This window comes from Mobula birostris, chromosome 7 (genome assembly GCF_030028105.1).
Source record: "Mobula birostris isolate sMobBir1 chromosome 7, sMobBir1.hap1, whole genome shotgun sequence".
Lineage (NCBI taxonomy): Eukaryota > Metazoa > Chordata > Chondrichthyes > Myliobatiformes > Myliobatidae > Mobula > Mobula birostris.
Genome location: NC_092376.1, coordinates 166,439,195 through 166,583,373, shown reverse-complemented (window position 1 = coordinate 166,583,373; position 144,179 = coordinate 166,439,195). Strand labels below are relative to the sequence as shown.

Sequence of the window (144,179 nt, the reverse complement as noted above, 5' to 3'; positions counted from 1 at the left end):
CACCATTATTCTGCAATCCCGTCTCTCTCAGGTCCAACTGCCAGCTCTTGGGTCCACAGAGACTCCATCTTCCTCTCACCCCATCGTCCCTGAACACCCCAAACCTCCCTTCTCCTTAGACAGTACCAACCTCTCCCCCACACCCCCCGATCCCAGCTCTCATCCATGCCAAGTCTTCACCATTCCCTCTGACCTTCCCCTCTCTAAGGCAGAATGTTCTGTCCTCGGTAAGGGCCTCACCTTTGTCCCCCTGCACCCCCACCTCAGCGGGTTTCGCGCCCGCCATGGTGCTGAGCTTTTCTTCCACCGCCTCTGTCTCTGAGCCTTCTTCTTTGGCAAGGATGCTCCACCCTGCACCGATGAACCCTTCTCCCTTCTTCAACCCTCCTCCTCCTCCTGGTCTTCTGCCTGCTCTGGACCTTTTCATTGCCACAATCCGACGGGACATCAACAGTCTTGACTTCCACACTTGTCTCTCCAATTGCAACCTCACTGTTTCTGAACACTCACCTCTCCACCCCCTCTGCACTAATCCTAACCTCACCATCGAAACCTGCAGAGAAGGGGGCATGTTGTAGTAGACTGGCGGACTGACATCTACCTTGCTGAGGCCCAGCAACAACTCTCAAACACCTCCTCTTACTTACCCCTCGAACAGGAGTAACACGCCTCTCCACTCCACTCCATCAATTTGTACTCCAGGGAGCGCGAAGTGCAGAATCAAATATCGCTGTGATGATTGTACGCTCTAGTATCAATTCTTTGGTGACAATAAAGTATAAAGTTAAGTATAATTGCCTGCTCTGCCTCATTCCCCTAAAGGAGCCCAAATTGCACCTTCTCTAAAAACATTTTAATGCTTTTAATAAGGTTTTTAGAAAGACTAAATTTGTAGTTTTTATTAATACACAATTTGTATTTTCTAACACGTATATTTTCACAATATGTGGTATTTATCTCCACCTACTGGTAGAAAAGCAGTATAGCAGTTACATAACAGTTTATCACCTTTTCATTTTTCATTGGCGAACTGTTAGCACATGGCACACGTGCTGTGACAAGGTATCTTTTAATTTTCCCTTTACTTATCTCAGGAATTTGCCCAAGATTAAGTAAAAAGTGTCAGGCTCTGCAAAAATCACACCTTGTCTGTCTTCATCTTAGGTCTTTAGTTTCTTAGTTTGCTCAGTGTCAATTCCTTTGTTTAAACTTTAAAATAAATGATCATGAAGCAACAAGGTTTTACTCATTCTTGTACTTCTAAAAGAATCTAGTGATCAAAAAATTACCGGACATCCACAGGCTATTTGCGGAAACTTTGCTCAGCATATTTAACAAATTCTGTCCATCCAGACTCTTAGAAGTATGGCATTTCCAGTTAATAGGAAGAAAGTTGAAATCACCTAATTTCACACTGTTATTCTATTAGTGATCAACAATCTCCCTATATATTTGCTCTCTTAATTACAGCTGATTCTTAGGTGGGCTTGGAGTACACTCCCACCAAGTGACCACCTTTTTCATTTGAAGTTCTGAACATATAAGCTCACTGATCTCACTGGACAGTCCTCCAAGAATATTCTCCCTCAGTGCTGCCATACAGTCACTGAGTCATGAGTACCATAGCACAGCAAAATCCCTTCAAAGTTCAAAGTAAATTTATTATCAAATTACATAAACCTGAGATTCATTTTCTTGCAGGCAATCACAGTAAATACAAGAAACACAATTGAATCAATGAAAGTCCACACCCAACAGGTCAGACAACAGCCAATGTGCAAAAAAATCACACTGTGCAAATACCAAAGGAAAGTGGAAAATAAATAAATAATAAATAATAAATAAACAAACAATGAATTTTGAGAACATGACCATGAGATATAGTATCCTTAAAAGTGAGTCTATAGGTTGTGGGAACATTTCAATGATGGGGGTGAGCTAAGTTGAATTGAATGTGGCATCAAAGGTTACGGGGAGAGGGCCGGGAAGTGGGGTTGAGAAGGAGATAGAAAAAAGGATCAGACATGATTGAATGGCGGAGCAGACTCGATGGGCCAGATGGCCTAATTCTGCTCCTGTGTCTTATGGTCTAAGTTGAGTGAAGGCATTCCCTCTGGTTCAGGAGCCTGATGGTTGAGGGGTAATAACTTTTCCTGTACCTGGTGGTGCTGGTCTTTAGTCTCCTGCATCTTCTTCCTACACTCAGGTCATATCCATCCAATCCTTTCTCATCAATATATCTATCTAAACTTCTACTTATAATTTACCCCGCATAGGATCATAGAGTCATAGAACAGTACAGCGCAGGAACAGGATCTTCAGCTGATCTAGTCTGTGCCAAACCATTTAAACTGACATGCACCGGGACCACAGCCTTCCATGCCCATATCTGTACCATCCACGTACCTATCCAAATTTCTCTTAAACTTTGAAATTGAGCTCGCATGGACCTGCAACATCCTTGTAAATTTTCTCTGCACCCTTTCAACTTTATTTGCATCTTTCCCACATATAGGTCACTAAAACTGCACACAATACTCCAAATTAGTCCTCACCAATGTCTTATACAACTGCAACATAACATTCCAATGGCCAAAAGGTTTCCTTGTGGCCCAGTGAACCTGAGACACCAACCTGGGATCAGCATTCCCAGATCCCTTTGTTCTATTCCACTCCTTAGTGTCCTACCATTCAAGATGCAAGTCATACCCTGATTGAACCTATCGAAATGCAGCACCATGCACTTGCCTGCATTAAATTCCATCTGCCATTTTCCTATTTTTTCAGCCGGTCCAAATCCTGCTGCAAGCCATGACAGCCTTGCTCACTATCCACTACACCCCCAATCTTGGTATCATCCTCAAATTTGCTGACCCAGTTAACCACATTATCAACCATATCTTTGATATAGATGACAAACACCAAAGGACCCAGCACCGATCCCTCTTCAGTCAGAGAGGCAATCGTCTACTACCACTCTCTGACTTCTCCCACCAAACGAGTGTCTAATCCAATTTCACAAACAAGAGAGAATCTGCAGATGCCTGGCCTGCTGAGTTCCTCCAGCATTTTGAGTGTGTTGTCTAATCCAATTTAGTGCCTCATCTTGAATGAAAAGTGACTGACCCTTCTTGATCAACCTCCCATACGGGACCTTGTCAAGTACCTTGCTGAAATCCATATAGACACTATCCACTGCCTTGTCTTCATCAATGAAATCAGGTGACCGCTGAATATTATTTTTTATTGTTAAAACTGCACTTGCGTATTCACCCTGGTAATGCTAAAGTAGCTATCGGTGCCTTTAAGAGAAAACAGTGATGTCATTATACTTGTGCAGAGTAGAAACAAGAGTTGCCATGTTCTAGAAAGATCAGCGTCAAATACTTGGAGCTGCTTTTTCCCAGGAGTTCTGGTCATATGGTGAGGAAAGGCAAATAATATCTGATAATATCCATGTAAGTTCATTTATACTTGTTTGTAAATCTAGAATATTTGTAATTTTATGTGTTTTACATGTGGATGCTTTAGATTTTCACGAGTAAAGTATCAGCGCCTGGGTAGCGCTGTCGTGCAAAGTTCCTTATTGGTCTAGTAGCTTAGTCTGTGTAGTAATTTAGCTGCAAGGCAATATATTGTAAGAGTTTCTGCAAAGGTTTTTTTTTGTCTTACTTCATTGTTTCATGACCTAATGTGAATGTAATGGAGTAATGTGAATGTGGTAACATGGATGTGTCAATTGAGGGCAGCCTGATCGGCTGCATCACTGCCTGGTACAGGAACTGGTACTTCCCTCAATCGCAGGACTCTGCAGAGAGTGGTGCGGACAGCCCAGTGCATCTGTAGATGTGAACTTCCCACTACTCAGGACATTTACAAATACAGGAGTGTAAAAAAGGCCTGAAGGATCATTGGAGACCAGAGTCACCTCAGCCACAAACTGTTCCAACTACTGCCATTCAGGAAATGGTACCACAGCATAAAAGCCAGGACCAACAGGATCCAGGACAGCTTCTTCCACCAGGCTATCAGACTGATTAATTCATGCTGATACAATTGTACTTCTATGCTATATTGACTGTCCTGTTGTACATACTAATTATTATAATTACTATAAATTGCACATTTAGACAGAGTCATAACGTAAAGATTTTTACTCCTCATGTATATGAAGGATGTAGGAAATAAAGTCAATTCGATTCAATTCGGTCTCTGTTCACATAACATGAGCGAGAACTTGTTTCAGGGTCTAGCCTATACCTGTTCGGAAGTTAAGCACATGTGTGCCAAAGTGAATATACCTCTTAGTTAAGATAAGATGTATTTATTCATATTTATGATGCTTTGTACAAGACACATGGTTGTTGGGAGTCTAATGTTGCTTATATTGCCTTTTAGATATGCCACTACTGTACTGGTTTTGTAAATTTTGTTTTATTTATATCTAACAGGTTGATAAACAAGCATGTGGACCAAAATTAAGCTGAGATTGTAACAGCAGGCAACACACACAAAAAATACTGGTGAACGCAGCAGGCCAGGCTGCATCTCTAGGAAGAGGTACAGTCGACGTTTCCGGCCGAGACCCTTTGTCAGGACTAACTGAAAGAAGAGATAGTAAGAGATTTGAAAGTGGGAGGGGGAGGGGGAGATCCAAAATGATAGGAGAAGACAGGAGTGGGGGGAGACTGTGTTGGCCTCCTGAGTAAATACAGATGTAAAAAGTCATAAAATCCATTGAAGATCTCCCCCATCTCTTTTAGCTCCATGTATGGATTACCATTCTGGTTTTCCAGAGGACCAATTTTGTCCCTTGCAGTCTTCTTCCTCTTGTCATATTTGTAGAATCCCTTAAGATCCTCCTTCATCTTGTCTGTTAGGGCAAACTCATGCCTTCTTTGAGCATTCCTGATCTCGTTCTGGTGTTTTCTTGCATTTCGTACACTCCACAAGCAAGCATCTTATTTGTTCCTATATGCCCATCCTTTTCTTTCCTTTACCAGAGCCTCAATATCTCTTGAAAGCCAACATTCCCTAAACCTATTGTCTTCACCTTTTATTCTGACAGACATATACAAGCTTTGTACTTCCAAAATTTCACTTCTGAAGGCTTCCCACTTTCCAAGTACCCCTTTGCCAGAAAATTGCCTGGAACATACCCATCTTTTTCCATATTTACTTTGAAGTTAAAGGCATTATGATCCCTAGATGCAAAGTGTTCCCCTACACAAACTTCTGTCACCTGCCCTGTCTCATTCCCTAATAGCAGATCAAATATTGCACACTCTCTCTTTGGGACATCTATAAACTGATGAAGGAAACTTTCCTGAACACCTTAAACAGCCTCTATCCCATTTAGTCCTTTCACAGTACAGGATTCCCAGTCAATATGTGGAAAGTTAAAATCACCTACTATAACTACCTTGTGTTTCTTGCAAAATTCCGCAATCTCACTACAAATTTGTTCTACTAAATCTTGAGTACTGTTGGGTGGTCTGCAGTTTTGCCCCATAAACGTGGCTATACCTTTCTCATTTCCCCCTATAATGCCTCACTAGTAGAGCTCTCCAGTCTGTCCTGACTAAGCATTACTGTGACATTTCCCCTGACTAGTAATACCACCCCTCCTCTTTTAATCCATCCCACTATATTACATCTAAAACAACAGAACCCTGGAATATTGAGTTGCCAGTCCTGCCCCTCCTGCAACCAACTTATGGCTACAACGTCATAATTCCAGGTACTGATCTGTGCCCCGAGTTCACCCACCATTCCTATGATACTTCTTGCATTGAAATATAGGCAGCATGCTCAACCTTTTGATTCCTGACTTGTCTGAGGTCTTAACAACATCTATCCCACTAACTGTTCTGGTACTCTGGTTCCCATATCCATGTAACACTATTTTAAACCTCCCCCCACCTCCCTCATGCAGCACTAGCAAACTTTCCCGCACTAGGATATTAGTCACCCTCCAGTTCAGGTGTAAACCATCTTTTTCATACAGGTCCCTATGGGCCAAAACTCTGTTGCTCTCCCTCCTACACTAGCCCCTTAGCCACATGTTAGACTGTATGATCTTCCTATTTCTGGACTCACTAGCACGTGGCACGGGTAGCAATCCTGAGATCACAATTCTGAGATCCCTTCCTATAATTTAGCACCTAACTTCCTGAACCCCATCGTCCTTCCTACATGGTCATTGGTACCTACATGGACCACAACTACTGGCTGTTCACCCTCCTACTTAAGAATGCTGAGGATTCAATTCAAGATGTCCTGGACCCTGGCACACGGGAGGCAGCATGTCATCCAGGAATCTCATTCTTGTTCAAAGAACCTCCTTTCTATTCCCCTAATGAATCCCTTATCATGACAGCTTGCCTCTTCTCTCCCTTCCCTTCTGAATCATAGAGGCATTCCGTGCCAGAGAACCGACCACTGCATCTTTCGTCTGCTAGGTTATCCACCTCCCCCTCCCCAATAGTATCCAAAGTGATATTCTTATTGTTGAAGGGGATGGCCACGGGGTACTCTGCACTAGCCCCTTTCCCCTTCCTGATTGTCACCTAGTTTCCTGTGTCCTGCACCTTGGGTGTACCTACCTATATATGATAGATAGATACATGTCCTATGTGTCACGCCCTCAGCCTCCTGAATGATCTGGAGGTCACCCTGTTCCAGCTCTGACTCCTTAATATGAAGTGTTAGAAGCTGCAGCTGGATGCATTACTTGTAGGTGGAGTCGTCAGAGACATTGGAGGTCTCCCTGTCTTCCCACTTACCACAAGAGCATTCAACTATCCTACCTGGCATCTCTACTGTTCTAAGTGAGCAAATATAAAGGAAGAAAAACAATAAATAAATAAATGGGGGGGGGGTAAAATTGATCTATGGCTTTTTGCTTTCTGAAGCCTTGATGTGCTAAAGCTGCAAAATCCCCACTCCAACATTGTCCACTCCAACAAAGGCTACTCCACTTGCCCTTGCCTTAGTTTAATTTGTTCCTGCCAATCACTCCTGATCGCTGATTGGCCACTGCTCAAAAACACTGCACTGTTGGGGGGGTTTGATGCCTTATGTACTCAATCAACGAAGTCTTCATGTTCTGGGTCTCTGATTGACCATTGCTCAAGAGACAAAACTGCATCAAGTCAATGCCTTTTGTATGCGATCAGCAACTCTGAGTTAGCTACATCTCACGCTTTGGATTTCCAATTGGCTGCTGCTCAAAACACCAACATACCACAAGTCAATGCATGATCTCATCTACCTCTTTGTTCCACAGCTCATTCTGCATTGATACTACCTTTTGAGTGAAGCAGCTTCCCTACAGATTCCCCTTGAATATTTCATCTTCCACATTAAATTTATGACCACTAGTTCTAGTCTTACCCAGCCAGAGGGGAGGGAGTCTGCATGCATTCATCCTATCTATACTCTTCATAATGTTGCAATTTTATAAATCTCTACAAGGTATTTTTTCTCTTGCACCCCTGCCATGTTACTTTCATTAATGGTGTGAATTTTTTTGTCTAATAGCCTTATTGTGCTTTCTGTAAGGGAGCCTATGGAAAAGGTAGTTTTCTGGGTGGCTGATGTCCACAATAATTTTTCCTGTGCCATTGTCCTGGACACAGAAGATATGCAGTGATGGTGGACTGCAACATTTTATGCTGTCCTGACAGTTCCTTATATTTTATATATATTACACCAAAAGACAATAAGATATTGGCGCAGAATTAGGCCATTTGGCCCATCAAGTCTGCTGTCATTTCATCATGGTTGATCCATGTTTCCTCTCAGCCCCGATCTCCTGCCTTCATCCCGTATCCCTTTGTGCCCAGAACAATCAAAAATCTATCAATCTCTGCCTTAAATATACATTAAAAATTGGCCTCCCCAACCACTTGTGGCGATGAATTCCACAAATTCATCACTCTCTGGCTAAAGAAATTCTTCCTCATCCCCATTCTAAAAGGACGCCCCTCTATTCTGAGGTCGTGTCCTCTGGTCTTAGACTCTCCGGCCATAGGAAACATTTTCTCTACATCCATTCTATCAAGGCCTTTCACCATTCAATAGGTTTGTCACGGTCCAGTCTGTTGACTCCTCATTTTCTTTCAATTCCTTTTTCCCTGTGTTCTACTGAGCTCCTTGATTAAGGCACCTGAATCTCATTCAAACAAGCAGCTTTAAAACTCCAGCTTACATCTACTCAGGGCGGGACCATCACCTGAGCCAGTGCGGCAATGCATATTCCAAGCCGCCAAAAATGATGGATTCTAAGTTGCTTCGGGAATTCTGTCTCTTTATGTCCAGCTAAGTTATTGCCAGCTATTTGCCACTTCATGTGCGACTCCGTGTCAAGATACGAATTGTCTGTCATTGTTTGGCTTTGTCATCTCATGTCCAGATGAGTCTTGCTTTCGGCCATTTACCGCTTCTTGTGCTACTCTGAGTCAAGGTACGAATGGTCTGTCGTTTGGTGTCCACATGAGTTTTGCCAGCTATTTGCCACTTCATGTGCTACTCCAAGCCAAGATACGAATTGCCTGCTGTTTGTCTGCACTATTTTATGTCAAGATTAGTACTGCCAGCTGTTTGCCTCTTTAGGTGCTACTTCGTGTCAAGATAAGAATTGCCTGCTGTTTGTCTGCACTGTTCTGTGCCGAAATAAGGATTGCCAGCCATTTACCTTTCCAGTTAATGCTCCATGACAAGAGGAGTGTTGTCTCCAGTTAGAAGTCCAGCTCCACCAATGCCCGGGGTCAAGAAGAGTTTGGCCTGCCTACTGCTCCTCTGTCCACCCATGCTGTTTGCCTGTGTTTACTCTGTCTCTCGACTGCTGAGTGTTCTATATTCTAAGTTCCGTTCCCACGCCAGTTGCCTGTGTTAATTGCCCGCCGTGTTAATAGGAGTAGGGCATTCCATCCTCTGTTCTTTCCTGGCCACGCTCATCCCCTGGCCCACATCCCTGCTCTGCCTAAAAACGCCAGAGTCTTTCTGTAGTGACCCAGGTTCGATCCCCGGTCCAGCTTCGCTCACTCCTCAGCTCCCCTCGGCCTAATCCTCGCTCCCCAGCCTTCCTTGCAACTATTAATAAACACATTTCTGTTAACACTACCTACGTGTCAGCGGGTTCTCTCCTAACGCCCTTGTAACAAGGTTTCAATGAAGTCGCTGCTCATTCTTCTGAATTCCAGTGAATACAGGCCCAGAGCCATTAAATACTCTTCATATGACAAACCATTCAATCCAGCAGTCATTTTTGTGAACCTCGCTTGAACACTCTCCAGTTTCAACACATCCTTTCTAAGATAAGGGGCCCAAAACTGCTCACAATACTCCAAGTGAGGCCTCACCAGTGCTTAAAGTCTCAAAACTAAATCTTTGCTTTTATATTCTAGTACTCTTGAAATGAATGCTAACATCATATTAGCCTATCCCGCCACAGACTCAACCTACAAATTAACCTCGACTCCCAAGTCACTTTGCACCTCATTTAGAAAATAGTCAACCCTTTCATTTCTTCTACCAAAGTGAATGATCCGACACTTCCCAACACCATATTCCATCTGCCACTTCTTTGCCTATTCTCCTAATCTGTCTAAATCCTTTTTAGCTTCTCTACTTCTTCAAAACTGCCTGTACCTCCAACTATCTTCATATCATCTGCAACCTTTGCAACAAAGACATTAATTCCATCATCCAAATCATTGACATATAACATAAAAAGAATCAATCCCAACACAGACCCCTGTTGAACACCACTAGACACCGGCAGCCAACCAGAAAAAGCTCCCACGCCTGCCTCCTTCCAATCAGTGCTTTATCCATGCTAGAATATTTCCATGGGCTCAGCTTGCTAAACAGCCTCATATGTGACACCTTGTCAAAGGCCTACTGAAAATCCAAGTGCACAACATTAAACGATTCTATGTCCATCCTGCTTGTTATTTTTTCCAAAGAATTCCAACAGATTTGTCAGGCAAGATTTTCCCATATGAAAACCATGCTAACTACAACTTACTTTACCCCGTGCCTCCAAGTTCTCTGAAACCATATCCTTGGCAATTGACTCCCACCATCTCCCAACCTCTGAGGTCAGACTAACTTGCCTTTAATTTACTTTCTGCTCCCTTGCTCTCTTCTTGAAGAGCAGAGTGACATCTGCAATTTTCCAGTCTTCCAGAACCATTCCAGAATCTAGTGATTCTTGAAAGATTATTACTAATGCCTCCACATTCTCTTCAGCAACCTCTTTCGGAATCATGGGTATACACCATCTGGTCCAGGTGACTTATTTAACTTCAGAACTTTCAGATTCCCAAGAACATTCTCATTAGTTATAGTAACTTCACACACTTCATGACCCCTGACACCTGGAACTTCCACCATACTGCTGGTGTCTTCCATAGTGAAGACTGATGCAAAATACTTAGTTCCTCCACCATTTCTTTGCCCCCATTACAGCCTCTTCAACATCATTTTCCAGTAGTCTGATATCCACTCTTGTGTCTCTTTTACAATTTACATATCTGAAGAAACTTTTGATATCCTCGTTAATATTATTGGCTAGCCTACCTTCATGTTCAATCTTTATCTTTTTAATGACTTGATTAGTTGCCTTCTGTTTGTATTTAAAAGTTTCCTAATCCTCAAACCCATTAATTTTTGTTCTATTATATCTCCTCTCTTTGGCTTTTAAGTTGGCTTTGATTTCTCTTGTTTGATACAGTTGTGTCATTTTGCCTTCTTTGGGATGTATATACCCTGTGCCTTCCAAATTGCTGACAGAAATTTCAGCCATTGCCCCTCTGCCGTCATCCCTACCAGTGTCCTTTTCCAATCAATTTTGGCCAGTTTCTCTCTCATGACTCTGTAATTCCCTTACTCCACTGTAATACTGATACATCTGACTTTAGCTTCTCCTCAAATTTCAGAGTGAGATTGATCATATTATGATCTTTCCCCGAGGGTTCTTTTGCCATAAGCTCTCTAATCTAGTTCATTGCACAGTACCCGATTTAGGATAGCTGATTCCCTAGTGGGCTCAGCTAAGAGCAGCTCTAAAAAGACACCTTGTAGGCATTCTATAAATACTCCCTCTTGTAATGCAGCACCAACCTGATTTTCTTAATCTACCTGCATATTGAAATTTTCCACAGTGATTGTAACATTGCTTTTTGGCATGCATTTTCCATCTCCCATTGTAATTTGTAGACCACATTCTTACTGCTGTTTGGGGGTGTGTATATAACTCCCATCAGGGTCTTTTTACCTTTGCAGTTCCTCAGCTCTATCCAAAATGATTCAACACCTTCCAAACCCATGTCACCTCTTTCTAATGATTTGATTTCATTTTTTACCAATTGAGTAACGCCACCCCCTCTGCCTTCCTGCTTGTCCCTTCGAAACAATATGTATCCTTGGACATTAAACTCCCAGCTGTGAATCAGTGATGCATACATCATCATTCATGCCAATCTATAACTATGCTACAATTCATTGACCTTATTCTGTATACTGCTCACATTCAAATATACCACCTTCACAGCTCAGTTTTGTCCATATTTACATTGCAATTCATCCAGTTGACAGCAATTTTGCCCTATCCTCAGCCTCTCCTTGTTGGGAGTCTCACTACTCATTGCCTTTGTAAACCAGCTACCTCATCTTCAGTACTATCATTCCAGTTCCCATCCCCTACAAAATTAGCTTAAACCCACCCAAACAACTCTAGCCAACCACCCACAAGGATGTTGGATATCCTTGGGTTCAGGAGTAACCTGTCCCTATTGTACAAGACATACCTTCCCCATAAGCGATCCCAATAATCCATAAATAATCCATAAACCCTGCACCAGTTGTTCAGCCACACATTCACCTACTAAATCATCCGATTCTTACCTTCACTGGCATGTGCCACAGGCAATAATCCAGAGATTACTGCCCTGGAGGTTCTGTTTCTCATTCTACCTAGTCCCTGAAAATCTTCCTTCAGGACCTCCTCAACTTGTCTACATATGTCATTGATGCTAATATGTACCAAGGCTTCTGGCTGATTACCCTCACCCTAAAAAATGCCAAGGACATGATCAGAGACATCCCTGATCCTGGCAACAGAGAGGCATACAGTATGTTGCTATCCAGGTGTCTCTATCATGCCCACAGAAACTCGTCTCTGTTCCTCTGAACAGGGAATCTCCTATCAGCACTGCAGTCCTCTTCACCTCTCTGCTCTTCCGAGCCACAGCACCAGGCTCAGTGCCAGAGACCCAGTCACTGTGGATCTCCCCCCCCCCCCACCAATAGTATCTAAAGTTGTATACTTTTTTATTGAGGAGAACAGCCACAGGTGTACTCTACACTGGCTGGGAATTTTCCCTCCTTCTCCTGACAATCACCTAGTTACCTGTCTCCTGTAACCTAGAGGTGACTACCTCCTTATAGCTCCTGTCCATCACCTCCTTATTCCCCCCTATGAGCTAAAGGTCATTAAGCTGCAGCTCCAGTTCCTTATACTGTACATTCTCTCAGGAGCTGCAACAGGGTGCACCTGGTGCAGATGTGTTTATCTGGGATACTGGAAGCTTCCCAAACTTCCCACATCCCACACACAATACAAAACACTGCCCATGGAGCCATTCTCACTGTACTATGCCCTAATAAATTAGGAATAAGCAAATAAGAACAGAGAGAGAGTAACTTACAAAACAATTTACCTCACACAAACAAAACCAACTCACTCCAAAAGAATAGCTGTTCCTCTGGCACTTGAATGATTTTTATTGGCCCTTTTTAATGAATACCTCTTGCTGATTGGCCAAACCTCAACTCAGAGAAATTGCCACAAAGCTCTGCCTTTAATTCTCAATCACCATCCTGATTAAAAGAAAGCTTTTTTACACCCCCCCGAAAGGAATTGTCTATCTTAGTTGTGATAGGGTATTGCAACAAACCAGACTCTAATGACTGCTGTGGTGATGCTCTGTAGGATCTCAGTGTAGAATTACACCAGTATGTTCCAGTGATGTTGCCATTTTACCAACAGCCACAAGAAATTCATCCTGGGGGTTACTGCTTTTGTAGCCGGTACTAACTGTGTGAAATGTTCTGCATTTGATTTCATCATTTGAGCATTATACAGAATAAAACCAAAGTAGAAATTCAATGGTTCAAGAGTCATATATGTTATGAAATGTGTTGTTTAGTAGCAGTATAGTGAAATACATTAAAAATTGCCAGAAATTACAAAAATAAGATCAATAAGTAGTGCAAAAAGAGGTCAAAAAGTGAGGGAGTGTTGACGGATTCATGATTTGTTCAGAAATCTGTTGACAGGGGAACTGGTCCTGAAATGTTAACAACAGACAACGAACCAACTCCTGGACACTACTTCACTATTTTTGTTCTCTTTTTCACTACATATTTAATTTAATTTTTATCTGAATATCATACAAAAATTCATAGTTCTTAAACATTGCACTGCACTGCTGACACAAAACTACCTGATTCTGAATCTGATTTTAGTTCTTCTGTATTTCAGGGTAAGTCTACGTGCACAAAACATATGCCCATCTATCCACCATTCTAGGTGGTCATTACTATGGAGAAATAAATATTTACAGTGGCACACATCATGTTGGGTGTATTCGTGTCTACTTTGCAGTTCATAGGCATTAATGTGCTGAAGAGGTGGCAAAGGAACTGTATACCTCACAGGTAGAGTATTGTCTTCTTGTACAGATGATGATTTTCGACACACTCTCTGTTTAGCTTCGATTTCTTTCAGATCTTGCTGCACCATTATTGAAATTTCTCTTAATTCACTGATAACTCCTGCATTCTGAAATTTTGTAATGATGTACAATGTATTTTGTATATAAATTTCATGTAAAGAAAACAATTAAAATTGTACTTAATTACTTTAATCAATGTAGCCATTTTTTTAAGTAGATGCCTACTGACCATGAAAACTGACTCCAAGTTTTAGACCTGCTCAGGTTATGGAAATTCACCCTGGTGGAATTCACAAATCATTACACCAGAATCCGAGATATCAAGTAGAATAAAACTACGGACTTTATGTGGAAAAAAATAAATTAAATCAATAAGCTCAAGATGCAAAAGAAGCAATAAATTTTGTTTTTTGTCAGTTCTCATATGTTTAACTTGTGTGCTAACAATGTATCTGTTTCTTGAGTGGTTGGTCAGAACAGCGGTTTAAGTGACGAAATGCACCCTAATAGCAGGAACAATCTCCTGTTGCCTTCCTCTCTGTAGTTTCAAATTGACAGGATCAGGATGATTGGTTTTGTTTTGTTTTGTAACTTCCAAAACCACAGAGTCCTAATAGAAGTTGCGATGAGCTTCAGAGTTCTGGTCCTAGGTCCTCCAGTCAGCAGGGGTTGGCTGTGGACAATTCTTTGTATTGGAGGACCAACATGTTTTAGACATTCCTCACAGTATTCAAGGTAAAGTCTAACTAGACTTTGCACCGACTGGCACAGTGACTGCTACTGAATACCATTCCCTGAGATATAAGGGCCAGCATTCAATGATCAAGAATCATCTTTATTCTCCGTATATATTTACATGTGTTGCTGCTACATGCAACAAAAAAAATGACGTCATTCAATAATTGAGGCACCATGGTTGCGAAGGAATTAGGGTGACACGATTACAGCTTGGGGCGCCGGATTTTGGAATTCAATTCTGGTGCCCACTGTAAGGAGGTTTGTACGTTCTTGGCCGCATGCATGTGTGTCTGACTCCGGATGCTCCTGTTTCATCCCACAGACCAAAGGCGTACCAGTTAGTTGGTTAATTGGTCATTGGAAATTGTCCCATGTTTAGGCTCGGGGTTAAATCGGTGGGTTGCTAGGCAACGTGGCTCGAAGGCCCATTGTGAACTCTACCTGTAAAATAAAATTAAAATAAAAGCAATTATACAGAATAAAGAATTATATAAAAGTAATGTTATAAGTATTGATATGGAATAAAAAGTGCATAAATGCATAAATACCAGCATTTATTTACAATATAAACAGCATTGTAAAAAGTAATTTAAAGTGTTTACAGTGCAGCAGAATGACTGAGGAAATAAATGGTGAGGCTAAGTAAAATGGTTGATCAAATGAACAGCCTGGAGAAAGAGACTTTTAAGATGGCGTGAACTTTTTGTTTTAATAGCCCTATAGTGCTTTCAATAAGGGAGCTTTGGGAAAAGGCTGTTTGCTGGATGGGTAATGTCCGCAATGATTTTTCGTTCCTCTTTCTTTGTCCTGGACACAGAAAAGTCCTACATTGATGGTAGACTGCAACCAATTACTTTTTCTGCTATCCTGATGATGCATAGAGAGCATCCTAGTGATGCTGCACCAAACCAGACACTAATGGTTGATGTGAGGGTGCTCTCTATGATGGCAGTGTAGAATTGCACCAGTATGTTCCAGAGATGATGGAATTCTGCCAACTGCTGCAAGAAGTTCATCCTCTGCCGAACCTTTTGGTTAATGGAGGAGTTCTGGTTCTCCCATATGAGGCCGGTGCTCCTCTTTGATTATATTCAGTACCTGTACAAGATGCTTTAAGGATTTATGTTTAGACAGTTCTACAGGCTTTCACTGCTTACAGTTTCTCCCAATTTAGAAAATATTCCTCTCTCTTCTTTCAGGGTCCTAAATTACTGACAGCATTATACTCCACTTGTCCCAGTTTACCCGTTCACATTGTAGATGGCAGCATGAAATTACAAGGAGCTATTGTACCTATCGTTAGCTCGTCGTGTTTTCATACTAATGTTTATAATACAATATCAGATGTACTTTATATTCACGTCACATGGAAACACACTGAATATTTGCTGCCTATATAACCATTCCCTATGAACTAGGTCCTCAAGTCCCAGGAACATTGTTGCAAGTTTTCTCTGTACTCTTGCCAAATCCACATTGGAAACGTCCTGCTATTTTGAATAACTCACTATTGTAGGTACTGTTTATTCCCTGTCAGTTAGCCAGATCAATGTTTTCCTTTAATCCTCTGAGTTCCAACTTACATTTCCAAGCTTTTTTCTCAAGAACATTTCAAATGACGTCTGAAAGTCCATTAAAGTAACAACTTTTGATTTTCTCCTGTTTCACTTTAATCAATATCATCTCCCCTGACCTAATATTCACTCTCTTCACCCTGAAGTACACAAAAGATTAGATCTTCATCAAATTTCTCTCCCCTCCTGTCAGTTAGCATGACTGGCACATTCCAAGGTGCAGGAGTACGTGCTGAGGGATGCACTGCGTCATGGTGCAGATACGGCAAAGGCTTGATGGGGAAGGGTGATTCTAGAAGTTTCTTCCTCTACTGGACATGGAGGGCCTGGGATGGGCGAGGAAGCCCCCTCAATTATTGTCATGGTGTCCCACTCCAGGGGCACATAGGAATGGAAACAACACTCTTAATTTTAAACAAAGTAATTGAGCACTACATAATGTATTGTCTATGAATGTAAAAATCAAAAGGCATTTTGTGGTTTATGCTTGTAAATAATTTTTTTCATTCCGAGTAAAGTTTAATTTGATACATTAAAATAATCACCCATTATCTGTCACAAGACTCATCAAATAACATATATCACACTTGTTATATACACCTGTTGGGGTATATTCTCCAGTTACCTTATAAGGTAACTGTAGCCTTCAGCCAGGAGCAGATGTCAGCAGGTGGTTCCCAACCTTCACCGGGTGTTTCGACCCTTAACCACGACACTCTCCAGTTGGTGGTCTGGCAGTGGTGGCCAAATCACTGCCCATCTGCTCCTGGCTTCCAGCTTCCCGCCTCTCGCCTACTCCAAATCCAACAAGAGGTTCGTTCTGCCTCTTCCCCCATCCTACGAGCTGAATGGATTGGGGTAGCCGCAGAGGAACTCACCAGGTCTGTTGTTCGGAGCTGAGGCGACTCAAGTGCGGAGAGATCTTCAGCTCTGTGGGGTGCTTCCTGGCTGGAATTCTCCTTCGTCTCACTGGACACTAAGTCTGTGCGTTTCACTTGGATCACCATTGATCCACATCTAGACTTGCTCTGATGTGTCTTGAGCCCTCTGATGTTTTTGCAGACTTTCCCGCAATGACACCTTACCGTGAATTCCTCTCCGGTCAGTGTTGGTTGCTTTAGCTTCCTCGTAGTTGTGCTTCCTGTCCTGGCTGTTGCTGGTACGACCGTCCTGTTGAGTCTCTCATCCTCCCCTCCTCTCGGGAGACTCTGGGGGTATTGCTCTTCGTGTTCAGTTGTGGCTTGAGTGGTGCCCTCTTGCGAGTGCTGCCCACAGGGTTGCTAGATAGTATTTGTTTAAAATTGTCTGGAGAAGAAAACTTCATGGGACACCCAAGTCTTGCTCTATGAATCCGTTGACTGTCTGCATTAATAATTACGTGTAGCTTCTCATGCACGTTATCCAAAGAGCTACAGTGAGAGGGTGGAAACATTTCATTTAAAAGCCTCAATCTTTCAATGTTCAAATTTCAAAGTACATTTACGATCAAAGTATATACACGTTACCATAACCTACTTTGTGATTCATCTTCTTGAAGGCATTTGCTGGAAAAAAGAAAATACAATAGAACTTCATGATAAATCTGTATAAAAGCAGACAAAGATTGACCAATGAACGAATATGTTTTAAAGCATCCTTAGAAGTCAGCCTGTATACTACAGAACTAGATCGTGATACTGGTGAGTCAGGTTATCCAGTCCATTTCAGAAGCCTAATGGTTGTCGAGTTAAAAGTGTTTCAGAACTTTACAGTGTGGGGAGTAAGGGTTCTGTACCCCCGTTCGATAGTGGTGGTGAGGAGTTAGCTTGTGGGGTGGCAGAAGGATTCTTTGATGACAATGCTGCTTTCTTATGCCAGTGCTTTATTGAAATGTACTCAGTGGAGGGGAGAGCTTTGCCTGGGCTATATTGATCATGTTCTGAAGCCTTTTCTGTTCCTGAGAATTGCTGTTTCTGTACCAGACCACTCTCTATCTGTCACAAGAGTCATCAAACAGCACGGGGTTAATCACAGAGTATTTGTTGAAAATAGTCTGTAAGAGAAAACTCCACAGGACCCCTGAGTCTTCCTCTATGAATCCGGCTGCAGAGGAGGTGAATCTATTAGCCTTCCTAATTGCTTCTATGCATTGTCTGGATATTGATAGTGATGAGTCTACCAGGATACCCAAATCCTTCTCATACAGTGCACATTCTAACTGAACAGCCCCCGTTGTATATTTATACCTATTGAAGTCCATCAAATATTTTAGTGACATGCTGGATCTACACAAACATCTAAGAAGCATACATGAAGTAAGTCTTCTTTGTGGAGACTCTTATAGAAACCATAGAAACCATAGAAAAACTACAGCACAGAAACAGGCCTTTTGGCCCTTCTTGGCTGTGCCGAACTATTTTCTGTCTAGTCCCACTGACCTGCACACGGACCATATCCCTCCACACACCTCCCATCCATGTATCTGTCCAATTTATTTTTAAATGTTAAAAAAGAACCTGCACTTACCACCTCGTCTGGCAGCTCATTCCATACTCCCACCACTCTCTGTGTGAAGAAGCCCCCTCTAATGTTCCTTTTAAACTTTTCCCCCCTCACCCTTAACCCATGTCCTCTGTTTTTTCTCTCCCCTTGCCTTAGTGGAAAAAGCCTGCTTGCATTCACTCTATCTATACCCATCATAATTTTATATACCTCTACCAAATCTCCCCTCATTCTACGCTCCAGGGAATAAAGTCCTAACCTATTCAACCTTTCTCTGTAACTGAGTTTCTCAAGTCCCGGCAACATCCTTGTAAACCTTTTCTGCACTCTTTCAACCTTATTAATATCCTTCCTGTAATTTGGTGACCAAAACTGAACACAATACTCCAGATTCGGCCTCACCAATGCCTTATACAACCTCATCATAACATTCCAGCTCTTATACTCAATACTTTGATTAATAAAGGCCAAAGTACCAAAAGCTCTCTTTACGACCCTATCTACCTGTGACGCCACTTATGTATTGGCCTGCGATGGTCTTTGGCATTTCCACCACTTTCTGTAGCTTTTTCTATTGCTGAGCATTGCTGTTTCCCTACCAGGCCATAATAACCAGTTATGAAACTCTCCACTGTGCATTTAGAGAAGTTTCTTAATTATTTTAGGTGACATGGCAAATCTGTGCAAACCTCATGACCATCTTTGTAATGAATATGAATTCTTAAAATGTGCATACAATGTTGGGAACAAATAAATATTGGCAGATTTGAAATCTGAATATTTATGTGTCAGACCCCCACCACTCATCGTATAAACTTGAATCAACAAGGTAAAAGAGAATAATGATGTTTAGTTAAAGCAAAACAACACCCATTGACAATGAGTATAAAACAGGTTTACAAGTCAAGTTTGGGAACCTAACTCTGCATCCCGTAAAATCAAAGGAAGATGGGTCTTCACTTCTGCATCGTTTTCCTGACCATTCACCTGCTCAGCCAAACAGGAATTGTAAGTAATTGATACAATAGAATATCAGCATTATATCAGCTAGTTATTGAATGACAACTTGCTTAAAATGGGAGCTGATACTTTGCAGCCCAAAGTTTGATGCAACAGCATTTTTAAGGTAGTGCAACGTGCCATGTGTAGAGCAAAGCAACATTTCCTTGTTACCTGAAGACAGGCACTGTCTTTTCTTCCATTCGTAAAAGGCGCTGTGAAACCTTGTCACTTTTAAGGAACATGAAAGGTGAACCTGAAGTAGACAGAATGATCGTAGGAAGATAGTGAGAGAAGCCTGCATGGTGGGTATCTTTGTTGATGGATGCTGCATTCTTGTAGCTGTGTTCTATATATATGTGCCCCAAGGTGGGGACGTCAAGATACGTAATTAAGTACGTATGAGAGTTAACCAATGAACAAGTTATCTTGGAACTGATGATAGAAAACAAAGCAGATTTAAAAACCATCTCCCTAGGAAGTACTGAAGAGAACAAGAAAGAATGTAGCATTCAGATTATGAGGAAAAAAATAGGTCAGAAAGAACTGAAATGAAAACTAAAAAGAATTATAATTGAAAGAGCATAGAATTGGTTAAAGCAGACTGGACCAATAAATTAACAGAAAAAAAAACAATAGTCAAGCAGTGTTACACTTTTAGGAAGTTAATTTATGGCCTCAGTTAAAATATTTCCAAATAAGGAGGAACTATTCTAAGGGAGGGTGAGTAACAAAGGAAGAGGAGGAAAGTATCAAGTTGAAAATGAAAAAATAAGGTTACAAAAATTAATGGAGGGCCCAAAAATTGGTATAAGTTCATAATCTAGCAAGGAAAGACTAAAAGAGAGGAAGTAAACTGAAAGAAAAATTTGTGTAAAGAATATCAAAAAAGGGAAAGGGTTTTTTAAGCAGATGAAATGGAAATGATGTCCAAGTGAATGCAGACTTCTAAGAGCATAAAACGGGCATATAGTTCTGATGAATTCTCATCAGTTCTGAAGAAAAAGCAAGGAAGTTATTTTGCATCAGTAATTAGGGAAGAAGATGTTCAAAGATCTCATCAATATAGAATAACATAGTGGAAGAGCTGAATCCCATCACCACACTTTTTTTATTTGTTCGACCTTTATTCTTATAACACTTAACATAATGCTTGAAGCTATCATTAAAGAAGAAATAGCCAGACATCTGGAAAGAAATAGATCCATCAGGCAGATGCAGAATGGACTCAGCAAAGGCAGGTCCTGTTTTACAGACTCACTTGAGTTCCTTGAGGATGTAACAAGCTCAGTGGATAGAGGGGAACAGATAGACATTATTTACTTGGATTTCCAGAAGGTGTTTGATAAGGTGCCACAAAAAAGACTTATCCATAAGATAAGGATGCATAGAGTTGAGGGAGATGGATTAGCATGACTAGAGGATTGGTTAACTAATAGAAAGCAGGGAGTTGGGATACATGGGTGTTACTCTGGTCGGTAATCAGTGGTGAGTGGTGTGCTGCAGGGGTTGGTGCTGGGCCCGCCCGCAACTGTTCACGATATACATTAATGATCTGGAAGAGGGGACCAAGTGTAGTGTATCTGAGTGGAAAAGCAAATTGTGCAGAAGGTACGGAGAGTCTGCAGAGAGATATTGATAAGTTAAGTGAGTGGCAAGGGTCTGGCAGGTGGAGTACAATATTGGTGGATGTGAGGTCATCCAGTTTGGAAGGAAAAATGAAAGAGCAGATTATTATTTAAATGGGAAAACATTGCAGCACGTGCTAGAGGGACTTGGGAGTGCTTGTGCATGAATCACAGAAATTTGGTTTGCAGGTGCAGCAGGCTATCAAGAAGGCAAATGGAATGTTGGCCTTCTTTGCTAGAGAGATTGATTTTAAGAGCAGGGAGGGTATGCTGCAACTGTATAGGGTACTGGTGAGGCTGCACCTGGAGTACTGCATGCAGTTCTGGTCTCCTTACTTGAAAAAGGATATATTGGCTTTGGAGGAGGTACAGAGGAGGTTCAGCAGGCTAATTCCATGGATGAGGTGGTTAGACTATGGGGAGAAATTGAGTTGCCTGGGACTGTACTCACTGGAATTCAGAAGAATGGGAGGACATCTTATAGAAACATATAAAATTATGAAAGGGCTAGATAAGATAGAGGCAGGAAAGTTATTTCCACTGGTAAGTGAGACTAGAACTAACGGACATAGCCTCAAGATTTGGGGGAGTAGATTCAGGACAGAGAGGAGGAGGAACTGCTTTTCCCAGAGAGTGGTTAATCTGTGGAGTTCTCTGCCCAATGAAGCAGTGGAGGCTACATCAGTAAATATATATAAGACAAGGTTGGATAGATATTTGTATAGTAGAGGAATTAAGGGTTATGGGGAAAAGGCAGGTAGGTGGAGATGAGTCCATGGCCAGATCAGCCATGATCTTATTGAATGGCAGAGCAGGCTGAACGGACCAGATGGCTGACTCCTGCTCCTATTTCTTATGTTCTTTTGTTCTTATGACAACTGGCCTTAACCAACAAATGTTTATGCCTTAGTCTGGACTTCCAAAGAAAAGATTGGAAAATGACTCAGGATCCAACACCACCCAAAGATAGAGAATTAGGGAAAGTAATTGGACCAAAGGCCAACAGTTCCCCTGATCCGAATGGCTCACACTCTAAAACAAGTGGGTATTGAGGAAATGGGTGCATGAGTTACAATTTTCCAAAAGCTCTGCAGGTAGTAGAGAAGGGTAGTAGAATGCTAATGGTTACTTCAAGATTGTTGGAATATTAAAGAGGAGTTATTTACTGCACTGTCCAAGACACTGGAGAAACCACATCTAGAGCACTGTGGAGATGTTTAGTCACCTACTTAAGAAAACTGTCAACAGATTGGAATAAGTTCTGAGGGTGTTCATTGGGATGATTTTCAATGTATATATGGTTCATCCATCGTTGTCATCGATGAAGACCTCGACACCATTAGTCACTTTGAGACTGGATGCGGTGTGTGCGAAGATGACTGGTCAAGCCAATTCGGGCACGGAATGTCCTGGCACATGTTGGGCAGGCATGTGTAGGCACTGCAGTTGTTGCGCTGGTGGCTCTGGACTTGCGCAGCTCGCGCTTATGTTGTGCTTCAGCAAAGTGCCTTGCTTCGTAAGCTCGACAGCCCTTGTGGATCAGGCCGCACCAGGTAGGGCGGTTTTGTGCCAGCATTTCTCAGGTGGTTGTGTCTATGTCAAGCAACTTCAGGGAGGCCTTTAGTGTGTTTTTGTAACATTTCTTCTGCCTGCCATTTGAGCGTCTTCCAGCAGAGAGTTTCCCAAAAAGGAGCTGCTTGGATATGCGCTTGTCCGGCATGCGGATGACATGACCTGCCCACCGGGTCTGTGCTCTCATCAGCAGTGTGTGGACTGATGGCAGACTTGCTCCAGAGAGAACTTCAGTGTCTGGTACTTTATCTTGCCATCTGATGCCTAATATTCTGCGAAGACAAGTCATGCATGCCTTCGATACACAGTCCACGTTTCACGGGCATACAGGAGGGTAGTGAGTACCACGGCTCTGTAGACCTTCAGTTGTGTTGCTGGACTGATTCCTCAGCGTTCCCATACAGTGGAGCGCAGTCTACCGAAAGCAGAGCTTGCCGTTGCTATTCTGCAGTTAACTTCTGTATCAATGGTCACTGCTCGGGAGAGGGTGCTGCTGAGGTAAGTAAACTGGTCCACTGCCTGTAGTTTCTGTTGTTTGATTGTGATTTTTGGTTCTGTGTACAGTGCACGAGGAGCAGGCTGGTGCATGACTTCGGTCTTTTTGATGCTGATGGTGAGTCCAAAGTTGTCACAAGCCGTGCAGAATTTGTCCATATTGACTTGCATCTCTGGCTCTGAGCCAGCATACAGGACGCAGTCATCGGCAAAGTGGAAGTCTCTCAGAACAGTCTCCTTCACTTTGGTAATAGCTTGACGTCTCTTCAGGTTGAAGAGCTTCCCATCCACTCTGTACTTGAGGCTGATTCCAGCACCACTGTCCTGGAAGGCATCATTCAGCATGGCAGTAAACATCATGCTGAACAGTGTGGGTGTGAGCACACAGCCCTGTTTGACACCATTGGAGATTGGGAACGCCTCAGAAGATTTTCCGCTGTCCAGCGCTCTGGCCATCTTGCCACAGTGGAACTGGCGTACCATCTGAATGAATTTGGCGGGGCAACCGAACTTTGACATGATCCTCCACAGGCCTTGTCGGTAGATAGTGCTGAAGGCTTTCGTGAGGTCAACAAAAGTTGTGTAGAGTTCGCGATTCTGCTCCTGACACTTCTCCTGAAGTTGGTGTGCGGCAAAAATCATGTCAATAGTCCCACAGCCTTTGCGAAAGCCACACTGTGGCTCTGGCAGCAGGCCCAGCTCCAGATAAGTTACCAGACGATTTAGCAGGACACTTGAAAGGGTTTTTCCTGCAATGGAGAGCAGCGGTAGTTGTTGCATACTTGTCGAATGCCCTTCCTCTTGTAGAGGTGTACGATGGATGCATCTTTAAGTTCCTGAGGAATGGATCCTTGCTTCCAAAAAGACGGGACCAGCTCGGTGAGCTTCTCTATAAGTACAGGACCACCGGCTTTGTAGATCTCTGCAGGTATGGTGTCTGCCCCTGGGGCTTTGCCACTGGATAGCTGGCTGACAGCTTTTGTGACTTTGGCTACTACCAGTGGGTCATCTGTGGCGCTGTTGATGTCGACATGGGGAATCCTGTCTATCGCCTCATCATTAATAGATGGCGGTCGGTTGAGGATGGCTTCAAAGTGTTCAGCCCATCTCTGCAGGATCTGAGCCTTCTCTGTAATGAGAGCTGTACCATCTATACTCAGGAGGGGGGAACCCCCCAAGAGACTGAGGTCTGTAGAGAGTGTTGAGGGCTTCATAGAATCGTTTCAAGTCGTTTCTGTCAGCGTATCCCTGTAGTTCAATCTGCTTTGGCGATCATCCAGACATCTTGCGTTTTCCGGCAGAAAGCAATGGCAAAGCACTGCTGTAACTTGCCTCGTACGCAGTTCCCCACTACGTCAGAGAGGCGTGAAGGGAAATCGTCCGCGAACAAGAGAAACCCCGGATGCGACGTAACTTTCCTTTCCTATTCTGGACTATCCTGCGAGCACTGGTAAAGGTGTTTTTCTTGGCAGCTGATGATGGGTCGTTCTGATGGGCACGATGAAGGTAGTGCTTTTCAACAAGTAGAGCCTGTATCTCCTCATCATTCTCATCGAACCAGTCATGCTGCTTGCGGGTAGAGAGCCCGAGCATCTTCAGTGCAGGTGAATGGAGAGCATCCCTGAAGCAATCCCAGTCATCCACAGCACTGCCTGCAAGGTGTAGGTCAGCAAGTTTGGTTTCTAAATCTACAACCAGTGCTGAAGCAATGCTGGGGTTCTTCAGCCTGGCCATATTGAATCTTTTCATAGCCTTGTTTCCTTGTGGTCGCCTCTTGGGTCTGATGCGGAGCTTCATTTTGGAAACAATGAGCCTGTGATCTGTCCAGCAGTCAGTATCCCACATGACCTTGGTCACTCTGACATCCTGCCTGTCTTTTCTCCTGACAATGACACAGTCGATAAGATGCCAATGCTTAGAGCGGGAGTGCACCCAGGAGGTCTTGTTACAGGTAGGCAGACAGAAATTTGGGTTGGTGATGAGAAGGTCATGTACTGTGCAGGTCTCCAGTAAGAGTAGGCCATTACTGTTACATTTGCCCAATCCTTGACTCCCAACGACTCCCTGCCAGGCTGCAGAGTCGTGCCCAGTCTTGAATTGAAGTTGCAGAGCAAGATCAGCTTGTCGGTGCTGCTCACTGCTGATAGTAGGGCGTCGAGTTCTTCGTAGAACCTGTCTTTCATCTTGTCCGGGTTGGCCATTGTGGGGCATAGGCGCTGATCAGAGTGGCTTGACTTCTGTTCTGTAACGGAAGCTGTAGTGTCACGAGCCGATCGTTCACACCCTTGGGGAGACAGGCAAGTTTCCGAACAAGGTGACTCCTGATGGCGAATTCAGCTCCAGCATCACAACGCTCATCACTGCTGTGACCGCTCCAGAAAAAGTGTATCCACCTCCAGTTTCAGTCAGCTGACCTACATTGGCAAGACGAGTCTCACTCAGGGCTGCTATGTCAATGTTGTATCTTGCAAGCTCTCTGGCAAGTAAGGCTGTTCTTCTCTCTGGTCTGTTTGTTGTCGGGTTGTCCAATAGCGTGCGCACGTTCCAAGTGCCAATGGTGAGAAGTGTCACCTTGCATTTTGTTGTATTTGTTCGACCGCCAAAATAGGATGCCCGCCAGCTGCAATAAACTGGCCAGGGTATAATGAAGCAGGCAATGTTTAGGGCACCTTTTCTAGCCCCTTCCTCATACTACGGAGGTGAGCAGTAAGTTCCTAAAGAGGGCTGCTCAGTCGCCCAGGTAGACGCCAAGTTTCACTGCTGCTTTGGTCAGCGAAAAGCAACCATTAGACCTGAGCCGCCTGTGTGCAGGTCTGTGACTATAGCTCCCAGTGTATCCACACCTGCTGCGTCGCCACAGGACTTCAAAGGTTAGAGCGTGATGTTGATGATGATGGTGTCAAGACTATCGCTTGATTTGGATTTAAGTGAGGGAGAGTTGCGCAGCGTCAGTCTCCCTCTCTCTTCCCAATTCCCATCTGGATCCAGTGGCAGGACAGAGTCGAGACGGCTGGAGATGGGACTAGGCGTAGTGGGTGACCAGGACGTCTTCTGTGTCTTGTCCTGCTCTACACGTTCCACGATGCTTGCAGAGACCGCCTTCTTGACCGTTGGAGCTTCCATTGGTCTCGCCCGCTCAGTCCGCCGGAGTCTGTCTTCACATGCTGGGATAGACAACTCCCTATCTCACCGAGGGTTTGAGACCTGTCGGCTACCCTCACCTGGTTTAGCCGGCTTGTCGAAGCCGTTGCCCGGGGTGTGGCTGCTGTCGCATGCAAACAGATCCAGGGAGCCACAGGTGAGAGCTGAGTGCCAGGTGGGGACCAAAAGTGGACCAACCACCTTGAAAAGGACGCGACATGTTCCCCCACCAGAGGTGCTACCCCTCCCTGACACCCCTGACACCCCGTACACCCTGATGATGATTCAATGTAGTGGAAAAGTGAAACAGGCTTTGACTCCACTGAAAGAAGTTAGAAGAATGAGAGATAGTCTTTCTGAGTGATAGAAGATTTTTAAGAACTATAAAGAGTAAATGCTGAGAGCCTGTTGCCTCCTAAGGTGGAGCTCAGAATTTGAGGGTCTAGTCTTAGAATAAGGGGAAATATTTTAGATTTAGATTAGGAAGAATTTTTCGAGATTTGTAAGGGTTTGAACTTTCTTCCCATTTCAAGATGTGAGGGCAGAATCTCCAGGGAAAATAAAACTGAGGCAGGTATCTCCAATCTTCAAGGAATCAGGGATTATGATGAGATGGTAGGAAAACAGACTTGAGAATTGTTGGATAGGTCTTATTTTCCTTACCCTAAATCTATGATGTCTTGTTTTATTCACTTGCTGTCTACCCTATCTTTTTCTTTCATGAATTTATGTACCTCGATCATGTCCCCTCTGAATGTTCCCCATTCCAGGAATGACCAATTGGACCATGACATCTTGATCTTATAATCAAAGCCACAATACCTTAGATTATCACTGGGGTGTATCAGCATAAAGTATACATAACTGTGCTATGTATATTTATATTGGAAAAAAAATGCCATAGAATGAGGAACATTCCTGGTATATAAATAGGAATTACAAAATATAATTGCTAAGTGCCTTTCAATGTGGTTCCAACAATTGGTTTTGGATATGTTCAGATGATGTTGCATTCTGATTAACGAAAGATACCATTTTAATTGTGCTCTTATGTCTTCAGGGTTGTGTAACCTATTTCTATTGAGAAAGAATCTAATGTATCCTGTCTGATGAATATACGGTACAGTATACCCTACGATATATCCTGTGTCCTGATGAAGGGTCTCAGCTCAAAACACTGACTCTTTATTCCTTTCCAAAGGTGCTACCTGACCTGCTGAGTTTCTCCAGTTCTTAGATCCTGTTTTCTTTTGCATTTTGTGTACTTTGCTTGAAATGCAATTATTTATATTTTTGTTTGCTAATCTATTTTAAAATTGCCACCTGAAAGGAGAAGTTTGACAAGGAATGTACAACTACATTAAAGTTTGAACAGTGAACCTGTCAGATAATAACATTAACTGAGACTTTAATTTGCTTTGTATTCACATTTTGTTATTTCCATAAGAACCCTTTACGAAATTTGAAGAATAAACAGCACAAAACAGAAGAATGTGTCATTCAATGATCATTTAGAAGTGAAACAAGTTTGCTTGTTATCAGTTATTTCAACCACTCATAGTCATTATCTACTTTCTCCTCTTAGTCAGATGCAGTGAGTTGGGATGACTGTGGCAGCAGAAGTGATGCAATACAGATCAAATCATTCTCCCTTTATCCAGACCCTATTTATAATTCAGGAAAAGTCTCTCTAAAATGGGTTGCCAAGATCAAACAAACCATTACAGGACTGAGGGTGAGTGACTGTTCAGCCTATTCATTCTGTATGTTTGATGCCATCTGATTTCAGACAACCAATACTATGGTTTGCGCAGACTGCCTTGCAGCTTGAGCTAATGTTTACTTAGATAGTACAGACCTGGTTAAATTAATTCCAATGATTATCCTTCGATTTCTTGATGTAGCAGCATTATTATGTAATATTTGTAAGGGCTTCAGTGGTTATGTTGAGAATGGACAGGAATGGGGTTGTGAGAGTGAGCAGACTTCAAGGGCGGAATGGTTGGTTTCTGCTCCTATATCTTCTGGTTGTACGCACGCCATTAAATTGCTCTATATGGTCTTCTTAGGCAATCCTTTGAGATTAATTTTCACGTACTTCCATTCCAATCCTATAGATTCTATGGTGGCTGCTGAGGCCAATGTGGGAATTACAGGATCTTCCGCAGAGGGGACTAATTGGGGAACTCTCTCCTCCAGTTCTGCCAAACATCAACACCTTCTGTTAATCAAAAGGCCTCAGTATTCTCCTGGCAAGTGTTCTGGTGGCCCTCATACAAATCCAAATACGTTTTCTGCATTTGGAACAGCCATATGCCAGGGATTCCTACGAATCAGTGGACACGTGTATTTCTTCAAGGAGGTTTTAAGCACATCCTTAAACCTTTATCTCCAATCACCTGGTAAAACCTTCCCATGACAGAGATCATGAAATAGTGTTTATCATAAAACAGTGTTTTGAGAGCGTGGTTTCAGACATGCTCACTTTTACAAATTGTGCTTCAATTGGGACTCGATATAAACAGTGCTCGCCCAAGAGAAGCCATTGATTTCATTTCACTTTTCAATAGGTTTCGATAGGTTTCAGTAGGTACACTTAACGTCAGAGAAATGTATACAATATACATCCTGAAATTCTTTTCCTTCAGACGTCCACAAAACAGAGGAGTGCCCCAAAGAATGAATGAGAGTTAAAAAATTAGAACCCCAAAGCTCCCCTCCATGCACAAGCAGCAGCAAAGCAACAACTCCTTCCCACCCCCACCAGCAAAAAAGTATCAGCACCTTCCACCAAGCACTCGAGCATGCAGCAGGCCATCAATAAACACACACAATTTGTGCATCAATAAAGATACAGACACAGTGCACCAAAAACTGCTCGTTCACCTGACATACCGTGGGCTACCTCCCTCAGAATCAGAATCAGAATCAGGTTTATTATCACCAGCATGTGACATGAAATTTGTTAAATTAGCAGCAGCAGTTGAATGCAATACATAATCTAGCAGAGAAGAAAATAATAACAATAATATATAAACAAGTAAATCAATTACGTATATTGAATAGATTTTTAAAAAGTGCAAAAACAGAAATACTGTACAGTATGTTAAAATAACAAGTGAGGTAGTGTCCAAAGATTCAATATCCATTTAGGAACTGGATGGCAGAGGGGAAGAAGCTGTTCCTGAATCACTGAATGTGTGCCTTCAGGCTTCTGTACCTCCTCCCTGATGGTAACAGTGAGAAAAGGGCATGCCCTGGGTGCTGGAGGTCCCTAATAATGGGCACTGCCTAGCTGAGACACTGATCCCTAAAGATGTCCTGGGTACTTTGTAGGCTAGTGCCCAAGATGCAGCTGACTAGATTTACAACCTTCTGCAGCTTCTTTTCGTCCTGTGCAGTAGCCCCTACATACAGACAGTGATGCAACCTGTCAAAATGCTCTCCTTGGTACAAATATAGAAGTTTCGAGTGTATTTGTTGACATGCCAAATCTCTTCAAACTCCTAATAAAGTATAGTTCCTGTCTTGCCTTCTTCATAATTAAATCAATATGTTGGGACCTGGTTAGATCCTTAAAAATCTTGACACCCAGGAACCTGAAGCTGCTCACTCTCTCCACTTTTGATCCCTCTATGAGGATGGGTATGTGTTCCTTCATCTTACCCTTCCTGAAGTCCACAATCAGCTCTTTCGTCTTACTGACGTTGAGTGCCAGATTGTTGCTGCGGCACCATTTCACTAGTTGGCATATCTCACTCCTGTACGCTCTCTTGTCACCAGCTGAGATTCTACCAACAATGGTTGTATCATCAGCAAATTTATAGATGGTATTTGAGCTATGCTTAGCCACACGGTCATACGTGTATAGAGAATAGAGCAGTGGGCTAAGCACACACCCCTGAGGTGCGCCAGTGTTGATCATCAGCGTAGAGGATACGTTATCACCAATCCACACAGACTGTGGTCTCCCAGTCAGGAAGTCTAGGATCCAGTTGCAGAGGGAGGTGTTCAGGCCCAGTAGGCTCAGCTTTCCAATCAGTTTCTGAGGAATGATTGTGTTGAATGCTGAACTGAAGTCTATGAACAGCATTCAAACGTACATGTCTTTTTTGTCCAGGTGGGTGAAGGCCAGGTGGAGGGTGATGGCAATGGTGTCGTCTGTTGAACGGTTGGGATGGTACGCGAACTGCAGGGGGTCCAGTGAGGGGGGCAGCAGGGTCTTGATGTGCCTCATGACGAGCCTCTCAAAACACTTCATGATGATGGATGTGAGTGCAATGGGATAGTAATCGTTGAGGCAGGACACTGAAGACTTCTTCGGCATGGGGAGGATGGTGGCAGCCTTGAAGCACGTAGGAACGACGGCACTGCACAGGGAGATGTTGAGATGGCAGTGAGAATCTCAGCTAGCTGGTCTGCACATCCTCTAAGCACTCTGCCAGGAATTCTTTCCACTCTATATGAAAGATTATGATCTTTTCTCATTGGTGCTCAGACCACAGGGTGAAACTGAGCTGTAATTTCTGTCTGTTTCAGTTCACTGAAGTAACCATTGCTTTTGTATGCTTCATTCTCTCAGGCCAAAACTCAATTTTACAACAAGTCTGGCTCTTGGAAGAAAGTGCTATGTCTTCCTATTTATGATTGTGATATCAATGTATGTCAAACAAAGGGCAGGAAGACAGAATGTACTTTTATAAGGGTAAGTATGATATGTCTCATTTAGCATAAGACATTAAGATATAGGGTAACAGAGCCATAGAGAAGTTCATAGAGAAGTACAGCACAGAAACAGACCCTTCGGCCCATCTAGTCTATGCCAAAACCACCTAAACCGCCTACTCCAATCAGACTACTCTGAGACCACGTCTCTGTATCTTTATTACCTATGTACCTATCCAAACCTCTCTTAAACGTTGAAATGGAGCTTGCACGGACCACTTGTGCTGACAGTGCATTCCACAGTCTCACAACCCTCTGAGTGAAGAAGTTTCCCCTCAAACTTCGCACCTTCCACCTTTAACCCAAAATTGAAAGTAAAATTTATTATCAGGCATACATGTCACCACATAAAATGCTGAGATTCTTTTTCTGTGGGAAACGCATGACCTCTGGTTGTAGTCCCACCCAACCTCAGTAGAAAAAACCTGTTTTCATTTACCCTATCAACACCCCTCATAATTTTGTATACCTCTATCAAATCTCCATTCAATCTCTATGTTCTAACAAATACAGTCCTAAGCTATGCAACGCACACAAAATGCTGGAGGAACTCAGCACGCCAGGCATCTGCAGTGGAAAAAGGTACAGCTGGCGTCTTGGCAATGTCATGCCTTTTTTTTTAGCCTTCTTGATTCCTTTCTTAAATATCCTCTTGTGGCCACTTTATTATGTACACCTGTCCACTTGCTTGTTATTGCAAATATCAAATCGGCAAATCGTGTGGCAGCAACTCAATGCATAAAAACATGTAGAAATGATCAAGAGGTTCAGTTATTGTTCAGATAAAACATCAAAATGGAGAAGTGCGATCTGAGTGAATTTGATTGTGGAATAATTGTTGGTTTAGCTGCCTAGAGTTTACAGTGAATGTGCGAGGAGCAAAAAAAAAACATCCAGTGGGTAAAAATGTCTTGTTAATGAGAAAACGGTAGAAAATTACCAGACTGGTACAAGTGACAGGAGGGTAATTTAACCTCAGATCACTACACCTTGCAACGCGTGGCGTGCAGAACAACTTCTCGAAATGCACAAAACATTGAACCTTGAATCAGATGGACCACAGCAGCAGCAGATCAAAAATATCCACCCAGTGGCCACTTTATTAGCTACAGGAGGTACCTAATGAAGCTGCCACTGATAATATTTAACTACTTTAAAGTCTAAATCTGATTTAGTCATGGCTTCAACAATGCCAACATCGACCTGGATCACAGGTCAAAGTCAATACTTCCGTTCAGCGTAAATGACTGAAGATCCTTTCAGCACTTAAACAGCTCTCTGACTGTATTCCCAATGACTGGCACTGGGGAAACTGCTGTTGTCTCCTATAATAAGCCTCCAAAGAGACCATAAGCTACAGTCTGAAATCTGAAATTTAAACAGAAACATTTAGCTAGTCAGACAGAATCTATCAAGAGAGAAACAGATTTAAAGTTTCAGGTCAATGATGTTTTAATTGTCCTGAAACATTAACCGTGCTTCTCACTGCACAGATGAGCAAGATCTGCTGGGTTTTTCTTAAACTCTCTGTTACACAAATATAACCTGTTTCTGGAGATTTTTTTCTACGAAGTATGGTAGCAAGGTTTTTAAACAACTACCCCACATCACGAAATACACACAAGAAAAAGTGAAAATAAGCATATAACATGAAATTGTAAAGAAAATACTGAAACGTCCTGAGGTAAATTGTGCAGGGCTGTAAGCAGCACTACCACAATACAGTATCTCATTTATACAAAACCAACAAAGACATGATTTCAAAACAATATAAAGATGTACATTAAAATTACCAGAAATTACAAAAATAAAATCAGTAAATAGTACAAAAAGAGATCAAAAAGTGAGGGAGTGTGGACGGGTTCGTGATTTGTTCAGAAACCTGTTTTGCAGGGTGCTGGTCCCGAAATGTTAACAACAGACAATGAACCAACTCCTCACTCCCTCACCATTTTTGTTCCCTTTTTCATCACATATTTAATCAAACCTTTGTTTGTATATCCTGTAGAAATTCATTGATTTTAAACATTGCACTGCACTGCTGACACAAAACCACCTGATTCTGAATCTGATTTTAATTCTCCTGTATTTCAGGGTGAATCTGTGAGCACAACAACACACACCTATCCATCCAACCTTATAGGTGGTCATTACTACGGAGAAATAAATTTTTTCAGTGACACACAACGTGTTGGGTGCATTCGTGTCTACTTTACAATTTATAACAGATAATGTGCTGAAGAAGTGGCAAAGGGAATGTATACCTCACAGGTAGAATATTGTCTTCTTGTACAGATGACGATTTTTGACACATTTTCAGTTTACCTTCGATTTCGTTCAGATCTTGCTCCACTATTATTGAATTTTCTCTTAATTCACTGATAACTCCCGCATTCTGAAATATTGTGATTAATGTATATAAATTTCATATAAAGAAAACAATTAAAATTGTACTTCATTACTTTATCAATGTGCCTATTTTTTTTAAAGTAGCTGCCTACTGCCCATGAAAGTTGACTCTAAGTTTTATGGCCACTCAGGTTACGCAACTTCGCCCTGGTGGAATTCACAAATCATTACTTCAAGATCCGAGATATCAAGTAGAATAAAATTAAAGAACTTACGTGGAAAAAAATAAATGAAATCAATAAATGAAAGCTGCAAAAGAAGTAATAAATTTTGTCTATTTTGTTTTTTGTCAATTCTCATATGTTTAACTTGTGTGGTTGGTTAAAACCCTCAAACCTTTGGTTGTGCTGCATCATAAGTTTTCAGATCTATTGATAATTACTTCCATTAAAACCCTAACATACTTTTAATCATTTTTTAGTTGGTACACAGCAGATTAAGGAGAACTGTAAAAACCATTATACAGGCTTCCCCTGCCATCCGAAGGTAGAGCATTCCTGTGAAACGGTTCATAAGCCAGAATGTCGTAAAGTGAAGAAGTAATTACCATTTATTTATGTGGTAAAAATCTGTGAGTGTTCGCAGACCCAAAAAATAACCTTCCAATATCATCAGAATCAGAATACTTTATTATCGCTAAGTATGTGGACACATACAGGGAATTTGATGCCGATTTCCCTGAGCTCTCGCCGTACAGAATCAAAAAGCAAACAAATAACACATAAAACCTAAAATAACAGTAACATATAGTAAAAGCAGGAATGATACGATGAATACACAGCCTATATAAAGTAGAAATACTTTTCTACAATCATTGCCGCACTGTTCTCTGCAGCAAAAATCTCACGCAAGCGCTCTCGGCAGAAACACGGCACAAGTGCTCTCAGCAGAAACACTCTCTCCAGTAACCTTTAAGCTATGAAGCTGCCAAATCATACCAAATAACACATAAGTGGATAAATAGATAGTGGAGAACACACCTGTGGCTGTTCCCCTCAGCAACAAATATCTTGTTCTGGATGCTGTTGAGGGGGATGACCTGACAGGGGACGCCCATGGTGACCGGGTCTCTGGCACTGAGCCTGGCGCTGTTGTGCAGGAGGGAAGGAGGGAGAAGAGGAATCCGGTAGTCATAGGGGATTCCATAGTCAGCGGAATGGACAGGAGATTCTGTGAGCCTGATAGAGATACCCGCATGGTGTGTTGCCTCCCAGGTGTCAGGTTACGGGATGTCTCGGATCGGGTCTAGGATATTCTGAAGGGGGAGGGCGAGCAGCCAGTTGTCTTGGTACATGTTGGTACCAATGACATAGATAGGACAAGGGAGGAGGTCCTGAAGAGAGATTTCTGGGAGTTAGGAAGGAAGCTGAGAAGCAGGACCTCCAGGGCAGTAATCTCAGGATTGCTACCTGTGCCACGTGCTAGCGAGGACAAGAATAGTAGGATCAGGCAGATGAGTGAGTGGCTGAGAGACTGGTGCAGGGGGCAGGGCTTCTGATTCTTGGATCATTGGGATCTCTTTTGGGGCAAGTATGACCTGTTCAAAATGGACGGGTTACACCTGAACCCGGAGGGGACCAATATCCTGGCGGGAAGGTTTAAAAGAGCTGTTAGGGAGGGTTTAAACTAATTTGGCAGGGGGATGGGAACCAGAATGATAGAGCGGAGGAAGGGGAAAACAGAAATAAATCTAAGATAGCGAGCAGTAAAGATGTCAGGAAAGACAGGCAGGTGATGGGGCAAACTTGTAGCCATTGGGATGAGTTGCAGTGCAATAAAGTTGTGAAATCAAAGCGAAAAGTACCAAATACCGGTCTTAAGGTGTTATACTTAAATGCACGCAGCGTAAGAAATAAGGTGGATGATCTTGTTGTACAGCTACAGATTGGCAGGTATGATATTGTGGCCATCACTGAGATGTGGCTAAAGGATGCATGTCTCAGGGAGCTGAATGTCCAAGGATACATAGTGTATCGGAAGGATAGGAAGGTAGGCAGAGGGGAAGGCGTGGCTTTATTGGTAAGAAATGATATTAAATCATTAGAAAGAGGTGACATAGGATCGGAAGGTGCAGAATCTTCATGGGTTGAGCTAAGAAACCGCAGGGGTAAAAGGACCCTGATGGCAGTTATTTATAGGCCTCCAAACAGCTGCAGGGATGTGGACTACAAATTACAACAGGAAATAGAAAAGGCTTGTCAGAAGAGCAGTGTTATGATAATTGTGGGGGATTTTAACATGCGAGTGGATTGGGAAAATCAGGTCGGCACTGCATCTCAAGAGAAAGAATTTTGTAGAATGTCTGCGAGGTAGCTTTTTAGAACAGCTTGTTGTTGAGCCCACTAGGGGATCGGCTGTACTGGATTGGATATTGTGTAATGAATCAGAGGTGATTAGAGAGATTGAGGTGAAGGAACCCTTAGGAGGCAGTGATCATAACATGATTGAGTTCACTGTGAAATTTCAAAAAGAGAAGCCGAAATCTGATGTGTCGGTATTTCAGTGGAGTAAAGGAAATTACAGTGGCATGAGAGAGGAACTGGCCAAAGTTGACTGAAAAGGGACACTGGCGGGAAAGACGGCAGAGCAGCAGTGGCTGGAGTTTATGCGAGAAGCGAGGAAGGTGCAAGACAGGTATATTCCAAAAAAGAAGAAATTTTCGAATGGAAAAAGGATGCAACCGTGGCTGACAAGACAAGTCAAAGACAAAGTTAAAGCAAATGAGAGGGCATACAAGGAAGCAAAACTTAGTGGGAAGACAGAGGATTGGGAAGATTTTAAAAGCTTACAAAAGGAAACTAAGAAGGTCATTAAGAGGGAAAAGATTTACTATGAAAGGAAGCTAACAAATAAGATCAAAGAGGATATTAAAAGCTTTTTCAAGTATATAAAGAGTAAAAGACAGGTGAAAGTAGATTTAGGACCGATAGAAAATGATGCTGGAGAAATTGTAATGGGAGATAAGGAGATGGTGGAGGAACTGAACGAGTATTTTGTATCAGTCTTCACTGAGGAAGACATCAGCAGTATACCGGACACTCAAGGGTGGCAGGGAAGAGAAGTGTGCACAGTCACAATTATGACAGAGAAAGTACTCAGGATGCTGAATAGTCTAAAGGTAGATAAATCTCCCATACCAGATGGAATGCACCCTCATGTTCTGAAGGAAGTAGCTGTGGAGATTGTGGAGGCATTAGCGATAATCTTTCAAAAGTCGATAGATTCTGGCATGGTTCCGGAGGACTGGAAGATTGCAAATGTCACTCCGCTATTTAAGAAGGGGGCAAGGAAGCAAAAAAGAAATTATAGACCTGTTAGCTTGACATCGGTGGTTGGGAAGTTGTTGGAGTCGATTGTCAAGGATGAGGTTACAGAGTACCTGGAGGCATATGACAAGATAGGCAGAACTCAGCATGGATTCCTTAAAGGAAAATCCTGCCTGACAAAGATATTACAATTTTTTGAGGAAATTACCAGTAGGCTAGACAAGGGAGATGCATTGGATGTTGTATATTTGGACTTTCAGAAGGCCTTTGACACGGTGCCACACATGAGACTACTTAACAAGGTAAGAGCCCATGGAATTATGGGAAAGTTACATACGTGGATAGAGCGTTGGCTGATTGGCAGGAAACAGAGAGTGGGAATAAAAGGATCCTATTCTGGTTGGCTGCCGGTTACCAGTGGTGTTCCCCAGGGGTCCGTGTTGGGGCTGCTTCTTTTTACATTGTACATCAACGATTTGGATTATGGAATAGATGACTTTGTGGCTAAGTTTGCTGACGATACGAAGATAGGTGGAGGGGCCAGTAGTGCTGAGGAATTGGAGAGTCTGCAGAGAGACTTGGATAGATTGGAAAAATGGGCAAAGAAGTGGCAAATGAAATACAATGTTGGAAAGTGTATGGTTATGCACTTTGGCAGAAGAATTAAACGGGCAGACTATTATTTAAATAGGGAGAGAATTCAAAGTTCTGAGATGCAACGGGACTTGGGAGTCCTTGTACAGGATATCCTTACGGTTAACCTCCAGGTTGAGTCGGTGGTGAAGAAGGCAAATGCAATGTTGGCATTCATTTCTAGAGGAATAGAGTATAGGAGCAGGGATGTAATGTTGAGGCTCTATAAGGTGCTGGTGAGACCTCACTTGGAGTACTGTGGGCAGTTTTGGTCTCCTTACTTAAGAAAGGATGTGCTGACGTTGGAGAGGGTACAGAGAAGATTCATTGGAATGATTCTGGGAATGAGAGGGTTAACATATGAGGAACGTTTGTCCGCTCTTGGACTGTATTCCTTGGAGTTTCGAAGAATGAGGGGAGATCTCATAGAAACATTTTGAATGTTGAAACGCATGGACAGAGTGGATGTGGCAAAGTTGTTTCCCATGATGGGGGAGTCTAGTACGAGAGGGCATGACTTAAGGATTGAAGGGCGCCCATTCAGAACAGAGATGTGAAGAAATTTTTTTAGCCAGAGGGTGGTGAATCTATGGAATTTGTTGCCCTACTTAAGGCAGAGAATGATAGGTATCTGAGTAGGCAGGGCATCAAAGGTTATGGTGAGAAGGCAGGGGAGTGGGACTAAATGGGAGAATGGATCAGTTCATGATAAAATGGCAGAGCAGACTCGATGGGCTGAATGGCCAACTGCTGCTTCTTTGTCTTATGGTCTTGTAAAAATACACAGCCCATATAAAGTAGAAATAATGTATGTACAGTGTAGTATCACTTACCGGAATTGGGAAGACAGCACCGAGCACACTGATGATGGTGTGTTAGGCTGAGTCGTCGGAGGTTGGGATGGTGCAGTGGTCCCCAACCTCCGGGCCACCAACCAATACCGATCCGCAAAGCATGCAGTGGTGCAGCGGTAGCCGGAACACACCCAGCACATCTTTCAGAAAAAAGCCAAAATAAACAAGCTAATTAATTAGGTGCCACCCGGGGTTGGGGTGGTGGGACACCGGGGTGTCATCTCATCGTCGTCTGTTTCCATCAAGGAGGCAGGTCATCTTCTTCTATGCCTGCCTGCCTCGATGTCGAAGGTTGAGGTTCGTTGTCTGCTGTGGCTGATGTGGAAGGCTTGAAAAACAACAGTATGCTTGACTGCTTAGCCTCGCGCATTTTTCTATCATACAGTTCTTTGTAAGTACTCAAACCATCCTGCAAATATGCCCTAAAGCTACGTACCCTTTCAAAATTAAAGCAGTACTTTTCTGTAGTCATTGCAGCGAAAATCTCACGCAGTTGCTTTACATTCAGTTCCTGGACGACTTTACTTACGGTCCATTCGCTACTGCATTTGGTTTCAATTGTTATCCTTTCCTCTTCCAATTGCATCAGCTCTTTATCTATCAGTTCTTGGTCATGGGATGCCAAAACCTCTTCAACATCATCTTCGTCAACTTCCACAAGCCAAACTCACTTTGTCCTTACTTTGTTCACCACGATCGAAACGCTTAATTATGTCTAGTTTTACGCTAAGTGTAACACCCTTACGAGCTCTCTTAAGCTTTTCCGATACCTTAGAACTCACCTTGCTGACGGCTGCTCGCAGGCACGTGTTTAAGCAATGCTGGCTGGAATGCAGTTCCGGGGGATGAGCTTGGCTGCTTGGGGCGCACGCTGATTTTTTTCGCGTGCTGCCTTTTTCCATAACAGTGAAAACACCTTCTGTTAGCGAAAACAGGTAACTAATGTAGGTCTTTCGTAACAGCAAGGTTTTGTAAAGCGAATGTTGGAAAAGCAGGGGACACCTGTATATAGAGTTGGAGTTTATAACAAAGCAGGAAGGAATGTAGTGAATCAATATTTCAGTAATATTTGAGTAATATTGTTTTATAGCTTGACAAAGAATTCTTTGTTGCTTACATAATTCATTATGTGTGAATGTAAAAGTACATGAATGGCATCTGTCATAACACCACCATGTCATTATGTCAGCCCCTCATGAAAGTAAAAGTGGAGCAGGCTCATTTTCCCAGGCTCTTATGTTTTCCTTTTGATTAGATTAGATTAGATTATGAGGATATGCAGTCCTCTTTTATTGTCATTTAGTAATGCATGCATTAAGAAATGATACAATATTCCTCTGGTGTGATATCACAGAAACACAGGACAGACCAAGACTGAAAAACTAACAAAAACCACATAATTATAACATATAGTTACAACAGTGCAGCAATACCATAACTTGATGAGGAACAGGCCATGGGCACAGTAAAAAAGTTCAAAGTCTCTCGAAAGTCCCACATCTCACGCAGAGGGGCGAAGGAAGAAAACTCTCCCTGTCACGCCCGACCACAGTCCGACTCTGAGTCATCCAGAAACTTCGAACCTTTGAACAGCCCTCCGACACCGAGTACTGAGCACCATCTCTGCCAAATGCTTCGACCCCAGCTTCGGTCGCCAGCAGCAGGCAAAGCCAAGGATTTTGGGGCCTTCCCTCTGGAGATTCTCGATTGCATAGTAGCAATGGCAGCGAACTGGGCATTTCAGAAGTTTTCTCCAGATGTTCCTCTGCGCTTCTCATATCTGTCTCCATCAAATCAGAATTGTGCACGGCATCCTACTTACAAATACGATATCATTTCACCGGAGATCTGCGTGCACTGCGTCGTGCCGCTATCTTCTCCTCCCACCTTTAGCGGGAGAAGAAGATGGGATTAGTGTTTGAAGTTACAAAACAAAACAAAACCAATCAGCCCGACTCTGTCAAATTGAAACTACAGTGGGGAAGGCAATAGGTGATTGTTCTTGCTATTAAGGGTGCATCCCTGTCACTTATCCCACAGCTCTGGAGAGAATTGTTTTGTTACTTATCCATCTGGTCAGTTGCATAGACATGGAGTCATTCTCAACACTGTAACAAATACTTCTATATTTTCTGGCTACAACTCCCATATAGCTCAGTTTTTGTCCTTTACAATACTATGTGATCTAACAGTCCAGAAATGCTTACCATGTGGTACTTTATCTAAAATCTTGCTAAAATCTGTATAGACATCTTCTGCTCCGACCTTTCCAATTCTTATAATCACCTGTTCAAAAAACTCATTCCAATTTCTGAGACCTGATTTTCCATGCACAATGTCATGCGAATTATCCCTAATTACAGTATCCCTTGCCTTTCCAATGCTTCTAGATCAAATCCCTTAGAATCCTCACCAGTAACATTCCCACTACAGATAGTTCTTCTTAAAAAAAAAGGCACAATATTAGACATGCTTCACTTTTCTGGCATTACATCCATGGCTAAATATGATACAAATATCTCTCCTAGTTGCCCTGTAGTATTGTCCATAGCTTCCTATGGTATTCTAGGATACGTTTATTCAGGACCTATGGGGTTATCCACTCTAATGTGTTTTTAGACAACCAGCATCCTCTTTTGTTCCACAGATACTTTCCAAGATATCACCAATCATTTCCTTTGTCCTTAGCTTCCATGATCATCCCCAAAGTAAATTCAGATGATAAATACACATCTCCTGAGTTTTCACACGTAGAAGAACACATGGATCCTTAAGAAGACCTGGGCTACAAAAGCAATTTTATGTCTTCCTTTTACCCTCTGGATTTTCTGAAGTGTACCCCTACATTTCTCATACTCCTCAAAGCATTTGCTTGACCCAGCTGCCTATCTCTGACATTGTTCTCCTTTTCTTTCCTGACTAGAGCCTCAATGTCCCTTGTTCAACCAGGATGCCAAATCCTGATGATCCTGTCCTTCTCTATAAGGCCGATGCTGTCACTGATTTCTCCCAACTCACTTTTAGGAACCTCATTTTACCTGTAGACACACTGTCCCTATCAACATTTGCAAGTTCCTACCAAAAGCCTGCTAGATTGAACTAGCCTCGATTGAGGACTTTAATTTGTGAACCAGTTGCAACAATGTTGTTTTTAAGCTAAAGTAACAGAAATCCTACAGCAGAATACAGGCCCTTCGGCCCACAAAGCTGTTCCAACATGTCCTTACCTTAGAACTACCTAGGCTTACCCATAGCTCTCTATTTTTCTAAGCTCCATGTACCTATCCAGGAGTCTCTTAAAAGACCCTATCCTTTCCGCCACCTGCAGCCCATTTCATGCTCTCACCACTCTCTGCGTAAAAAACTTACCCCTGACATTTCTTCTGTACCTACTTCCAAGCACCTTAAAACTATGCCCTCTCGTGCTACCTGTTTCAGCCCTGTGAAAAAGCCTCTGACTATCCACACGATCAATGCTTCTCAATACCTTATACACCTCTATCAGGTCAGTTCTCATCCTCCGTCGCTCCAAGGAGAAAAGGCCAAGTTCACTCATCGTATTCTCATAAGGTATGCTCCCCGAACCAGGCAACATCTTTGTAAATCTCCTCTGCACCCTTTCTATGGTTTCCACATCCTTCCTGTAGTGAGCCAACCAGAATTGATCACAGTACTCCAAGTGGGGTCTGACCAGGGTCCTATATAGCTGCAACATTACCTCTCGGCTCTTAAAACTCAGTCTCACGGTTGATGAAGGCCAATGCACCGTATGCCTTCTTAACCACAGAGTCAACCTGCATAGCAGCTTTGAGTGTCCTATGGACTCGGACCCCAAGATCCCTCTGATCCTCCACACTGCCAAGAGTCTTACCATTACTGCTATATCCTGCCATCATATTTCACCTACCAAAATGAACCACCTCACATTTACGTAGATTGAAGTCTAAATTCCATTTCTCAGCCCAACTTTGCATCCTATCAATGTCCTGCTGTAACCTCTAACAGCCCTCCACACTATCCACAACACCCCCAACCTTTGTGGCATCAGCAAATTTACTAACCCATCCCTCCACTTCCTCATCCAGGTCATTTATAAAAATCTCAAAGAGTAGGGGTCCCAGAACAGATCTCTGAGGCACACCACTGGTCACTGACCTCCATACAGAATATAACGCAACTACAACCACTCTTTGCCTTCTGTGGGCAAGCCAGTTCTGGATCCACAAAGCAATGTCCCCTTGGATCCCATGCCTCCTTACTTTCCCAATAAGCCTTGCAAGGGGTACCTTGTCAAATGCCTTGCTGAAATCCATATACACTACATCTACAGCTCCATCTTCATCAATGGGTTTAGTCACATCCTCAAAAGGTTCAATTAGGCTCGTAAGGCACAACCTGCCTTTGACAAAGCCATGCTGACTATTCCTAATCATATTATGCCTCTCCAAATGTTCATAAATCCATCAACTTACCAACCACTGAAGTAAGACTCACTGGTCTATAATTTCCTGGGCTACCTCTACTCCTTTTCTTGAATAAGGGAACAACACCCGCAAACCTCCAATCCTCCAGAACCTCTCCCATCTTCATTGATGATGCAAAGATCATCGCCAGAGGCTCAGCAATCTCCTCCTTTGCTTCCCACAGCAGCCTGGGGTACGTCCCACCTGGTCCCGGTGACTTACCCAACTTGATGCTTTCCAAAAGCTCCAGCACATCCTCTTCCTTAATATCTACATGTTCAAGCTTTTCAGTCCACTGCAAGTCATCCCTACAATCGCCAAAATCCTTTTCCGTAGTGAAAACTGAAGTAAAGCATTCATTAAGTACTTCTGCTATCTCCTACAGTTCCACACACACTTTTCCACTGTCACAATTGATTGGTCCTATTCTCTCACATCTTATCCTCTTGCTCTTCACATACTTGTAGAATGCCTTGGGGTTTTCCTTAACCCTGTCTGCCAAGGCCTTCTCATGGCCCCTTCTGGCTCTCCTAATTTCATTCTTAAGCTCCTTCCTGCTAGCCTTATAATCTTCTTGATCTCTATCATTACCTAGTTTTTGGAACCTTTCGTAAGCTCTTCTTTTTTTCTTGACTAGATTTACTACAGCCTTTGTATACCACAGTTCCTGTACTATATATATATATTTATATATATACACACCATATGTACCATATAGCTCCAAGTGCTGATCCACGCTCTAAGCTCATCATTTTGTTCATAATATTCCTCGCATTAAAATAGACACATCTCAAACCAAAGATCTGAGCATATCCCTTCTCTATCACCTACCTTTCCTCCCTTTCGCACTGCCTCCAAGCTTTCTCTATTTGTGAGCCAACCTCCCTTTCCTCCGTCTCTTCAGTTCGGACCCTGGCACCTGGGAGGCACACTACCATCCACGTTTCTTTCCTGCATCCACAGAATCACTTGGCTGACCCCCTAGCTATAGAGTCCCCTAACACTGCTGCCATCCTCTTCCTTTCCCTCTGTGCCAGAGACGCGACCACTGTTGCTTCTTCCAGGTAGGCAGTCTTCCCCAACAGCACTCAAACAGGAGTACTTATTGTTAAGGGGGACAGCCACAGGGGTGCTCTCTTGTCTCTGACTCCTGCCCTTCCCTCTCCTGACTGTTACCCACTTATCTGTCTCCCAAGGCCCTGGAGTGACTACCTGCCTATAGCTCTTCTCTATCACCTCCTCACTTTCCCTGACCAGACAAAGATCATCCAGCTGCATCTCCAGTTCCCTAATGCATCTGGTGCAGATGTGGCCGCCCGAGAGGCTGGGAGTCTCCAGGACCTCCCACATCTGACACCGAGCACAGAAAACCGGCCTCACACACATACTTCCTGTCTGTATTCTACACAGATAATCTACCTCGCCTCGACCCTTTACTGCCAACGCCCTGTTGAACACCCCCTCCCACTTTCAAATCTCTTACTAACTCTTCCTTCAGTTAGTCCTGATGAAGGGTCTCAGCCTGAAACGTCGACTGTACCTCTTCCTAGAGATGCTGCCTGGCCTGCTGCGTTCACCAGCAACTTTGATGTGTGTTGCCCTGTTGAACCAAAGCTTTCCTACTCTGTCTCCTTCTACTCTGACGCCAGCTGTATAAATCTGTCTTCTTTCTTTTTTTTTGGCGTGTGCCTGTGTGCGTGCGTGATGATATCTTTTTCATGGCTTTTTTCAAGGTACCGGGCGAGAGAGTGAGACTGTGTGGTGCGCCACTCTTCACACAGACATTTTCGCAGTATTTTTCCCTTTTTATTTTATGAGGTCGAGTTGTGATCTCGACACTCAACTCGGTACGGATAGAAACCGTACTTGGGAGCGGACCCGACTGGTTTCAAACCCGGGAACCTCCGCTCCCGGGTCCGGCGCCAATGTCGTTGCGTCACCAGCTGACCCAAATCTGTCTTCTTCTGAAACTCTTCTTGCTGTTCTCATTGGCTGGCCTCCATAAGCTTGCGCAGCCGTGCCCCGTTGAAACTGTTGAAGCGGTCACCAGTCCTAAAATGCTTCCTTGTTGACACTTTAGTCACCTGCCCTGCCTCATTTCCCAAAAGGAGATCCCGCGTTGTATCTTCTCTAATAGGGCCATCTGTATATTAATTGAGAAGACCTTGCTGGGCATACATAACAAATTGTGCCCTGGCCAAACCCTTAGAAACATGGCAGAACCAGTTATTATGAAGGAAGTTGAAATCAACTACTTTTACACGATATTACTTTGTAAGCGATCTACAATCTCCCTATATATTTGCTCTTTTATTTGCCACTGCGTCTTAGGAGGGTGTAGAGTACATTCCTATCAAAGTGATTTTCTTCTTCATTCTAAGTTCCACACATGGACAATCAGCCAAGGATATCCTCCCAAAGTGCTGCTATTGAGTCAAAGAGTCATGAGCAACACACGCAGAAAGATGGAGTAACCCAGCAGGCCAGGCAGCAACTATGGAAAAGAGTAAACCGTCAATGTTTTGGGCTGAGACACTTCCTCAGGATGGAGTCATAAGGACTACAGCACAGAAAAAGATACTTTGCCCCATCTAATCCATTCCAACTTGTACTCCCATCTAGCTGCACCCAGACCATATCCTTCCACTTTGTTCCACAGCTCATACCACACACACCCTCCTTTAAGTACATGAGTTTCCCCTCTGATTCCCTGTGAATACTTCACCTTTCATACTAGTTCCAGTCTCACCCAACCTGAGGAGAAAGAGCTTGTATGCATCCATTCTACTTATACCCTTGTAAATCTCCATAAGATCGCTCCTCATTCTCTTCCACATCTGCCATGGTATTCCCATTAGTCAAAAACACAACTCCTCCACCTCTCATGCATTCATATCACTTATTTCATCCTTAGAGTATTCCATCAATAAAATATTGTGGATTCCATTTTGTTGGATTTCCCCACAGAGTCCTAACAGTGGTTGCGATGAGCTTCAGAGTTCTGGTCCTAGAGTGCTCCAGTCAGCAGGGGTTGGCTGTGGACAATTCTTTGTTTTGGAGGACCAACATGTTTTAGACATTCCTCACAGTATTCAAGGTAAAGTCTAACTAGACTTTGCACTGACTGGCACAATGACTGCTACTGAATACCATTCCCTGAGATATAAGGGCCAGCATTCAATGATCAAGAATCATTTTTATTCACTGTATATATTTACATATGTTAGGAAATTGCTGCGGTGTGTTGCTGCTGCATGCAAAACAAAATTACCACATTCAACAATTAGGGCGCCATGGTAGTGAAGTGGTTAACGTGGCACTATGACAGCTTGGGGCATTGGATTTTGGAATTCAATTCTGGTGCCCATTGTAAGGAGGTTTTTACAGTCCTGGTTATGCATGTGTGTCTGACTCCAGGTGCTCCTGTTTCATCCCACAGACCAAAGACTTACCAGTTGGTTGGTTAATTGGTCATTGGAAATTGCCCCATGTTTAGGCTTGGGGTTAAATCGGTGGGTTGCTGGGTGATGTGGCTCAAAGGCCCACTGCGCACTCCATCTGTAAAATAAAATTAAAATAAAGACAATTATACAGAGTAAAGAATTATGTAAAAGTGAAGTTATACATATTGATATGGAATAACATGTGCATAAATGCATAAATACCAGCATGTATTTACAATATAAACAGCATTGTAAAAAGTAATTTAAAGTGTTTACAGTGCAGCAGAATGACTGAGGAAATAGATAGAGGGGAGTGGGGAAGTTAAATAGGATGGTTGATCAGATGAACCGCCTGGAGGAAGAAACTTTTAAGATGGCGTGAACTTTTTGTTTTAATAGTCCTACAGTGCTTTCATTAAGGGAGCTTTGGAAAAAGGCTTTGGCTGGTTGGGTAACGTCCACAATGATTTTTTGTGCCTCTTTCTTTGTCCTGGACACAGAAAAGTCCTACGTTGATGGTAGACCACAGCCAATGACTGTTTCTGCTATGCTGATAGATTGGTGTAGATATTATGAGAGGATGTTGCGCTAAACCAGATACTAATGGTTGATGTGAGGATGCTCTCTATGATGGCAGTGTAGAATTGCAGCAGTATGTTCCAGGGATGATGGAATCTTACTAACTGCTTCAAGAAGTTCATTCTCTGCCAAACCTTTTGGTTAATGAAGGAGATCTAGTTCTTCCACATGAGACCAATGTGCCTTTTTGATTATATTCAGTACCTGTACAAGATGCTTCAAAGATTTATGTTCAGACAGCTCTCAGGCTTTCAGTGTTTACAGTTTCTCCCAATTTAGAAAATATTTCACTCTCTCTTTTCAGTGTCCTAAATCAATGACTTAATTTTTGACTGCATTAGACTCCACTTTTCCCAGTTTACCCGTTCACATTGTAGATGGTAGCATGAAATTACAAGCAGTTATTTTACCTATTGTTAGCTCCTCGTGTTTTCATACTGACATTTATATTACAATATCAGTTGAGGTTTATATTCAAGTCACATGGAAAGACACTGAAAAATTGCTGCCTATATAACCATTCCCTATAAACTAGATCCTCAAGTCCCAGCAACATCGTTGTAAGTTTTCTCTGTACTCTTGCCAGATCCAAATTAGAAACATCATGATATTCTGAATAGCTAGCTATTGCAGGTATTGTTTACTGCTTGTCAATTAGCCAGTCATCTGTCAAATTTATATGCTCATTTAATCCTCTATGTTTCAAATTTCATTTACAAATTTTAGTTCGGGACATTTCCAAATGACTTCTGGAGGTCCATAAAAATAACCACTATTGACTTTCTCCTGTCTATTTTAATGATCATTTCTCCTGACAATAATATTCACTCTCTTCAACTTGAAATGTACAACACCTTAGATCATAATAGAGACTCTCTCCCCTCCTGTCAGTTAGCAAGACTGGCACATTCAGTGGGGTAGAAAGCCCCTCAATTATTGTTGTAGTAACACACCACTGGAGAGTGCCACGTGTGTGGCAGCTGTGCTATCAGTGTGCATGAATGCAATAGAATTGCAATAGAAATGCAATAATATGAATTGCTGTACATTCCCAAACCAAAAGCCGTGGGTGAAGCTGGAGTCATGTCATCTGCTGAAGGCTAGATCTGTGGCATTCAAGTCTGGTGACCCAGGCTGTGCTAGAAAAAGAGTTATGACTTGCAGAGGACAATTTCAAGAGCTAAGAGACAATTTCGAATGAGGTTGGAGGCGACAGCAAATGTACCACGTCTCTGGCAGGGTTTGCAAGACATTACTTCCTGCAAAGCCAAACCCAATAGCATGAATAGCAGCGATGCTTCACTACCAGATGGACTCAACGCCTTCTATGCCTGCTTTGAAAGGGAGAATATAACTACAGCTGTGAAGATTCCTGCTGCATCTGGTAACCCTGTGATCTTTGTCTCAGAGGCCAATGTTAGGCTGTCTTTAAAGAGGGTGAACCCTCGCAAAGTGAAAGGCCCCAATAGAGTACCTGGTAAGGCTCGGAAAATCTGTGGCAACCAACTGGCAGAAGTATTCAAGGACATTTTCAACATCTCACTGCTGCGGGCAGAAGTTCCCACTTGCTTCAAAAAGCAACAATTATACCAATGCCTAAGAAGAATAATGTGAGCTGCCTTAATGACTATCGCCCGGTAGCATTCAGATTTAGAGTGATGAAATGCTTTGCGAAGTTGGTCATGACTAGACTGAACTCCTGCCTCAGCAAGGACTTGGACCCACTGCAATTTGCCTATTGCCACAATAGGTCAATGGCAGAGGCAATTTCAATAGCTCTTCACATGGCTTTAGACCACCTGGACAACACAAACACCTATGACAGGATGCTGTTCATTGACTATAGCTCAGCATTTAATACCATCATTCCCACAATCCTAATTGATAAGTTACTGAACCTGGGTCTATACAATTGAATATCCTTCTGCAATTGAATCCTCGACTTCCTAACCAGAAGACCATAATCTGTGCAGATTGGTGATAATATCTCCTCCTCGCTGATGATCAACACTGGTTTACCTCAAGGGTGTGTGCTTAGTCCACTGCTCTACCCTTTCTGTACCCATGACTGTGCGGCTAGGCATAGCTCAAGTACCATCTATAAACTTGCTGATGATACAACCATTGTTGGTAGAATCTCAGGTGGCGATGAGAGGGTGTACAGGAGTAAGGTATACCAACTGTGGAGTGGTGTTGCAGTGACAACCTTGCACCCAAAGTCAGTAATGAAAGTTGATGAAAGAGCTGATTGTGGACATCAGGAAGGGTAAGATAAAGAAACACATACCAATCCTCATAGAGGGATCAGAAGTGGAGAGAGTGCACAGTTTTAAGTTCCTGGGTGTCAAGATCTCTGAGGACCTAACCTGGTCCAACATATTGATGCAGTTATAAAAAAGGCAACACCACGACTATACTTCATTAGGAGTTAGAAGAGATTTGATATGTCAACAAATACACTCAAAAACTTCCATAGATGTACCGTGAGTGCATTCTGACAGGCTGCATCACTGTATGGTATGGGGGGAGGGGGCTACTGCACAGGACTGAAAGAAGCTGCAGAGGGTTGTAAATTTAGTTAGCTCCATCTTGGGTACTAGCCTACAAAGTACCCAGCTCATCTTCAAGAAGCGGTGGCTCAGAAAGGCAGCATCCATTATTAAGGACTTCCAGCACCCAGGGCATACCCTTTTCTCATTGCTACCATAAGGTAGAAGGTACAGAAGCCTGAAGGCACACACTCAGCGATTCAGGAACAGCTTCTTCCCCTCTACCATCCGATTCCTAAATGGATATTGAACCCTTGAACACTACCTCACTATTTAAATATATATTATTTCTATTTTTGCACAATTTTTAATCTATTTAGTATATATATACTGATAATAAACCTGATTCTGATTCTGAATAGTATGGAAATAAGTAAAGAATGAAAGGGAATCAAACATTTTATACATGTAAATAATTTTTACTATGAATGAAGTTTATTTTGTTAATAACAAAAACCAGGCGGCAGGACCGAGAACTTTGGTCTACATGTTGTTTCCAGGGACACACACTGAGCCAAATATCAAGTGCTGTTGGCAGATCATGAAGTGGTGTCCCACAAGGATCTGTTCTGGGACCTCTACTTTTTGTGATTTTTATTAACGACCTGGATGTGGGGGTAGAAGGACGGGTTGGCAAGTTTGCAGACGACACAAAGGTTGGTGGTGTTGTAGATAATGTAGAGAATTGTCAAAGATTGAAGAGAGACATTGATAGGATGCAGAAGTGGGCTGAGAAGTGGCAGATGGAGTTCAACCCAGAGAAGTGTGAGGTGGTACACTTTGGAAGGACAAACTCCAAGGCAGAGTACAAAGTAAATGGCAGGATACTTGGTAGTGTGGAGGAGCAGAGGGATCTCGGGGTACATGTCCACAGATCCCTGAAAGTTGCCTCACAGGTGGATGGGGTAGTTAAGAAAGCTTATGGGGTGTTAGCTTTCATACGTCGAGGGATAGAGTTTAAGAGTTGTGATGTAATGATGCAGTTCTATAAAACTCTGGGTAGGCCACACTTGGAGTATGTGTCCAGTTCTGGTCACCTCACTGTAGGAAGGATGTGGAAGCATTGGAAAGGGTACAGAGGAGATTTACCGGGATGCTGCCTGGTTTAGAAAGTATGCATTATGATCAGAGATTAAGGGAGTTAGGGCTTTACTCTTTGGAGAGAAGGAGGATGAGAGGAGACATGACAGATGTGTACAAGATAATAAGAGGAATAGATAGAGTGGATAGCCAGCGCCTCTTCCCCAGGGCACCACTGCTCAATACAAGAGGACATGGCTTTAAGGTAAGGGGTGTGAATTTCAAGGGGATTATCAGAGGAAGGTTTTTTACTCAAAGAGTGGTTGGTGCGTGGAATGCACTGCCTGAGTCAGTGGTGGAGGCAGATACACTAGTGAAGTTTAAGAGACTACTAGACAGGTACATGGAGGAATCTAAGGTGGGGGCTTATATGGGAGGCAGGGTTTGAGGGTCGGCACAACATTGTGGGCTGAAGGGCCTGTACTGTGCTGTACTATTCTATGTTCCATGTTCTATGTTCTAAGTCAGTGAAAAACACCCTTTGGTCTGCCCGAAATTTATCAGTCTCCCAACACTTCAAGCTGTCTGTGGAAGAATGCTGCTGATTTGCACAAAGACCATTGGCATGGGTTGGATATTGAGGGTCTTTGATGATGGATGGTGCTGTTTTGGGGCATTGCTCCTTGTAAGTGTATTCAAAGGTACCTATAGCACTGCTTGTGACAGGCTGGGCTGTATCCACCACTTTCTGTAGATTTTCTGTTCCTCAACATTGGTGTTTCCAAACCAGATCATGATGCATCCAGTTAGGAAACTCTCCACCATGCATTTGTAGATCATGGTCAAATTATTTGATGACATGCCGAATCTACACAAATGTCATGAACACCTATGTCATGAATATGAATTTTATAAATTTTCATTCAAAGTTAGGAACAACAAATATTGGCAGATTTTAATTCTAAATATTTATGTGTTAATCCCCACCACTCATTGCGTAAACTTGAAAACTTGGAAGTTTTTCTATGGTTTTCTATGGTAAAAGAGGAACATGATATTTGGTTAAGGCAAAATAACACCCATTGACAATGAGTATAAAACAGGCCAACAAGTCAAGCTTGGGACCCTAACTCTGCATCCCGTGAAGTCAAAGGAAGATGGCTCTTAACTTCTGCGTTATTTTCCTGACTATTTACGTGCTCATCCAAACAGGAACTATAAGTAATTGATACAATGGAATGTCAGCATTACATCAGAAATAAGGAGATGTCTGGAAACTTGTCTCTTTGATTAAGACGCTATTTATTGAAAGACAACTTGCTTAAAATGGGAGCTGATGCTTTGCAGTTCCAAAGTTTGATGCAAGAGCATTTCTAAGGTAGTGTAAAGTGTCATGTGTAATGGATGAAAGCAAAATTTTCTCATTACCTGAAGACACTCAATAACCAATAACTTTTTCTTTCATTTATGAAAAATGTTATAAAATTTTTACTGTTTTTTGAAACATAAATCTGAAACAGCTAGAATGATCGTAAATAAATAGGAATAGAAGTTCAAAAGGAAAATTCCTTGGCATTCCCTTGATTAATATTCATGGCAGATAAAGTGAGAATGTGATGCAGATACAGTACCTCCTGCCTGATGGTAGTAGCAAAAGAGCCCATTCCTGATGGTGGGGCTCTTAATTGATGGATGCTGCTTTCTTGTGGTAGTTATCCAGGTAAATGTGCTCCATGATGAAGGTTCAAGATATAAGTACGTATGAGAGGCAACCAATGAATAAGTTAACTTGGAACTGTCAATAGAAAACAAAACAAGGTTAAAAACCATCTCCCTACGAAGTACTGAAAAGAACAAGAAATAATGTAGCATTCAGGTTACAAGGCAGAAAATAGGTCAGAAAGAACTGAAAAGAAAATGAAAAAGATTTACAATAGAAAGAGCATAGAAGCGACTAAAGCAGACTGAACCAATACATTAGCAGGAAAGAAGATAGCTAAGCAATGTCATGCATTTAGTGACTAATAAAAATATTTCCCAATAAGGAGGAAAGATTCTAAGGGATGAACTAACAAAGGAAGACAAGTACCAAGAAAATATAAGGAGACAAAAGTTAATGGTGGGCCTAAAAGTTTGTGTAAATTCAGAATCAAACAAGGAAAGACAAAAAGAAAAAACAAAAGAGAGAAAGTAAACCAAGGATAAAAAAAAACTAATATAGAATATCAAAAAAGTTATTGTTTTATAAGCATATGAACTGGAATTGAGGTCCAAGTTAATTGCTTCTAAGAGAATAAACATGGGAAAATAGGTTTGATGAACTCTTAATACTTTCTGAAAAAATAGCAAGGCAGTTATTTTGCATAAGTCGTTAGCATAGAAGATGTATAGAAATTTCAGTAATGTGGAATAATATAGTGGAATAGTTAAATACATTCACCACACTGCTGGATTAGAGTTTAAAATTGTTACTTTTCCTGTAGCTTAACTTTTCCTATGCTTGCTCAGAATTTTATTTAGTCACTATATACATGTAATTTTTCAGAAAATTTTTCAATAATTGTAGTATAAATGATTCTGTATTTTTCTAGAAGCTTCTTAGTTCTTCTGCCACAGTGTCACGCCACATAAACCAAACAATCTTATAGGTTATTCGTTATCATAGATTGCCTTGTTATCATTCTAATTTGAGCTCATTTTTAGCATAAGATGGCCACAACTTCTTTGTTAGTTATTTTTCTTATTTGTTCATTATTCGTCCTTATAAAACTTAACAACCAGCCACAATCAACAAGATTTATGCCTCATTCTTGAATTCCAAAGAATCTTTGGATTGAAGGATCACCTGGATCCAACAAAACTTGAAGAAAGAGTAGCAGGCAAGCTATTGCGACTAACGGCCAAAATTTTTCTGACCTGGATGGTTTGCATTCTAAAAGAACTAAGCATTGAGGAAATGGGTATATCACTTGTAATCTTCCAAAAGGTAGTAGAGGAGGATAATGGAATGTTAACATTGGTTTAAGACTATTGGAATATTAAAACAAGGAAAACTTACTGCACCATCCAAGACGCTTGTGAGACCATATCTAGAGGACCGTGGACATTTCTGGTCCTCTATTTAAGGAGAGGTATCATCAGACTGGAAGCAGTTCCAAGAGTGTTAATTGGGATGATTCAATGTATAAATGGGTCATCCTACATGGAAAGATGAAGTAGGCTGTGCATGGAGTTAGAAGGATGAGAGATGGACTGACTGAATGACAGGAGTTTTTTAAAGACTATAAAGAGTAAATGCTGAGAAAATGTTTTATCCTATTGGAGAGCTCAGAAATGGAGGGTGTAGTTTTAGGATAAGAGGAAGTATTTTAGATCCAGGCTGTGGGAGATTTTTTTTGATATTTGTGAGGTTCTGAACTTCCTTGCCATTGCAGAGTGTGAGGGCAGAGTCCCAGGAGATAATAAGACTGAGGCTGAGATTTCTAATCTTTAAGGAATCAGGTGTTATGGCAGATAGCAGGAAAGTGGACTTGAGAACTGTTGGATTAGCTATCATCCTATTGAACTGTAGAGCAAATTTGAGTTACTGATTAAACCAACTTGGCTGTTTTTGTGTACTTATTTATTGAGATATAGTGCGGAATAGGTCCTTCCTGCCCTTAGAGCCATGTCGCGTTCCAATCTTCTGATTTATTCCTAGCTCAATCACAGGCCAATTAACCTACCAACATCTTTGGACTGTGGGAGGAAACAGGAGCTCCTGGACGAAACATGTGGTTACAGGGAGAATGTACACACTCCTTACAGGCAGCGGGTGTTCTTATCAATGGTCAAGGACGAAAGATCAACTTTATTAGTCATACCCATACATGCCATGTACATATGCCATATGGTCTCTGTGACTGAGACTGTACGTTATGCTCTCAGTCACAGAGTCATTGCATGGAAGCAGACCATTCAGACGATATATCCATGCCAATCAACTAAGCAGCAAACCACATTAATCTCATCTTCAAGCACTTGGGCATAGCCGCTATGCCGAGATGACTCAAATGCTTGAGTAGAGACTCTGCTACCCAGCAACTCTGCTTCTACTGTGTTCTCCAGCAGTGAATTCCAAATACTCACCACTTTCTGAGTGACAAAGATCACTTTCTGAGTGACAAAGATCACTCTCAGATCTCTGCAAGTTTTTTTCCCCTTACCCTAAATCTATGTTGTCTTGTTTTATTCACCTACGTCTACCCTACCTTTTTACCTTCAAGACCTTATATACCTCAATCATGTCTCCTCTTAACCTTCTCCATTCCAGGGAAAATAGTCCTGGTGTCTCCAGGAATGCCAAATGCCTTCCAAAGTTGGAGCATGACGTCTTGCTCTAGTAAACAATGCCCCAATGTCTTATAAATGGGGAGATCAGAATAAAATATACGTGATCTGTGGTATGTACATTTATATTAGAAAACAAATGATACCATGGAATGAGGAATGGTCCTGGTATATTAATAGGAGTTACTAAAAATAATTGCTAAGTCCCTTTCAGTGTGTTTACAACTGTTGATTTTGGATATATTTAGATGATGTTTCATTTTGATTAACAAAAGATACCATTTTTAATTGTGCTCTTATTTTTTTTGTGGGGCTTTGTGCGTGCTCAGTTGCGGGCTGACTTCTCCCCTCGGTGCTGCCCTCAGTGTTTGATCGGTGCAATGACAGGCTGGGTCGCCTGCATCAGCGCACTTGCTGGGAACTGGACCATCAATTGGCAGGACATGTCGCGCAGGGACTTGGGCTATGTATATGTTTTACTGCGTGTCTATGTTTCCTTGCTCGCTACTTTGAACGTGCTGTGTATGTTTTGCATCTTGGCCTCAGAGATACGCTGTTTCATTCGGCTCTATTCACGTATGTTGAATAATAATTAAACTTGATTTGATTTTAAGGGACTGGCTATATGAGTATTTGGATAGACATAGACCGATTAGGGGCTGTCAGCATGGCTTTGGGTGTGGCAGATCATGTCTAACCAATCCTATAGGCCTGTGGCACCTTATATTATCAATGTCCAACAGCATCTTGCTTTTGTGCATCAAATCCGATGACTTCAAGTAGTAGTTAGTAACATGGTCTGCACCCAGGTCAGTTCCTCCGAACTCTCTCTGGCCCATCTGCCAGCTTCTCCTCCTCTGGCCTGAGCACGGACTTCCCCTTCTCTGGCCCGAGTACAGGCTTCTCCTTTTCTGACTCGTCTGTAAGCTCTGACGCCCCAGCCGGCTGCTCGGAACAACGAGCAGATCACTGACCTGCTGTAACCATTGTTGTTGGAGTACAGTAAAGTCTTATGATCATAACAAACACATTTTAAAAAGAAAAGTGCACCTTTGGTTGCCCCCGAGATGATGCTAAGTTCGAACGCGCGGCCATTTTACCAGAAGTACATAGAACAACGTGATATGGGAATACAGGTTCATAATTCATTGAAAGTGGTGTCACAGGTAAGTAAGGTTGTCATGAAAGCTTTTGGCACATTGGCCTTCATGAATCAAAGTACTGAATACAAGAGATGGGATGTTATGTTGAAGTTGTCAAGACGTTGGCAAGGCCTAACTTGGAATATTGTGTGCAGTTTTGGTCACTTACCTACAGGAAAGATGTAAATATGGTTGAAAGAGTATAGAAAATATTTGCAAGGATGTTTAGAGGACTAGAGGATCTGAGTTGTAAGGAAACTCTGAGTAGGTGAGGGCTTTATTCCTTGGAATGTAAAAGATTGAGGGAGATTAGATAGAGGTATACCAAAATTACGAGTGGTATAGATTGGGTAAACGCAAGTAGGCTCTTTCCACTGAGCTTGTTTGGGACTACAAGCAGGGGTCATGGGTTATAGACGAAAGGTGAAAAGTTTAAGAGGAATATGAGCAGAAACTTCTTCACTCAGAGGGTCATGAGAGTGTGGAAAGGGCTGGCAGCACAAGTAGTACATGCAAGCTCAATTTCAATGTTTAAGAGAAGTTTGAATAGGTAAATAGATGGTAGGGATATGAAAGGCTACGTTTCTGAGTGCGGGCCCATAGGACTAGGCAGGTTAAATGGTTTGGCATGGACTAGAGGGACCGAAGGGCTTGTTTCTGTGCCGTACTTTTCTATGACTCTATAAAACCAGTCAGGCCACATCTAGTGTACATTTCTGGTCGCCACATTATAAGAAGGATGTCGAGGCTTTGGAAAGAGTGCAGAAAAGCTTAATAAGATGTAGCCTGGATTAGAGGGGCATCTACTATAACGAGAGCTTGTTTCATTGTCAATTAACTGGAATCTGAACACTCACATACTTACTCCTCAATCGTACTTCATTTTACTTGTGCACAAGGAGAACAAGCATGGCCCCTATCACCACACTGTTCTCAAGTCAGCACAGAAAAACACTATTTTTGTACAGAATTGCCTAGAGTAATGAATATTCACCATTTGGTAAACTCTGTATGTTTGAATTTCTTACTTGCAAAATCAATCTTCATTCACAATACAGCTGTTAAAAGTCAATAAAAACTACAAGCTGACAACCAGTGATACTCTGAAGTTAGTAAAGCAATTGCTGTGTTTCGCTACCATCTTACTGTAAATTATATTCTTATTTACAGTAAGTGTAAACTGGTATGCAAAGAGAAGCTATGCTCTTCAATGACCAATCTTGTCTGGACTGTTTGCCCTCTATCTGCAATCAATCCGTACCTGAACATTATGTTAACCTTTGCCTTGCATTAGAGCCTACATATCAGGCGATAACGTGTCCAGTCAGAATGCTCTCTACCGTGCATCTCTGGAAATTTGTACGAGTCTTTGGCGTCATGCCGCCTTCTTAAACTCCCAATGAAGTGGAGCCGCTGGTGTGCCTTCTTCATGATTGCATCAATGTGTTGGCCCAATATAGATCCTCGAAGATGTGACACTCTTCATCTTTCCACTTCACCTGGCTTCACTTATCACCTTCCAGCTGAACCCCCTTCTCCTCCCTCGAGCTTTTTCATTCTGGCATGCTCCCCCTTCCTTTTCAGTCATGAAGAAGGGTCTTGGCCCAAACTGTTGACTGTTCATTCATTTCCATAGATGCTTCAGCATTGTGTATGTGTTCAATTTTTCAGGTTTAGAATTCAATCTTCCTGCTGTCATAATAGGAATAGAGTTCCCTTCTCCTTACCTACCACCTCATGAGCCTCCATATACAGCAAATCATTCTGCGTAACTTCCATCAACTCAAACAGGATCCTACCACTAAACAGATACCACCCACCCCCACCCTCTGTTTTCTGTGGGGATCACACTCTCCGTGACTCACTTGTCCATACCACCCTCCCCACTGATCTCCCTGCAAGCAAGACAAGTGCTCAACTGCCTCAACACCTCCTCACTCGCCAGCATTCAGGGCCCCAGGCAGTCCTTTCAGATGAAGCGACACTACACCTGGATCTGGTGCCCCTGGAGCAGCATCCTCCACAAGATCCAACACAGACTGGAGAACCGCTTCAACGAGCACCTTCGTTCCGTCCACCGGGAAAGGTGAACATGAGAGAGAGAGAGAGAGAGGGAGGGAGGGAGAGGGCAAGAGAGAGAGTAAGTGTGAGAGAGTTTGAGAGAGAGTGAGAGAGAAAACTGCACTGTGTCACGGAGTGTATGAGAGAGAGAGATACCTGCATGCTGTGTGAGAGGAAGAGAGAGAGAGAGAAATACCTGCATTGTGTGTGAATGAGAGGGAGACAGATACACAGACACACACACAAAATGCCAAAGGAAATCAGCAGGTCACGTACCATCGAGGGAAATGAATTAAAAAATTGATGTTTCGGGCCACGTTCTTCCCTCAGGACTGAGAACAAAGAGGAAGAGATACCCGCAATCTATGTGAATGAGAGAGAGCAGGAGAGACAGAGAACTGCATTTTGTATGTGTGTGTGTGTGTGTGTGTGTGTGTGTGTGAAAGAGAGATACTGTGGAAGTGTGGGGGGGAGAGAGGGAGGGAGATGCATACTCAAAATGCTGGAGGAACTCAACAGGTCATGTAGCATCTATGGAAATTAATAAATAATTGATGTTTCAGCCAAGTCCTTTCTACAGGACTGGAAAGAAAGAGGAAGAGATACCTGCATTGTGTGTTTGTGAATGAGAGAGAGCAAGAGAGGCAGAGAGAACTGCATTTTGTGTGTGTGTGTGTGTGTGTGTGTGTGTGTGTGAGAGAGAGAGAGAGAGAGAGAGTGTGATGAGAAAGCAAGAGAAAGAGAAACTTGCATTGTGTGTGCATATGAGCTAGTGGATTGGTAAGCTTTAAAAACCAAGAAGGCAGCTAAAAGAAACATAAAGAGAGAAATATGAAGGTAAGCTATCCATTGCTATAAAAGAGGATACCAGAAGTTTTTTTTTAATAAAGGATAAAAGAGAGGCAGAGGTGGATATCGGACCACGGGTAAATGTAGCTGAACAAAGAAGTGGCAGACAAACTCTATATGAAGATGGGTCTTGGCCTAAAATGTCGACTATCCATTCATTTCTGAAACTCACAAACAGCATCTCAGTGTGGTATGGCAATTGTCCCATATCAGACCGCAAAGTACTCCAGCGTGTGGTGAAAACTGCCCAGCGAATATTGCCCACCATTGAGAACATCTACCATAAACGCTGCCTGGGCAGGGCGAAAAGCATTATCAAGGATGCATCTCACCCTAACCATGAACTTTTTACTCTCCTCCCATCCGGTAGGCGCTACAGGAGTCTCCGCTCCCACACCAGCAGGCACAGGAAGAGCTTCTTCCCTGAGGCTGTGACCCTGCTGAACCTCACATCACAGCGCTAAGCAGTATTGCATCCATATTGTACTGACTCAGTACTTTCATATGTAGCCCCCTGGTAAGCCTCAGTCTCGCTCAACTCGTTTTCGTCTAGGGGGAGCAGCCTTTGGCCCCGCCAAACTGGGTAACCAAGTTTGTGTGGATGCTGTGTGATGTACCCCACCCCACCAAATAACAGACAATACACCATATGCAATTAAGTGATTACACTTTATAGATCTTACTGGAACTAGGTAATTAATAAGATAAAATATAAAAGGAAAATAAAAGGCGCCAAACTTATCAAGGTTCAACCACTTCGTGCACAACAGTTGGAGCTCGATTAACGGAGTCTTCTTTCCACCATTCGATCCCCTCCGACCCCCTCGACCCGCCGCCTGGGAGCAACCACAGTGGTCAACCAGACGCTCCACGTGAGTCTGTCTTCGTCTCCTCTCCTCGCCGAAGACCCTGGGTCCCGGACTCCTGCTCGGGGTCCGTCCCGTCGCCCAGCTTACAGCATCGCATCTCCTCTCTCTGTCCCCATCTGCCTTCTGCCCCAAAGCCCTGCAAAACAATAGCTTACAGACACACAAGAAAGAATAACATCTATCCCAATTGATTTGTTCCCTCTCTATCAATAATATAACCCAAACAAGCAGAGAGAGAGCGAACTCCTTACATCGCAGTTTTTATTACAGAAAAGCCATTTTAATTATAACATAACAAAGAAGCCATTTTGTTAGCCTTCGCAGTAACATAAAAGAAGAAACCCCTTACATATATTTGTGTGCTGTAGCACTTATTTTTTATTCGCAGTTATTTTGTAAACAACACTATTTTTTGCACTTCTGGCCAGATGCTGACTCTATTTCATTGGCTTTGTATCTGTACTTGGCACAATGACAATAACGTTGAATCTAATCTAATTTCTATAGGTACTGCCTGACTGCAGAATTGCTTTGGATTTCCAGCATCTGTGAAGTTTTTATAAATATTTTGTGCCAGTTTTCATTGTGGAACACACCAGCAGTCAGTGAGAAATTCAAGAGTGTCAGGGGGAAGAGGTGACCATTACTAAAGAGTTGGGAAGCTGAAAGATCTCAAGGCAGCCAAGTCACCTGAACCAGATGGACTACTCCCCAGGGTTCTGAAAGAGGCAACTGAAGAGACTGTGGAGACATTAGTAGTCATCTTTCAAAACTTATTAGATTCTGAAATGGTTCTAGAGGATAGGAAAATTGCAAATGTCAATCTACTCTTTAAGAAGGGATGGAGGTAAAAGACAGGGAACTATAGGCCAGTTAGCCTGATTTCAGTGGCTAGCAAGAGTCCATTATTGAAGATGTGGTTTGCATTACTTGGAGGCAAACAATAAAACAGGCCAAGGTCTCAATGGTTTCCTCAAGGGGAGATCTTGCCAGACACATCTGTTGGAAATAACTAGCGAACTCAAGTACAAGAATCCCAGAGACTTTGGCAATTCAAGCAAAATTAAAGATTTATTACAGAAACTAACCAGCAAAAACGATTAACCAGCAGAACTCAGGCAAACTGTACAGAACCTTGAAGAAATTAAATCACTCACAATACACAAAGAAACTCAGAGTTTCACCAGACAACAATCCACAATGACCTAGCAAAGAGGGGTTGGCATACCTCCCCAGCCCAAATACACTCTGGAGCACCTAGGAATTCAGGACCAATTAGGTAGCCTCATGTCTAGACGAAGCAATAACCCCCAAAGACAGCAACTGCAAGGCAAGACATGAAAATCCTGTTCTAACTTAATGACCCCAAATTGAATAAAAGTGATAAACACAAACAGAGTTTAACGATCCCCATGATACCAAATGAGACAGCTGCAAAGCGGTGAAAACTCAGCGCTAGTCCAAAGACAAACAATGAGACACAAAAGGTAAACAATCCAAGGAACACCTCATACCTACAAGGTTACACCAAGAAAATATGATCCACATACTAACTGGGGACAAAAAACCTTTTTCTGAAAAAGTCAACCCCTGGTTGTGACAGAACCCACTCCCCGCCCCCCACACCAAAGTCAACTACTGGAGGCTTAGTGCGATCAGAGTGAAGCCGATAAAAATCAATAATCAGGTCAGGATCCAAAATATCCTGGACCGGAACCCAACTCCTTACCTCCGAACCACACCCCTCCCAATGGACTAAGTACTGGAACTGCCCCTTAACTCATCAAGCAGTCTGTAAACAAGTTCTCCATCTATGATTGTAGGAGGTGGGGAGGCTGAGGAGTAGGGGTTGAAGGACTACAGAGCAGGGTTTAAATTTAGAAGCATGAAAGTTGAGGTGGATGTGGAGAGACCTGTGAAGATGTAATCCATAACTTACAGGATTGATCCTCTTAACAAGCCTACAGGGTCTAATGAAGCAAGGAGCTAGCTTCCATGGTTCTATTTTAAGGGGAAGGTCCCAGGTAGAGAGCTAAACCCACCGACCCACACAAAAAGAAGGACCCAGTTGTCTCCTCCCTGGTTACATTGTTACCTCACTGAAGTAAGTTCCAAAGACCTCTTGGCTTTAAGCCATCACTGCTATCAGCACTTGACAAAGGATGTAGCAGATGGAACACTGACTTCAATTTCCTGCTCAGGGAGCAGAGAAGGCGTAGACCCAAACTGACATTTTGAAAGGAGATATGTTCAACGAAGAATGGTGAAGGGTGTTATGAGCAATCTCTGCCCAAATTAAGTGTCCCTCCAAGCGGATTGGTTACCAGAAACAAGGCAACGAAGACTACATTCCAATGCTTGGTTAGTCTTCCCGGTCTGACCATTGCTCTGTTGGCAAAAATGGAAGAAAAGCTAGAATTTGTTCCAATAAGCTTACAAAATGCTTGCCAAAACTTGGAAGTAAACTGTGGACCCGTCAGAGACAATATCTAAAGGAAGTCCACGTACCCTGTACACCTGCTGCAATAAACAGTCTGCTCTTTCGCAGGCTGTGAGCAATTTAGTGAAGGGAAAAATTTACATGCTTTGGAGAATCGAGCAACGACAACTAAAACAACAGTAAAGAAGAGTGAAGGGGGCAAACCAAGTGATAAAATCCAGCAAGAGACGGGACTGGGGGCAAAGTGTATGGTCAAGCACTTTGGTAGAAGAAATGAAAAGGTTGTTTATTTTCTAAGTGGATAGAAAATACAAAAATCTGTGGTACAAAGGGACTTGGGAATCCTATAGGTTAATTTGCAGGTTCAGTCTGTGGTGAAGAAGGCAAAAGCAGTGTTAGCATTCATTTCAAGAGGACTAGAGTATAAAGGCAAGGATGTAATGTTGAGATTTTATAAGGCACTGGTGAGGCCTCTCTTGGAGTATTGTGAGCAGTTTTGGGCCCCTTAGAAAGGATGTGCTGAAACTGGAGAAGGTTCAAAGGAGGTTCACAAAAATGATTCTGAGATTGAATGGTTTGTTATTTGAAGGATGTTTGATGGCTCTGGGCCTATATTCACCAAAATTCAGAAGAATGAGGGGTGACTGGTGAAATGCCTTGATAGAGCAGATGTTGACGATTTGTTTCCTGTGGTGGGAGAGTCTAACACCAGAGGATACCTCCTCAGAATAGAAGAGCGTTCTTTTTGAATGTAAATGAAGAGGATTTTTTTTAGCCAGAGGATGCTAAGTCTGTGGAATTCTTTGCCACAGGCAGCTGTGGAGGCAAGTCTTTATTTTTAAGGGAGAGGCTTATAGGTACTTGATTGGTCAGGGCATGAACAGATGCAGGGAGAAGGCAGGAGATTGCGGCTGAGAGAAAAATTGGGCCTGCCGTGATGAAATGGTGGAGCACATTCGATGGGCCAAGAGGCCTAATTCTGCTCCAATATCTTATGGTCTTTCTGGATTTGCATATTGTACGCAACATTGGCCACAAAGCCATCAATTCCATCAGCCGTAGCGTTGATGTATAACCTGAAATGAATCAGTCCCAATGCCAGCCACTGTGGAACACCACTAGTCACTGGCAACCAGCCACTCTTTTCTTCCTGCAGTCAGCCAATCTCTTGTGCAAGCCAGTATTTTTCCTGGAGTTACCATGGGTTCTCATCTTGTTAAGCTGCCTCATATACAGCACCTTGTCAAAAGCCTTCTGAAAATCCAAGTACAGTTGGACAGGAGCAAGAAGAAAGTACTTAGCTATTGTGCCAGCCATCCTTTCAAGCTGAATAGATCAAGTCCGTACAATGTTGCTAGGTTTGTCACGTAACACTGTTTCCTTGGTGAAGGTGATCACAACAACTTCAAATGCTCAAGACTGAAAATAGATCACAGCCAAGCTCAGTGCGAGGGATGGTGCTTTGCAACTCCATCCAAGTTTCATTCATGATGGTAAGGAAAATCACGTGTGCAAACTTGACTCAATCAAGAACCTTGTATACACACTCTGGCTACACACTCTGAAGGTCCAGTGGTGTGGATACTTTTGCCAACATATAGATTTTAGAGAAAATCCAATTTTCTGAATGCCTTTGGTAACTTAACTCTATGGACATGTCTTGCAAAGTATGGAGGAGATCTGCTTTACCTGGCAGTCCACCAATCTAATGTCCATGCGAGTATCTTTCCTGTTAAATCATGGGGTCTTATCGTGTTTGGCAGCCTCATGTATGACACCTTGTCAAATGCCTTCTGAAAATCCAAATAAACAACATCCACTGACTTTCCTTTGTCTATCCAGTCTGTTATTGTCATAACCAGGGGTCGTTTCTTTTCCACTTACTATGTGGATTGTATTTTCTCACTGTAACCTTGTGGGTTGAGGAGCACGACTGTATATTCAATTGAATTCAGAAATCTGCCTAGAGTAGGCCACCCTCAAAAAATGAGTGACTGTGCAAGAAGGGGACGAGTGTGGGAGACCACCAAGAGACCTATGACAACTCTGGAGGAGATACAAGCTTCAGTGGCTGAGATGGGAGAGTGTGCATTCAACAACTGTTACCCAGGTACTTCACTGGTTGCAGTTTTATGGGAGAGTGGCAAAGAGAAAGCCACTGTTGGAAAAAACTCACATGAAATCTCAGCTAGAGTTTGTCAGAAGGCATGTGGGAGACTCTGAAGTCAGCTGGAAGATGCTTCTATGATCTGATAAAACCAAAATTGAGCTTTTTGGTCATCAGATTAAATGCTATGTTTGATGTAAGCCAAACACTGCACATCATCAAAAACAGACCATCCCTCACATGTAGCACGGTCGTGGCTGCATCATGCTCTGGGGATGTTTCACTGCTGCGGCCCTGGAAAGCCTGTGAGGTAGACGGTAAAATGAATGTAGCAAAATGCAGGATAATCCTGGAGGAAAATCTGATGCAGTCTGCTTGAGAACTGCAACTTGGAAGAAGATTTGTTTTCCAGCCAGACAATGACCCCAAACATAAAGCCAAAGCTAGACAGGAATGGCTTAAAAACAATAAAGTTAATGTCCTGGAGTGGCCAAGTCAGAGCGCAGACCTCAATCCAGTTGAGAATTCTTGGCTGGATTTGAAAAGGGCTGTTCACTCACAATCTCAATGTAATCTTGTAGAGCTTGAGCAGTTTTGTACTGAATTGAATTAACTTTATTTCTTACATCCTTCACCTACATGAGTAAAAATCTTTACGTTACGTCTGTCTAAATATGCAATTATAGTAATTTATAATAATTTATAATAAACAGAACAGTCAATGTAATAAAGAGTACACTTAAATCAGTGTGAGTTCATCAGTCTGATGGCCTGGTGGAAAAAGCTGTCCTAGAGCCTGTTGGTCCTGGCTTGTATGCTGCGATACCGTTTTCCGGATGGTAGTAGCTGGAATAGATTGTGGTTGGGGTGACTCAGGTCCCCAATGATCCTACGGGCTCTTTTTACACACCTGTCCTTGTAGCTGTCCTGAATCATGGGAAGTTCACAACTACAGATGTGCTGGCCTGTCTGCACCACTCTCTGCAGAGTCCTGCCATTAAGGGAGGTACAGTTCCCATACCAGGCAGTGATGCAGCCAGTCAGGATGCTCTCAATTGTGCCCCTGTAGAAATCTTAGGGTTGTAAAGAAGAATGGAGAACAATTGCAGTGTCCTGATGTGCAAAGCTGATAGAGACCTATCCACACAGTCTCAAGGCTATAATTGGTGCCAAAGGTTTTTCTACTAAATACTGACTTGAAGGGATGAATACTTATGCAATTAATTGTTTTGTGTTTTATATTTGTAATTTATTTAAATTACTTTGTAGAGATCAGTTTTCACTTTGACACAAAAGAGTCTTTTTCTGTTGATCAGTGTCAAAAAAAAAGCCAAATTAAATCCACGGTGGTTTGATGTTGTAAAACAACACGAAAACTTCCAAGGGGGTTGAATGCCTTTCATAGGCACTGTGTATATTGCTCAAGACATTTCTCGTACCATGCTCAACCTTTTGATTCCTGGCTTTGTCTGAGGCTGTACCCACATCTGCCTCCAAAACTGCTTCACCAACTGTTGGTATTCTGGTTTCCATCCCCCTACAAATCTAGTTTAAACTCTACCCTACAGCATTAACAAACCTTCCCGCTAGTATATTAGTCACCCTCCAGTTCAGATGCAAGCAGTCCCTTCTGTACCGATCCCACCTTCCCAATGATCCAAAAATCTTATGTCCTCCCTCCTACACCAACTCCCTTGCCACATATTAAACCTTATAATCTTTCCCAGTTTTGGCCACATTAGCATGTCGCACAGGTAGCAATCCTGAGATCACAACCCTGGAGGTCCTGCCCTTGGCATCTAACTCCCTCTGCAGAACCTTATCAGTTGTCCTACCTGTCTTGGTACCTACATGGACCATGACTTCTGGCTGTTCACCCTCCCACTAAGAATGCTGAGGACTCCATCCAAGATATCCAGGACCCTGGTACCCAGGAAGCAACATACCATCCAGGAATCTCATTCTCACATACAGAATATGCTGTCCGTTCCCCTAAATAACGAATCCCCTATCATCACAGCATGCCTATTCTCTCCACTTCCCTTCTGAGTCACAGATGCAGTGCTAGACACACAAACACTGTGACTTTCCACTGTTAGGTCACCCCCCCCACCCCCCGACAGTCTCCAAAGTGATATACCTGTTGTTGAGGGGGATGGCCATAGGGGTACTCTGCACTGGCTCCTTAACCCCTTTCCCCTTCCTCATTGTCACCTAGTTTCTTGTGTCCTGCACCTTGGATGTAACCACCTCTCTATATGTCCTATCTATCACCCCCTCAGCCCTCCAAATGATCTGGAGTTCATCCAGTTCCAGCTCCAACTCGTTAATGTGGATTGTTAGAAGCTGCAGCTGGACACACTTCTCGCAATTGTAGTCATCAGGACACTGGAGGTCTCCCTGCCTTCCCACATCCCACACGAGGAGCTTTCCACTCTCCTGCCTGGCATCTCTACTGTCCTAGCTCAGCAGATGTAAAGAAGGGAGGGAAAAAAAACTTAACCTTGAGCTTTTCTTTCCTTTGTTTCTCCTGACTGAAGCCTCTATTTGCAGAAGCCTCAAAGAGCTAAAGCTTCAAAATCACCAGTCTGACTCTGATAAACTTAAACGATGACCACTGCACGTCCCCCCCCCCGCCCTCCATTCATTTGCTCTTGCTAATCAATTCCAAACAGTGAATGGCCACTAGTGAACGCTCTTTTTCACTGTAGCAAGGATGTATGTTGAGACTTTATAAGGCATTGCTCAGCACTTGGAGTAACGTGAGTAGTTTTGGGCCCCTTATCTAGGAAAAGATGTGCTGGATTTGGAGATGGTACAGGGGAGGTACACAAGAATGATTCCAGGAATGAAAGGGTTAATGTATGAAGCGTGTTGATTGTTCTAGGCCTGTACTTGCTGGAATTTTGAAGAGTAAAGGGTAGGGGTGGGGAAGATCTCATTGAAGCCTATTGAATATTTAAAGCTGTAGATAGAGTTGATGTGGAGATGATTCTTCCTATAGTGGGGAAGTCTAGGACCAGAGGGCACAGCCTCAGAATAGAAGGACGTCCATTTAGAGCAGGGTTGAGTCGGGAACTCTTCAGCAAATGCTACTGAATCTTTGGAATACATTGCCACAGACAGTTGTGAAGGTCAAGACATTGGGTATATTTATATGTGTTTGATAGGTCATTGATTAGTCAAATGTCAAAGGTTATGGGGCATGAAAATGTGGTTGACGGGGGTAATAAATCAGTCATGATGGAATAGCGGAGCAGACTCAATGGGCTGCGTGGCCTAATTCTGCTCCTATGTTTTATGGTCATACGTTACAGATCACAGTTAAAATAAGGAAGTTTATCGAAACTGTAAAAAGGCATACAAGGCAAAATATGGCAGTGGTCACTATTTCTCATACTTAAAAAGCCAAACCACGAAAGCGAGGTACTAGTTAAGTACAGACCTCTATCAAACCTTCTCTTCCTGGGCAAGATGACTTGAGGAAGTTACTTTTAACCAGCTTAACAACTTTTGGAATGAGAACAATATTCTAGAAGTTTGTCAGGTTTTAGAGCAAACCACAGCACTGAGATAGCTCTTTGCAAGTTTGTCAGTGACCTTCTCAGCATTGATGCCTCCAAGGGTTCAGATCTAATTCTCCTCGATCTAAGTGCTGCCTTCGGGACAAATGAGATCATTTCCCACTTCCCCTTGAAAACTGGTTTGGCCTCTCTTAAATGGTTTTGCTCATACATCTCAGAGAATTTTATTTTTTGTCTGTCCTGGAGATGTATTTTCTAAGAGATATTATGCACCTTTTGCTCAGAGAAGCTGGTTTGGTTCCCTGCTCTTCAGAATCAGGTTTATTATCACTGGCATGCGTCGTGAAATTTGTTAACCGGCACGTGTCATGAAATTTGTTAACTTAGCAGCAGCAGATCAATGCAATACATAATATAGAACAAGAAAAAAATAAGAAATAAATAAATCAATTACATTATACATGTATTGAATAGATTAAAAATTGTGCAAAAGACAGAATATATATTTTAAAAAATGAGGTGGTGTTCACGGGTTCAATGTCCATTTAGGAATTGGATAGCAGAAGGGAAGAGTCTGTTCCTGAATCACTGAGTGTGTGCCTTTAGGCTTATGTGCCTTCTACCTGATGGTAACAATGAGAAAAGGGCATGCCCTGGGTGCTGGAGGTTCTTAATAATGTATGCTGCCTTTCTGAGACACCACTCCTTGAAGATGTCCTGGGCACTTTGTACGCTAGTACCCGAAATGGAACTGACTAAATTTACAACCCTCTGCAGCTTCTTTCAGTCCTGTGCAGTAGCCCCTCCATACCAGACAGTGATGCAGCCTGTCAGAATGCTCTCCACGGTACATCTACAGAAGTTTTTGAGTGTATTTGTTGACATACCAAATCTCTTCAAACTCCTAATGAAGTATAGTCACTGTCTTGCCTTCTTTATAACTGCATCAACATGTTGGGACCAGGTTAGATCCTCAGAGATCTTGACACCCAGGAACTTGAAACTACTCACTCTCTCCACTTCTGATCCCTCTATGAGGATTGGTATGTGTTCCTTCATCTTACCCTTCCTTAAGTCCACAATCAGCTCTTTTGTCTTACTGACGTTGAGGGCAAGGTTGTTACTGTGATACCACTCCACTAGTTGGCATATCGAGCTCCTGTATGCCCTCTCTTCTCCATCTGAGATTCTACCAACAATGGTTGTAAAATCAGCAAATTTATAGACGGTATTTGAGCTATGCCTAGCAACACAGTCATGGGTATAGAGAGAGTAGAACAGAGGACTAAGCACACACCCCTGAGGTGCACCAGTGTTGATCATCAGCGAGGAGGAGATATTATCACCAATCTGCACAGATTGTGGTCTTCCAGTTAGGAAGTCGAGGATCCAATTGCAGAGGGAGGTACAGAGGCTCAGGTGCTGCAACTTCTCAATCAGGATTGTGGGAATCATGGTATTAAATGCTGAGCTATAGTTAATGAACAGCACCCTGACATTGGTGTTTGTATTGTCCAGGTGGTCTAAGGCCGTGTAAAGAGCCATTGAGATGGCATCTGCCATTTGTGGTGATTGGCAAATTGCAGCGCGTCTAGGTCCTTGCTGAGGCAGGAGTTCAGTCAGTCATGACCAACCTCTCAAAGCATTTCATCACTGTAGGTGTGAGTGCTACTGGGCAATAGGCATTAAGATAGTCACTCTTCTCCTTATACATGCTCCCCTTATGAGACATCATTAGAGAGCATAACTTGATTTCCATAGTTATGTAGATCCCACACATTATATACCTCAGTTGAGCCTGGTGATGATAAACCCCTTTTCTTCTCTGACTGATGGTATGACTGCAATAAACAAATGGACGAGCAACAATTTCCTAAAACTAAACAAAGATAAAAACTGAAGTACTTTTGGCTGGTCCCAAAACCAAAAGTGCTAAAACTTCTTCATAGACTTGGGTCCCCTCGTAAAATCAGAAATAACAAGCCCAGATGTTATCACTGATTAAATTTGAATTTTAAATTCCACATAAATAAATTGACCAGAGCAGCATTTCTACACTTATGAAATATTGCAAAGGCATGTCCTTTACCGTCACATAATGCTGCTGAAAAACTAATTCACACCTTTATATCGAATAGATTACTGCAATGCACTTTTTACTGGTCTTCCAAAGCAATCCATTGACAAACTTCAATTCATTCAGAATGCTGCTGCTAGACTTTTAACCAAAACCAGGATGAGTGAGCAGATCACTCCCATTCTAGATATTCTGCATTGGCTTCCTGTATCTTTTATATTTGATTTTCAATTCCTTTTACTTGTTTTGAAAGCTCTCAATAGTCCGGGATTGGAGTACATCACAGAATCGCTTTCATTTTGCTCTCCCCTGCCTGAACTTTCAGGTTCTCTTCCGCTGGTCCCTTAAATCTAAACAACTTCCCTCAAAAGATAATTGGTGGTGATCTTTTTTAAACTATTAAGTGGTGTCTTGATGATGGAGTTGGCCTGTCTTCTCATCACACGCCCAATCCATTTCCAACGATTCCTCATGAAGATTGTGGACAGGTCCACTTGGTAACACTGAAGGGGGTAGGGTATGGTTGGAGATCTTTCTTGGCCAGAAAATACAGAGGGTGCAGGAAATGCAAGAGACCAGTGACAATTTGGCGTGGTACCGTAGGGAACCACACCTGGGACACAATAGAGAAGATGGCCAAGGACAGACAGAGGGAGGGCCTTCACTGCTGCCTTAAACTATGTTCCTGAACTGAGGAATTCAATACCTTTAATAAAGGATGCAGACTTGGCTGATACTTTTAAATGACAACTCAATATCTATTTATTTAACCTCATTTTTAACAAACAGAATTTTCTTTTATTTTTATGTTGATACTTATTCCTATTGTAAAGCACATCACCTGTATGAAAAATGCTGTTTAAGTTATCATTATGTATTGAACTACAAAGTGAAAGCTCTTTATGTTAAATATTGCTAACTTGCAATGCCAAAAAGGGGAATTATCATGCTCTGCGAGCATCAGGACAGGAAAGGCCACTGACTCTGTTCTGGTATTTTAACTAATTCATCTGTCTGGGCTCTGTACACACTTATACATCCTATATTCAGTGTTGTTAACTGAACAAGCCTCGGGAACATTTTTGTGGTGTGTGAGAGCCCAAGATTTCCAATGCTCATTGTCCTCTGGTTGCTTGTCAATTGATCTCAGAGAAGCGGGTGAGGCCGCAGGGAGATTTCTGCCTTATTGCATGGCAAAATGTCTTGAATAAAAATCATCCTTACAGAATCCCACAGTACATACTCAAAATTCTCAAGGGTAAATAGAAAATTTATTCCCTTCAGTGGTACCACAGCAACAATCTGGCACTCAACATTAGTAAGAGGAAAGGGCTGATTGCGGACTTCAGGAAGGGTAAGACGAAGGAACACATACCAATCCTCATAGAGGGATTAGAAGTGGAGAGAGTGAGCAGCTTCAAGTTCCTGGGTGTCAAGATCTCTGAGGATCATACCTGGTCCCAACATATCAATGTAATTATAAAGAAGGCAGGACAGCAGCTATACTTCATTAAGAGTTTTAAGAGATTTGGCATGTCAACAAATACACTCAAAAACTTCTATAGTTGTACCGCGGAGAGCATTCTGACAGGACCAAAAGAAGCTGCAGATGGTTGTATATCTAATCAGCTCCATCTTGGGTAGTAGCCTCACTTTTTTAATATGCAGTATTTCTGTTTTCACCTTTATAAAATCTGTTCAATATACGTATACCCTAATTGATTTACTTGTTTATTTATCATTATTTTTATTTATTTTTTATCTCCTAGATTATATATTGCATTGAACCGCAGCTGCTAAGTTAACAAATTTCATGTCACACACCGGTAATAATAAACTTGATTTTGATTCTGATAGTTCAAGGCCCTCAGATACTAGATTCTGCTACTAATGGAAACATCTCCATTTCCACTCTAACGAAGTCTTTGAGTATCCGGTAAGTTCCAAACAGATCTCCTCTCAGAATCAGCATCAAGCTCGTTATCACTGTCTTATCTGACGTCTTACGGTAGTTGGAGCGAGCTTGGAGAACGAATAATGGGTGAGGCAGTCAAACCTGTTCTGCTTCATGCTGGAGACGAGGGACGGATCTGTTCTACCCTTCCCCCCCAGTGCACACACCCACCCTCCCGGCAGAAAGACTGTCATTTAATTATTCAACCACTTGAAATTGCATTAATTTATTTCCCCCACGCTCTCCTGAGTCCTGATGATGAAGTGTGACGACTGTTCACTCCCCCTCCATCGATGCTGCCCGACCCGCTGAGTTCCCCCAGTGCATCGGGCGCGTTGACCCAGCAGCTTCCCTCTCCCTGCCGTTCTCAGCCCCGGCTCCCCGGCAGTTTCCGGTCAGGTGACAGGCACGTGACAATGCACGTCACATGACTGGCGGCTTGTCGGCAGCCGGGTTGAAAGCCGCTTTCTGGGGGGGCTGGTGCCGGTGTCCCAGGGAAAATGAAGTGGCACTGAAATGAGAGAGGTGAGTGCTATGGTCGGGAGGGGGTTTACCATTTCCTTCCTTGCAGGAGTGGAGAATGCACAGGACAGCCTGATCGATGGGTTTGGTGTTAATCCTCTCCCCACCCTTTTCTATACTGCTTAATGCCCACTGGCCCACAGCTATCCTGTTCTCTAGTGTTGCTACTTTCTACAGTTGTCAGGTTAACATGTCAATCCCTTTCTCGTCTCGATTCTCCAACCCCTTCCTGTTTCAACCCATTCAAATTTGTACGCTCATCGCGATTTTCTTGGTTGACAGCTGTATTTTCGGCCACGTAGTGTCCAAACAATAGAATTGCTCTTAAATCTGTTTCCTTTTCTAAATGATTCTGAAAACTCTCCCACACTTCGTTCTTCCTCCAATTCCATAAATTGCTTTGGGCGGGCCGGTGTTGTATTCTGATTTGGTAATGCTGGTATCCTTCGGTAAATTGTTTTCTGAATGTAAATTGAAATTAATGAGCAATGTCCTAAGACGCGGACATTATCTTAAGAGAAGAGTAATGAACATTTTATGTGATTAATGCATGCTTTCTGATTTGAAATAGCCAAATCTTGAATTTTACGATTGCTTATGCACTTGAGGAAGGTTTATGGAATACAGATTTTGATTTTCCTGATGACTTGCAGTTATTACGTGATTTTTTAAACAGAAAATAATCTGCAGATGCTGGGTTCGAAGCAACACTCACAACACGCTGGAGGAACTCAGCAGGTCGGGCAGCATCCGTGGAAAAGATCGGTCGACGTTCCGGGCTGGAACCCTTCGTCAGGACTGTAGGGGGAAGGGGCAGAGGCCCTATAAAGAAGGTGGGGGGAGGGTGGGAAGGAAAAGGCCGGTAGGTTCCAGGTGAAACACCAGTAAGGGGAAAGATAAAGGGGTGGGCGAGGGAGGCAGGGAGGTGATAGGCAGGAAAGGTGAAGGAATAGGGGAACACACTACCTTCTTTATGGGGCCTCTGCCCCTTCCCCCTACAGTCCTGACGAAGGGTTCCGGCCCAAAACATCGACCGATCTTTTCCACGTGATTTTTTTAACCTCAGACTTGCCTCTTGCCATCTTGCCTTCCTAGGTCTGACCATTCAATTAAAAATTTAAAAATAGCAAAAAGTACAATCTGTCCATATGATTGCACTTTTCTTAGGTTTTGTATTGAATAGAGTATCAGAAATGACTGCTGATGAAAAATTAGTGTTAATTGCCTGAGGCTGGAGGCTGTGGTTTCACACCCATTGCAGACAATGTGTCCATGAATGCAAGTTATGCCATATTGGAATTTTTTTTTTGTTGGTGAAGATGCTCTCTTTCAGAGGTAATGTTAAGCCTTCTCTGAGGATCGTCACCTTGTGATTGTGGCGAGGCTTGTGAGTTCCTGAGGTCTGGAGAGCGATGCCGCCTGGAGTTTAGACTTTTGGCACTTAGCTCCTGCTAGGGTCACCCATGGTGGTTTGGTCAAGGAGACGGTTCCAGAGAGACAGCAATCCCATGGTGGATCTGGCCTACGATGATGACACATCACAATGGCATTGAAGATGGAGGAAGGCTGCAGCAGTGAAAGATCCCCAGTTGTCTTGTATTTTATGCCACTGGACCCTGACCCTGATCTGTCAAGGACCATGTGGTGGCTGCTCATGCATCAGCCTCCCCATGTTAAACAAAGACACTCACACACAAGCGTTGCATCAAGGAAAGCAACACCAGCATTCCCATATGTGAATCCTCAAACTATTTTGAACAAGATCAGGGAAGCTGGCTGAGTACAGCTGGACAGCCTCTGCCATAGTCTTTGTTTTAAGATGAGCATTTCTCCGTAAAGTTCATTTAAAGTAATTTATTGCAGTTTGGTTCATTTTTCAAGATATAGAACAGTGCAAAGTTCCTGTACTGTGGACAAACTGGCTTGAAAAGAAAAATATTCTTGTCTATTCCATTGTAAATATTCTTTCAAATGCATGTTAAGACTTATGATCACTGAAATTACTTTCTACAAGTGCACAAATGTGTGAACTTCTTTTTACTTATTCTGTAATTCAAGCTTTCTTGTTTACAGTCAGATTTTTGCATTTTTCTGCTATTCTGAAACTTGTCCATTACTTAATGCTCTGCTCACTGATAGCCTTTATGACAGAGTTGTAGTTGTCTTCCCAAGTTCAAAGTCCCAGGTATCTTTGGTTAATAAAAACAGACTGCATACAAGCAGAACAAAAGTTCTAAGCTGATGCTGTTGTTTTTGTGTTCCAGTGATGCAACCTTTGTTTTATTTGTTTATTGATTTTTTTTTTACTTATTCTTTTGCTTCTGATCTTCTAAATCATATTCTCATTTAGATTCCCAGCTCAATAAAGTCTACTCAAAGCAATATCTAACTAGAAGATTATTGTAAGAGATGCCATGTAAGTTCAGTTTAGAACTGTATTAGAAAACAATCTCTAGGTTTTTTATGTCATATGGGGGGGGGGGAGAGGAATTTACTTGTAGCATGAAACTTTAAAAAAAAATTAATTTAAACAGACCTAGCATGATATCTCTAATAATGTTCCATTTTAAAATTGTTGCAAAAGGAGACTTTTAATATGCCAAGAATCAAGCTTTGACTTGTAAGGCAGAAATATCTGAAGAAATGTTCAGCTTCTTTATGGAAGTTAAAGTTGATTTTAATTTCACTCTAGCCGAGCAGTGGTTTAATAACAGGATATTGATGAATGAGGAGGTAAGTGGAATTCTAAGGTACAGATTGCTGGGGATGAAGGGGGTTGTGGGAAGGGATAGGCAGACCAGAAGTGAGAGAGCGGAAAATGCTAGAGTCAGTTATCAAAGATGTGATAACAGCACATTTGGAAAGCGGTGAAATCACCGGACAAAGTCAGCATGGATTTGTGAAAGGAAAATCATGTCTGACGAATCTCATAGAATTTTTTGAGGATGTAACTAGTAGAGTGGATAAGGGAGAACCAGTGGATGTGGTATATTTGGATTTTCAAAGGGCTTTTGACAAGGTCCCACACAGGAGGTTAGTGTGCAAACTTAAAGCACACGGTATTGATGTGGATAGAGAATTGGTTGGCAGACAGGAAGCAAAGAGTGGGAATAAACGGGACCTTTTTAGAATGGCAGGCAGTGACTAGTGGGGTACCGCAAGGCTCAATGCTGGGACCCCAGTTGTTTACAATATATATTAGTGACTTAGATGAGGGAATTAAATGCGGCATCTCCAAGTTTGCGGATGACACGAAGCTGGGCAGCAGTGTTTGCTGTGAGGAGGATGCAGGGTGACTTGGGTAGGTTAGGTGAGTGGGCAAATTCATGGCAGATGCAATTTAATGTGGATAAATGTGAGGTTATCCACTTTGGTGGCAAAAACAGGAAAACAGATTATTATCTGCATGGTGGCCGATTAGGAAAAGGGGAGGTGCAACGAGACCTGGGTGTCATTATACACCAGTCATTGAAAGTGGGCATGCAGGTACAGCAGGCGGTGAAAAAGGCGAATGGTATGCTGGCATTTATAGCAAGAAGATTCGAGTACAGGAGCAGGGAGGTACTACTGCAGTTGTACAAGGCCTTGGTGAGACCACACCTGGAGTATTGTGTGCAGTTTTGGTCCCCTAATCTGAGGAAAGACATCCTTGCTATAGAGGGAGTACAAAGAAGGTTCACCAGATTGATTCTTGGGATGGCAGGACTTTCATATGATGAAAGACTGGATTGACTAGGCTTATACTCATTGGAATTTAGAAGATTGAGGGGGAATCTTATTGAAACATATGAAATCCTAAAGGGATTGGACAGGCTAGATGCAGGAAGATTGTTCCCGATGTTGGGGAAGTCCAGAACGAGGGGTCACAGTTTGAGGATAAAGGGGAAGCCTTTTAGGACAGAGATTAGGAAAAACTTCTTCACACAGAGTGGTGAATCTGTGGAATTCTCTGCTACAGGAAACAGTTGAGGCCAGTTCATTGGCTATATTTAAGAGGGAGTTAGATATGGCCCTTGTGGCTAAAAGGATCAGGGGGTATCAGGGGGAAGGCTGGTACAAGGTTCTGAGTTGGATGATCAGCCATGATCATACTGAATGGTGGTGCAGGCTAGAAGGGCCGAATGGCCTACTCCTGCATCTACTTTCTATGTTTCTATGATCCTTGCAGCACGCCGGAGAGGAGGAAAGTAGGGTAGTTTTATCTTGTTGAAAGTGGCAAAAGATGATATGGCTGTGTGCTGAAGCTAGGGAAATGAAAAGATGGATCAGGTGATCTTTCTTGTCTGGGAAGAGGAGAGGGGAGTGCAGATGTGTAGTAAATGGAAGAAATGTGTATGGAGGCTTCATCAACAATAACAGAGGGGCAGCAAAGTTTCCTGAAGGACAGTGTTTTGGAAGTACTAGAGTGAAAAGGGTCCATTTTGAGTAGCGATGTGGCAGATAGGGAGAAACTGAGACTAATCGTCAGAATCAGGTTTAATGTCACTGCTATATGTCGTGAAATTTGTTAATTTAGCAGCAGTACAATGCAATACATGATAATATAGAAAAATAGATAAGTAAATCTCTTACAGTAAGTATATATGTACAGTGGCATGCAAAAGTTTGGGCACCCCTGGTCAAAATTTATGTTACTGTTAATAGTTAAGTGAATTGTAGGATTGCTAGAAAGGCAAATCAATACCCCCGTTTGACTGCAAAAGACCTTCAGGAAGACTTAGCAGACCCTGGAGTGGTGGTGCAATGTTCTACTATGCAGCAGCACTTGCACAAATATGACCTTCATGGAAGAGTTATCAGAAGAAAACCTTTCCTGCGTCCTCACCACAAAATTCAGCATCAGATGTTTGCAAAGGAACATCTAAACAAGCCTGATGCATTTTGGAAACAAGTCCTGTGGACTGATTAGATTAGATTATGAGGACACGCAGTCCTCTTTTATTGTCATTTAGTAATGCATGTGTTAAGAAATGATACAATTTGTTCCTCCAGAATGATATCACAGAAACACAAGACTAACACAAAACAAGATGAAGTTAAAATAAGAACTTTTTGGTCGCAATGAGCAAAGCTATGTTTGGAGAAAAAAGGGTGCAAAATTTCATGAAAAGAACACCTCTCCAACTGTTAAGCGTGGGGGTGGATCGATCATGCTTTGAGCTTGTGTTGCAGCCAGTGGCATGGGTAACATTTCACTGGTAGAGGGAAGAATGAATTCAATTAAATACCAGCAAATTCTGGAAGCAAACATCACACCGTCTGTAAAAAAGCTGAAGATGAAAAGAGGATGGCTTCTACAACAGGACAATGATCCTAAACACACCTCAAAATCCACAATGGACTACCTCAAGAGGCACAAGCTGAAGGTTTTGCCATGGCCCTCACAGTCCCCTGACCTAAACATCACCGAAAATCTGTGGATAGACCTCAAAAGAGCAGTGCATGCAAGACAGCCCAAGAATCTCCCAGAACTAGAAGCCTTTTGCAAGGAAGAATGGGCGAAAAATCCCCAAACAAGAATTGAAAGACTCTTAGCTGGCTACAGAAAGCGTTTACAAGCTGTGATACTTGCCAAAGGGGGTGTTACTGAGTACTGACCATGCAGAGTGCCCAAACTTTTGCATGGGGCCCTTTTCCTTTTTTGTTATTTTGAAACTGTAAAAGATGGAAATAAAAAAGTAATCTTGCTTAAAATATTAAGGAAATGTGTAATTAACTTTATGCCTTTTGGAAATCAGGTCACCTTTTACTTGCTTAGCTATTCACAGTAACAGAAATTTTGACCGGGGTGCCCAAACTTTTGCATGCCACTGTATATATTAAATAGTTAAATTAAAAATAGTGCAAAAACAGAAATAATATAAAAGAGAGGTAGTGTTCACGGGTTCAATGTCCATTTAGGAATCGTATGGCAGAGGGTAAGCAGCTGTTCCTGAATCACTGAGTGTGTGCCTTCAGGCTTCTGTACCTCATACCTGATGGTAGCGATGAGAAGAGGGCATGTCCTGGGTGGGGGGGGGGGGTCCTTAATAATCTGAGGCACCGCTTCTTGAAGGCTAGTAGCGTGATGAAACTGACTCATTTTACAACTTTCTATAACTTGTTCGATCCTGTGCAGTAGCTCTGCCACCCCATACCAGACAGTGATGCAGCTTGTCAGAATACTCTCCACAGTACATCTGTAGAAGTTTTGTGAGTGTCTTGGGTGACAAGTCAAATCTTCTCAAACTCCTAATGAACTATAGCCACTGTCTTGCTGCCTTTATAGCTGCATCAATGTGTTGGGACCAGGTTAGATCCTCAGAGAGCTTGACACCCAGGAACTTGAAACTACTCACTCTCTCCACTTCTAATCCCTCTTTAAGGATTGGTTTGTGTTCCCTCATCTTACCCGTTCTGAAGTCCACAATCAGCTCTTTGGTCTTATTGACATTGAGTGTAAGGTTGTTGCTGTGATACCACTCAACTAGCTGGTATATCTTGGTCCTGTACACCCTCTCATCTCTGATATTCTGCCAACAATGGTTGTATCTTCAACAAATTTACAGATGGCATTTGAGCTATGCCTAGCCACATAGTGATGGGTGTAGAGACAGTAGAGCAGTGGGCTAAGCACATATCCCTGAGGTGTGCCAGTGTTGATCATTGGCAAGGAGGAGATATTATTACCAGTCTGCACAGATTGTGGTCTGCTGGTTAGGAAGCTGAGAATCCAGTTGCAGAGGGAGGTACAGAGGCTTAGGTTCCGTAGCTTATCGATCAGGACTGTGGGAATGATGGTGTTAAATGCTGAGCTATGGTCAATGACTAGCATCCTGACATGGGTGTTTGTTTTTTCCAAGTGATCTAAGGCCGTGATAATACCATAAGATACAGGTTCAGAATGTTGTGCCGACCCTCAAACCCTGCCTCCCATATAGGCCCCCACCTTAAATTCCTCCATATACCTGTCTAGTAGTCTCTTAAACTTCACTAGTGTATCTGCCTCCACCACTGACACAGGCAGTGCATTCCACGCACCAACCACTCTCTGAGTAAAAAAACCTTCCTCTAATATCCCCCTTGAACTTCCCACCCCTTACCTTAAAGCCATGTCCTCTTGTATTGAGCAGTGGTGCCCTGGGGAAGAGGCACTGGGTATCCTCTCTATCTATTCCTCTTATTATCTTGTACATCTCTATCATGTCTCCTCTCATCCTCCTCTCCAAAGAGTAAAGCCCTAGTTCCCTTAATCTCTGATCACAATTCATACTTTCTAAACCAGGCAGCATCCTGGTAAATCTCCCTTGTACTCTTTCCAATTCTTCCACATCCTTCCTATAGTGAGGTGAGCAGAACTGGACACAGTACTCCAAGTGTGGCCTAACCAGAGTTTTATAGAGCTGCATCATTACATCGCGACTCTTAAACTCTTATCCCTCGACTTATGAAAGCTAACACCCCATAAGCTTTCTTAACTACCCTATCCACCTGTGAGGCAACTTTCAGGGATCTGTGGACATGTACCCCGAAATCCCTCTGCTCCTCCACACTACCAAGTATCCTACCATTTACTTTGTACTCTGCCTTGGAGTTTGTCCTTCCAAAGTGTACCACCTCACACTTCTCCGGGTTGAACTCCATCTGCCACTTCTCAGCCCACTTCTGCATCCTATCAATGTCTCTCTGCAATCTTTGACAATCCTCTACACTATCTACAACACCACCAACCTTTGTGTCGTCTGCAAACTTGCCAAACCACCCTTCTACCCCCACATCCAGGTCGTCAATAAAAATCACAAAAAGTAGAGGTCCCAGAACAGATCCTTGTGGGACACCACTACTCACAATCCTCCAATCTGAATGTACTCCCTCCACCACCACCCTCCGCCTTCTGCAGGCAAGCCAATACTGAATCCACCTGGCCAAACTTCCCTGGATCCCATGCCTTCTAACTTTCTGAATAAGCCTACCGTGTGGAACTCATCTCCACTGCATCTCCCTTGTCTAACCTATTTGTAATTTCCTCAAAAAATTGTAATAGGTTTGTCAGGCAGGATTTTCCTTTAAGGAATCCATGCTGAGTTCTGCCTATCTTGTCATATGCCTCCAGGTACTCCGTAACCTCATCCTTGACAATCGACTCTAACAACTTCCCAACCACCAATGTCAAGCTAACAGGTCTATAATTTTCTTTTTGCTTCCTTGCCCCCTTCTTAAATAGCGGAGTGATATTTTCAATCTTCCAGTCCTCCGGAACCATGCCAGAATCTTTCAACTTTTGAAAGATCATTGCTAATGCCTCCGCAATCTCCACAGCTACCTCCTTCAGAACACGAGGGTGCATTCCATCTGGTCAGTGAGATTTATCTACCTTTAGACTATACAGCTTCCTGAGTACTTTCTCTGTCGTAATTGTGACTACGCACAGTTCTCTTCCCTGACACCCTTGAGTGTCCGATATACTGCTGATGTCTTCCTCAGTGAAGACTGATGCAAAATACTCATTCAGTTCCTCTGCCATCCCCTTATTTCCCATTACAATTTCTCCAGCATCATTTTCTATCGGTCCTATATCTACTCTCACCTGTCTTTTACTCTTTTTATACTTGAAAAAGCTTTTAGTATCCTCTATGATTTTATTTGCTAGCTTCCTTTCATAGTTCATCTTTTCCCTCTTAATGACCTTTTTGGTTTCATCTTGTAAGCTTTTAAAAACTTCCCAATCCTCCGTCTTCCCACTAATTTTTGCTTCCTCGTATGCCCTCTCGTTGCTTTAACTTTGGCTTTGACTTCTCTTGTCAGCCACGATTGCATCCTTTTTCCATTCGAAAATTTCTTCTTTTTTGGAATATATCTGTCTTGTACCTTCCTCACTTCTCGCATAAATTCAAGCCACTGCTGCTCTGCCGTCCTTCCCACCAGTGTCCCTTTCCAGTCAACATTGGCCAGTTCCTCTCTCATGCCACTGTAATTTCCTTTACTCCACTGAGATACCGACACATCAGATTTCGGCTTCTCTTTTTCAAATTTCACAGTGAACTCAATCATGTTATGATCACTGTCTCCTAAGGGTTCCTTCACCTCAATCCCTCTAATCACCTCCGGTTCATTACACAATACCCAATCCAGTACAGCCAATACCCTAGTGGGCTCAACAACAAGCTGTTCTAAAAAGACATCTTGCAGACATTCTACAAATTCTCTTGAGATCCAGTGCCGACCTGATTTTCCCAATCCACTCGCATGTTAAATCCCCCACAATTACCATAACACTGCTATCTTAGCTCAACCCATGAAGATTCTGCACCTTCCGATCCTATGTCACCTCTTTCTAATGATTTGATATCATTTCTTACCAAGAAAGCCACGCCACCCCCTCTGCCTACCTGCCTATCCTTCCGATACACCGCGTATACTTGGACATTCAGCTCCCAGAGACACGCATCCTTTAGCCATGTCTTAGTGATGGCCACAATATCATACCTGCCAGTCTGTAGCTGTACGACAAGATCATCCACCTTATTCCTTATGCTGCGTGCATTTAAGTATAACACCATAAGACCAGTATTTGATACTTTTTGCTTTGATTGCACTACAAGTCATCCCAATGGCTGCAGATTTGCCCCATCACCTGCCAGTCTTTCCTGACATCTTTACTGCTCACTATCTTAGATTTATTTCTGTTTTCCCCTTCCTCCGCTCTATCATTCCGGTTCCCATCCCCCTATCAAATTAGTTTAAACCCTCCCTAACAGCTCTATTATCTCTCTATCCCGCCAGGATATCGGTCCCCTTCCGGTTCAGGTGTAACCCGTCCATTTTGAAAAGGTCATAATTCCCCCAGAAGAGATCCCAATGATCCAAGAATCTGAAGCCCTGCCCCCTGCACCAGTCTCTCAGCTACGCATTCATTTGCCTGATCTTACTATTCTTGCCCTCGCTAGCACATGGCACAGGTAGCAATCCCGAGATTACTACCCTGGATGTCCTGCTTCTCAGCTTCCTTCCGAACTCCCAGAAATCACTCTTCAGGATCTCCTCCATTCTCCTATCTATGCTATTGGTACCAACATGTACCAAGACAACTGGCTGCTCGCCCTCTCCCTTCAGAATATTCTGGACCCGATCCGAGACATCCCGTACCTTGGCACCCGGGAGGCAACACAGCATGCGGGTATCTCTATCAGGCTCACAGAATCTCCTGTCTGTTCCCCTGACTATGGAATCCCCTATGACTACCGCATTCCTCTTCTCCCTCCTTCCCTCCTGCACAACAGCGCCAGGCTCAGTGCCAGAGACCCGGTCACCGTGGGCATCCCCTGTCAGGTCATCCCCTTCAACAGCATCCAGAACAAGATACTTGTTGCTGAGAGGGGCAGCCACAGGTGTGCTCTCCACTATCCGGGCATTTCCCTTCCCTCTCCTGACAGTGACCCAGTTTTCTGACCCCTGTAGCCTAGGGATGACTACCTCCCTGTAGCTCCTGTCTATCACCTCTTCACTTTCCCTGACAAGCAGTAGGTCACCAAGCTGCTGCTCCAGATCCCTAACACGGTAACCTTTCTAGGTATGAGGTGTTCCTTGGATTGTTTACCTTTTGTGTCTCATTGTTTGTCTTTGGACTAGCGCTGAGTTTTCACTTTGCTTTGCAGCTGTCTCATTTGGTATCATGGGGATCGTTAAACTCTCTTTGTGTTTATCACTTTTATTCAATTTGGGGTCATTAAGTTAGCTCAGGATTTTCATGCCTTGCCTTGCAGTTGCTGTCTTTGGGGGTTATTGCTTCATCTGGACATGGGGCTACCTAATTGGTCCTGAATTCCTAGGTGCTCCAGGGTGTATTTGGGCTGGGGAGGTATGCCAACCCCTCTTTGCTAGGTCATTGTGGATTGTTGTCTGGTGAAACTCTGAGTTCCTTTGTGTATTGTGAGTGATACAAATTCTTCAAGGTTCTGTACAGTTTGCCTGAGTTCTGCTGGTTAATAGTTTTGCTGGTTAATTTCTGTAATAAATCTTTAATTTTGCTTGAATTGCCAAAGTCTCTGGGATTCTTGTACTTGAGTTCGCTAGTTATTTCCAACAGATGTGTCTGGCAAGATCTCCCCTTGAGGAAACCATTGAGACCTTGGCCTGTTTTATTGTTTGCCTCCAAGTAGTGCAAACCACATCTTCAATAATGGAAACACGAGGAATTCTGCACATGCTGGAAATTCAAGCAACACACATCAAAGTTGCTGGTGAATGCAGCAGGCCAGGCAGCATCACTAGGAACAGGTACAGTGGACGTTTCAGGCTGAGACTGTTCGTCAGGACAATAACGGACTTCAATAATGAACTCTTGCTAGCCCCTGAAGTCAGGCTAACTGGTGTATAGTTCCCTGTCTTTTACCTCCACCGCTTCTTAAAGGGTAGAGTGACATTTGCAATTTTCCTGTCCTCTAGAATCATTCCAGAATCTAGGAAGTTTTGAAAGATAACTACTAATGTCTCCACAGTCTCTTCAGCTACCTCTTTCAGAACCCTGGGGAGTAGTCCATCTGGTTCAGGTGACTTAGCTACCTTGAGATCTTTCAGCTTCCCAAGCACCTTCTCTTTAGTAATGGTGACTACTCTCACCTCTTCCCCCTGACACTCTTGAATTTCTCACTGACTGCTCGTGTGTTCCACAGTGAAAACTGGCACAAAATATTTATAGAAATTTCGTAGATGCTGGAAATCAAAAGCAACACACACCTACTGGAGGAATTCTGCAGTCAGGCAGTATCTATGGAAATTAGATTAGATTAGATTCAACTTTATTGTCATTGTGCCAAGTACAGATACAAAGCCAATGAAATACAGTTAGCATCTGATCAGAAATGCAAAGAATGGTGTTGTTTACAAAATAACTGCAAATAAAAAGTAAGTGCTACAGCACACAAATATATGTAAGGGATTTCTTCTTTTATGTTCCTGCGAAGGCTAACAAAATTGCTTCTTGGGTGACAAATCAAATCTCCTAATGAACTATAGCCACTGTCTTGCTGCCTTTATAGCTGCATCAATGTGTTGGGACCAGGTTAGATCCTCAGAGACCTTGACACCCAAGGACTTGAAACTACTCACTCTCTCCACTTCTAATCCCTCTTTGAGGATTGGTTTGTGTTCCCTCATCTTACCCGTTCTGAAGTCCACAATCAGCTCTTTGGTCTTATTGACATTGAGTGTAAGGTTGTTGCTGTGATACCACTCAACTAGCTGGTATATCTTGGTCCTGTACACCCTCTCATCTCTGATATTCTGCCAACAATGGTTGTATCTTCAACAAATTTACAGATGGATTTGAGCTATGCCTAGCCACATAGTGATGGGTGTAGAGACAGTAGAGCAGTGGGCTAAGCACATATCCCTGAGGTGTGCCAATGTTGATCATTGGCAAGGAGGAGATATTATTACCAGTCTGCACAGATTGTGGTCTGCTGGTTAGGAAGCTGAGGTCCCAGTTGCAGAGGGAGTTACAGAGGCTTAGGTTCCGTAGCTTATCGATCAGGACTGTGGCAATGATGGTGTTAAACACTGAGCTATGGTCAATGACTAGCATCCTGACATGGGTGTTTGTTTTTTCCAGGTGATCTAAGGAGGTGATAATACCATAAGATACAGGTTCAGAATTAGGCCATTTGGCCCATCGAGTCTGCTCTGCCATTTCATCATGATTGATCCAATTTTCCTCTCAGCCCCAATCTCCTGCCTTCTCCCTATATTCCTTCATGCTTTGACCAATTAAGAATCTATCAACCTCTGCCTTAAATTTACATAAAGACTTGGCCTCCATAGCTGCCTGTAGTAATGAATTCCACAGATTCACCACACTCTGGCCTCATCTCTGTTCTAAATGGATGCCCCCTGTTCTGAGTCTGTGTCCTCTGGTCTTAAGAAACATCCTCTCCACATTCACTCCATCAAGGCCTTTCACCACTCGATAGGTTTCAATGAGGTCACTCTCCATTCTTCTGAATTCTGTGAATATAGGCCTACAGCCACCAAACGCTCTTCATATGACGAGCCATTCAAACGTAGAGTCATTTTTATGATGCTCCTTTGAACCCTTTCCAGTTTCAGCACATCCTTTCCAAGGCAAGGGGCCCAAACCTGCTGACAATACTCCGTAAGTCCTCTCAATGCTTTATAAAGTCTCAATGTTATACTCATGCGTTTATATACTAGTCCTCCTGAAATGAATGCTAACATTGCACTTGCCTTTCCCACCAGAGACTCAACCTGCAAAGTAACCTTTAGGGAACCGTGCACAAGGACTCCCACCTCCTTTGTTCCTCGGTTTTTTGTATTTTCTCTCCACTTAGAAAATAGTCAATCCTTTCATTTCTTCTACCAAGTGCACGACCATACATTTGCTGACACTGTATTTCATCTGCCACTTCTTTGCCAATTCTCCTAATCTGTCCAAGTCCTTCTGTAGCCCCTCTATTTCCTTAAAATTACCTGCCCCTCCACCTACCTTTGTATCGTCTGCAAACTTTGCAGCAAAGCCATCAATTCCATCATCCAATTCCTTGACACATAATGTAAAAAGAATCGGTCCCAACACATACCCCTGTGGAACACCACAAGTCACTGGCAGCCAGTCAGAAAAGGCTCCCTTTATTCCCACTTTTTTGCCTCCTGCCAGTCAGCCACCACTTTATCCGTGCTAGAATCTTTCCTGCAATACCATGGGCTTGTAGCTTGTTAAGCAGCTTCTTGTGTGGCACCTTATCAAAGGCCTTCTGAAAATCCAAGTGCACAATATCAACCAATTCTCCTTTGTCTATCCTGCTTGTTATATTTCAAAGAATTTCAACATATTTGTCAGGCAAGGTTTTCCTTTGAGGAAACCATTCCGACTAGAGCCTGTTTTATCATGTGTCTCCAGTTACCCTGAGACTCCATCCTTAATAATCGACCCCAACATCTTCCCAACCACTGAGATCAGACTAACTGGCCTATAGTTTCCTTTCTTCTGCCTCTGCCTTCTTGAAGAGTGCAGTGACATTTGCAATTTTCCAGTCTTCAGAAACCATTCTAGAATCTAGTGATTCTTGAAAGATCATTACTAATCCCTCCTCATTCTCTTCAGTCACTTCTTTCAGAACTCTGGGGTGTACACCATCTGGTCCAGGTGACTTATCTACCTTCAGACCTTTCAGTTTCCCAAGGGCCTTCTCTTTAGTTGTGGTAACTTCCCACACTTCATTCCCCCTGACACCTGGAACTTCCACCATACTGTGAGTGTCTTCCACAGTGAAGACTGATGCAAAATACTTACTCAGTTCGTCTGCTATTTCATTGTCCCTCCATTACTACCTCTCCAGCAACATTTTCCAGTGGATCGATTTCTAGACCTGCTTCTCTATCACTCTTTATGTGTCTGCAGAAACCTTTGGTATCATCTTTAATATTATTGGCTGGCCTTCTTCATATTTCATCTTTAGTTTCTTAATGACTTTTTTTAGTTGCCTTCTGTTGGTTTTTAAAAGCTTCCCAATCCTCTAACTTCTCACTAACTTTTGATCTGTTTTATGCCCACTCTTTGGCTTCAACTTCAACTTCTCTTGTTAGCAGTGGTTGTGTAATCTTTTCTTTAGAATACCCCTTCCTCTTTGGGATGTAGATATAGTCATAGTAGTCATAGTCATACTTTATTGATCCTGGGGGAAATTGGTTTTCATTACAGTTGCACCATAAATAATTAAATAGTAATAAAACCGTAAATAGTTAAATAGTAATATGTAAATTATGCCAGGAAATAAGTCCAGGACCAGCCTATTGGCTCAGGATGTCTGACCCCCCAAGGGAGGAGTTGTAAAGTTTGATGGCCACAGGCAGGAATGACTTCCTATGACGCTCTGAGTCTCTGGCTGAATATACTCCTGTGCCCAACCAGTACATTATGTAGTGGATGGGAGACATTGTCCAAGATGGCATGCAACTTGGACAGCATCTTGTACCTTCCGAATTGCTTCCAGAAACTCCAGCCATTGCTGCTCTGCCATCATCCCTGCCAGTGTTCTTTTCCAATCAATTCTGGCCAACTCCTCTGTAATTCCCTTTATTCCACTGTAATACTGACACATCTGACCTTATCTTCTCTTCACCTGGGATAGTTTGTCTCATGGGATGGAAGTGGAAAATCAGAAAAGGGAAGGGAAATGTCAAAAGTAGATCAGGTGAATTTGAGAGAAGGGTGGAGGTTGGTGATAAAAGTGATTGAAATTATGAAATCTGCACTAGTGCAGAAAGCTGCACCAAAGTGTTGACGAAGGACCTGTACTGAGCTGTTCTGTGTTTTTGAAGTGCGCGTCCACATACCCACAGACCCCTCAAAGTAAAAGTTTAGTCAATTGGCACTGATTAAGCTTACTGATACTTTGTCAGAAATATGGAATACAAAAATGGGGAGGTTCAAAGTAAATTTATCAACAAAGTACATGCACGTCACCATAAACTACCCTGAGATTCATTTTCTTGCGGGCTTTCACAGTAAATACAAAGAAACACAATTGATTCAATAAAAAACCATACACAATAACGATGGACAAACAACCAGTGTGCCAAAGGTGGCAGACTGTGCAAAGAGAAAACTGAGGGGAAAAAAACAAAATAATTATAAATAAATAAACAATAAATATTGAGAACACGAGGTTATAGAGTTCTTGAAAGTCAGTCCATGGGTTGTGGAATCTGTTCAGTGCTGGAGTGAGTGAAGGTATCCACAGTTCAAGGTCCAGATGCTTGAGGGGTAATAACTGTTCCTGTACCTGTAGTGTACGGTTAGAACTGTTATTTAAGGAAAAGATTTCACAAACTGTATACATTTCTCATGATAATATAGTAGGAATCTGGAAGGAAGTTCATTTTACACGAATACATTGGGCCTGAAATCTTCTGCTTCCATACATAATGTAAATATTCATGCAGGAAAATGTGAGAAGCCAGCATGCTGAGTTTGGAGGAATGGAGGAATGGTGCAACACCGACAAAATGCTGGAGAAACTCAGCAGGCCAGGCAGCATCGCTGGAAAAGAGTAAACAGTCGACATTTCAGGCCAAGACCCTTCATCAGGTCCTGTCTCATTTAAATAAATGTCAGCAATATAGAATCGAGTTAGAAAAGGTAAGGTTTTCAATGAGTGTCATTCTTCGTGGTGGCTAAGGTTTGAAATCTCATTGCAGATAACTTGATAACTTGTAAATAAATAATATGTGGCATTAACATTTATATCCTTCTCAGAACTTACCCCCAGCATTTTCAAAAATAAATGGGGAGAAGGAGCCTGATGAGATTACCCCACTCTCAGAGCACATTTGGCGTTCTGTGTTTTGAGGAAAAAATGCATTACCGATATCGTGCTTAGTTGTGGAACAAGTGTGATGTGTCCCATTAATTAAATTAAAAGTCACATGTTCCATAGTTAATTTCAAATATCTTTAGTTTGCAGCAGTTTTTGAGAGGCTATCACCATGTCGACCAGAAGGCTGAAAAATGAAGACTACAATGATTATAGCTCAATGGAAAACAGCCCGGACAATGACAGCTCGTCACCTGACATCTCAGAAGCACAACAAAATCTGGGCAATTACCAGCGTCTAAATGAAAATGCAGGCACCACGTAAGTGTCACAAACATTTGAAACAATAGTTTGTTTCTAAATATCAATCAATACCTGGGTAGCAGAACTTCTTTCATCTGTGGGTGATGTCTTCGGTTTGTTTGGGGGAAGGAGAATGCTTTCTAGGTGTAGACTTTACAAATGATTGGTTAACTGATTAATTGGGATGATGGATGTGAATAAGGAGAAGCACTATCTCGCTACTGTTTAAAAACAAATTCTGTTTTTGCACTACGTATTTTAACTTAGCTATTTAATATACATGATATAATTTAGTTTATTTTCTATATTTATCATGTATTACATTGTACTGCTGCCGCAAAGTTAACAAATTTCACGACATATGAAGTTGGCATTAAACCTGATTCAGATTCATTTATTTATCTCATACACAAAAACATACAGGCTATGGTTAGGCTGTTTGAAAAGTCAGAGTATGAAGGTTTATTTTGAAACAATTAACAAAATGAGTTTGTAATTTGAATCTTTTATGACTGTGTGATCTCCTGTGAATAAATGTATATAGAGCTAGAAAACTACGATTTTGATTTTGAACTGTGGATTAATTTGATGGTTCAGTTATGCTGAGCTGTGTGATTGGAATAAGGAAGCAGCTTTTAATCATTTTCTTACCCCTTCTAGGTGTATACAGACATTAATTCACTTGTTGAAAGGCAACATCGGAACAGGGCTACTCGGCCTTCCTCTGGCAGTGAAGAATGCCGGTATTGTGGTGAGATACTTTGAACTTTCTCACAGTGTTACCCAATTGACATTTTGTAATTAACTCATTGTTTGCCCTGGGCAGCCTTTGTATTACACACAGTTAGAAATGCAATATGATTACACCTTATTGTTTACATAGATTGCACTTTCTCTTTAGCTGTTACACTTTATTCCGCATTGCTCTACCTTAGTGAGTGCAATCATCTGCAGAGCAGACTCAACGGGCCAAATAGCCTAATTCTGCTCCACTATCTTTTGGTCTTGTGTCTTATGGCTTGAATAGAAAGCAAGAAAAGCTTTTCATTTCATACATGTGACAATAGTAAATAAATTCCAATTCCTGAATGTTTTGGGACTGTAAATTGTATGCTGGAATTACATTATGATCTGAAATCCTCTATTACATACACATGTAACGTGAAGTTGTTACTTGTGGCAAGTTTGTGGTTTTCAATGCAGGAAGGAAAGTAATTTGAATGATGAGCAATGGGGCTAGGCGTGGGGTCTGCCGGCAAGAAATCACCCAAACATGTGAATGATGATGGAATTGAACCAGCAAGCATACAAAACGTCCAGAGAATATGAACAATTTCTGAGTTCCTTGCACTGACTTGTTTCATCCACTACAATACCCACGATGTTGCTTTGACCTATATACACCTATTTCACAACGAATCTAACTCGTCTGTCCTACACAGCTCATAAATCTCCATTTTTCATACATCACTGTGTCCATCCAAGCCTTGTGTCCCTGTTGATTCAGCCTACACCACCGCTGCCAGCAGTGCGTTCCAAGCACTTGTTACCCTCTACTTTAAACTACATTCTTCCTTAAACTTTCCACTGCTCACCAGAAATCACTTGCTAAACACAAATCATCGGTGTTCATTAAAAATGGGCACAGCTTTATAAATTACCAATGAAATTTTTTTCCCTAATAGTGAACAATTTGTATTGCAAATAAGCCGGACAGAATTTCCTTCATTTCTCTTTACTTTTAATTTTATTTTGCAATGCAGCCCAGAGTAGACCCTTCCGGTCCTTCAATCCGTGCCTCCCCAGCAACCCCTGACAGCCCTCGTTAATCCTAATCTAATCATGGGACACTTTACAGTGACCAATTAACCTACCTGGTAGGTCTGTGGACTGTAGGAGGATCTGGAGGACCCAAAGAAAACCCATGCATTCCACAGGGAGGACATAAAGAGACTCCTTACAGAACGGCGCTGGGATTGAACTCCAAACTCCGGAATGCCCCAAGTTATGATAGTGTCAAACTGACTGCTAACTTACCGTGACGCCCTGCAACTTCAGCAAGCAAAGTCAACCCACTGTTGAATTCTTTGCTGTTATATTTGCGGTGAAAGGAGAAAACTAGTTCAGTTTATTGAATGTTTTCCCCTTAGTGTCATGACTGATATCTAGCATAAGAATTTGCTAAAGTCACATTAGGGTTTCAATTCCCCCTGGTGTGTGGTGTGAGTGCCATACTTATGTTTATCTAATTCTTCCACTGTTTAGGGCTCACTTCTTGTCTTGACTGATAGACAAGTAACCAATTAACCAATTTCCCCCGGGATCAATAAAATATGACTATGACTAGACAGCTGAACCAGGATCAGATTTTTGTTCTGCACAACTTTGAAGAGAAATGAATGCCAGGTGAAAGCTATTGGGGCAGGAATATTCATCAAATGTTTTTAACGTTGCAGTCCAACTTCCTAAAGAACCAAAACACTCTGCTAGTTTCCATTGCTTAATTCTAACCAATTTTGTTACCTGATTTCTGCATGTTTCAAAATGACATTATTCTTCCTTAGAAGCATCATCCTAGACTCTTTGCCTAGTAATCTTGTCTGGTTTTATTAGCTCTTCGTGCTGAAGTTGGCCTTGAAATAGTGGTGGGCATTGAACTACTGAGGTTCTTGTTTTTTTTTATCAGGGAGTCAAAAGTTAGGTTAAGATTGCAGGAGAATGTGATTGAGAGGGTGGAGTGGAAATTGATGGCTGAATGGCCTAGTCCAGCTCCTATGTCTTATCGTCTTTTGGCACTAGGTAGGGCAGCATTGTTTACACAAAGAGAAATATAGTAGTGATAGTGTGTGTAGTTGTGTTTTATTTAGAGATACAGCACGGTGACGGCTCTTTTCGGCCCAGTGAGCCCAATTGCACTCACGTCGCCAATCAAGTGACTTACTTGAATGCCTTTGGAATGTGTTTTGGTACCACCAGCTTACAGTGTCAAGAGTTGATAACTGTACGTTTGATTTGCATGTGTGCATTGAAAAGAAATGGCATACTGCAGCTTTTTTTTCCTGGGGCTGGTGAGTGACAGACTTTGTCAGTTGGACCTATTACCCTTTTTCAATGGTTCCCAACCCTTTTTTTAATGCCATAGACTAATGCCATTAAGCAAGGGGTCCATGTACCCTAGGTTGAGAACCTGTGCTCCTTTCAATGTTTTATATCAAATGTACAGCATAGAAAACACTTAGTTCAGCTGCTCTGTTGTGTTCTTTGTCCCTTGTGTTTACCTGTCTTCTCTTGAATGAGCCTCAACCATTTCTAATGGCATACTGTACTTGTCAGTGAAAATGATAGAATCCACTATACGGAAGTGATTACGGAATAATAGAACTGGGCAGAGTCGACATGATCTTATGGAAGAGAAAGTATATTTAATAAACGTTTGAAAGTGTAGCTAGCGGAACAGGTCGAAGTAGACAACCTAGTGCTGTATTTGGACGTTGTAAAGGTCTTCATAATCTCATGTGGTAAATTAGAATGCAGAGCATTAGGAATACCACCACAGCTGGAGCATTGGTCGATGGATGAAAAACTGTAGGAATAAGCAGATCCGACTGGTAACATGTTGTTAGGACGTATATTGGAGTTAGGGTATAGAGCGAGTATTAACTTTACCATCAGCCATTTTTCAGACTGAACATGGATTGTAGATTGAATTTAAAATCTAGCCCTGAATAGTAGTTTCCCTGGAGCAATGGACTGGAGTTGATTGCAAACCAGACAATGCTAATTAACATTCATTTTGGGTGTCTGGAGTGTGGGTGCAAAGGAGGAGGTGTGTGAATACTGTATGTAATTCAAAGGAAGCATTACAAATATGTTGTAACTATAGAATTGTCCTCCTGTTACCTTTGATGTTTAGCACATAAAAATGTCATGTAATATTAGGTTGGGAGGACTCTTCCTCCTCGAGTGTCTCAATATGATGCCTGCTGCTCATTTTTGTTGAAAACAGCACCTCTATGTCCACTAGCTTCACGTGACTTTGTTCACATTACAGCATGTGACACCCTAGTTGTGTACAGTCTACGTTAATAATTTGGCAACGGATAGATAGATATACTTTATTGATCCAGAGGGAAATTGGGTTTCGTTATAGCCGCACCAACTAAGAATAGAGCATAAATATAGCAATACAAAAATCACAAACAATCAAAACAACAAAATGCAAACTATGCCAGATGGAAAATAAGTCCAGGACCAGTCTATTGGCGCAGGGTGTCTGACCCTCCACGGGAGGAGCTGCAAAGTTCGATGGCCGCAGGCAGGAACGACCTCCCATGCCGCCCAGTGTTGTATCTCGGTGGAATATGGCCGAAGTCCAACAGTAAAAAGTTGGACCATGACCGTGTTTACTGATGGTGAAAAACTAGGCAGCTGTGAGAAAGGTGCAGGGAGGACAGTCAGTAACTTAGAGTGGAAGCAACTTTATGAATGGAATGTATTATGTTAAAATGTATAGTCATCCAATCAAAAGTTGAAAGATTTTGGTATTCTGAGAGCCCAGGAGTCCTTGCCAGGCAAGAACAGGAAGAGAATTGAGCGGTAGTGTTTGCATGCAGGTAGATTGGCATCCAGTACAGCCACATAGGCTGAAGGCCCTGTTCCATGTTCTAATTCCCTATCTAAGAACACTTCACTCACCCTCCTGCACTCTACTGGTCCATATTCTAATTCACTATCTAAGGCTACGTCCACACTAGGCTGGATAATTTTGAAAACGCTGGTTTTGCGTAAAAACGATAGGCGTCCACACCAAGCGTTTTTAAAAATATCTCTGTCCACATTAGAACAGATATTTGGGTGAATCTCCTCGTACTGGGCATGCGCAGGACACACAGAAACCAAGCAAAGAGGAAAACTGTATACTTGGTGCACGTTTGCTCAGTTACAGACTAGAAAAACTTAAAAGGAATTGCTTTTGGCTCTCGCGCAGGAGAACTTAAAACTGAAAAAAACAAATACTGGAGCGTATGCAGGCAACCGACAGGGAGTTCGCGGACAGTAAGATCCGACTGATGTCGAACATTGAAAAACTGACTAACTCTGTTGCATTAATAAAGCACCTTATTAAACGTATAAAACATGTCTGCATCAGTGTTATCTTGTATTTCCATACAATGTTACATTAGGCTGCTACACATCTATTGTCAGAGAAGTGCTTGCATAAATAGGTAAACCACCTTCATACAAGCAAGGACAGAAAACAGGGCAAAGTGAGTATACGTATTTATTCAGTAAGCTGTGGGTCAAAGTATTTGGTGAGTACATTTCTAACTCTTCTGGCTTCAGTCTCGTTGCCGTCTGTTCTGAAATTGTTAGGTTGTGTGGGGAATTGCGTTCAAGAAAACAATGAAATGCCACGCTGCCGCCATCTGTTCCGGCGCGTCATGACAGCGTTTTTGAAAATATCCGTTTACCCCGTCCACACTGCTCTGCACAATCGGCATTTTCAAATTTACACACTCTGGAGGGCATTTTAGAAAATCTCTGTTTTCGTGGGAGAAAAATGCTGTTTCAGTGTGGACGGAGGGTCAAAATGAAGAGAAAAAGCTTTGGTGTCGGATTTATCCAGTCTAGTGTGGACGTAGCGTAAGAACACTTCACTCACATTCCTGCATTCTACTGCAATTGGCAACATGTCCTTCTGAGTGTGATCAGCCTCATAGAATAAAGTATTTCATTTGCCATTTCACAAGGGGTCAATATAACAGGAGCTGAAATGCATTTAACTTTCTCTCAAACCTGCCTGCAATGATGCCGATGTCAGTTTACCTTCTTGCTTGCTTTCTAGATAACTGTCATCTCTTAAAACTGATTCTGTATTTAATTTCTCATGTGCTTACTTTATTTCCTTCAATGGCCCTCTGCAATTTCAGCTTCTTGTTTATTTTTGACTAAATTTGCATTATTTCTCATCAAGGGTTCCTGAACCTTGCTATCCTGCCCTTCTTCCTCACACGTTGGCCATGAATCATGATGAGCTGGTCTTTAACCATCTCCCAATCGTCAGATGTGGACTTACCCAATCTACTCTTAGTTATGAGGAGAGATTAAGCAGGTTGTGCCCATACTGTTGAGGGTAGCAGAATGATTGGTGATCTCATTGAAACACACTCTGCAAACTCAATATTGTGCTGCAACCATTGGCAACCTCCTCATTATCTACAATTGGTACTATAACAATCTGCTCTTTTGGTTTTTGCATTGTTTCATTTTTTTTTGCAATTGCCTCGATCCAAGTGAATGAAGGTCTGTAACTAATCACGAGTTGTAAAGCATGGAAAGGTGTTATTCAATGCTTACAGGAGGTGGTAATTTCTTGATATTTTTTGTATGGCTGCCTCCATATCAGTCCAAACCCCATGTCTGGATGTTACCCTTAAGCACTGAACCATAGAACCATAGAAACTACAGCACAGAAACAGGCCCTTTGGCCCTTCTTGGCTGTGCCGAACCATTTTCTGCCTAGTCCCACTGACCTGCACACGGATCATATCCCTCCATACACCTCCCATCCATGTATCTGTCCAATTTATTCTTAAATGTTAAAAAAGAACCCGCATTTACCACCTCATCTGGCAGCTCATTCCATACTCCCACCACTCTCTGTGCGAAGAAGCCCCCCCTAATGTTCCCTTTAAACTTTTCCCCCCTCACCCTTAACCCATGTCCTCTGGTTTTTTTCTCCCCTTGCCTCAGTGGAAAAAGCTTGCTTGCATTCACTCTTATTTATACCCATCATAATTTTATATACCTCTATCAAATCTCCCCTCATTCTTCTACGCTCCAGGGAATAAAGTCCTAACCTGTTCAACCTTTCTCTGTAACTGAGTTTCTCAAGTCCCGGCAACATCCTCGTAAACCTTCTCTGCACTCTTTCAACCTTATTTATATCCTTCCTGTAATTTGATGACCAAAACTGAACACAATACTCCAGATTCGACCTCACCAATGCCTTATACAACCTCATCATAACATTCCAGCTCTTATACTCAATACTTCGATTAATAAAGGCCAATGTACCAAAAGCTCTCTTTACGACCCTATCTACCTGTGGCGACACTTTTAGGGAATTTTGTATCTGTATTCCCAGATCCCTCTGTTCCACTGCATTCCTCAGTGCCTTACCATTAACCCTGTATGTTCTACATTGGTTTGTCCTTCCAACGTGCAATACCTCACACTTGTCAGTATTAAACTCCATCTGCCATTTTTCAGCCCATTTTCCCAGCTGGTCCAAGTCCCTCTGCAGGCTCTGAAAACCTTCCTCACTGTCTACTACACCTCCAATCTTTGTATCATCAGCAAACTTGCTGATCCAATTTACCACATTATCATCCAGATCATTGATATAGATGACAAATAACAATGGGCCCAGCACTGATCCCTGTGGCACACCACTAGTCACAGGCCTCCACTCAGAGAAGCAATTCTCTACCACCACTCTCTGGCTTCTTCCATCGAGCCAATGTCTAATCCAATTTACCACCTCTCCATGTATACCTAGCGACTGAATTTTCCAAACTAACCTCCCATGCGGGACCTTGTCAAAGGCCTTACTGAAGTCCATGTAGACAATATCCACTGCCTTCCCTTCATCCACTTTCCTGGTAACCTCCTCGAAAAACTCTCAACAGATTGGTCAAACATGACCTACCACGCACAAAGCCATGTTGACTCTCCCTAATAAGCCCCTGTCTATCCAAATGCTTGTAGATTCTGTCTCTTAGTACTCCCTCCAATAACTTACCTACTACTGACGTTAAACTCAACGGCCTATAATTTCCCGGATTACTTTTCGATTCTTTTTTAAACAACGGAACAACATGAGCCGCTCTCCAATCCTCCGGCACTTCACCCGTAGACAGCGACATTTTAAATATTTCTGCCAGGGCCCCTGCAATTTCAACACTAGTCTCCTTCAAGGTCCGAGAGAACACCCTGTCAGGTCCTGGGGATTTATCCACTTTAATTTTTCTCAAGATAGCAAGCACCTCCTCCTTTTCAATCTGTACAGTTTCCATGGTCTCACTACTTGATTCCCTCAATTCCATAGATTTCATGCCAGCTTCCTTAGTAAATATAGACGCAAAAAACCTATTTAAGATCTCCCCCATTTCCTTGGTTCCGCACAAAGCCGACCACTCTGATCTTCAAGAGGACCAATTTTATCCCTTACAATCCTTTTGCTCTTAATATATTTGTAAAAGCTCTTTGGATTATCCTTCACTTTGACTGTCAAGGCAACCTCATGTCTTCTTTTAGCCCTCCTGATTTCTTTCTTAAGTATTTTCTTGCACTTCTTATACTCCTCAAGCACCTGATTTACCCCCTGTTTCCTATACATTTCATACAACTCCCTCTTCTTCTTTATCAGAGTTGCAATATCCCTTGAGAACCAAGGTTCCTTATTCCTATTCAATTTGCCTTTAATCCTAACAGGAACATACAAACTCTGCACTCTCAAAATTTCCCCTTTGAAGGCTTCCCACCTACCAATCACATGTTTGCCAGAGAACAACCTGTCCCGCTTTTTAGATCCTTTCTCATTTCTTCAAATTTGGCCGCCTTCCAGTTCAGAACCTCAACCCTAGGACCAGATCTATCCTTGTCCATGATCAAATTGAAACTAATGGTGTTATGATCACTGGAACCAAAGTGCTCCCCTACACAGACTTCTGTCACTTTCCTAATTCGTTTCCTAACAGGAGTTCCAATATTGCATCCCCTCTAGTTGGTCCCTCTATATATTGATTTAGAAAACTTTCCTGAACACATTTTACAAACTCTAAACCATCTAGACCCCTAACAGTATGGGAGTCCCAATCAATGTATGGAAAATTAAAGTCCCCTACCACCACAACTTTGTTTCCTGCAGTTGCCTGCTATCTCTCTGCAGATTTGCTCTTCCAAGTCTCGTTGACTATTGGGTGGTCTGTAATACAATCCCACTAATGTGGCCATACCTTTCCTGTTTCTCACTGTGGAAAATTGTGGTCATGCAATGTGACTGAAAGTGAGAATACACAGTAGCGTAGCGGTTGGTATAATGCTTTACAGTACGGGTGACCCAGGTTCCATTCCCACCACTGCTTGTAAGCAGTTTGTACGTTCTCCCCATGACCATGTGGGTTTCCTCCGGGTGCTCCAGTATCCACCCACATTTCAAAGACGGTTGATAGGTTAACTGGTCATTGTAAATTGTCCTGAGATTCGGTTAGGGTTAAATCAAGGGTTGTTGGGCAGTGCGACTTGAAGGGTTGGGAGTTAATTGTATTATGTGGAGTACAGACTTAGGCTGAATGGACTGTCAGAGAAAGTGAGTTCACCACAAAAACAGCAAATGACAGAGATCAAAGATATAACAAATTGACCCATTTATTGATTCGGTTTAAAACAGGCACTCAGTAGCAATGAATGATTAAATGCACCTCTCCTTTAAGCCTGTTATTCTTCACTCATGTTGCTGCTTTTGTACTTGTAAGTTGTTTGCTTCAAGGGTTGGGCAGGATGTGAATCTAACACTATAGTAAGTTTTGTGACACTGACACATGAGGCTGGGGTGTAATCATTTTAATTCCCTTTTCTGTTGGTCCACAGCTCGGTCCTATCAGCTTGGTTATCATGGGAGTGGTGGCTGTGCATTGTATGCAAATGCTGGTTAAATGCAGTCGCCATCTAAGTGTTAGGTAAGTTGTGGTTATATTAAAGTGCTCCTACAGTAGGCATGTTTCTGATCTGCAATGCTTTTGGAGAGCTACTGTAAAGCATCTGCTTTTAAAGTTTAAGTGCAACATTGACATTTCATGGAGCTAACGGTTATAAATGAACTGAGTTCATTTTCATTAGTAGTGTATCTCGTAGATTAATGTGCAATGAGTCACTTGCAGCTCAGTATTTAGCCTCTGATCTCCAACTAGCAATCACATCTTGTAGCTGAATGGTAATGCTGCATTTCCCTTGTTCCCTGCCCACTTTCTACTCTTGTTCTCTGGTGTTTAGGCTCTTCATGGAGATTAATGCCCAATACACATTTTTCTTTCAATGGATGTAAATGTCACAGGTAAAACTGGCATTTATTTCCTATCTACTGGCACTTATTTCTTATCTGCTCACCAACGCATTTAAGAAGTTCACATTTTTTCTTAACAGAGGCACCCGTTAATCTGCATCCTGTAGGTACCCAGTCAACTGTAGTAGGGTCTCTGCAGTGAGTAGCTATCTGGTGGAATATGGCCAGGCCCTGAGCCTCCAACAAACCTGACATGCTTTGATAGAGGCGAAGTGAGAACAGAGCTTGAGCTTGGCCTTCCATCAAAGCTATCAAGAAATATCGATTTTTTTTTAAGCTATGAAATTCAAAAAAAAATTCTTAATTGTAACTGTGTTTTAATGATTAAACCATTAAGCCACAAAGTAAAATAACGTGAAATAATGAGCAGCACACACAAAATGCTGGAGGAACTCAGCAAGTCAGGCAGAATCTGTGGAGAGAAATGAAGAGCCAACGTTTGGTTTGAGACCTTTTATTTGGATCTGTGGAGGCAGATATGATAGAAGTGTTTAAGAGGCTCTTGGTTAGGCTCATGAATACACAGAAACTGGAGGGAAATGGATCATTCCTGAAGTTAACGAACAGATCTTTTTTTTTGTCCTGTTGGCTGTGAGGGAAAGATTGTTGTAATGACATCATGTCATTAGACTCTCTTTCCTTCCTATATTCTAACTCGTCGTTAGTCGATTACAGCCCACTATGGGTGGTATCATCTGTGAACTTGTAGATGAAATGAGAGTAGAAACTGGCCACATAGTCGAGAGTGTACAGGGAGTAGAGTAGGGGTCCTAGAGCGCCTGAGTTGAGATTACAGACTGCAGTCTGTTGGTCAGGAAGTCAAGCATCTGGTTGCAAAGAGAACTGTTCTTTCCCAGAATTCAAAGTTTTGGGATGGGTTTGCTTGTAATTATAGTATTGAAGGTGGAGCTATTGTTCATAAACACAGTATTCTAACGTAAGTGTCTTTAATCTTCAGAAGTTTCCAAGATCAGTGTAGGTATTTCTCAAAGAAGAATTCTGAAGGCAAGATGATGTAACCATGACTCACAAGGGCTGTCAAAGCCAAAGAGAGGGCATAAAATGGAGCAACAATTAGTGGGAAGTTAAAGGATTGTGAAACTTTTAAAAACAAACAGAAGGCGACTGTCACGTACCCTGTGACGTGTTAAAGAACCAGCAGAAATGGAAAACATTTTGGAGTCCAGTATTGCTATTAACTAATAATACTTATTAGTAACTACGCAATACAATAATATAAATGCAGATAAATCAAACAGGTTAGCAAATGATTATATATAAGTAAGTGTGGAATATATAGGAAAACCAAGCTTCTTCAAGTCTAGGGGTAAATAGATAGTCTTATGATAATGAGTAAAGTTCAGTTCAGTTCGTGGTATTGAGTAGAGTAATGATGGAGAGAGAGGGAGAGATTTGAGTCTTCAGGTGAGCTGACACCATTGATCTTCTCATTGTCCTCTGAAATCCTTTAAAAGTCACCGACTGTGACTTCAACAAAGAGGACCGTTCTGTGGTGGAATCATCAACCCAGACAAAGGTTGGACACGTGGACAACTCCCCACCGGTCAAACCCTTTTCTCACTGCAAAAGCCACTGATCGATCCTCCAAAAACCCACTTTTTCTGTGGGCACAACAAAGCTCATTCAGTGTCCAAGAACATGTGCTGCAGGTCTATCATCTGACCTCCTATTTATCTCACTGTACTGAGTACCAACTGTCTCTCAAATAACTCCTTCTTTCTTTGTCTGCGTAAGAATGCACTAGCAGGCCATGTCCTTGGGAAGTATAACCATGCTTCAGAGAAACTATAACATTGATTGTCCATCAAGTAACGCCACCCTGGGTCACCATAGTGACTTACGAGCTGATCGGTACCCTCCCTCTCTGAATTCAGCAGAAATCCAAAAGTAAGTCTCAGTTCCTCCTTGTGCCTTAAGGTGACAGTCCACAGGAAATATGAACCTTAGGGGTTCATAAACACCATCTCAAAGCAGTCTTCGTCTCTCTTTCTTTCTCTCTCTCTCTTTTCAAAACAAGATGTCGGTGTTAAATACCTGTCTCTCTCTCTCTTTTCAAAAGCACAGTTCACAGGAGTAATTCAGGACCCCGTCACAGCAACTAAAAACAAACCATAAGTTGGGGGGGAGATAAAATATGGAGGTAAGCTAGCCAGCAATATCAAAGAGGATATCAAATGATTTTTCAGGTGTATAAAGAGTAAAAGAGAAGCGAGAGTTGGAAAATGATGCTGGCGTGGTAGCAATGGGGGATAAACTGAACAAATATTTTGCATCAGTCTTCACTGTGAAAGACACTAGCATTATGCCATAATTTTGAGAATGTCAGGGGTCTGAAGTGTGTGCGGTTGCTATTACTAATGAGAATGTGCTTTGGAAACTGAAAAGTTTGAAGGTAGATAAGTCACCTGGGCCAGATGGACTATACCTCAGGGTCCTGAAAGAGGTTGCTGAAGAGATTGTAGAGGTATTAGTGATCACCTTTCAAGAGCCATTAGTTTCTGGAGTGGTTCTGGAGGACTGGAAAATTGCAAATGTCACTCCACTCTTCAAGAAGGGAGGGAGGCAGAAGAGACAAAATTATAGGAGGAGTTGTATTTGTGGGAGTCGATTGTTAAGGATGTGGTTTCAGGATTCTTGGAGGCACATGATAAAGTAGGCCATAGTCAGCATGGTTCTCTTAAGGGAAAGTCTTGCCTGACAAGTCTGTTAGGATTCTTTGAGGAAAAAACAAGCAAGATAGACAATAATAGAGTTGAATGTCTGTTAGATGCATAATAAAGTAACAGAGCTTTAACCAGCGACCAATCCGTACATCAGAAGTTTGAGGTGATGGGATTTCGCTCAGGTCCACTGCCCAAGTAGAAAAAGGGGTCAGCAGTTGTGGCACTATAATAGAGCTTTGACCAGCAGCTTATCTGCATTTGAGATTGATTAGCAAGAGCAAATTAAAGGAAGGCAGGGGCAAGTGCACTGGCCATCATCTGAGTGGACAGAGTCAGAGTGGTGATCTTGAGGCTTTAGCTCTTCGAGGCTTCAGTGAAGAGAGGCTTGAGACAGAAAGAAAAGAAAAGCTCTGGGTAAAGTTTTTTATCCTTTATATCTGCTCAGCTGGGACAATAGAAGTGCTGTGAGAAGGCATGGAGACCTCCAGTGTCCCTGATGACTACAACTTAGAGATGTGCATCCAGCTACAGCTTCTAACAGTCCACGTTGAGCTGGAACTGAATGAGGTCTGGATCATTTGGGAACTGAAGGAGTGATAGATAGCAGGTAGAGAGAGGTAGTTACACCCAAGATGCAGGATACAGGAAACTGGGTGACATTCAGGAAGGAGAAAGGAGCTCAGGAGCCAGTGCAGAGTACTCCTGTGGCCATCCCCCTCAACAAAAGGTATATCACTTTTGATGCTGTTGGGGTGGAGAGCACGGTTGACCTACAGGAAAGTCACAGTCTCTGGCACTGAGTCTAACTGTTCGACTCAGAAGGGAAGGGTGGGGAGAGAAGAGGCACTCTGCGGTGATGGGGGATTTGTTAGTTAGGAGAACAGACAGGAGGTTCCGTGTGCAAGTACGAGATTCTCGTATGGTATGTTGCCCCTCGTGTGCCAGAGCCTGGGACATGTCAGATCTAGTTGTCAGCATTCTTAAGTGGAAAGGTGAACAGCCAGAGGTCATGGTCCATATAAGTAACGATGATATGGGTAGGACAAGTGATAACATTTTGCATAGGAATTTCAAGGAGTTAGGTGCTAAGTTAACTAACCCTAATGCATGGATTAGGGTTAGGATGCGAGTATGTGGTCGGTGGGCAAAATATCCCTCTGGTGTTTGTAGATCTCGTACTGGAGATGCAGTATCACTTCACCTTGCCACTTTGTTTTTGGCCCACATTGTCATTATCTTGGTCCCCGACATGCCTTTATTGGGATCTTCCTCCTGGTTAACCTCTGTTCTGGAGTTTAAGTTAAAATGGTGGAGTTATTGCCTATGGATAGTGTTTGGGGGGGGGGTGGTTATAGGGAATGGGTGCTGTGATCTAGGGGTTGTGCAGTAGTTACTTGAGGGGTGTTGTGAGGAGAGACAGGCCCGGGGATAGAGTTAGGTAATGGGGATGGAGGATTCACGACGAAGGGGGGTGGGGTGGCAACTGGCATTGCGGGGTGGGGGGGGGGTTTCTGCGGGACCTCGCAGTAGGGGGAGGGCTGAAAGAGGAACTGAACTGCTGGTGATATTGGGTGAATTTGGCCCCTTGGTGGGGTAAATTCTTGGGTTTATGGGGGTGCGTAGGAGGGTTGGAGGTGTTAGGTTTAGGGGCAGGGCACAGGACTGGGGATGCGAGAGGGAATGGTAGGGGCAGATGTTACGTAGGCCCCTCTGAAGTGTGGCTTGGGTTATTTGGGGTGTGTCTAGTTTAATTGGGGTGTGTGGTCCATTGGAAGTTAGGATTAGGGTGAAGGGTAGTGTTGGGGTTGTTTGTGGGGTGGCGCAGATATTGTTAGACTGGTGCTGTGGGGTGAACCTGGCTCCCTGGTGGGAAGAGGGCTCGGGTTTATGGTGGTGTGCAGGAGGGTTGGAGGTGTTAGGCTTAGGTGTATGGCTGGGAGGTGGGGCTGCGGGACCTTGCGGTGGTGGGAGGGGTTGAAAGAGCTCCCGAACTGATGGTGAAGTGGGGTGAACTTGGCCCCCTGGTGGAGAAAGGGCTCGGGTTTATGGGGGTGTGTAGGATGGGTGAGGTTGTTAGGTTTAGGGATAGGGCTGAGGAATGTGGATGCAGGCCTACCCATGGGGGGGTGGTGGGAAGAGGAGCATGGGGCCCAGCGTTAAGTAGGCCCCTTTGTGGGGCTGTGGCCAGGGTTATCTTGGGTGTTGTCCAGTTTAGTTGGGGTTTGTGGTCTTTGGGATGTTAGGGTTAGGTTGGGGGGTAGGGTCAAGGGATGTCTGCGGGGTGGCGGGAGGTAGACTGAAGGTGTGAGGTGAGCTTGAGCTTGGCCCCCTGGTAAGAAGAGGACTTGGGTTTATGGGGTTGTGAGGATGTTAGGTTTCAGGGCAGGGCCGTGTGATGGAGACGCATTCTTCCCTGGGGGGGGGAGCAAGCTGGGGGGTTGTGGTGAGTGCTGTGTCTGGATCAAACTGGTCGTTAGGAGTCTTCTTCCCAGGGGTTATCCATTGTAGAGTTATAATTTCTATCTTTATCCCTCTCTATTCCGTTTAGGTGTTACTATTTGGGGAATTAGGTTCTGTTCTGAAGCCTAGTTGTTAGGCTGTATTTCCAAAGTAAGACGTACCTTTCCTATTTAATGGTTACCTGTCTTAATTTTGTTTCTGGGTGGGTGACTGAAGGGGATCCTCCTCTTCCTCCCTACTCTGGTTTTCTCAATAATTTTCTTAATTATTGGGTGCAGTGTTGGTCCTTTAGTGAGTATATTTTATTTTTCTGGCCTAGCTTTTTAGGCCTCGTTTAGGCTATTCGGGGAATACGTCTATAGTGTTTCAATCCATCTCCTCTCTGCTCTTTTTCTTTGGAGGTTTGACCAGTTTATGTTAGTTTCCAGGCCCAGGATTTCCAAGGAGTACATTCCATGCTCCAGGAAGTGCCTACTAACTGGTCTGTTTTGGTTTCCTCTTGTAATATTACTGAGGTGCCCTGTGAGTCTGGTTCGCAAGGTCTCCCCTATGTGTATAATATGGCATTGTTTACTCTGGATTGCACATGCTAAATTCTTTTGTTCACAAGTTATCCTCTGCTCTCTCTCGGCCCACTTTCCAGTAGCTCTGTTGTGTATGCTTTTTGAGATTCGCAGGTATATGCATGCCCTTCAGTTTCCCACCTCACAGTTTAGCGTTGCCTGTAATTTGGTACTGGTTAGGGTTAGGGTGCTAAGTTAAAGAGCAGGACACCCATGCCACAGACTAGTGAGGCCAGAGCTAGTTAGATTATACAGTTTAACACGTGGCTAAGGAGTTGCTGTAGGAGGGAGGGCATAAGATTTTTGGATCATTGGACTCACTTCCAGGGAAGGTGAGACCTGCACAGAAGGGATGGTCTGCACCTGAACTGGAGGGGACTAATATCTTCAGGGGAAGATTTGTTGATGCTGTACAGTATGGTTTAAACTAGCGTTGCAGAGGGATGGGAACCCATAGTTCATGGAGAGGTTGTGGAGGCAGATGTTGGTAAGACCTCAGACAAAATCAGGAATCACAAGTTTGAGCATGATGTGACTCGTGCCCTGTGCTGCTTTTATTTCAATGCAAGAAGTATTGTAGGAGAGGTGGATGAGCTCAGGGTATGGATCAACGCATGCAATTATGACATAGCCATACGTGAGACTTGGTTGCAGGAGGGGCAGGACTGGCAGCTCAATATTCTAGAGTTCCATTGTTTTAGATGTTACAGAGTGGGAGGATTAAAGGAGGAGGGGTGACATTACTAGTCAGAGAAAATGTTACGGAAGTGCTCCGTCAGAACAGACTGGATCCACTATTAGGGAATGAGAAAGGGCAGGTGATAGAAGTTTGTGTAGGGGAATACTTTGCATCCGGTGACCACAATACCATTAGTTTCAAAGTGACTATACAAAGCGGTATTTATCTCTCTTCCTGAGACACCTGGAGCAATAGAATGTGAATTATAGAGGACCGTAAGTTTAATGAGTCATATCACCAAGATACTTATAAGAATTTTGATGACAAGAACTAAAAGTAAGATACAAGCTGAAACAGGTAAAGAACACAAACAACAGGAATTCTGCAGATGCTGGAAATTCAGGCAACACACATCAAAGTGGCTGGTGAACGCAGCAGGCCAGGCAGCATCTCTAGGAAGAGGTACAGTCGATGTTTCAGGCCGAGACCCTCTCGGCCTGAAACGTCGACTGTACCTCTTCCTAGAGATGCTGCCTGGCCTGCTGCGTTCACCAGCAACTTTGATGTGTGTTGCTTAGGTAAAGAACAATGTGGTTTTGTGAAAGACAAAAGTACAGGAAACGTAATATTGATGTTAAGGATGCTATCAGAACGAGCTATTCAAGTGCAAAAAGATTTGTTTCTTTGTTTTATCGACTACACAAAAGCATTTGATAAAGTAAAGCACAATAAGTTATTTGAAATATTACGGAAAACTCTAGATCTAGATTCAAAAGACCTCCACCTAATCAGAAGTCTGTACTGGGAACAAACTGCCGCTGTAAGAATAAATGAAGAAGTGAGTCAGTTTGCGAAAATCAAGGGAGGCATTAGACAAGGGTGTGTTTTCTCCCCTGATTTATTTAATGTGTACAGTGAAACAATATTACAAAAAATGAGACATCTTGGGAATCAAAGTTGGCGGTGAAAACATCAATAATTTCAGATATGCAGATAACACTGTTAATTGCAAGTACAGAGGAAGAACTACAAAACTTAATTGATATAATTGTTGAAGAAAGATAGACCCATTTTTGCACTATCAGTTGCAAAAAGACAGAATGTATGGTGATATCCAAAAAGAAGGAGAATCCTACCTGCAGGCTGAGAATAAATGGGGAAGACATAAAACAAGTACAGGACTTTTGCGACTTAGGAAGCTGGGTGACATCAGATGGCAGGTGTGACTTGGACATCAAAAGAAGAATAGGGATGGCAGAAGACACCTTTACGAGAATGAAGAATATACTGACCAATACTAAACTAGGCATGACAACCCACCTCACAGTACTGAAATGTTATGTTTATCCAGTTATGTTGTATGGCTCAGAATGTTGGACAATATCTAGTAACATGAAGAAATGAATTGTAGCAGCAGAGATGTGGTTTTTGAGGAGGATGCAAAGAATATCATGGACGAAACGAATATCTAACGAGGATATCATGAACAGAGCAAACACAAAAAGAGAAATAATGTATAAGATCATGAAAAGGCAACGTAACCTCATTGGACATGTGATTAGGAAAGAGGAGTTAGAATGCATGGTAACTATGGGAAAGATTGAAGGGAAGAAAGCAAGAGGAAGACAAAGACAAATGATGGAGACAGCAGCCAGAGAACTGGAAATGAATGCCAATGAATTGATCCATTTGACCCAAAACAGGAGTGTGTGGGCCATGGCAGTCAAAGCTCAAACTGGGCACGGCACCTGATGATGATGATGCAAAGAGGTAGGTCGTGTCCTTGGGTTGAAATTCTAAATTGGAGAAAGGCCAATCAGAACTGATTTGGAAAGTGTGAATTGGGACAGGCTGTTTTCTGGCATTGATGTACTTGGAAAGTGGGGCCTTTCAAAAACAAAATTTTGAGAGTACAAAGCTTGTATGTGCCTGTCAGAATAAAAGGTAAAGATAACAGATGTAGGAAACCTTGGTTTTCAAGAGATATTGTGGCCCTGGTTAAAGAGGGAAAAAAAGGTATATAGCAAGTGTAGATAAGTAGGAACAAATTAAGTGCTTACAGTGTATAAAATGCAAGGGATCACTTAAGAAAGAAATAAGGGAAGCCTAAAGTTGCTCTAGCAGATAAAGTGAAGGAGAATCCAAAGGGATTCTACAGATATACTAAGAGCAAAAGGATTGGAAGGGAATCCTTTGGACCTCTAGAAGACCAGAATGGTAATCCATTGGGAGGGAATGTCGACTCAGACCATGAGAGGCCTGCGTCGGGCATTTTCATGCCTTACGATATACAGGTTGGAAGTCTGTGTGGGGTTCCACTCCTCGCACAGACTAGACCAATGTGTGATTAAGTGCCTTGCTCAAGGGCACAAACACGCCGCCAAAGCTGAGGCTCGAACTAGCGACTTTGAGATAACTAGACGAACGCCTTGACCACTTAGCCACATGCCCAACACCATGTGTGGAACCAAAACAGATGGGGGAGGTCTTAATTGCATCCTTTACACCTGCATTTACTTGGGAAATGGATACTGAGTCTACAGAAGGGAGGCAAAGCAGCATCAACTTCATGGATCCTGTACAGATTACAGAGCAGGAGGTGTTTGCTACCCTGAGGCAAATCATGATGGTTGTATCCCTATGGCCTGACAAGGTGTTCCCTTGGACCCTACTGGAGGCAAGTGCAGAAATTGCCAGGGCTCTAGCAGAGATATTTAAAACATCATAGCGACAAGAGAGGATTAGCGGATCGCCAGTATTGTTCTGCTGTTTTAAAAAAAGGCTCTAAATAGAAACCAGGAAATTATAGGCCGGTGAGTCTGACATCAGTTCTGGGAAAGTTATTGGAAGGTATTCTAAGGGACTCTGTATATAAGTATTTGGATAGACATGGACTAACTAAGGATAGTCATCATGGCTTTGTGCGTAGTTGGTCATGTCCAACCAACCTCAGAGTTTTTTGAGGAAGTTACCAGGAAAGTGGATGAAGGCAAGGCAATGAATGTTGTCTACGTGGATTTTAGTCGGACATTTGACAAGGTCCCACGTGGGAGGTTGGTCAAGAAGGTTCAGTCGCCTGGCATTCAGGATGAGGTAGTAAATTGTATTCGACATTGGCTTTGTGGAAGAAGCCAGAGAGTGGTCCTAGAGTGTTGCCTCTCTGACTGGAAACCTGTGACTAATTGTGTGTCGGAAGGATCAGTGCTGGGTCCTTTGTTGTTTGTCATCTATATTAATGATCTGGATGATGATATGTTTCACTGATTCAGCAAATTTGTGGATGACACCAAGACTGGGAGTGTAGTGGACAGTGCGGAAGCCAGTCGTGGCTTGCAGAGGGATCTCGATCAGCTGGAAAAATGGGCTGAATAATGGCAGGTAGAATTTAATGCAGACAATTTAGTGTGAGGTTTTGCTCTTCAGTATGACCAACCAGGGTAGGCCTTACACAGTGAACAGTAGGGCTCCAAGGAGTCTCGTAGAACAAAGGGATGGGAATACAGGTGCATAATTCGCAGGACACATAGAAGACGAACAATGTAGATCACCAACGTTTCACTCGAAGTTGCACTGATGATGTTGCCTAGCTAGGTAATGGAACATCTGCAAAGTAACAAGCCAGCTTGGCGAGCTACTCCTTAAGCTGAGCTACAAATCTTTTCCAACATCTTAAAAGCTAATTTAGAGGTTGATTTTGTCACGTGACCAGCAACAATGAGTATAGAATTGAGTCAGGTTTTAAAAACAAACATTTATTAAACTCTGCTCAACAATAACGAAAAGTCTTCAAACGACTAACTTAACCGGAAGTTAACTGCTATACGGCAACTCTGGAACAGTTCTTAAAGTGGTAAATTTGAACACAGTCTTAAAATGGTAAATTCGAAAGTCCAAGTGATTTACACAGTCAATAAGGAGAGACTTCTCTGGAATCGGATTTCTTCAAAGACGTGACGTTACCGCTGATTCCGTCCAAAGGATTCACGACGAAGAAAATAAAACAGCTTAAAGGAACTGACCTTTTCCTGGTGAATGAACACTGTACCAACCTTCCTGATCTTGCAGGAGTTATCTCCCTCCCCCTCCCACTCCCTCTTCCACTTTCAAATCTTTTACCAGCTCTTCTTTCAGTTAGTTCTGACGAAGGGTCTCGGCCTGAAACGTCAGCTGTACCTCTTCCTAGAGATGCTACCTGGCCTGCTGCGTTCACCAGCAACTTTTATGTGTGTTGCTTGAATTTCCAGCATTTGCAGACTTCCTCGTGTTGCGCCAGAAAAAGCTCCCTTTTTTCCCTACTCTTTGCCTCCTGCTAGTGTTGGTATTCAGAGAGCCTGATTCCAGAAATATCAATGGCCCTCGGGTACAGCAAGTAACTAATGAGGCAAGTGAATTTTTGGCCTTCTTCATATGGTGGTTGGGGCACTGAAAGAAGGAAACCCTGTTAAATCTGTATTGGGAAAGTGTGCCAAACTTTGGAAAACTTGCAGTTTTGGTTGCTTCAATTAGTGATGGATTTACTTTAAACTGAAGGTTTGGGACATTAGTAGTTAAGGTGATATTCTTTGTAGAAAGGTAGAGCAGATTAGGCCAGTGTTTCTGAGGTGAGAAGAGACAAGGTGATCTCATTGACCTGATGTTCTGATAGGGCTTGACAAAGTAGTTGTTTTACAAACGTTTCTCTCTAATTTCCTGTTTTAATTGCCATCTGAGCAATTGTTTGGAATGGCTTCCTTTGAGGTATTTATCCAATTTCTTTATAAACCTGTTCCAATAAAGTTCCATGAATTATTCTCACTTCATTTTGTTGCTATATATTGCTTGCAGTTTGCCCGTGAGTGGGGAAAAAAGCATAGTTGCTAGAGGCACAATTTTCTTGATTGAATTAAGTGGAAAAGGGTTTTCTATTGAAATTATTTTAGAAATGTATATTTCTGATGCTGACATTTTTCCAAATATTGTTTGTAAATATATAGATTAAATAAGCCATTTCTGGATTATGGCAATGTTGTGATGTGCAGTTTGGAAGAATCCCCCCACTCGTGGCTCCAGAAGCGTTCGAATTTTGGAAGGTATTTAACTCTGTTGAGAGCATTGCTGGGGTTCATTTGTGAATGAAAGCATATACAGTGCAAATCAGCAGATGACAGCTGCAGATAAAATTATTGGGCCAGACTTGAAGCCAGTGGCATGCTGCTAGTGCTAACTGCTGACATATTGTGCAAGTACTGGCCTGCCTTTGCTAATCTCTGAAGCTCCGTTTTCAGTTTTAAATATGCAAGTAATTGATGGTAGGGGTACAGAATCATTCCAAACTCTATTAACCCAATAAAACTAAGATGTGCATTATTGCACAAAATATTTAATTTTAAATGTTCAGTAATGTATATTTTAAAATCTATAAAATTAATCTCAGGTGTCTTTCAATATATTTATAGTTAACCTTGTCCTTGAGAGCTGCTCCTGGTCATTCCAGTAATGGACTGAGTTTGCTTTTCCGGGTTTAGCAGACAGATTTCCCATCTTAAGTACTGCAGAATTCAGCCAGTTTAAGCTCTGGAATCTGATGAGCTTCATCAGAGTGTTCTGTGCTTATTATTTATATTCCAATCAAAATCCAATTCAAGTTTAGTTATCATTCAACCACACATGAATGCAAGCGAACGAAACAGTGTTCCATCGGGGCCAAAGTGCAAAAGATACACATCACATTCAAAATAACGAGCAAAATAACAGTCACGCCCACTCCAGCTACTCCGATCAGCGAGCAGATCACTGACAGGGCAGACCCAGAGCCCTTGCAGCCCAGCACCATCCAACCATAAAAAAGACATTTAACTAAGAAGGGGGCTATTCAGCCTGTCAAGTTTGTGCCTGTTCCCAGCAGAACAATCCTGGTCTCTTTGGGACTTCTGCATACTGATGAAGGAAACTTCCCTGAACACTTTTGGCAAACTCTATTCCATCTAGTCCTTTTACAGTATGGGATTCCCATTCAATATGTGGAAAGTTAAAATCACCTGCTGTAACAACCTTGTGCTTCTTGCAACAATCTGTGATCTTTTTACAAATTTGTTGCTTGAAGTTCCTAGGACTGTTGGGTGGTCTGTAATATAGCCCCATTGACGTGGTCATAACTTTCTTATTTTCGTGCCCTGTTGATCTATGCCCTGACCTCGTCCATCTTTCCTACAGTACTTCTTGCACTGAAATATACACAGCTCAGGACACTAGTTGCACCATGCACAACCTTTTGATTCCTGATTTTTGTCTGAGGTCTTACAAGATCTGTCTCCACTAACTGTTCTGGCACTCTGGTTTCCATCCCCCTGCCACTCTAGTTAAACCCCGCCGTGCAGCATTGTCAAACATTCCCGCTAAGATACTAAAGGAGGCCCTGATGCTCCAATAATTTTATACCCTCCGTCCTACTCCAGCCCCTTAGCCACATGTTAAACTGTATAATCTTCCTAGTTCTGGCCTCACCTGCACATGGCAGTGCTAGCAATCCAGAAATTTTTTTTTATATTTCAAAATATACTTTATTCAAAAATAAATATATACAATAAACCATTCAATAACTTTTCATCCTTTACATACGTTTCCATTATACTCAGTAAATATCCGTATTTATAGCCACCCACCTGGCACTCCAGTAGTTCAGCTCAGCATATCATTGTTGAGGGGTATACTCCCCGCCCACCGACCCCTCCCACTCCCACGGGTGGAGAAACCTATACTGTGGTCCTTCCCCACTGGGCCCTTGCGGTGGCTGCACCGAGTTTCAGTGCGTCCCTCAGCACGTACTCCTGCAGCCGAGAATGTGCCAGTCAGCAGTATTCTCCCACGGACATCTCCATGTGCTGGTAGATCATCAAGTTTCGGGCCGACCAAAGAGCGTCTTTCACTGAGTTGATGATCTGCCAGCAGCACCGGATGTTGGTCTCCATGTGCGTCCCCGGGAACAGCCCGTAGATCAGAGAGTCCTCTGTTATGCAGCTGCTGGGGATGAAACGTGACACTAGCCCGTCCATCCTCCTCCACCCCCTCTTTGCGAACTGGCAGTGTGCAAAGAGGTGGGTCATAGACTCCTCCTCACTGCAGTCCTCCCGTGGGCAGTGGGGTGCGGAGACGACGTTCCGGGTGTACAGCAATCCAGAAATCACAACCCTTGAGGTCCTGCCCTTTAACTTAGCACCTAACTCCCTGTACTCACTTTACAGAATGTCATCACTCATCCTACACATGTAATTTGTATCGACATGGACCATGATCTGTGGGTGTTCACCCTCCCACTTAAGAATGCTGCGGACTCAATCCGAGATATCTCAGATCCTGAAACCCAGGGGGCAACGTACAATGAGGGAATCTTGTTCTTGCCCACAGGACCTTCTGTCCATTCCCCTAGCTAACGAATCCCCTATCACCACAGCGTGCCTCTTCTACCCGCTTCCCTTCTGAGTCGCAGAGCCAGGCTCAGTGCCAGAGACCCAACCACTGTGACTTTCCTCTGTAAAGTCAACCACCCCCACCCCACAGCAGTATCTGAAGTGATATACTCACTCTTGAGGGGGATGGCCATAGGGGTACTCTCCACTGGCTCCTTAACCCCCTTCTCTTTCCTGACTGTCACCTAGTTTCCTGTGTGCTGCACCCTGGGTGTAACTACCTCTCGGTAAGTCCTATCTATCACCCATTCAGCTTCCCGAATGATCTGGAGTTCATCCAGTTCCAGCTCCAACCCACTAATGTGGATTGGAGCACCTCGCAGTTGTCATCAGGAACACTGGAGGCCGCCCTGCTTTCCTACATCCTGCAAGAAGAGCATTCCACTATCCTGTCTGGCATCTGTACTGTCCTAGCTGAACAGATGTAAAGAAAGGAAGGAAACAGAAGAACTTTACCTAGATCTTTTGTGCCTTCTCGGACTGAAGCCTTGAAGAGCTAAAGCATCACCACTCTATCCACTCCAATGATGGCTGCTGCGATCTGCCGCTGCCTTTTTCTACCCGTTTAGTGGGCCTGAGTGAAATCCGCTTCTCACGAACTTCCGAGGTCCAGATTGGTTGCTGGTCAGAGCTCAAGTAAGCTGCCCCTGCCTTTTTCTACTTGATCAATGGACCTGATTGAAACTGCCTTCTTTCAAACTTCCTATGATCAGATTGGTCATTGCCAAGAACGTTTTCAGCAACCTCTTTGAATGCCTTCCATGAGATTTTCTCCAGTCCCACTAGAAGTTCTTCGTATTGCCTGTCACTGGTGACCGGTTAGATTTGTGGAAAAACAAATCTGCCTTCCTTAATCTTGGCATCAGTTATTCTGACTCGAATTATGAATTGAAATAACAAATACTGGTGACTTCAAAAAAAAAAAAATGGTGAGTGATAGGGGAATTTCATGGTGATTTTCATGATCAGCAGCCCAAAATCCATAAGATACACCCAAAAGTATTCAGGAAGCAAAATCTTTGTTGTTCAGTGTATTTTATAATGTATCTTCCACACTGCCAAATGGGTGATGGCTGAGTTTCAGTGACCTTGTGTAAAAGACATTGGGGATGGGGAGTGGATAGTGGGTAGTCTCATAATGACATTAATACTTTCTGTGCATTTTTAAGTGCAAGAAACCAAATCAATTGCAGTTTAATTGTTGCTTGTATTGTCTGACAGGTGGTTTGTGGAATCCTTCTTGATTCTAACCCAGCTGGGGTTCTGCTGTGTTTACTTTGTATTTCTGGCTGACAACATTAAGCAGGTAGGTGTTACCTTAATGACTACTTATAATGTTGCAGTAAAGTCATTGCATTGAAAGCTGTTTAGCACCATGGATAGCAAAAGGCATTCTTCAAAAACCAAAGAAAATTTGCAGATTCTGGAAATCCAAGCAACACACACAAAATGCTGCAGGATCTCAGCAGGCCAGGCAGCATCTCTGAAACAGAGTGCAGTTGACGTTTCATGCTGAGACCCTTCATCAGGACTGGAGAGAAAAAAAAATGAGGAGTCAAAGTAAGAGGGTGGGAGAAGGGGAAGAAGAAACGCAGGTGATAGGTGAAACCAGGAGTGGGGAGGGGAGAAGTAAAGAGCTGGGAAGTCTATTGGTGAAAGAGATACTGGGCTAAAGAAGAGGGAATTTGATAGAAGAAGATAGAAGGCCATGTGGAAGAAAGAAGAGGGGGGAGGAACACCAGAGGGAGACGATGGGCAGGTGAGGAGGTGAGGTGTGAGAGGGGAACAGTGACGTAGGGGTGGACAGTTACTGGAAGTTTGAGAAATCGATGTTCATGCCATCAGGTTGGAGGCTACTCAAACCAAATATAAGGTGCTGCTCCTCCGGCCTGAGTGGCTTCATTGTGACAGTAGACGAGGCCATGGACTGATGTGTCAGAATGGAAATGGGAAGTGAAATTAAAATGGGTGGCCACTGGGAGATCCTGCTTTTTCTGGTGGGCAGAGCATAGGCACTCGATGAAGTGGTCTCGTAATCTATGTCGGGTCTCACCAATATACGGGAGGTCACACTGGGAACAGCGGACACAGTATATGGCCCCAACAGACTCGGAGATGAAGTGTTGTCTCATCTGGAAGGACTGTTTGGGGCCCTAAGTGGTAGTTGGGGAGGAGGTGTCGCACTTGTTCTGCTACGCCAACTTCCTTCCTTTGTTTGTTGAAGCATTGATTCAGGAGTCAGGAGGTTGTATTGCAGCTTTACACAACTCTGGTTCGGCCACACCTGAAGTATTGCATTTGACTGTGGTTCTCTCCCCCCCCCCCCCCCCCCCCAATCACAGGAAGAATGCGTAGGCTTTGGAAAGGGTGCTGGAGAAGTTTCCTGAGATGCTGCCTGGATTCGAGGGCATGAACTATAAGGAGAAGTTAACAAACCAGGGCGGTTTTGCCATTAGAGACCTGTTTGTGTGAAGGCACACAGCTCAATGTCCCTACATTTTGTTGTTTTGGATTTGATAGGGGTAGTGTAAAGGAGATGGAGGGGTTGCACTGATAAGGGAGAATGTCACCAGCAGTACTTAGACAGCTCAGCCAAAGAGGCAATTTGGATGGAGCTCGGGAACATGGTGCAGTTGTGCTGATGAGATTGTGCTATGGGCCCTCCTGTAGACACTGAGAGCGGGAGGAACAGATAGGTCAACATTATGGAGGCGCAGGAACAATAGACACTCCTAGTGTGGGGACTTTAACTTCCCCAGTATTGACTGGAATTTCCTGAATAAAAGAGGCTTGGATGGGATGGGATTTCTTTGTTGCATCCAAGGTGGGTGTGCGGGGGCTGGTATAGACCAGGTTTACCAGGATGCTCCGTGGGTTGGAGGGTATGAGCTACAAGGAAGGATAAGTCAAACTGGGTTGTTCCTTTCGAAGTGTCAGGTTGAGGTATGGTTATCAGCAAAGTTCAAAGTACATACATGTCACCATATTCAACCCTGGGATTTGTTTTCTTACGGGCATACTCAGTAAATCCAAGAGCCTTAGTAGAACAAGTGAAAGACCGCAACCAATAGGACAGCAAGCAACCAATGTGCAAGAGGCAACAAATTGTGCAAATACAAAAGAAATAATAATAAATAATAAGCAAAAAATATCAACAAGTGAGTCCATAGGTTGTGGGACAGTTCCGTGATGGGCCATGTTAAGTTGGGTGAAGATCTTCTCCAGGTTGGCAGCTGGTAACTAGTCATGTAACTTGGAGATTGGTGCTCCAGCTTTTCAAAGTCTATATTGAGTATGGCCAAGGCACCAAATGTTATTTCCAGTACAAAACAAAAAAAAATGAAACCTGTAGTCTTAACGCAGATAAAGTAAGGGGTCCCTGCAAAGGGAGCTGTGTGCATCATTTGTGAAGTGATGTGTTTTTTCAGCTCCTTTATCTGGATTTCTGTGTGTTCCAGATACTTAGCTACAAAGTTCACAGGAGAAATGTCTCCTCCAGTCTGGTGTAGTGCAAACCAAATGCGCATTAAACGGCTGACTGACTTTAAAAGTCTAACTTTTTACTTTTAGGTTGTGGATGCAGCAAATGTTACCACTAATGACTGCAGTCGAAATATCTCAAATGTTGGATATGGAAGCATGGACAGCCGCCTGTATATGCTGAGCTTTCTGCCTTTCATCATTCTGTTGGTCTTCATTCAAAACCTGAAGTATCTGGCTCCTTTGTCAATGCTAGCCAATTTAGCTATGCTTCTGAGCCTTATTTTGATTTATATCCACCTCTTCTCAGTGAGTAATTTCAGTTTATTTTCCTGCATGTGTGACTTAATTTTACTTTTGTCATGTTTTTGAAAACATGGTTTAAGTTGCTAAAGCTTTTTTTTAAAAAGTGAGGAAGGTGGGGAAAAAATCACAAACCTCTGGTAAAACCTCTTGAAATGTTAGTGTTTCGACTATATTTGTACAAATCTTGAGTATTTTTGTTGTCATTGTGTGCCATTTGAAATTGTAGCCATGACTGGAAAAAAAAGATTATTTTATGTACCAAATTTACTACTTTACATTTTGGAACAGAATGCTGATTCAAATAGATAACTTCGGCCAAAGATACAAGTTTGGAATAGTTGGGTGTCATAACTTACAGTCAACATTTTGTTGATGCATGTGTTTCAGAGTTCATTATCTTCTATAACTGTTCTCAGAAGTGCAATTTGTTTCAACTAGTTTACAGTCAAGTTTTGATTAAATGCCAATAAAATATTGGGGTGGATATAGGGTGTTCTGTTTGGAAAGGCCGAAACTGTGGTGTTGCTTAGGCATAGCACCACATGCCACTTTGAACCAAACTAACAGAATATGCTTTAATACTCAACTCAGTAAGTCAGAATGTAAATTGTCAGGCACTGTAGAAAATTGAATCAGAATCAGGTTTAATATGTCATGAAATTTTTAACTTTGCTGAAGTCATATATTACAATACATGATATAGGAAAAACCAAATTACAGTAAGTAATTACTGTATATGTGTATCAAATAGTTAAATAAGTAATACAAAAACAGTAGTGAGGTAGTGTTCATGGTTTCAATGTTCAGTCAGAAGTAGGATGGCAGAGGGGAAGAAGCTGTTCCTGAATCGCTGAGTGTGTGCCTTCAGGGTTCTGTACCTCTTACCTCATGGTAACAATGAGAAAGGACACGTCCTGGGAGATGGGGGTCCTTAATGATGGACACCACCTTTCTGAGACATCACTCCTTGAAGATGTTTTGGATGCTACAGAGGCTCGTGTCCATGATGGAGCTGACTAATTTTACAACACACGAGCTTACTACAATCCTGTACAATACGCACCCCATACCAGATCTTGATGCAGCCAGTCAGAAAGCTCTTCACAGTACATTTATACAAATTTTTGAGTGTTTTAGGTGACATATGAAATCTCCTCAAACTCCTAATGAAATATAGCCACTGCTTTCCTCCTTTGTAGCTGCATCGATATGTAGGAACCAAGAGCTTGAAATTGCTCATCCTTTCCACTTCTGATTACTCATGAGGATTAGTGTGTGCTCCCTTGTTTTTTCCTTTCTGAAGTCCATAATCGGCTCTTTGGTCTTACTGACACTGAGTGCAAGGTTGTTGCTACAACACCACTCAACTGGCTGGTATATCCCACTCCTGTAGGCACACTCGTCATCATCTGAGATTCTGCCAACAATGATTGTATCATCAGCAAATTTATAGATAGCATTTGAGCTATGCCTAGCCACACAGTCATGGTTATAAGGAGAGTAGAGCTGTGGGTTAAGCACACACCCCTGAGGTGCGCCAGTGTCGATTGTCAGTGAGGTGGAGATGTTATTACCAACCTGCAGAGATTGTGGTCTTCTGGTTAAGAAGTCGAGGATCCAGTTGCCGAGACCCAGGTTCTGTAGCTTTTCGATCAGGGCTTTTAAATTGATCTAAATGAGTCAACCAATTTGGCCTCCTAGATGATTTAATTTTCCATATGAAGCCTTGTATTTCTCATTGACAAATTATCTGAATAAATTTAATTTTCCTAATAAAATTCTTGCCAACTTCCTGGATAAATGCAACAAAAGCATTTTGAAGCTACAACTTCTTTGCAACAAAAATCACCTGCCTTTTTTAAAACTCATTAGACCTGTATGTTAGCTTTATTGATCCATGGACAGAAGCCCTGAAGTCCCTGTACTTATTCACTTGCAGTCTTTCTACATTTAAATCTGCCATTTGATTTCTCTTACCAGAGTGCATGACCTCACTTTCTCGCTTTAAACTCCATTTCATGGTATTCTTATCACAGTAATCTACTCCATTTATTTCCCATATCATGGATCCCGTGCAAACTTTCCCTTCCTCCAAGTCCTTCAAACTTCAAAGTACATTTATTATCAAGGCATGCGTACGGTATGCAAACCTGAGATTCTTCGTCTTGCAGGCAAGACAATGAAATGTGCAGAGAAAAGATTGCGCAAACAACAAAAAGCGAATTAATTAGCACACAGAAAATTAAAGATCACACCACAGCATCCCAAAAAGTAAAGCCACAGCCATGTGCTGCCGAGGCGGGTGAAAGAGATGGTGGCTGCCACAGTAGCCACTAAGTCAGTCAGTTCAGCACTGCGTCAATTGCTGCAGGCCAGAGTCACAGATCCAGTTCCATTCCTAAGCGTCTTGATCAAATTGAGCAAATAGTAAAGTGTGCTTAGTGCTGAGGGAATTAAACAGGAAACTGCAGCCTAAAGTGAGTCCACCGCCAAGGTGATCAAACCTTGCAGTGTTGGACACAAGACTCCTGCACTTCTGCCAACAGCAGCGGAATGGAGCCTGGTCAAGCACAAGCAGACGACACCGAACCCCCAGTGGTTTCCCACTCTCATCCTCGTCGATTTCAATCTTGCTCGACGCTTTAATCTGTGCACAGTAATGGAGCTGACCATGAGTTTGTGTTCCGCCATTAGCGATCGACGCAGCGTACACCCCCAATAACAGCCATAGCTGTGTTCCATGCCAAATCCCCCAGGAGGTCGCAGAAGCTCCAGATTGTTAAGTCGACCCAAAAATACGTTCATTAAAGGGAAATTACAGATTGCAATCGATCGCAGCCCAGAAGTATACTTAGAAGAAAAAAAGTATCCCGAAGCTTTGTAAGCTGTCTACAAGGTGTCACCATTGGTCACTGGCACCATCTTGCTGGAGATATCCTTAATGAATATTAAACCATTGTCGGTCAAGCACTGGTCCCTGTGGTGTTCCACGAGTTATATCCATCCACTTTAGAAAGGATCCATTTATACCATCTGTTTTTTTTAATGGGAGCTATCTTCAATCCATTCTAATCTACCTCCTCTGATGAGTACCTATAAAATGTATTTGCCCCGCTTGGAAGAGTTCATCTTTTATTCTTTTACAACATTAAATCACAATGGATTTAATTTGGCTTTTTTTGACACTGATCAACAGAAAAAGACTTTAGGGTCAAAGTGAAACCAAATCTCCAGAGTGATCTAAATTACAGATATAAAACACAAAATGATTGATCGCATAAACTATTCACACCTCTTTAATATGATCAAACTAAATTTTAACTGGTGCTGCTAATTGGTTTTCATAGTCACATAATTAGCTAAATGAAGATCTGTTTTTGAAGACCTGTGTATAGTCAAGGTGTTTGAACTGATTACAGTAAAAATACAGCTGTATCCAACTGCTGGCGAGACAATATCCTGGCAAAAACTTCACCATAAAGGCAAAAGAACATTCCAAGCAACTCCACAAGAAGGTTATTGAAAAGCATAATTCAGGAGATGGATACAAGAAAATCTCCAAGCCCTGACTATCCCAGAGTACAGTTAAGTCAATCATCAAGAAATGGAAAGAATATGGCACGGCTGTAAATCTGCCTAGAGCAGACCATCCTCAGAAACTGAGTGACCGTCCGAGAAGGGGAGTAATAAGGGAGGTCACCAAGAGACCTATAACAACTCCGGAAGTGTTACAAGCTCCAGTGACTGAGATGGGAGAGGCTACACATGCAGCAACTGCTGCCCGGGTGCTTCACCAATTACAGCTTTATGGTAGAGTGGCAAAGAGAAAGCCACTGTTGGAAAAAACTCACATGAAATCTTACCTAGAGTTTACCAGAAGGCATGTGGGAGACGCTGAAGTCAGCTGGAAGAAGCTTCTATGTTCTGTGAAACAACCAAAAATGTTTGGTGTAAGCCAAACACTGCACATCAGAAACACAGCATCCTTACCGTGAAGCATGGTGGTGGCTGCATCATGCTTTGGGGATGCTTCACAACAGCAGGCTGGAAGGCTTGTGAAGTTAGAGGATAAAATGAATACAGCAGAATACAGGGAATCCTGGAGGGAAAACTGTGACTTGGAAGAAGATTTGTTTTCCAGCAAGACAATCACCCCAAACATAAAGCCAAAACTACACAGGAATGGCTTAAAAACAACAAAGTTAATGTCCTGGAGTGGCCAAGTCAGAGTCCAGACCTCTATCCAATTGAGAATTTGTGACTCGATTTGAAAAGGGTTGTTCACTCAATTTCCATGCAATGTAATAGAGCTTGAGCAGTTTTTTTAAACAAGAATGAGGAAGAATTGCAGTGCGCATTACAAAGTTGATAGAGACCTATCCACACAGACTCAAGGCAGTAATTGCTGCCCAAGGTGTGTCTACTAAGTACTGACTTAAAGGGGGGTGAATACTTAGGCAATCAATTACTTAGTGTTTTATATTTATAATTGATTTATATCATTTTTAGAAATTTGCTTTCATTTTGACACAAAAGTCTTTTTCTGCTGATCAGTGTCAAAAAAGCAAATTAAATCCACTGTAATTCACTGTCGTAAAACAATAAAATATGAAAACTTTCAAGGTGAGGTAAATACTTTTTATAGGCACTGTACCATGCACTTTTAATGTGTGCACCATCCTCTTTTGTGACATCTTGTTACATGAAATTAAGATCCACCACATCTTCAAGTTCCCCTCAATCACCTCTTCCTGATATATACGTAAAGAAATGGAGTAAATTTGTCAAACATAATTGACCTTTCACAAAACCATGTTTACAAGGTTTCATTAACTCTGCTTCTCCAAATGAACAGCTAGTTCCTCAGACTCTGGCATCTTTCCAATAATGGCCATTAAGCTAACTGGCCTGTAGTTTCCCACCATCTGCATTCAGTAGACGCTTGTTTGAAATTCGCCGTTGACTTGTCGTTCAACTAAAACATCTCAGATTGGGGGTGGGCTGTAATTCTCCTCTTCTCTGATTAAACTTAATTCTGGTAACGAATTGTTGATTAATTGATGTGTCTCATCCAATGTAGTGCACTTGACCATGACATACCAAATCCATAGTTTTGACTGAATCAGTGGCAGAACTATTTGCTCCAGTTGTGCATGCTGCTTCGGCCATGAGTCCCGAGATAGGTGATCCTATTGGTGTGCCCTTGATTTGTTTGTGCGGTTGTCTATCAAGAATAAAAGACCCCCTACCTACGACGCACAGAACGAACACCATATACAAAATTCCATGCGCCAACTGCAACTAGCATTATATCTATACATTGTGACAGTGAAGCACATCAATTCGACTGGACCAATGTCACTATCCTAGGCCAAGCCCGTCAACGACAAGCCCGAGAATTCTTAGAGGCTTTGTTCTCTACACAGAATTCTATTCACAAGCACGTCAAAATGAAAACACGAGGAAATCTGCAGATGCTGGAATTACAACCAACACACATAAAAGTTGCTGGTGAACGCAGCAGGCCAGGCAGCGTCTATAAGAAGTGGTACAGTCAACATTTCGGGCAGAGACCCTTCGTCCTGACATTCACCAACAACTTTTATGTGTGTTACGTCAAAATGAACCCAGTTTACATCCCACTTCAGCATTAAGTCATCAGTCCAGAGCCAAGTCACACCTGATTACACGCGTCAATCAGTGAGGATGACGTTAATCCTACATAACGGTCGACTAACACAACCTGGACAACAATTATTACCTAATCGGATTTTAGCGAACCAATGGCGGATTACATAATCGGTAACCAATAGAAATGGCACGCATGCATACACACACGCACTAGATCACCAACGTTTCATTAGAGATTGCACTGATGATGTTGCCTGGCTGGGTAACGAAATGTCTGCAAGCTAAGAAGCCAGCTCGACAAACTAGTCGACAACAACATCCTCAACCTGAGCTACAAATCTTTTCCAACATCTTATCTTAGTCCAATATATTTTAAATGTAGAAAATGAGACAAAAAATGTAAAAATTGTTGTGGGGGGCTTAATATGTTATCAATACACTATATATACTATATCCATCAGCAGCTATCTGTCCTTCATTATACGATTATCCTCATTATTGAATTTAATCTTTAGCATGAATTTATGAATGTGGTGAAAATTTTACTTATAAACATTAGATCTAATTATATAATTCTTAATTGTGCAGCATTTTTCACATACGATGGATCTACCAAAAGTTGGTGATTGGAAATCTTTTGCAATGTTTTTTGGAACAGCTATATTCGCATTTGAAGGCATTGGTGTGGTAAGTGAAAGATAATGGTGGTGGTGTTAGTCTTTTTAATATATGATTGAAATTACACAGCTATTTCTGTATTTAACCCTGCAGTCAACAAAACTGTAACCTGAGCTACTGCTTCGGTAGCCATTGGTTTGGTTAACTTTACTAATTTTTCCCTTTACTGCATGTGACAAGGAGCACTTGGTAAACCCACACAAACATTGCCTTGTCATTCTACTGTCATTGTGATAAGTGTACATGCTTTAGTATCTTCCCCGGTATGGTTTGATAAGGGGTCCTAAACCAAGCTGATGTGCTCAGATTAGCTTTATGGTGCCTTTCCTGCACTACATTGTTTAGGCGTCACTGACAAATCTGTTGGAATTCTTTAAAGAAATAATAAGCAGGATAGACAAAAAAGAATCAGTTGATGTTGTGTACTTGGATTTTCAGAAGGCCTTTGACAAGGTGCTACACGTGGGGCTGCTTAACAAGTTAAGAGCCCATGGTGTTACAGGAAAAATACTAGCATAGATAGACCATTGGCTGATTGGCAGGAGGCAAGAGTGAGAATAAAGGGAGCATTTTCTAGTTGGCTGTCAGTGACTAGTGGTGTTCCAGAGAGGACTGTATTGGGACCACTTTTTTATGTTATATGTCAATGACTTGGATGATGGAAAGTTTAAGAAAGCTTATTGTAAAGTTTGCAAACAACACAAATATAGGTGGAGGGGCGTATTTGTTTTGAGGAAATAGAGAGGCTACAGAAGAAATTACGTCAGTTTAGGAGAATGGGCAAAGAAGTGGCAGATGGAACACAGTGTTGGGAAGTGTATGGTCATGCATTTGAGTAGAAAAAATAAAAGGGTAGACTATTTTCCAAATGGAAAGACTATTCAAACGATTTTATTTATACTTAATACAGACATAGAAAACCTACAGCACAATACAGGCTTTTCGGCCCACAAAGCTGTGCCAAACATGTCCTTACCTTAGAAATTACCTCGGGTTACCCATAGCCCTCTATTTTTCTGAGCTCCATGTACCTGTCCAGGAATCTCTTAATAGACCCTGTTGTATCTACCTCCACCACCGTCGCCAGCAGCCCATTCCACGCACTTAGCACTCTCTGCATAAAAAACTTACCCCTGACATCTCCTCTGTACCTGCTTCCAAGCACCTTAAAACTGTGCCCTCTCATGCTAGCCATTTCAGCCCTGGGAAAAAGCCCCTGACTATCCATATGATCAATGCCTCTCATCATCTTGTACACCTCTAGCAGGTCACCTCTCATCCTCCATTGTTCCAAGGAGAAAAGGCAGAATTCACGCAACCCATTCTCATAAATACATACTCCCCATCCAGGCAACATCCTTGTAAATCTCCTCTGCACTCTTTCTATGGTTTCTACATCCTTCCTATAGTGAGGCGACCAGAACTGAGCACAGTACTCTAAATGGGGTCTCACCAGGGTCCTATGTAGCTGCAACATTACCCCTGGCTCCTAAACTCAATCCCACGATTGATGAAGGCCAGTGGACCATATGCTTTCTTAACCACGGAGTCAACCTGCGCAGCAGCTTTGAGCAGCCTATGGACTTGGACCCCAAGATCCCTCTGAACCTCCACACTGCCAAGAGTCTTACCATTAATACTATACTCTGTCATCATATTTGACCTACCAAAATGAACCACCTCACACTTACCTGGGTTGAACTTCATCTACCACTTCTTACCCCAGTTTTGCATCCTAGCAATGTCTGGTTGTAACCTCTGACAGCCCTCCACACTATCCACAACACCTCCAAGCTTTGTGTCATCAGCAAATTTACTAACCTATCCCTCCACTTCTTCATTTATAAAAATCACGAAGAGTAAGGGTCCCAGAACAGTGAGGCACTGTTGACCGACCTCCATGCAGAATATGACCCATCTACAAGCGCTCTTTGCCTCCTGTGGGCAAGCCAGTTCTGGATCCACAAAGCAATGTCCCCTTGGATCCCATGCCTCCTTAATTTTTCAATAAGCCTTGCATAGGGTACCTTATCAAATGCCTTACTGAAATCAATATACACTACATCTACTGCTCTACCTTCATCAATGTGTTTAGTCACATCCTCAAAAAATTCAATCAGCTTCGTACGACATGACCTGCCTTTGACAAAGCCATGCTGACTATCCTAATCATATTATGCCTCTCCTAATGTTCATAAATCCTGCCTCTCAGGATCTTTTCAATCAACTTACCAACCACTGGAGTAAGAAGGTTGATAGGCAGGGGTTGATAGATTCTTGATTGGTTGGGCATGAAGGAATATGAGGAGAGGGCAGGAGATTGGGGCTGAGGGGAATAATGCATCAGCCATGATGAAATGGCAGGGCAGACTCAATTGGCCAAATGGCCCAATTCTGCTCCTATATCTTACCGTCTTGTACTCCATTCCTTTAGTAATGAGGATATGTAAATATGTCATGTTGTTTGTGTACTATATTTAAGGTCAAAACTTCTGTTTATATTGTAATGTGATTGTAACTACATTGTGGGGTGCATCATATTCTAATTCATGTGCAGACTTAAGTTAGCTTTGCTGGCATGTCCTAGTGCCTAAACAAAAATGCTGATTGCCCTCAGTGAGAGAGAGCGAGAGACTGAATTCCCAGGAGTACACACTGGCCAAGTATAAGTACAGAACTATTATTGTGTTTTATAGTTGATATCTTTTTGTAAGATATTCAGCCCATCAAATCTGCTCCACCATTCCATCAGGACTGATCCCGGATCCCACTCAACCCCATATAGCTGCCTTCTCGCCATATCCTTTGATGGACTGACCAGTCCACCTTATCTGGTATTTTTAACATTTGGTAGGTTTCAATGAGATCCCCCCAGCATTCTTCTAAATTCCAGTGCGTACAGGCACAAGGCTGTCAAATTCTCCTCATCTGTTAACACCTTCATTCCTGAAATCATCCTCGTGAACCTCCTCTGGACTTTCTCCAATGACAACATATCCTTTCTGAAATATGAGGCCCAAAACTGTTGACAATACTCCAAGTGCAACCTGACTAGTGCCTTATAAAGCCTCAGCATTATCTCCTTGTTTTTATGTTCTATTACCTGTGAAATAAATGTCAACATTGCATTTGTCGTCTTTAGCACAGATTCGACCTGTAAATTAACCTTATGGGAGTCTTGCATGATGACTCCTAAGTGTCTCTGCACCTCTGACGTTTGAATTTTCTCTCCATTTAGATAATAGTCTGCAGTATTGTTCCTTTTACCAAAATGCATTATCATACATTTCACAACACTCTATACTACCTGCCACTTTTTTTGCTCATTCTTCTAACTTGTCTAAGATCTGCTGCAATGACATTGTTTCCTCAGCACTTCCTACCCCTCCACCCATCTTCGTATCATCCGCAACCTTTGCCACAAAGCCATCAATTCCATTATCTAAATCATTGACAAACAGTGTGAAAAGTAACAGTCCTATTACTGACCCCTGAGGAACAGCACTAGTCAGGGGTAGCCAACCAGTTAAGACCCCTTTATTCCCACTCACTGCCTCCTGCCTGTCGACCATTCTTCAGTCCGTGCCACTATCTTTCCTGTACAGCACCTCATCAAATGCCTTCTGAAAATCCAAGTAAATGACATTCACTGCCTTTCTTTTGTTCACCCTGCTTGTTACTTCCTCAAAGAACTCTAATAGATTTGTCAGGCAAGATTTTCCTTGACAAAAACCATGCTGACTTTGACTTTCTTTATCATTCATCTCCAAGCACCCCAAAACCCTGTCTGTAACAGTAGACTCCGACACTTTACGAGCCACTGAGGTTAGGCTAACTGGCCTATATTTTTTTTTTTGCCTTCCTCCCTTCTTAAAGAATGGAGTGACATTTGCAATCCTCTAGTCCTCCATGACCAGACCAGAATCAAGAGATTCTTGAAAGATCATGACCAACGCATCCGTTATCTCTTAAGCAACCTCTCTCAGGACTCTGGGACATAGTCCATCTGGTCCAGGTGACTTATCGACCTTAAGACCTTTGAACTTGACTGCACTTCTTCCTTGTAATAGCAATGGCACTCATTCCTGCTCCCTGACACTCACGGAGCTTTGGCATACTGCTAGTGTCTTCCACAGTGAAGACTGATGCAATGTACTCATTAAGTTCATCCACCATTTTTTTTATCCCCCATTACTACCTCACCAGCATCATTTTCCAGTGGTCCAATATCAACTCTCACCTCCCTTTTACTCTTTATATAACCCACATATCTAACACTTTACTAAATTCACTTCACTGCTCAGCCTTTCCTTATTTAAAGCGTTTTGCATCTGTTTGATAAATGCTAATGTCAAGCCTTTTGTTTTCTCTTGACTAAAGCTTTTCTGACCAAAGTAGCACATTTTGGGCAGTCCTGATGCTCTAGGTATAGTTCAAAGTCAGTGAGAGACATTTTAAAAGTCTGGCTGCTGTTGTAATGTGAAAAACATAATGTACGCATGGAAAGATCTCACCAACACTATGGTAATTGACAAATCAGCTTCAGGGAAAGTTTTCCACCATTAAAGATTCATGAAAATTTACAATTATTCTTTTTCCATCCCAGTTAAAGAATTTTGCAACACTAGTAGTGACTATGCTGAATATGTCTAAAATGTTGTGTTTTTATTCATTATTTTGTCAAAGGTGCTTCCACTTGAAAACCAGATGCAGAGACCACATAAATTTCCAACAATTCTGTATTTAGCTATGTCAATTGTGATAACTTTGTATGTAATCACTGGAGTTCTGGGATACACTTGCTTTGGAGCTGACATTAAAGGAAGTGTAACCCTCAATCTGCCACCTTGCTGGTAAGTGTTCATGAGCATTGCTAGTCTGAAGCTTGATGACTGATTAATTTGATCTCTTAGATGCGTTGTATTTTTGTTAAGTATTTTGATAGCTTCCCTTTGGAATATTTTGTCAGTAAAACTTAACAACCAGCTTTGCATATTTATCTTTACCAAAATGTCACTGGGACTTCTGGATTGTTTCTTTTTCAGCAAGTATTTGCAAGAAAAGGCAGCTATTAAAAATCCTTGTTCATTTTGAAATGAACTAGATAGCTTTCTATTGAAAAGACCTTGTAGATCTGAGTAAAGTTCAAAGTAAATCTGATTTTGAAAATCCATATATGTCAGCACACACAACCCTGAGGTTCATTTTCTTGCAGACAAACTCATTAAATCCATAATAGAATAATGACCATAATAAAGTCAATGAAAGTCCGCACCAGCCGGTATAACCATTGTGCAAAAGACAACAAGCTGTGCAAATACAAAAAGAAGGAAATAATAATAAGAGATAAATAAAAAAAAAATTGAGAACATGAGATGAAGAATCCTCAAAGAGTCCAAAGGTTGTAGGAACAAGTGAAGTTACCACCTTTAGTTCAAAAGCCTGATGGTTGAGAGGTAATAACTGTTCCTGAACCTGGTGGTGTGAGTCCTAAGGCTCCTGCAGCTTCTTCCTGATGGCAGCAGTTGGAAGAGAGCATGATCTGGGTGTTGGGGTCCCTGATGACGGATGCTGGGTTTCCTGCGACAACACTTCATGTAGATGTGCACAGTGGTGGGGAAGGCTTTACTCCGTGATGGACTGGGCCATATCCATTACTCTGTTGGATTTTCTGTTAACGTTATATCAAGTGAGATTTTTCCACTACTTATTTTTGGACTGTTGGGTTCTTCAAGCCTGCCCACTTTCAATAATCATTAGTATCCTGTTATGTTTGTTTGATGTGGAATTGAGCAGTTGAAAAAAGGCGTACAGACATTGAAAGCTAAGAAATTCCAGATTTCTAAAATTGCTGAATTATTGTGGTTAAATTGCATCATTCAAATTTTATTCTCAAAGCTTCTTGCCTATTGTAAAAACAATGGCCTTGTGGATATTTTTGTTCAGAGAGGTGGTGGACTTAAATTTTTTTGGATTGGAGAGATTTAGGGGGCTAGGGGCCAAAAACAGGTTGATGGAACTAGCTCACTGGTTAACACAGCCTGGATGAGTTAGGCCAAGGGCTGCATGTCTCTATCCTCATTTGTATTCTAGCCATGTGATTAAATTTATAACAATCTAAAATACATAACTTAAAATGTAACTATTCTTCTGCTGTTTCCAATATCTGTAACGTTAAGAGGCTAGAGTTATAAACAGAGACACAAATTTAAATTGCACCATGATTATCTAGAGGTTTTACTTGAATTATTAAATCTAAATAATCACCAACAATAGTCATGAAACTATCAGATTGTCAAAGTGGCCTGGGTGGAAGAAATCAGTCTTTCCTTAAAAACATGCACTCAGTGGCCACTTTATTTATTAGGTATCTCCTGTACCTAGTAGAGAGACTACTGAGTATACAGTTGCAAGAAAATGTTTGTGAACCCTTTGTAATTACCTGGTTTTCTGCATTAATTACTCATAAAATGTGGTCTCATCTTCATCTAAGTCACAAAATTAAACACAAACAATCTGCCTAAACTGATAACACACAAACTTTTCATGTCTTTATTGATCATATTGTTGAATCATTCGCAGTCCAGGATGGAAAAAGTATGTGAACCCTTGTATTTTAAGACCTGGTAGAACCTCCTTTAGCAGCATTAACCTCCACCAAACATTTCCTGTAGCTGCTGATCAGACTTGCACAACAACGAGGAGGAATTTTACACGATTCCTCCATATAAAACTGTTCCAGTTCATCAATATTTCTGGGATACCTTGTATGAACAGCCCTCTTCAGGTTGTGCCACAGCATCTCAATTTGGTTAAGGTCTGGACTCCAACTTGACCATTGCAAAATATGTATTTTGTTCTTTTTAATCCATTCTGTTGTTGATTTGCTGTTGTGTTTTGGATCATTGTCTTGTGTCATCCAACTTCTATTTAGCTTCAGGTGGTAGACATTACCCTGACATTTTCCTGTAAAATGTCTTGATACTATTTGAATTCATTGTTCCCTCAATGATTGCAAGTTGGCCAGGCCCTGAGCCAGCAAAGCAGCCCCAAACCATAATGCACTTTCCACCATGCTTCATAGTTGAGATGAGGTGTTGGTGTGCAGTGCCCTTTTCCCTCCAAACATAGTGGTGCGCATTTCTGCCAAAAAGTTCAACTTCTGTTTCACCTGTCCACAGAACATTGTCCCAAAAGCATTGTGAAACATCCAGGTGTTTTTCTGCAAACTTGAGATGTGTAGCAACTTTTTTTTTGGAGAGCAGTTCTTTCCTTTATAGGGTCCTTCCATGAACAGAGACTTTAGCAAGTTCTAGAGATTTCTGCAGGTCTTTTGATGTTACCCTTGGGTTCTTTTTCACCTCCTTCAGCATTGCACATTCTTCACTTGGTGTGATCTTTGCAGGACTCCCACTCTTAGGGAGAGTAGCAACAGTACTGAGTTTCCTCCATTTATAGACTTTCTCTTACTGTGGACTGATGAACAATCAGGTCTTTAGAAATGTTTCTGTAGCTTTTTTCAGCTTAATGCATCTCTACAATTCTTCGAAGGCCCTCTGGAAGTTGTTTTGATTGAGACATGGTGCACACAAACAGATCTTTCTTGAGAAGAGCAGGCTCTGTTAGTAAACTGGCTTTGTGTGTTTTTTAAGGGCAAAGCATCTCTACAACTCACACCTCCAATCATATCTTATTGATTGGAACTCATGATTTTAAATAGCTTTTATAGAAGGTATACCTCTGAGGTTCACATACTTTTTTGAACCTAGATTGAGATTGTTTAAATTCTCAGTATTGATGAGAAGTACAATTGTTTGTGTATAAATGGGTTAGGCAGATTGTGTTTGTCTATTATTATGACATAGATGAAGGTCAGAACACATTTTATGAGTAATTAATGCAAAAAAAACTAGGTAATTACAAAGGGTTCACAAACTTTTTCTTGCAGCCGCATGTTTGTGGCCGTCTGTTGCTGCAACCCATCCACTTCTAGGTTCACAATGTGTCGTGCATTCAGAGATGCTCTCTGCATGCTGCTGTTTTAGCACTTACTAAAAGTAACAAGGTATTTTTGCCCACAGAATTGCTGCTCACCAGATGTTTCTTGTTTTTTTTTGCACCATTTTCTGTTGTGTGTGAAAATCCCAGGTCAGCAGTTTCTGAGGTACTCAAACCACCCTGTCTGGCACCAACAATCATTTCTTAGTCAGTCATTTAGGACATTTGTTCCCCATTCTGATGTTTGGTCTGAACAACAGCTGAACCTCTTGACCATGTCTGCATGCTTTGATGCTTGAGTTGCCGCCACATGATTGGCTGATTAGATATTTGCATTAACGGGCAGATGTACCTAATAAAGTGGCCACTGTATACAAAATGTTGGGGGAACTCGGCAGACTAGGCAACACCTATGGAGAGGAATAAACAGTCGACTTTTTGGGCCGAGACCCTGTGAACTCAAAATGAATTGACGTTGTTGGGGAAAAGCTCAATTTGAGGGTAGATACACAAATTAATGTAACTAGTCTGTATGAAAGCTTGACAACATGATGTGACATTTGCCCCTTGTTTTGCTTAAAATTAATGAGTTAAGATTTTTTAACTGTTCGCACCTGACAGCTAAATCTTTCCACGATAAAATTCCAATCTTAAAGAAGAATACCCTCAAACAAAAATGAGGTGAGAGCAGCTTTATGTTCTAAAGCCCCATGTAAGAAGAGAGGTTGGACGATTTGCAGAAATGATTGTTGGCTAATCTTGCACTCATTTAGTCGCACAAGCAGAAAGGGATGAGGAAGTGTAATCAAATCAAATTCAAGTTTAACTTTCATGCAACCATACGTAAATACAGTCAAACAAAACAGCGTTCCTCTGGGACCAAGGTGTAAAACACAATGCACAATACTGCACAGGGCACACCGCACATTCAAGACGGTGAGCACTCATACTGTCATACAGAATATATAGCCCAAATCCCTGAGTGGCATGTCCTGCAAATTGATGTTGTAGATCCCAGCAGTCCGTAAGTACACACATGCTATTCCACCGATCAAACACTGGAGGGCAGCACCGATAGACAAGGCCAGCCCCCAACCGAACATGGACACCACACTACACAGCCTCCGGTGTCACTCTCCTGGCCTGCAGCAGCAGGCAAGCCCACAACTTGAGGCCCAGTCCTCGCTACAATAGAGGCCACGCGGTTCCTCTGCCGTCTGTCGTGTCACCAGACAAGATAAACAGACCTGTGGCGTCTTTCATTATCCGTGGCCAACAAGGTCTTGCGATTGCAAGAGAAATATCCAAGAGAATCACCCATGCTTACAGTGCATGCCACCTTCATGCATCAACTTTCTGTAGCAGGAAACAACGAAGTTTGCACCAAGTCCAGCTCCTGAGTGTTTAATTTGCTAGCTAGTTTTGCTAGCAGGAATTTCAGAATACAACATTTATATTATGTACAGCCATGGTGGGACATAGTTGGAACTAAACATTAAAATTCTGTCACAACCCTACATTGGAACCACATGGTGAAGCGGTATCCCAAATAACTGACAGTAACTATGTTGCTAGCAATTCCGTGCAGATGGAAGATGCTCAACCCAATATTATGCCTGAAGGGCTGCTCAGCCAAGACTAATTGGCAAACCAGTGATACTTAGAGTCATAGAATCACACAGCGTGGAAGCAGCCCCTTTGGCCCATTGACCCATGCTAACCAAGATGGCCCGTCCAAGGTGGTTCCATTTCCAGCATTTGGCCCATAATCTATACCATTCCAATCCATGTAATTGCCCCAATTGTCTTTTAAAAGTTGTTATTAAACCTCCCTCAACCACTTCGTGTGGCAGTTGATTTCACATAGACACCACTCTTTATTTTTAAATGCAAAAAGTTTCCCCTTGATTTTCTCTTAAATATTTGCCCTCTCATCTTAAACTTGTGCTTTCTAGTCTTGATGCCCTAACTCTGGGGTGGAGCGAAGAAGGACTGAGTGCATTCACCCTGTCTTTGCCTCTCATGATTTTAGATGCCTCTATAAGATCACCTCTCGGTCTCATGCTCTAAGGAATAAAGTCCTCGAGTGACCAGCCTCTCCCTTTAACACAGTCCCTCAAGTCCTGTCAGCATTCTTGAAAATCTTTTCTGCATTTTTTCCAGTATAATTACATCTTTCATGTACCAGGATGACCAGAAATGAACACAACATTCCAAGTGCAGCCTTATCCTGTATTACTGCACCATGACCTCCTGACCTTTCTACCTGATGCCCTGATGTAAGGCCAATATGTCAGAAGCAGCCTTTGTCACCCTATCGGTGCCTCTTCTTTCAGTGAAGCATGCACTTGGTACCCCACGAATCCTCTGTTCTAAAACACTCCCAGGGCTCTGCTGTTCACTGAAATATCTGCCTGAATCTGACTTTCTAAAATTAAATTTCATTCCCTCTTACTCAGCTCTTCAAAGCCGCCCTGTAATTTTTGATCACCTTCATTGTCCATTATCTCAACTATTTCAGTGTTATCTTATCCAAATCGTTGATACAGACACCAAACAACAGTGGGCCCAGTGTTGATCCCTGGGGCTCATTACTAATGACAGGCCTCCAGTCCAAGAAACAACCTACCTTGGGTGGCATGGTGGCGTAGGTTAGCATAATACTATCACAGTGCCAGCAACCCGGGTTCAATCCCACCGCTCTCTGTCGGTAGATTGTACATTCTCCCCTTGACCACATGGGTTTCCTCCAGGTGCTCTGGTTTCCTCCCACATTCCAGAGATGTACAGGTCAGTAAGTTAATAGGTCACATGGGTATCAAGGGTGGTACAGGCTCACTGAGCCAGAAGGGCCTGCTACTATGCTGTGTCTCTAAATAAAAATAAAACCTACTATCACTTCAGGCTTTCTACCATCAAGCAAATTGTGTATGTAAGTAGCCTGCTCTCCACTCAACCTGTATATTTAGTCTTCTAATTACCATTGACTGGAGGGCTAGAGTGCAATCACTACATCCTCTGTGATCATCCTCGTCTTTTCTCTCAGCTACCCACCTACAAAGCCTCACTGGATGATGCTCCATATCACTGAATGATAGATGTGTTGTTGAGAACAAAATAAAGGGCCAGCCATTCATACTGTCTTTATAGTGGTGATGTTCTCTCCATTTTCATTATTCTTCCCACAACTTAATCATCCAAGTTTAAACAAAAGACTGAATTAAATAACTGTGCAGCCGGAGAGGGGTTTATTCAATTTCATGATATTCTCTTCATAACAGACCAGACCATACTGGTAGCAGAATGGATTACCAGCGTCAATATATAAAATATGGAAGATATTTACAGGAGAATACTCCAACACTCAAATTAAGATGAGATGGAATTCACTTCCACATGTTTAAAATAACAAAGATGAAGCCTTCTGGGTGCTCTCCTGTGCTAAATATTATTGCATCATGTTGAGTGGTATTGTTTCTGCTTCATTGTCATGTTTATTGGAAAAAAATGAAATGCAATCTCCAGAGTTTAATTGCATACTTTTTTTTGTCAGGTTGTATCAGTCGGTGAAGATTTTGTATTCTTTCGGAATCTTCATAACCTATGCCATCCAGTTTTTTGTTGCAGCAGAGATTCTCGTCCCCTTTGCGGTGGACAGGGTTTCTGAACGCTGGAAGCTGTGTGTCAGCTTGGTAGCTCGAAGTGTTCTCGTCATCCTCACGTGTAAGTAAGCTTCCTCTCAGTGGAGAGTTTAACAAGGCGTTTAGAAATGAGGTATGGAGCAGGAGTAGGCCACTTAGCCCTTTGCGCCTGACATTGGCTGATTACCCATCTTCCTACACTGCCTTCTGCAGTAGAGAATTCCACTATTTTCCAGATCACTGATTGACTTGGCGTCTGTGCCATTTGTATAAGGCACATCAGAGCTTCTTTGTATCAACCTTGGAGCTTGTATTCTTCCCCTCCGACCCAAACTTTGGGTCATCTGTAGCCTTTAGTTCCCAGATCTAATCAATGATTTGAATTCCAGTTAGCTGGTGTCCAAACACTAATCCCTTTGGTTCCACACTATTTGTTAACTCCCACCTAGAAAAGGGCCCTTTGTTTCCTAGAGCAATGAACAGTCTGCTGGAGGAACACAGTCATCTGTGGGAGGAAAGGAATTGTCAAAATGTTGGCTCGAAGCCTTGCATCAGGATCAGATTCCAGCATCTGAAGTCTCTCTTGTGCATCTTTATTTCTGACCAGTTTAATCTCTTATCCAATTCGCAACGTGTTTTTATTTTAATGGGAAAAAATGCAAATACTAGAGATTTAAAACAAAACCAGAAAATGTTGTAAGTACGCAGCAGGTCAGTTAACACCTGTGAAAAGAGACATGGTCAGTATTCTGACAGGTCTCTGTCTTGAGACTTTGACTCTGTTTTTCTACCCACAGATACTGTCTAACTTGCTGAGTGCTTCAACTTTTTAAAAATTACTTAGAGATACCTTCTATATAGGCCCTTATGGCCCGTCGAGCTGCTTCGTCCAACAACCTAGCCTAATCACAGTACAATTTGCAATGACCAATTAACCTACTAACCAGTCTGTCTTTGGGCTGTTAGAGGAAACTGGAGCACCCAAAGGAAACCCACGTGGTCACGGGGAGAACCTACAAACTACTTGCAGATGGTGTAGGAATTGAACTCCAAACTCCAACGTCCTGAGCTGTAATAGTATTGCGCTAACCACCACATTACCATGGCTACATAAAAATCTGTTCAAGTTTCTGGCACCTGCAGGCTTTAATTTTTCACCTGCCTGTTACAGGTACAGCATCACAATGTCTGCATAACAGCACGCACTTCCATTCAGTTTCCTAACTTCAGCAAATTTGGAAATGCTTCTTCCCTCCTTCAGTTCATTCATGTAGACAACTGGGAGCCAGAATCCTGGGGTAATTCAGCAAGTAGATTTTACCACTCTGAAAAGGACACATTAATTCTAACTCTTTCTTTTCTATGTGACAAAAGGGTTTCAGTCCATTTCACACTTCCAGTGATACTTTCAGCTCTTAATTGATACAGAAGTGCCTTCAGAAGGAATGGGGGTAAATGTTGTAGGTGGAAAACATAAATACAAGAGATTCTGCAGATCTTGAGCAACACCCATAAAATGCTGGAGGAACTCTGCAAGTCGGGCAACGTCCATGGGGGGAATAAACAGTGACTGCTTATTCCCCTCCGCAGTTGTTACCTGACTTGCTGAGTTTCTCCAGCATTGTGTATGTAAGATCAGCTTTATGTGTCACGTGTACATTGAAACATGCAGTGAAATGTCTCATTTACATCAAATCAAATAAGTGAGGATTGTGCTGGGCAGCCCACAAGTGTTGCCATGCTTCTGGCACCTTCATAGCATGTTCACAACTTGCTAACCCGCCGCCCAGCGGACCCCCCTCAACCCTACCCCCACAACCTAATCGTGACAGCCAAAAAGACCTCACACCACAACTAAACCAGACGGCGCCCAAGTGGACCCTGGCCACACCCCCACAAAGGGGTCTACTTAACGATGGACCCCATGCTCCTTTTCTTCCCACCCCCCCATGGGTAGGCCTGCGTGCACATTCCTCGGCCATATCCCTAAACATAACAACTTCACCCATCCAACCTGAGCCCTCTCTCTGCTGGGGGGCCAAGTTCACCCCACTACACCATCGGTTTGGGTGCTGTAACCCTCCCACCACCTCAAGGTCCCGTGAACCCACTACCCGGCCATACACCTCAGCCTAACACCTCCAACCCTTCAGCACACCCCCATAAACCCTAGCCCTCTCCCCACCCGGGAGCCAGGTTCACCCCACATCACCAGCACCACAGCACCCCACAGACATCCCCAACCCTAGCATTCACCATAACTGTAACTTCCAATGGACCGCGCACCCCAACTAAACCGGACAGCACCCCAAATAACCCGAACTACACCACACAAAAGGGCTTATGTAACAGTCCTTTACCCTCCACCCCACAAACATCCCCAACCCTACCATTCACCATAACCATAACTTCCAATGGACTGCGCACCCCAACTAAACCGGACAGCATCCCAAATAACCCAAACCACACCACACAAAAGGGCTTATGTAACAGTCCTTTACCCTACCCCTAAACCTAACATCTCCAACCCTGCTATACACCCCCATAAACCCAAGCCCTCACCCCATCAAGGGGCCAAATTCACCCACTATCACCAGCAGTCAGGCTCTTATTTCAGCCCTCCCCACTACTGCAGGGGAACCCCCCCCCCCGCAATGCCATTTGCCACCCCACCCCACCTCCCTTCGCCATGAATCCTCAACCTCCATTACCTAACTCTACCCCCGGGCATGTCCCTCCCCACAACACCCCTCAGTTAGCTACCGCACAATCCCCCCAGATCACAGCACACAGTCCCTATAATAAAATAAGACCCCAAATCCAAAACACTATCCACAGACAATAACTCCATCATTCTAAATTAAACTCCAGAATGGAGGTTAAAGAGGAGGAAGATCCCAGTAAAGGAAAGTTGAGGACCGAGATGATGACAACGTGGGCCAAAAACAAAGTGGCAGAGTAAAGTGATACTGCATCTCCAGTACGAGATCCACAAACACTGGGGGGATATTTTGCCCACTGCCCGCATACTTGCGGCCTAACCCTAACTGTATGTCTTTGGAATGTGGGAGGAACCAACATACCAATTCCTTACAGACAACGGTAGAAATAAGATGTTTCCAAAAAACGTAGACTTCACACATTGACTATGGATGAAGCTGATTGACTCAAGTGAGGCGTTAAATGTCTGCAATAGTGGGCCTGATGTGACTTGAGTGAATGGCAAGTTGTATTCAATCCTTTCATCTTTAAGCTGGTCCACATGGAGAACTAAATCAAAAGAAAGCATTCAAGCTTTGGAAACAGTGCAGATCAAATAATCCTCAAATGAAGAGGTAGCTCTGAAGGTGAGAAATTTTCCTGTGTCCCAGTGTCCAATAGAGTCGTAAGGAGCTCCTGCAATTTTGCAATCTCTTCCAAATGCTCTGTAAATTTGCTGCTCTTCCCAAGAAAATGCCCATTGCTCCTGTGATGCAGTAAACGTGCTCGAGCTTCCAACTCCTTTTTCTCATTTATTAACACTTTGCTGAGCATTTTTGCAACTTGTGTGTCTAAAACAGTTAGTTTTTATACTTGTAGCAATAGTATAACTACACTTGATCACAAGTGCCCTCTCCTCACTGGAAATCAGAAGAATGGAGGGGGAGATCTCATTGAAACCTAATTCTGCTCCTTATCTTATGGTTTTGTGATCAAAATAACATCTGATTTGGCTTCTGGGTCCTTAAACTTCTGTCCAGTTATGTTGGGTCTGCCATTGCCTGATTTTTCACTACTGTTAATTTTATAGCACAGATTGCATTCTCCCAGGAGTCAAAAGGTTTTTGGTTGAAGTCCTTCTCCAGAATTTGAGAGCATCATTTGGCATTGATGGAGTCGACTCTGTTGGAAATGCAAGCCTTTAAAATAAGGTTCTGTCCACCTGCTTTGGATAAAAAGTGTCTCTGGGGAGTTGACATTTTTCTGAAAATCATTGTTAATATATCAGCACAGTCAGGGGCACGAATGTGTCACCACTCCAGAACTGATTGAAATTGATTCAGATTTATGTAATGGTGATTGATGGTTGTCATGGACTTGGTTGGCTGAACCAGTTTGCATTCTACATCTTTGAGAAGTAATTTGCTGTTTGTAGCTGTTATTTTCTACATTACAACAATTATTATGTTTTAAGAGATTTTAAGTAGTTTTTTAAACATGGGTTTTCATGAGCTATGAAAAATACTACATAATTGCATATTCTTGACGAAGGGTCTCGGCCGGAAACGTCGACTGTACTTCTTCCTATTGATGCTGCCTGGCCTGCTGCATTCCACCAGCATTTTGTGTGTGTTGCTTGAATTCCCAGCATCTGCAGATTTCCTTGTGTTGACATAATTACATATCCTTAGCTTTTGAGTCAATTAGTAAGTTAGTCAATTGGGGATGTCACTCCTATATACAGTCTGGAGTCCCCTCCTCCTTGATCTTTTGTATGGAATCTGTGTATTTTCTTGTGATAGAAAAATGACTATTGAAGATTATGAATGAATACCTAAATTATAGTGAGGTTAAGTGAGAAGTTTTGGGAAAATTAAAAGTAAGAAAAATGTCCCTAGAAATCTTTCTCTCGAGGCTGAGCACCTTTTTATAATCTTGAACCAGTTGTGCGATGTTTTGTATTGCTACAGACCTTGCATTGGTTGCAAAGCCCTCTAGAAGGCATTGCTGTACTGTTTAACTGCACTTGGCTCTGTTTTAATCTTCCAAATCGTAGAAACTGTATAGTGATTTTGTTTGGTGATTAGTAAGGAGCTGACTGGACAAACAACATCTGTGTTTTTCCCTCACAAACAAGAGAAAATCTGCAGATGCTGGAATTCCAAGCAATACACACAAAATGCTGGAGGAGTTCAGCAGGCCAGGCAGCATCTATGGAACAGAGTACTGTCGACGTTTTGGGCCGAGACCTGGGTCACCTTCTTATTGGCTCTGATCCAGGGCTACAAACAGTATTGTTCTATGGCCTTTGACCTCAGCCTCATGTCTTTTGTTCTTTTCAACCCTGACTGGTTCAGATCAGGTGACCCAGACACTGCGCCTAATGAGATTACGCATTGCTCCTGCAAGCCTGTCACTTTACATAATAAACAGTCTGAGAACGGTCTCAGGTTTAGCAGGTCATTAGCAGAAAACTCCTTGCGTCCGTATTCCGTAGGTCTGATTAAATTATCCCAGTTCTGTTGAAACAGTTCACAAAATGGCAACTGCAAGGGCAGCCTCCATTCCTGTTCACTGGTTGTCGTTCTTTCTGGCCAACAAGGTAGACAATAACATGTAAAAGTAATGATGAAGAGATTTTGAGAACAAGTTAATCTTTAATGTTCATGAGATCCATTCAAGAGTTTTAGAAATTGCATTAAAGGCTGTCCTTGAGCTTGGTGGTGTATGTTTTACAGCTATTTTTTCTTCTGCCCAATAGAAGGGGGTGGGGGGGAAGAGAATGTCCAGAATGGGAGGAGTCTTGGTATTGCTGTCTGCTTTCCTGAGACAGTGAAGTGTGAATTGTTGTTCTTGTGTCACCACTCAACCAAATATTTTACTCCTGTATGCTGATTCATCACCATCTATAATTTGCTCAACAACAGTGGTGAAGTAGGTGAATTTGTATATGGCATTGGAGATATTGATTGCTTCCAGTCTGTGTTTAAAGTTGTTACGTCCACTAATTGTGTATTTTCAAGTTCAAAGTTACAAATCTGATTCTTCAAGCCACCACTTTTACAATCTTCTGATGATTTAAGCTCTCTGTCCATGATCCAAGTTTATCCAAACTGTGTCTGCTCATAATCTGGTAGTGGCAACTACATCTCAAATATTACAGCAGTTTTGCACGGATGTACCTTTAAAACAAGGTTAGAAAAGAGCTAAGAAAAGGGTTATAGCATCAGGTTTCCAAAATCAACTCATTTTAAGACACCATTATTCATTATATATGACATTTAGCTAGTTCCTAACCCCAATTCCAGTAAATTTAATGAGAGACTCAAATCGACAATTTTGAGTGTATTTTTGTTGTTCAACTTTGCTCTTGTTTAACTTCAGCTGGAAAGCAGTCGTCTCGTCTTCAGCAATGAGCTCAAGCTCCACTAGTCAGACCTAAGCACATAACATAACTGATGATCGATGCAAGCTAAAGGGCTAGCACAATACTAGAAGAGGCACCTTTCAGATAAATTGTCAGATTGAGGCCATGCCTATCCTTAAGTGAATATAACTTCCTGAGGCACTGATTCGTCATCATCATATCCCAACTAGAAATTAATTTCCAAGAATTGCAAACATTGATCATGGTGGGACCATAATGTGTTCAAATTCCCTGACATAATTATCACACAACTGAATGCACACCAAAATTAACTGTGCAGCTGCAAAATGCTTTGACCTGAAGATGTCATGATATATTATAGTAAGTTCGTAAGTTCCTGCCCTTTATTGTTAATTTATTTTTGTTTTTGCAGGTCTCTTGGCAATCCTGATACCCCGTTTGGAAATTGTAATCTCATTAGTTGGGTCAGTTAGCAGTAGCACACTGGCTTTAATCGTCCCTCCTCTTCTCGAAATTACCACGTTCCAAAGCGAAGGTATGAGCTGGTGGATCGTTGCCAAAAACATCTTGATCAGCCTGGTGGGCTTCTTAGGATTTTTGGTGGGAACCTATGTGTCCATTGGACAGCTGATCTTTCAAACAGTACCTATGACCAATGTGACAATTAATCACTAAAGTTAGTTAGGTTTTACTCTCTTGCTTTGTGTCCTAAATCATATGGATTTGTTTTCTGAAGCACTTTACTGTGAGTTCTGTGCAGGTTAATATGTAGCAGTTTACACATGATGTATTTTTAAGGCAGGAGCAAATGTTATTTTTGGAGAAAATGCACATGGTTTTATTCTCCTGATTTTAGCTTTTGACAGTTGTAGATGAAAATGCCCATGCTCATAACTCTAACAGTATCCTGCAGAAAACTGAAAATTATGCAGAATGGGTAATGCGTAGAGCAGGGAATGAAATTGCGGTTGCTCACTCTAGGAGTAGCCAAATTCTAATTTAAAATGGGCATTTGCATGTTTTTAATCTGAGGAGAAGTGGATTGTCTCAATTTGTTTCTTCGTGCTTGAATTTTAATGAGGAAGTTGATTATCAGTGTATCTAGATATCGAGTATTTTTGCGGTAGCTATTACAATTTAGTTTTAGTGTGATGGAAAATACTGTTTAACACAATAGTTCTGTATCTGTTGCAGCCTTTAGAAACATATTTCAAATACCAGAAGGGATTTCAGTTTCCATGAATCAGGAGCAGAAAGTGGCCATTCCTAGGCTAACCTCTTAGTTTTGTCCATTAAGGCATAGCTAAATATCCAAGGAAAATCAGATTCAGACCCTTATTTCTTGATTTACTAAATCAAGCAAAGTCGTGCTCTTTCATTCTCAATTCCATACTGGATTTGGGATAGAGTGTATCCATTTCCTAACCTCTACTGGCAGGGAACATGATAATTAAAAAAATGAAATACGAGTAATTTTGTGGGGCGGGGGGAAACGGGAGCTAGATGCAGACAAGCAACTTGTCCCTCTACCACAAAGGAATCAGGTTGACAAATTATTCATTTTTAATTTTACATATTCATGTAAAGTGAATTAGGTGTGGCTATTTTTCAGGATTTCAAAATCTAGCCTAATCCAGAACTGTCATATGTCAATCTGGAGTGAATTCTGTCATAACTCCTGAAGCTGATTTCTGGTTGAACTTCTGTGCTATGTATTCAGTTTTTATTATGAGCCATTTTTGATCATTGGTAATTCAATGTTAGGACATAGAGCACATGGACATAATTTCATATCGAGGTAAATTAGTTAAAAGAGCTCCAAAATTTTCAAATTCAAATGTTATTGAACATTGCCAAGCTCTCAGACACACACCTGAGAAATTTTATTCCATTATGGAAATAAAAAATCAAGGTTTCAAGGCAAATAGTGAAATAAAGTCCTTTGTACAGTGGGGAAAATTTGGTTAAGATGATAGACCTTAAAACACTTGAGTGCAGACTTGGGCCATTCGGCCCATCAGGTAGATTCTGCAAGTTTCTGCCAGTTTTAAATTCTGACTCCATGGTGCAATATTGTTTACACAAATGGTAGACAGGCCTTTTTGTTGCACTAAGTGAAACGTTGGGAGAGTAAGTGGATATTGCATAGATACAGAAGTGGGTTTATACAACATGTCTACTGCAACACTTCTGGCTGATAGAAAAGTAGATCATAGCTTTGATTGTATTGTATGTAGAGATTTCATATTTTTGCACCTCATTCAAATGACACTCTCAAAACTATTTGTGTAAACTCAAAAATGAATTGCATTTGGAGAGCAGCTTTTTGATGTACCAAATCATCTCAAGACACTTTGCAAGACCTTTACCTGAAAACAAAATGAGGCAAATTTTGTAGAATGTTGCGTGCTGCGCTATTAATGTTATGTGATGTAAGGATTATACAAGTGTTCTAGGTACTTTAATGTAGACTGTGGCTTTAGCCACAGCTTAGCATAAATTAATCTGAGTGTATAAAACTTACTGTGCTGGGGTGCTATACAGACTACTATAATAAAAATGCAGGTTTCTTTATCACAAACAAGAGAAAATCTGCAGATGCTGGAAATCCAAGCAGCGCGCACAGAATGCTGGAGGATACAATAGGGTCTTGTAAGAGACCCTCAGATGAGTACATGGAGCTTAGAAAAATAGAGGGCTATGTGGTAAATTCTAGGTAGTTTCTAGAGTAGGTTACATGGTCGGCACAACATTGTGGGCTGAAGGGCCTGTAATATGCTGTAGATCTCTGTTTCTATGATGCTGCCTTGCCTGTTGAGTTCCTCCAGCATTTTGTGCGTTAAATGTTACTTTATAATTGTTCTAACATTTATAATTGTTACTACAAGTTTCAAATGTGCTTTTTTGTGTAATGTGATGGAGAGAATGAAGGGAATATATGGTCAAGCAAAGTGAGGTGATACTCAATTATTTTTTGTTATCTCTCTCTCATCTCCATCTTCTTATGTGAGATAAATGATTGCCTGTCTTTTAAATAACCAGTTTGAGTGTTAAACTATATTTGTATATTTTGGGCATTATTTCAGATCTGCAATTCATGGTATATCTTACTGGAACCTCCTCAGGGTAATATACTACAACTGAGAAACCCAATGCTATGGTGAATCCCAGGCAACCTCTAGTCATACAGTTATTTACAGCAAACTTTGTTGTACTTATTTTTATGAATGTAAAAACTAAAGCTTGTGATCTTTTTATGCTAATTAAAATTGTCTTCAGTATTTGGTCTTTATTTGTACTTATTTTTGTCTCATTAATTGGAATCGCAGAATCTTACAATGCAAAAAGAGACAACTTGGCTCACCTTTGAAAGTGTTGTCAATTATTTTTGTGATAGATCCATTGAGCAAGTGAGTATTATCCCTGCCATTCCAAAGAATGCTGCATGAAGGCATGAACTCAACAATAGCAGCATGTGTAAATAATCATTTTTATTATAATGAATAATGTTGTCAAGGAACAACTGTGCCCAAAACATAATGATATCTAATCCCGGTCTACTGCTCTCACTGTGACGTGTGAACTATGAAGCAAGCTAA

The 144,179-nt window shown here is 42.3% G+C and overlaps 1 protein-coding gene across 3 annotated transcripts; it reads left to right on the top strand.

The window, feature by feature from the left end:
- The first annotated feature begins 72,089 nt into the window (after positions 1-72,089).
- slc36a1 (solute carrier family 36 member 1) lies at positions 72,090-143,861 on the top strand. 3 transcript variants are annotated; one of them, XM_072264050.1, is made up of 12 exons: positions 72,090-72,191; positions 88,642-88,819; positions 89,462-89,552; positions 98,456-98,544; positions 110,287-110,382; positions 113,980-114,064; positions 116,329-116,547; positions 122,764-122,862; positions 127,540-127,706; positions 134,405-134,574; positions 140,993-141,115; positions 143,667-143,861. In XM_072264050.1, exons 2-12 carry the CDS (start codon positions 88,671-88,673, stop codon positions 143,708-143,710), a joined length of 1,332 nt encoding a protein of 443 aa, XP_072120151.1. In that variant the 5' UTR covers positions 72,090-72,191; positions 88,642-88,670; the 3' UTR covers positions 143,711-143,861. The 3 variants fall into 3 exon arrangements, with proteins under 3 accessions (XP_072120151.1, XP_072120150.1, XP_072120149.1); XM_072264049.1 differs by adding an exon at positions 88,128-88,323 and having other exon boundaries at positions 140,993-143,861; XM_072264048.1 differs by having other exon boundaries at positions 140,993-143,861.
- Positions 143,862-144,179: the final 318 nt, after the last annotated feature.

Excerpts from the sequence above, each read along its gene's own strand:
- slc36a1 (XM_072264048.1), top strand. The coding sequence starts at position 88,671 with ATGTCGACCAGAAGGCTGAAAAATGAAGACTACAATGATTATAGCTCA. Across the intron at positions 88,820-89,461 it reads AATGAAAATGCAGGCACCAC|GTGTATACAGACATTAATTC; the intron begins GTAAGTGTCACA and ends TACCCCTTCTAG. Across the intron at positions 127,707-134,404 it reads CTCAATCTGCCACCTTGCTG|GTTGTATCAGTCGGTGAAGA; the intron begins GTAAGTGTTCAT and ends TTTTTTTGTCAG.